Source organism: Aythya ferina (assembly GCF_964211825.1).
Source record: "Aythya ferina genome assembly, chromosome: 5".
NCBI lineage: Eukaryota > Metazoa > Chordata > Aves > Anseriformes > Anatidae > Aythya > Aythya ferina.
In genome coordinates, this window is record NC_140301.1 from 56415818 (window position 1) to 56554762 (window position 138945).

The 138945-nt window shown below is 44.7% G+C and overlaps 2 protein-coding genes and 1 long non-coding RNA gene across 6 annotated transcripts; 2 read left to right on the plus strand and 1 right to left on the minus strand.

Annotated features, from left to right (window-relative positions):
- Positions 1–4654: 4654 nt before the first annotated feature.
- On the minus strand, positions 4655–76809 carry AKT1 (AKT serine/threonine kinase 1). 2 transcript variants are annotated; one of them, XM_084520293.1, is made up of 14 exons: positions 76646–76809; positions 70139–70313; positions 39383–39511; positions 32659–32770; positions 29679–29826; positions 27828–27959; positions 27618–27683; positions 25852–25920; positions 25002–25127; positions 23623–23751; positions 19090–19304; positions 11450–11537; positions 6661–6763; positions 4655–5964 (listed from the first exon to the last, which is right to left on the minus strand). In XM_084520293.1, the coding sequence occupies exons 2-14, from the start codon at positions 70182–70184 to the stop codon at positions 5885–5887; spliced, it is 1443 nt and encodes a 480-aa protein (XP_084376419.1). In that variant the 5' UTR covers positions 70185–70313; positions 76646–76809; the 3' UTR covers positions 4655–5884. The 2 variants fall into 2 exon arrangements, with proteins under 2 accessions (XP_084376419.1, XP_084376420.1); XM_084520294.1 differs by lacking the exon at positions 76646–76809 and adding an exon at positions 72192–74083.
- A 358-nt stretch (positions 76810–77167) lies between these two features.
- LOC311438165 lies at positions 77168–80140 on the plus strand. Its single transcript, XR_014693954.1, has 2 exons — positions 77168–77439; positions 78059–80140. It is a non-coding gene; the product is annotated as an uncharacterized lncRNA (long non-coding RNA).
- A 29923-nt stretch (positions 80141–110063) lies between these two features.
- Positions 110064–117853, plus strand: ZBTB42 (zinc finger and BTB domain containing 42). 3 transcript variants are annotated; one of them, XR_014693944.1, is made up of 3 exons: positions 110498–110604; positions 116840–116969; positions 117568–117853. XR_014693944.1 is itself a non-coding variant. In XM_084522277.1 (3 exons), exon 3 carries the CDS (start codon positions 111954–111956, stop codon positions 113379–113381), a length of 1428 nt encoding a protein of 475 aa, XP_084378403.1. In that variant the 5' UTR covers positions 110971–111012; positions 111102–111215; positions 111940–111953; the 3' UTR covers positions 113382–116700. The 3 variants fall into 3 exon arrangements, 2 of the variants coding, with proteins under 2 accessions (XP_084378402.1, XP_084378403.1); XM_084522277.1 differs by lacking the exons at positions 110498–110604; positions 116840–116969; positions 117568–117853 and adding exons at positions 110971–111012; positions 111102–111215; positions 111940–116700; XM_084522276.1 differs by lacking the exons at positions 116840–116969; positions 117568–117853 and adding an exon at positions 111940–116700 and having other exon boundaries at positions 110064–110604.
- Positions 117854–138945: the final 21092 nt, after the last annotated feature.

Here is a 138945-nt window from a genome sequence, read left to right on the forward strand (position 1 = left end):
GCTGCTCATGCAGCCTTTCGGAAACAGCCAGAGGGTCCTGCTTGACTGCAGCTCCTCGTGCAAAGCAGACATCCTCCCTCACTTCAAAGTGCAAACGTCACTCGGGGTTTTCTCTCCTAGTCATTTATTGCATTATGCCAGGAAGAACTATCGAGCACCCACCTGCCAGCAGCTTTAGCAACGCAAGGGCAAGTGTTGGTGCTCCTGCTTCTGCTCCGACAAGCTCCAGCTCGGTGAGTAACAACGCGCTAGATCCAGCGTACTTCTCATAGCCCTGGGACAACCACCCGCAAGAAAAAATCTCCAACCATAACGCAATAAAACATGCGTGAGCTTAACAAAGATACATGCTTTGCTTAAATCAGTAAATACAATGAACTTGGGATGACCAGGACCAGTAACAAAATAAAATGATAAAAACGGGCAATTTGTACCACTAGAAGCATCTGAAGCAAGGATGGTGCTCACTCACACAGACTTTTATGAAAGTGGCATACAGATCTTGTCAGTCTCAAAGTACAAATACATACCAGAGAAAAATGCACAAAGAACCTCCTTTGCTACAGTGTGTGCTCCCAAATTCAGAGGAAATTAAATTTCTTAAGTTGTGTTTCTCACCTGTTTCTGTGATGAATTTTCACTCTTGTTCTCAAAATAGTTTCAGTACCTGCTGCAGGGTGAACATGTAATTTAAAAAAATGCAGAACTGTAAAGACCCTCAGACTGCTGAAAATGCCTCATCGGCAGGCTGTGATATCTGTGATTATCTTGAAACAAACTCAGAGACCCAAGGAAGATGCAAAACACAGGTACAGCACTGTGATAGAAGACGGGAAGAAACAGCATGAAAAAAAAAATAATAAAAATTGAATTACTGGGCTTACATTTAACCCAGGAGGATGTTCACAAAGTCCATCTCTAGGGAAAGAGGTAGTGAGCAGCAGCACAAACAACCACGTGAAGCAGTGCTTCAGAGAAGGAAAAACAGAGCTACACGCACCCTGAAAACCCCCAGAGAAGAGTAGTATTTTCCCACACAAAGTCCTTCATCTGGTCCTCAACAGAGGACCCACCACACTCACAACACCAGGAGGGCTACCAGCAGTAAACAACTAAACAAATAAATAGAGGAGGAGGGAAAAAAAGAGGCACGCAGGGACCACTGTAATAAAATGGCTTTGTTTAAAATGATTTCAGACACAGAGCAACCAGTCATCACCTGATTAGAATGCAACATATGTTCCATTAGACAGAACTACGAAACGTCTGTACACTCAGCTGCATTTGGGATAATAAGCTCTCATTTGCTATAGGCACTGTATGTTCTTTTCGTTTTACTTCTAGTGGCAATTAACCTCCCTGTTATTAAGAAAATTGAGCTCCAAGTGGAAGACAAACACACTCATTTGCAGCACTGAAGAAACAAGATCCTTTTACATAGGCTCATTTCTTCAAATGTGTTTTTTACCTCCCAAACTCTTTTAGACAAAGCGAAGCAAATCCAACCTTCCTCCTAACTTACCGACCCCCAAGCTCCTCAGGCAGAAGCCCCGTGCAACGCTCACAGGTGCTTCATGCTTGCGAGCTTCTCTTCTGCAACCCCATCTCCTTGGGGTTTGTGTTCCCACCATAGACGGGGACCTCTATAATTTTGGACCGCCATCCCAAGTCCTGCTACCAGAGATAAAACCTGACTTAGCATAGGCTAACTGAAAAGATAAGGTTATTTTATCTGAAAAGGATTTTTTTTAAGGAGTACTAAGAGTATGAAGAATACAGCACTCTTGCACCGATTGTTTAGGTGCACATAAACAATCTAAGCTACATACAAGGAACTTCACCCCCAATTTCAAATAATCAAGGAAAAATTTCACCTCAAATCTCAAAAAACTACCATAGTTTGGAAAACTGGGAGCACATTCAAACAGCAGAGTATTTCAGGCCTGCATGAGAGCAGTGCAGCAGCTGGGGAGCATGCAGAGCTTACCTTCTGGAGAGATGATGATGCAGAAAGAAAAATGAAGAAAGAGCTGTTTGTTCTGCTTTGGAGGTGAGAGGTCACAGTTTGTGCAGAACTTTGGATGCCATAAACCACAGCGGTCATCTCCCAGTTTAAAGAGAAAACAGCCTGCCAAGCCTAATGGGATTGTTTCGGTTTCTCACGAGAACACAAAGTAGAATGTGCAGAATCACCTCGGTTCAGCCCGAAAACAGCACAAGCCCCAAACAGCACAAGCAGTGGAGTCTGTGCTGCCCAGCGCTCAGATGGCCTCGTCTCCTGCCTGCCCTCGGTGGCACACAGAGAACCATGGTACTTACCTGCAGTTGCAGAGGTTTTGTTGTTTTCTTTTTCCTATTTTTCCTCCCAGCCTGAGTTTACAACCAAGTTCCTGGGCTGCAGTGCACGTGTCTGACCAACGTGCTGCAGGCAGACGTTTTAGCATTTGTCTGGTAGCGCTCAGGAGGCATCACCTTCACCTCAAAATGGGATTCAACTGCCCTAAGCTCTCTCTGTATATGGTTTGGGGTCAAGGACTAGATGGAAGACAAAAAATAAAGAGGGAAAAGAGGAGATGGCACAGGTCAGTTTGACCAGCCAGGATACATGACTTGCCATCACAGCAAGGAGACTTTTAAGCATGAGTTTAAGGAAGGGAACAATTCTGTAGATGTTTGGGGGTCATTCCTCCCAAGTACAAGAGAAAAACTGAAGGCAAGAATGGTTGTACAGAAATAGGGGCTAGAAGACACTGATAACAGCATTTCAGCAGTAGTGAAAAACTACAGAAAAACTGACAGGGAACACAAAAGCAGGCTGTGAAAAGCAGGACCGGTAGTATGGTCCAGTGGAGGAGTCACACTCAGTATAAAAACACACACTGGAGAAGAAATTAAAGCGTCAGATCAACGGGCTCACAAAAAGATCCTTGCTGCATGGTGTACCACCAGAACATGCTACCATTTGTCAGCACCAAAGGGAAGAACAAGAAGGTTTGAGCAGCATAGATGAAGAGTTTTGTTTTAAATAAAACAGCTAAAGGAACGTGCAACACTTAAACAGTTCTGCATACACGGTATGAAAGCAATCTGAGGTGAATGAGGTAGTTTGTAGACTTTTGTGACAAGGAAAGACAACAGCATGTTAACAGCTACTTCTCATCCTCTCTGCTACATCAGAACTTAAAGAACATACTTTATGTTTGCAGTAGACAGCTGTAACAGATAATTATTCAACCACAGATGACAGGCTTTGAATATTCACAGGTGAAATGAGATATAATATCCATAAGACCCTGTTGCATTCAGGTGTGGCCCTCAGATCACTGTTCCTAACAATACTAAGATTACTAGAACTTTTTGACAGCCTCTCAACCACCCCCATCTCCCCCAACTTCCATCTTATATGGAGCAAAAATCCAATAGCAACAACTGACAAAAATACTGAGACAAAATCAGCCTCACCAGAACAACCTGATCCACATCTGTTCCTGCACTTGGAAAACCAGATTTTCCTTGGGGCGGATTATGGTAACCTTTGCTCATTTGTGTTGCCTATATTTGGATGCACAAAGTGTGTTAGCGCAGAACTTGTCGGGGCTTGTGGACCTGCAGAAGGGTTCTTTGGACTCCGTCCCTGGGCTGGCTGCAAACTCAGATGAAGATTTAGAAGCAAAGGGAGAAGAGTTAGATCAGATTTGTGAATGGGATAGGCAGTCCAGCATCAATTTAAGGTGTCCTCTACAGAGATTGCTCCTTTCACCTTCCATCTTTGCATGAAATTTGCAGTAATTTCTACTGGGAATTACGGGATAATCCCTGAACCCAAAACTATTTTGGATGTTTAATGGTTTAGTACAGTTGCAACTTCTGCGCTTAGTTTGAAGCACACTAGAGTTGTTCTTGGATCTTCTTGCCTTTTCCTCTGTATTGTTTGAAGAAGGAGAGCCCAGCCTTGTGTAACTAGCTCCTAGAAGCAATTAATACTAGTCCCTGGAAAGGAAATGCAGTATTATATATTATATATTATATATTATATATTATATATTATATATTGGCCAGAATGACTGGAATAAAAATACCTTTGAAGATCAGGGCTTCAGTAACACAATCTCACTGGCAGCAGGAGGACAGCAAAATGAGGCTTGTCCTCATTCACGTCAAGACTACGTACTTCTGGAACAGGGTGCATTTCTCTTAAACATTTTCCAACATTGTCTTAGCACAATGATCAGCAGAGAGATGAAACAAATCTCTCAACGATGTGCACGCTTCACAGGCTAGTCACTGGAGTGAACGTTGCATCTACAACTTCGGAAGGTTCCTACCACAATAAATAAGAACCTAACTTGTTAAAGCAATTTTTATTTAAGTATTTGGAGGGAAACTTTCATATCATAAGTAAAAATACTAAAGTTGAATGTTGTTAAAAAAAAAAAAAAGTCAAGATGATGGGTTCTCTGTGCAAACACAGCAGTTTCTGGTGGAAAGGGGAAGCAAGGGTATTCATAACATACTCCCTTTCAAATAAAAAAAATTAAATGCTAGTTAACTGCAGTACATGTCATCATTTTTATACAGTCAAGAGAATGAAAAACAAAAAAAAAGCAATTTAAGAGAACGCAACCTACAATGGAATAAATTCATTCGCAGGAGAGACAGAATAAGACTGCTTTTATGAAAATTACAAAGAAACATGATACAACAAAAACAGGGTGTGGGGAATTTTTCCACTAAGATTAAAAATGAAAAAAAAAAATTCACTTTTTGAACACCATTATTATTCAAACACATATGAAGTTTCAACCTAAGTTTCTTTTTATACATGGGAAACACTGTTAAAGTGAATATTCAAGAGTGAGAAGGCACCATGAACTGTCAGCTGATACCTTTAATGCACACTCAAGAAAGAGGAAATGATCTGGCATGATGCAAAAAATCATTAAGTGTTTATATATATTCATATATCTTTCCATAAAAAAAAAGCGGCAACAAGTCATTACTTCAGTGCCAAAATGTACTTTTGTCTGGTTGACTCACTCATTAAGATGATTTCTCACTTAGACCTGTATGGTATTTCTATACAGTGGTGTAGGTGGGTGATTCTGTGTCGTTGCACTTCGTATTACATTGGTAAAGTAAGCATTTTCTATGTTCTGAGAAGCCAATCCTATGAAGTATTCCTAAACTCTACGCAAATGGAATAATTAAATGCACTGTCTCGCATGGAATACTCATCTGTACGATGTAGCATTGGACTAGATTCCACTGGATTCAGTTTGATATGTAATGTCTTGTAGCAGATGTTATAACAAAAATAACTCTTGCTTTTTGATTTACCTCACTGAGGCCATTAATGCTGTTCCTATAGTTGGTTTTCTGGAGTTGGATGACATTTCACTGCTGTCCAAAATGAGTTTGAACCTTAACCCTCCAGAGTTTGTTCACTTTGTTGCTTATATTATTGCACTAGCTACTAAAGTCTTATATCTTCCTATATAAATCTAATTGTTCAGAGTGCAGATTCTATATTTAGATAATGAACTGTATGAAATAAATAAAATAAGGGGATTTTCTGGTCAGAGTTGATGATATGTTGAATACCTTAATTCTAAAGTAAACAGTTTTGGTGTATATTCTTAAAAACACCATTCAGCATAAAAGCCGTGACGTAATACTTTAAGAATGGATTCATTTTCCTTCTCAAAAATGCATCAAAGAATTGTTTTAAATACAGAATCTGTGAGGCTTCCTACAAATTCATCTAAATAGTAATACAAACACAGTTTGTAATTCAGATAATATAGAAAGTTCTCTAGTGTCCATTGAAGTAAGGTCCCCAAAATGCAGTCTGTTTTGTTTCTGAACAGGAAAACATTGCAAAATATTAAGCGGTTCCACTGGCTGAATAGGAGAACTGAGGAAAATGAGGTCTTCTCTCATTATCTATACAATCCATGCTGTCATCTGAAAAATGGGGGGAAAAAAGCATTAGGCAACATTTGGAACCTTTTTATTGTACATAAACAAGCAGTAATGCACAATAAAGCTCTCTGAAAATTCAGTGTTGCTTTTCTCTTCCACAACTTGAAAGGATAAAGAAACAGCAAGTCTGAAATCTCGCCCCATTCAATGGGCATCACAGAAAATTCTGGTTGTTGTACATGCATTCTGTTGTTTGGATGTCCATTTAAAATTGCTAGGGGTTGCATTGCTCAAATTCATATTCAGTGTTTGAATCTTTGGCAATTGCTATTTCAAAGTATTGAACATGCTCAGTCAGCATGAAAAAATATTTTGATTGAATATGGACATTATCCCATACTCAACTGACTGCTTGCATATACACCAGTGTGCGAACAGACGTACACATGCAGAACTCATGAACAGAATTTTTTCCCCAACAGGAGACTATCCAGATTTTGAAGACAACAGTACAAATGATTTCAATACATTCTAAAACAGGTTTTTCATTTCCCAAGCAGGAAAGACATGTGGAAAGTTTCATATTAGTTCACCAGCTTCTTGATCAGATACATATATGGAAGACGCACGAGTTGAAATGGATGTTTTTCTGTATGTTCTAAAGGGACTCGACAACCTTACAGCAAATTATTTTGGTGGTCTGGAGAAGACAGAGAGAAACATTTGGGAAAACTTTACCTTGGTCAGGAGGAGTGATTGTAATCATCTGTGCTGTGAATTCTTCATCAAAGTATCTTGTGTCTGTTTCAGATGTAACTTGTGGCTTAAACGGAGGTACAAGCTACAAAAAATAGAAAAATACCATCCATTTAGAGGTTCTTAAAGTACTGTTTGAAGCAGGTAGGATCTGAAGTAGAGTTATAAGCTACAGTGGCTTTTTGTATGTTTTTAAACAAAAAAAAAAACCAACTCAGTCCATAAAAAGACAGTATACAGTAAGGCTAGGTGGACATATCCTGCTTATGGGTTGTTTAAAGCATTCTGCTGATAGAATTTAATTGCAGAAAGAAAATTTGACACTCCTAATGTTGCTTCAAGTAATGAATAACATGCATATAAATGTTTAAAATTAATAGTAGATACCGTTTCCCTACCTAATTAGATGTAAATTGTAGGCTGCATCTAGTCTGATTTACAGTTGAGGATGAAAATGTGTAAGAGCCGTGTTCAGCGACACCGAACAGATCAGCTAGCCCAACACATCATCGTAAGGGTTGCAACGTTCCTAAGAAAGCTCCAGCTACAGAGCTGCCGTGTCCGTGTACTCAGAGACTCAGAGCACAACCATGCAGAAGACTGGCCCTACCCTGGCAGAATTTAGGACACGGCAGCAGCAACATCAAGCACTGCGCTCCGGGTCCCCAAAAAGTAGTTTCAGATCGACTCTAAACTTAGAAAATCTGGAGTGTTTACAAAAAAAAACATGCAGTAACATCCTTCTCTTGTTAGAGCCCTGTTTGGGTCCTATTCTTGAAACTTGCATGGGCAGAAGGGCGAGAAATCATCCTGGTGCACGCAGGCGAGCGGCGGCAACAGGCGCTCCAGATGGAGCCGAGCTGCTTGGCTGGGGCCGGAGGAGGCAGCAGCCTGGGAAGCGGGGTGGCAGGGCTGGCCGCACACACACCACGGAGCTGGAACACCGACAGCTTTGGAGGGCAGAGGAGCTGGGATCGAGGGCTCGTTCACCTTGCCGCTGCACGACAGGCTGGAGGCAGAAGGCAAAGACGGCTCCTCACCCTCCCACAGAGGACAGGCAACAGCGCCCGGTGCTGGGCTGCCGCTCGCCCACCGCTGGGGTTAAGCGCGGCCGGCTTTTAATAGCACACGGCCACACCAGGCAACAATTTGGGAGCGTGATTGAGGAAGTGTACGGCTTCCAAGCTGAAACCGCAGGGAGAAGTTTATCTAAGCAAATGGTAAACTGCTCCGGCTGGAATTAAGCCGTGACCCTGGGACTTGCTCCGCTCTGACAGAAATCAGAACGACACTGGCAGAAGTCACTACCTGCAAACCTTGGGTGTACAGAACATCTCCTCCCCACCTCCAACTTTTCTTCCAACTTAAGAGCTGAAGAATCATTTGCTTGGCAAGTCAGCTCAGAAGAAAATCACTACCTTCAAGCTCCCCATCACTTTTTTTTTTTTTTTTTGAGAGCGCCTGGCAGAGCGTTGTCCTGTCTTTCAAACAATTCAGTACAGCTCCTTCATGTTCAATTTAAAGCCTTTAAGATATGTAATCTGCACATATGGTGCTATTTCCAAATACAAAGAAATATTCCACAGTTTAAAACCAATCTTTAAAAATTAAGGGACATAAAAATCCTAACTTTACTATATGCACGCAAAATTACAGTATGGATTCATACTTTCTTTTTTAATTGCTAATTATTCTTTGTTCCCAAGTATGCCTTAAAGGAGGCTGGTAAATATTCCTGTTAAAAAAAAAATAGGTTCTTTATGTCCTGAATTTAAAAAGGAAAAGGAAACAGGATATCCCAAAGCCACCAGTCACTCTGAGCCTCACAGTCCTCCCGAAGCTGCTGAAGAGGGAACGCTGTGCGTTGTGATGTTAATAACGCTATTCTCAAGTCAAATCTGCATATTATGCCTAAAAGCCCCGTTGGGGACGAGTATTATTTCTTTCACATTTTAGCTCCGTTCTCCTTCTCCTCGCAGCAGCCTGTTCTTTACAGGGAACCTCGGCATGTTTGTGACGAGCTGTGTGCGTGCGGATCCGAAGCTCTCTCTGCCCTTTTAAGCTAATGGGGGTTTTGGCACCCGGCACGCTCCCAGTTGCTGTAGCTCGCTGTGCACAGCACAGAGTGATTTAGGACTTGGGCACTGCAGCAGACACCTGAACCGTGCACATCAGAAGGACTGGGAGCAGCAGCCCTGAGTCACAACGCGTGTGTAGCGGGCCAGCGCTGCCTCTGCCGTTTTTTCCTTTCATTTTAGGATCTGTTAAAAGCAATTTGAGACAGATTATGATGCACCCACAAGACAAAATCCGTTTCCTAGCTGTCAAATTCAGAACATGAAGCTGGAAACAGAGGGGAAGCCGCAGAAAGCTACAATGCTGGCTTTACCAAGCAAATATGGTGCTTTACTGAAAAGCTGTCAGCGCAAGAGCTCTGCAGTTCAACTGGCAGGGAGGTGCCACCTGTAGCCTCCCACTGCTGCAGACCAGCTTGACACCCACAGGCTTATGTTGGTTTAAGAGGCAAAAAAAAAAGACAAGAAAAAACAACACGTGATTAAAATCTCATTGTGTACGTTTCAATTGAACGTGGGCAAAAGACTGCAAATTAAATTGCACCTTTCTTTATAGCAGAGACAAATCGCAACACTTTTCCCGGCTAGTCTAATGAATATTTTAAAGTCCTGGGACAACCCCAGTTATTCAGAGCTGCTCGTAATTCACAGCTATGCTGTGTTTCCAAAAAGCCTAATTACAAAGTAAGTGTTCTTGATTACCCCAAATCCATGCTCACGAACACATCCACCATGATCTGGAGGTCGCAGGTAACCAAGCTTAGCACGCCAACACCTCTGGCAGCTGACAAAATCCTGATTTTTTCCATAACAATGCACTTCAGGTAAATACAGCAAGGTCCTCCTCGGACCACCCAGAACTCAGGCAGCAATTACTCACAGGCTTTCTGAAATATCTTCATTTACACGGCACGGTTATTTCTACAGCAGCTGACAGTTTACATCCAATCTCAGCTGCACCTACTAATGGGACAGGAGTGAAACCAGAACCCAGCCTCCTTGTATAGGCCAAAGGCAGAAAAGGTCTCATTTAGCATGCTATTTTCTCCAAAATACTTAATATTTGCGATTTCCTGGTAGTTTCCACAACAATCTGAGTCAGTACTATGGTGGGACATTTTATGAAGGCTTTCTCAACCACCCAGATAAATAAATTGTCTCCGGCTTGTGTGATTTCTCCTCCATTCAGGGAAGCAGGACTCCCATCATACTGTTAACAAGTAACTTCACTGAAAATATCTGAACCATGTTATCAACTTTTAACTAAATACTTGGGGGTTTTGCAGTATGCCAGCTGGGTGAAAAAGGGAATAACCCACAGCTTAGAACAGTAATTCAGATATACTTTTCACTTTATTTTGGATAAAGTCCTCACAATTCCCTCCTGCCCATATCTACCTCCTGGCTGCACGCAGCTGTCTCTCAAGGGATGCTCTGAAAGGACAGATGTCTAAATGCTACGTATACTTTTGTGGCACAACAGCTATTTTTTCTCATTTTTTTTTATTTTTCTTTAGCCATATAAATCTGTAAAGGAGTGACCAAGAAGGAAACAAAGCACTCTTGGTAACAGGGAAGCACTGGACAATTCTTCCACTACAGTATGGGAAGCTGTGGCGTTGTTCTCTGACTTCTAAGTCAACGAAAACTGCACTGTAGTAGTTTAACCAAAGATTCAAAACTCATTTTCTGCTATGTTTCTTACCTGCTTCCAGCAACTGGATGGAGAACTAAACTCAACTTAGAGATTAAACTAGATCAGGTATCTTATGGGGCTGCAGGGGGAAGGAAGGAAATGAGGCAAGGCTGAGATTATACAGTGTCAGTAGGTGGGAGCCTTGAATCACCAGACCCAAGTGATTCAGTGAGCTGCACTTCATGGGAGTGCTATGCAGAGTGTAGCTGGTGAGAATCAAATGGGAGGAGAACAGCAGGTCACCCTGAAAGCACCAAGGCATCTTAGAGGAGTGCATGAAGTTAGCTGTGAATGAAGGGACAGAGCGACAGAGACAACTGGTGTCACTCATGCTGAAAGGACTGGTCTCTCCCATCGCAGTCTCTCTTGTTGGAATGCCCACAAACTCGGTGGGTCTCAAGGAAAACTGATGAGAAACACCACGAAGTACAGATGCTTCACATCACTGATCAAGAATGTATGTATGCTAGGCTTGAATTGATGCAAAGGCTTTTGCTTCCTTCTGCCTGCTGAATTCAGTCTGATTTCACCATTCAAGACAGGAAAAGCAAAGGGAACAGACAGTCTGCCACCACTACTTCTACTAAGTTTTACTTCCAGGTGCTCAGGAACCAACAATAACTAACTTTTGGGCACCATAAATCACAAAGGATACATCATTTGATAGCAAAAATGGCAAAAAGAACTCACAGGAAATGCCACTTCAAAAGCTTATACACTGTCTACACTTGGAAGCAATTTTGGCTACATCCTATTTATTTAGTCACAGAAACAAGTATCTTGTTGAGAGACACTCCTCATTTGGGGGGAAAAAAAGCTTTTGTTCAGAAGTAATCCAGCCACAGTATTTTAAGAAGCAAGAATCAATTTAGCCTTGATAAAACAACTGCAAACCTCTTCCATGTAGAACTTGTATACACCTTACCAAGGGCGACAAAATCTGAACCATTCAGGATATCCACAGCTACAATTCACCTTGGGAGAACAGTTGTTTAAGTACCTTTTTCTCGTATACATCTTGCCAAACAATGCCAGCAAAGAATTTGTGTTGCATAATCTCCTTGGCATCATCAGGACCACCACCTAACCTGTTTGGGGCAAAATAAATAAATCAGTGGTTGAATACAGTTATTTTTCTCAGACAGTTTTTATGAAATAGCACCAAAAAAATCCTGAGTTTACATAATACATTTTGGAGCATTTGGCATTTGCTTCACTCTTGGTTTTTTGTGCAAGGGCTGTAGCATACTCTACACTTCAGATCACAACACCATTCTTCTAAAAGATTTGAAAATACACTAAGAAATTTTAGCATGCAATAAAAGTTTCTCTTGAACAAACAAAAATCACAATTCAAAAGATCTGCCTTCTGAGGGGATGCTGCAAGTAAAAGGTCTGAGCAACCCGTCTCTCTCTCCTTTCTAAATTAACAAGCAACTACCCTCTATGATTGTCAAGAGCAGAGCGATGGCGGCAGTAAAACTGAATTTGATTTTGAAGCATCAGAGAGGCAAGGATTCTGAAGACGAACTGATTTATGCCATCTGATTTAAATTTCCATTAAAGAAAACAGTTGACAACTGCAGTGATAATATCACGTTGTATGCAAATCTTTCCTCCTCCTCAGCTTCAAGGAAGCACAAAGGGTGTTTTATTGACTTAAAGGTATATCAAGATAAGGCACTTTTATTCCAAACTAAAACTGTCCACACAGCTTATAGATGCAATCAGTTCAGCTGCAGTCTCGGGCTAACAGATGCTTAAATTCTGCTGGGGAGGTTGAAGCGTTCTCTGAAAGGCTGAACTGCATCTGCACGCAAAGACATGCGCTGGGAAAACCAAACACACACTGAGTAATCAGCAGGAGACTCACTTCAGGTTACAAGGTTAAGAGACTCTCAGGCTTTTAAATGCAAAAAGTGCTGCCACGTTCATCCAGGCTGACCTCTAGGATCTGCGAGCCCCCGACTCCTGTCGCATCACCCCGACGCCACTGGGGAACTCAGAAATTACGCCTTATTTTAAAGGCTTGGGACAATGGCTGTGAGCAACCCAGGCTGTATCCATACTGCTAAAGAAAAAGGGGCAAGGACAGTTCTCTGGACCCGCAGCCAAATTGCCCAAACATTCACCCACGCTGCACAGCAATTGGCCCCACATCTCACTGTATGTTATTATTTGGAGCTAGAGGCCAGGGGTGCAGCTCAACGTGTCAGGATGATGTGAAGGCTTTGCTGCAGCCCACTGATGTGGTGTTTTTTTACCATGTGCTCTGGGGCATAGCTCCATGCCACAGTGCAATGGCACAGTGTGGTGTGACTGCCTGGGGTGGGAGGAACCGAACACGGCGATGTCCTGGCTGCCACTGGGGAACGGATGCTGGTGTGGGCAATGCTCTCAGCCACGTCTGTGCACTCTCTACAGAGAGAAGAAGTTGGCAGAGGCCACACCTGCACCAGAGGTGACAGGCAGCAGAGGTGACAGGCAGTTCAGCAGCCGTGCTTGCCTCCTGGCCCTGTTTTTAGTGCCACAGTAATAACCTAAAAGGTTTGCTTGCTCCTGTTCCTCCAGGACACCTGTGGTGGCACAGGCGACAGACCCCAGGCTTCATGTCACAGTGCTGGGGGACACTCTTCCACCCCAGGTGAACTCAGACCAAGCCTAAGTCCAGCCTAGAGCCTCCCGGGCCAAAGCAAGTGGACAATGGCTCTCCCGCCTGCTTGCCAGCATGGTGTACAGCTGCCGAGCCACCTGGAACAGAGACAAACTCCAGGGTAGCCTGGGAACAGAGACAAACTCTGTGAGTAATCATCTCTCGGCTGGTTCCCTGCAGGTCCAGAGGCTCTGCCAAGTCTGCATCAGGCTCCTCGCTGCTTCCCCGGTGCAGATGAGGATGGCCAGCGAAGAAGAGGGTGGAGTTGATCAGTCCTATCCTCTTTACTCACAGATGTCAGCAGGCTGTACTCCAGCATCAAAGTTCGGGAGTTATGAAGTGACTATAAGCTACAAAGAACCTAAATACTGTTTTGCACAAGTATGCAGACCGGCTGGCTGATTGCAGCCACACACAAGTGCTTTGGAGAATACATTATCTATTACGAGCCTTTGTTCCATGAAGGGCAAACACATACTCAGGGAAATGCCAACAGAAACCCCAGATGTTTTACTTACCTTTTAAGAATCTATACTATTAAACAAATCCATTCCAAGTGAATGGAAAAACAATAGAAAACCCATGTTTCGGATAGGAACTTAGTCCAAAACATACTTGTGGGTTTTACAACTATTATGAAAAGACCGTTTCAAGGTGAACAACATTACGTCAGCACCTAATGCAAAAAACATGCTTAAAGAAACACTGAGAACCCAAAGAGCAGCAAGTTTGTCTCTCATAAGGACATGCAACAACTGAAGAAAAATACAGCACGAATAAAAGTCTTGAAAAATTCCTGTGCAATGAGGTTAAGTACTATGCATCTAAGTCTTCAAACAGAGCTAAAAATAGTAGAAATAGAAGTTAAAAGTCCACTGAGGATTACAGTATGCAAGGAAATATAACAAAGTGTAGAGGGTGAAAAGCATTTAAAAAAAATCTAAGCTGGTCTCCTTAAAACATACCTGCTGAACAGTGCTGGTTATTCATTAAGTTTCCATCCCAGATTGAGAACCTTAGCTTTTGTGTTTCAGCTAAATCCCAAGGAGAAAAATTACTACTAAAAGCAACATTAATATTAATACTAAGCTCAAACCATTTCCACACTTTTAATTTTTATGAAACTGTGTTGCTTGCAAGTTACTGTGATCATTTCATCACAAGCTCCCATGCTCTGCAAGTCAAGGGCAATCGGCTATAATGCTACAGAGAAATCATCTGCAAAAACGTTTAAAATACATACCCTGCAATTTTTTATATATACATACTAAAAATATATTGTGTGTGCAGACACTCAGTGAAAACATGATCATCCCCGACCAGACAATTGCAATCAGCAAGTCGCAGCAAAAACATTGTTTTTGTATTTGTCCCTATAAAGGTAAGCAGTGTTTGGCACCCAGTGGCCCATTCCTGGTTCTTTAAAAAGAAACCCACCAACTTCTAGCTCTACAGTGAGAAAGTTTCTACCCTCAGGCTCCAACACAGAAAGCAACAACCGCCTTCGCTCTGACCTGCCAGATCATCCCGCTCTGGTGCTGCACCATTTCGGGAGCCACAAGAAGGCTGTGACTGTGAATCCTCACGTGAAGCCAGCCGTGCTGCTGGGTTACAGGTTTCTGTTGTTTACAGATTCACACGTGCACCATCCTCAGATGGAAGCAGTCACGGCTTTGGGCTCCAGATTTGGGTTGCAGTTTCCTTTCCGCATGATTTCTCTTACTGCTCCCCCCAACCCCAAAAGTGGTTCTTCAGCAGTGTGAACACACCCGCTGGGCTCAGGAAAATCAGCCCAGCAAAAGCTGTTTGTGCTCGCCGGGCTGGAGCACACACATGCTTATTTCCCCTCCTCTGACACAGCTGGGAAGGAGACCAGTAACGTCCTGTGGTTCAGTCCTTGCCCTGGGAGCCCTGCAGCAGTCAGCTGCACGCAAGCATTTCGGAGCTGCACCCACATTGCTTCCCTGTGGCCACTGCTGGCAGCACGGAGGATTTGTAACTCCCAGCTCGGGAGGAAAAGGCCACGAATACGCAGTCACACGGGGACTTTCCTGGTCAGAGGTGAAGAGTTTGGAAAGCAGCTCCCAGCCCTGCGCTGAGCCTCACTTCCCTGCTCCTTCGCCAGCCCCACGCGTGTGACACGGACGGGGCCCATCCGGCCCCCACCCCCAGCACTGGGAGGCAACCACAAAGCAGTCACATTTGAGGAAGCTGAGGCTTGGGAAGTTTCTACATCACTGATTTCTAGAAATCTGGGGGGAAAAAAAGAGTTGCCTTTCATGTTTTCCTCAGCCTCAAGTCAGATTTCTTATGGGTGAGCTGCTCAAGTGTGCCCCAACTCACGTCCGAACTGGGTCTGGAGAAGTTGGTACTGAGGTGATTTACACCGACAGCACCACATCCAACAGCCACAACTGTCCCTTAACAGCACCTGGTGTACCTTAAGGTGCTGTGTGAGGACTTGATGAGCACCTGCAGCATACGAGATACCCAGGACACTGCAGTGTCCAAGCTCTGGATGCCCACAAGGCTGAAGGCCGCTGCACCAGAGGCCCAGCTCCTGGAGAAGCAGGCAGCCTCCTGCCTGCCCCCGCCAGCCAGGACTTCTCCCGGCTCCTGCAGCCCTACAGTTGTCACCTCCACCTCCTCCAGCTCCAGCAGGGGCTGCAGGCCTTGCTGTGCTGGAGAGCAGGTTCGCTCAAGCTGTCAGCCCTTCACGTAGCAGAGCACGACAGAGCGAGCAGACACACCTCAACTACAAATCACCTCTTCCACGGGGCAAAAAGTTTGGGTTTCATGCATGTAGAGGCTTGACTGACCCCACTTTTCCTGAACACCTGCAGCTAAGGTTGCTCTCATGTTGTAGGAAGAGCCACCATCATTAGAAAAAATACAAAGTGCCTGATCTCTGAGTCGCTGCAGGGACCCATCACCAGTTACCAGAGACAGTTACCATCAAAATTCAGAGAAAATGGTCTTGGAGTTCCCTCTGGTTTAATACCTGCCGGGATTCAGCACTCGTGGGACACTCTTTGCTGGTCACATACACAGCCACCCCCCTGACCTCAGCCCCCCCGCATGGAGTGCTCCGAGCCATGCCCACCTTCACAGGTCACAGCCCCCAGAGAAAGAATAATAAAAATTAGGGAGGAAAAATGCTGTTTTATGTGCAGAAATGCTCTGTGATTACCCCCTTCCGTTTGATGTACGTCACAAAGCAACAAAGGAGAGTTGCAGGCCCCGTTACAAGGGGATGTTTGTAGAATAGATTTTTTTCCTTGTTAGGAAAATTAAGGCTCACGTTACAAGATTAATAAACTTATATCAATCCCAAAAGAAACTTCAAAATTCCTTTTCCCTGACAAAATAGATTTTCTACGTATGACCAAATTTAGAAAACGGCCGTGATTAAAAGCAGAATGCGATTTATTGTTCTTCATACTTCCCCCGTATGCTTGGGAGCTGCAGCTGAGCTGGCGTTATCGAAAGCAGACTGCAAATGCTGCTCCTGTGCACCTAGCTCAGGTCCAGCAGGTAGCTGTAAGGTTAATTCACCATCCCAGACTAGATCACTAGCTCCTTGATAGTTATTTTACACTTTATCTATCAAATCCTTTTGGGAGGGGGAGATTTTACTGGAAAGGAGAATTTCTGAGTTTCATTTTGCTCAAGCTGTTGGCTCTCCCCCTCTGTCCCAGCCTCAGGTCCAGCAGCAGTAACCAAATGCTGCCAACGCCGACGTTTCCTGCCACAGGCATCACGGTGACCCCAACTTCTGCCAACCCCTGGGCTTTGGTGAGGAGGGATTTTGGGGGAACCGCTGTGTAACCCAGCAGAGCATCACCAAGAGGCCGATGCTCACTGGACTGCTGCACATCACTTTTCACTGAATATATTTTTGTGGCAATCTGGCTGGTTTTCTTTAACGTGGCTCCATGATCTCACTATGAGTCAAGGACCAAGCATCCCAGGCGCCCACCCGAGCACAGAGACCACACTGTGAGAGCAGCTGACAACAAACCCCATAAAACTACAAGGGTGGGACTCGCAACTTCCAGCTCGGCTCCATGTACTGCCTGAAAACTCCACGCAGAGCAGTGGATTTGCAGAAACTGCAGTTAAAAAGTTGGGTGCAAAGTGGCTGGGGAGAAGCCAGTGTTTAAGAACAGTCCACAGTCCAAAAAGCTTGGGAGGCACCAGTGTAATTAGCAAGCTGCAGGCATGTGTGCAGGCTTGTCTAGCCTATAGTTATTCCTATCAGCAGCATGAAAATCATCTGTCCAACAGATCAGAGCATCGCTAGTTCCAAGCCTGCTGAAGATCCATGTGAAGAAGTGGCTATTTGTATGAAATGAGCATATTGTGGAGTAATTATTGGCATTGGAAAAACCTTGTAATTAGAAACAAGTGGGCGTTCTTTGTTTGTAAACAAATTGCATTTTGGTTCATCAGAGATGCTCCTTTAAGAACAAATTACAGCAGATGCTGCTTGTGTTTCCAGTGATTGAAAGGCCCCACCTGAATAAGCTACAAGAGGGTCACAATTCTATTTAACCCAGCACTTTCCTGGACAGGAATCCTCTTGGCACGGGCTGCAGCCACATTTGCAGAGCACAGTGCCCGGGGGCTGCTAATCTATCACACAACCTTTTCCTGGAGGCCCCACCGGAGCCCCTGCCTGCTCCAGGAGGGACGGGCACAAGGCTGGCCACTTTCCTGACTACAACAGCTCCTGGTTCCCCATGTCACCACTGAGTTGAACGCTCCACTTGTACAAATTGTGGGTTTGCACCACAAAGCCCCTCCGCAGGCTTTTCGGTCAAGAGCAGCAATGGGAATAATCCACTTTGATGATAAAAATCTTTGCTCTAAGTATCCAAGTACTGGCAAAGAACCATTTTCGTGCTATGTGCATGCACACGTACAGACTGAACACACCAGGAATTGAAATACTCTATGTACACCTCACATGAAAAGTTTCCTAGCTGGAACCTATTTATGATGGAAAGGTTCAGGACAGATTAGGGGCAGAGTCACAATTTTTATTTGTTTAAAAAAATGTCTGAGTTGACGAGACGGCAGGTTCTTAAACCCATGTTTACCTTGGTGCAAAGGTCAACATCCTTTTTGGATCTTGTTCTGTTTTTTGTTTGTTAGCCATTACAGGGTTGTTTGGGTTTTGTTGTTGTTATTAAGTCAAAGGTTACTTTTTAAATATTACAGAACAGCAAAAAAAGCAAAAGGAGTTAATGGGAAAAGTAGATCAATCATGCTATGAACTCCACCACAATCATGGCAGAAACACCACCACCTGCTGTGCAGAGCAGGATGATAAATCAACAGCACAATTTCACAGAAAATTCAGAAAGCTTACAGCAAGAAGCCTGAACTTGGATAGAAGGCAAGAATGCTCACTGTAGAGCTTCTAACGCACAGCAGCCATCAGATTAATTATGACCGAAAGCAAGGTTAACTTGCATTGTTCCAGGCTGTAGATTTGTGTTAATGGCAGCCATTGTATTCCAAAGCTCAGCCTCCTGATCACCAAAATCACTTCATGTTGCTACCTGCAGGGCCAGCTTGTTTCAAAAGTTAACACAAAAACAAACAGGTTCATTTACTACATCTCAGCTATTCTTGGTGGATGCTAGTTGTGACCTGATTAGAAACAAAACTACAATTTCATCCAAAATACCTTCCTCAATTTTAAATAAAGACCGGCGTGCATGCACTCAATAGCCTGTTGTGCAGTATTATCTTCAGTTGTTTCTGAAAGATGGCAATATGGATCTTTAAATGGCAGCACAGAAAGCCACTTTTAAGTCACTTGGCTTCAAGACGGTTCCCTTTCACTGACATGCCTCTGAACAGCACAATTGCTACCTTTTTCTGAAGGCTTTAACAAATATTTTATCTTAATTTCTTCTTATTTGGTATTTCTGAGCGCACGAGCATTTGAAGTTGTAAATATTAAGCAACAACCTCACCTCTGCTTAGGATCTTTCTTCAGCAAACCTGACAAGAGAGATTTTGCTTCAGGTGACAAAGTGCGTGGAAATCTGATCTCCTCCATAAGGATGAGTTCAAAGAGCTTTTCATGGTCCTGGTTGTAGAAAGGGAGCCGGCCGCACATCATTTCATACATCACCACGCCGAGGCCCCACCAGTCCACTGCACGACCATAGTCGTTGTCTTCCAGCACCTGCAGAAAGGCAGAGAGAAGGCTTTAGAAGACATTCCTAAATCAGGAATGAACGCAGAACTTAAGAGGCAAAATTTACACCCAAAATTTAACATTCTTGGGTTTCACAGATGAGTCTACCAGCACTGAGTATCTGCAGAAGATCTTGGAAACAACTGGCATCCACTGTCACTGATTGAAAGAGAGCATTTCAGGTAAGCAAGAGAGGGAAAAGGAGGAAGTGTTATGGTATGGCAGCCTCCTTCTCCTCTTCCTCCCAGCCTCCCCTTCCCATTAAGCCCACGGTAAGCACAACCTTTGAAAGCCCAGAGGCTGAGGACTGTTCTCACATTACACAGCCAGCTGCTAAATTCTCACTGATTCATCACAAACTGTTCCAAATGGGATCCCATTAAGAAGAAAAAAAAAAGAAAAACACCACCAAGGAGCCATTTTGGGGAGAAAAGCCAAGACAGTCAGCCTATTCCTTCCTATTCCTTCAGAAGCAAGGAACTGAACAGCACAATCTTCTCCATACTAACTTGCCCCTACCCAAAGGGTATGTCACAAAAGACCACACAGCAGCTAAATGACTAATTCATATTAAACACTGAGAGCCAGATCTCCACTCCTACCACTTGACTGGCTGCAAGGCTGTGAAATGACAGCCAGGCTGTCTTGAAATATTTCCCTTCCTCCCCCCTCCAGAGGGGACCACTTGCACACCAGCCCCAACACTTTGGGGTTGCACTTTCTAAGCAGAAAGTGTCGGGGGGCAAACTTCTCCCAGCTCTCAGAGCAGAAGGGGTGCAGCACAGGGCATTTTCCCTTTCCCCTGGGCATTTTCACCTAACAAATCCCTGGTTTGTGCATGGACCCGGGACCCAGCAGTGTCCTTTTTCCCTCCTGCTTGCTCCACAGAAGTGCTACCATACTTCATTTCTCATCTTCTCCATCGAAGGCTTTGTTGAGGAGGTAGGAGTGTTTCGTGCCCCGTGGAGTGGATGTGACAAGGACTTCTCCAGACTTTATGTCTCCTAAGCAGTTGTCTGTAGCTGACACCGACAGTCTCATATTCCAGACCCTGTCCTCAGGTTTTACTTGTCATCTTTAGTCTTTTCACAGGTCTGCACTAACAGCTTAGCATTGCCAAGAGTAAAACCACCAGCGCTCCTCCTTGCAGCAATGTACAGCTCGCGCAGCCACCGTGCACCAATTCAGCACCCTGTGCTCAAAATTAAAAGCGTAAAAGAGACAGCCAAAATCGACAGCTTTCCCTTTAACAAGAGCAGGATCCGAACCTCCAACAAACATTCAGAGAGGTTTTGCACACAAAAAAGGAGACACTCCGCAACAACCCTTTGCGCTCTGCCTCTCTGTCTTCGCTAATTATTCCCCTTAATTATCCGGACGAGGGAAAGGGCCTGCAGTAAAACTCCGAAGGCTGCCAGGTATTGGATTACCCGGCGCTGGTCTATTTACAGCATCCCCTGCCGTATGATTCACACCAAACGACAGCTGGCTCTGCAGCTGCCCCGTGCGTCTATTCGGCCGACACAGCTGCCGGCCGGCCGGGATTCCAGGAGCCGGCCCCGTCCTTCCCGAGGCACCGCAGGAGATATTTGGGTGACAACGCCGCCCCGAGCCGCCCCCTCGCAGCCAGCGCTTCCTCCTCGTGCTGCCCGGCGCTTGGGTTTACCGAAAATAAATCAGTCACGGGGGCTCTGCCCGTTTATTTATTTATTTTTCATCTGCTGCAGGAGCTGCGTGACGAGAGGATTGGAAGGAAAAAAGCCACAAAGTGTGGCTGTGTGCAGAGTCAGCCCTACAGGTGCTTTCAAAAGACGTAAAATAATTCACACATTCTTTCAGTAAGGATGCTAAAACTGTTGCAACACAGATTGCTAACTACAGCTCTTTCCTGCACCTCCATTAATTCTACACAGAATAAACAAGCGCTTATTTCTTCAAAGTGCTCAGATTTGGCATTGCACAAAACAGAGCAATGGTTATTAAAAATATGCAATATCAGAGAAGGGATTACGCATATTCATGATTTATTGGGTATCTACTTTTGGGTAGACCTGTGCGGTGCCAGGAGTTGGACCTGATGATCCTTATGGGTCCCTTCCAAGTCGGGATATTCTATGATTCTATGATTGCAACACGCAGGACAAAAGGAACAAGGTCATTTCACTTCAGTTAAAGGCTGATCAATCCCTAACAAGCAGCTCCACGCTGCCGCGAGATGGAATTTGAAAGAGAAGGCACAACAGCTGTAAACATCACAGTCACTGATATATCCGACACATCAAAGTTGACACGGTTCAGTCACTGTCATCCATGCACAAGATTCCAATATGAACCTAAAAACAACTATGCAACAACTGTACAAACATGCTGCTATGCGGGACTCAAGTTACAGACACAGATAACGAGAACGAGACCCCTGCTTTTAAGGCTGCATGACCTTAAATGCACAGCGTATCGCTCACGCGCAATTTCCAGATTTTTTGCATGCTACCAACCAGATGACAAAAGCCTCCAGAATTTAACACTCCAGCTCGCAGATGGGATTTGCGAGTGAGGGAGAGAGCTGGGTTAATCAAAAGGATTTGTCCTTCAGGGTTTTGGATGAGCCAACTCATTGTAAATATGAAAAAAGAAAAATAACAGCAAGTAACGCTACCGACAGAACAACATAATGCCTGCACAGGGAATCCCCATATTCCAAGCTAAGAAAAAAACAAAACCAATATTTTTAATCACCTCATAAAATCCTTGGTGAAAAACTGAAGTTCAGCGATTGATTTTAAGGGGGAACCACCAAATAAAACCATATTTATGAATAATAAACACTCTTTGTCGTGCTGCTAATTACTCCCTGCATCAGTGCATCTCAAATCGCGGTGCACGGACCCCCATTTAGAAACACTGAAGACTCCCAGCGATCCATGGAGAGCTGGCAGCTAGCATGAGACTGGCTCCACCTCTTTGCTGCAAGCTACTTCGACAGGTGCCCACGTTCTTCATTATTATGAAGAGACTGGAGGCCCTTGAGAGCAGCTGGGAGTTTAAAAAAAAAACAACAAAAAACAAAAACACAAGAGCACACAACTGCTTCCACTGCCACCACCATGCAAACAGAGAGCTCGAACGTGCTGATGGGCAACGCCACCAGCTCTCCGCAGCAATACATGCATCCCTCCTCCACTTTGGCTTTGTACCTCTGCGCACTTTGACTAAAGAAAGGTTTGCAGCGCACAGATCTCCCACCTTGGAGCAGGGATACGTCCTGGGCGTGCCTGCAATGCATAATCTGCCAGCAGCCCAAGACTTGCTTCTGCCTGCGCTCCCAGCTGGATGGAAGCCTGTGTGCCAGGGGTAGCGAGGAGCTCACTCCGAGGCAGGAGCCCTTCTGCGGGGCACGGCGCGTTATTAGCTCAGGCTCGGTGCCCTGCTCCTACAGCGACTGCTTCCAGACAGCTCCGAGCGTGGGCAGAGAAAACGAGCGTCTGCCTGCAGAACGGCGTGTGTACATCTCCTCTATCACACGATTTCACTTTTGATCTGCCCTTAACTAACTCGCTGCTCGAACAGCACCTGCTGTGTGTTGCACAACTTTCCCGAAGGAGTATTTTCAGGATGGAAGTTAAAGAGTAAAATCCAAACGCGTGCTTGCATGGAAAAAATATTAGCACAGAAATCCCTCCAAAATGTATGTTTGGGGACTGGAGTCTTATGCTTGGATTTTTTTCCTCCAAAACAGAAAGTTTCAAATTAACCTTGAGAAACAACCTTGTGCACTTACAGCCATGAAGTAGTTGGCACTTCTAACATATACAATGCTAAACACTGAAAATAGAGCTCGTTCTGCCTTGCTGCTGGCCTCCTGAACACAGTTAACCTTACACCGTCTTCAAAAAGAATCAGTCAATACTTTTACTTCTTAGCCAAAGTTCTGTTGATAGCTTTCAAATAGTCCAATACAGAGCAAATAAATCACAAAAGGGTTACCAAGCCAGCGAGTAATATTTTAATGATTTATGAGTTGATTTTTTAAATTAGACTTCTGACACTAGAAGCAAGCACTGCTCCAGTAAAACGTACATATTCCCTGAAATGAAAATAAAACGCTATCCCATGTGAAAATTATCACACGTCTTCCTGGTGAAGGTATGTCCCAGAACATGATGAATAAAAGATATTCAGCACGTGTTATTATATCACAGCAGTACTGCATGAACACATTATGGCATAGGAATTGTTCTGTATTGCTACTGCTATCGTGGATGGAATTTAAGAATATGATTTATCATGAAAGTCAATGTAAACATACCTCTGGTGCAAGGTACTCTGGAGTGCCACAGAAAGTCTTCATTGTTGCTCCATCCTTTATGCCTTCTTTACACAGTCCAAAGTCTGTAATTTTTATGTGTCCATCTTTATCCAGCATAAGATTTTCCAGCTGAGAAGTCCAAATGAGGCACAGTATTAGAAAAAACGTGCATTGCTCCTGAGCAAGTCAATAAAAGACTCGAATTTCCGAAGATTACACTTCTGAAACGTGTTCTCACTGGAGTCAGAACTATAGCAGCTGCCAAAGCATGCATGATGTAAATACACATTTATATCACTTTCCTTAATTCTTTAGGGAGCATTAAGTAACTAATTTGCAGTCCTTGGGTAACCGATCATATATACAGCAAGAATACAGAATGTAAACATTGTAATTATGCTTCTAAAGTATTACCATCAACAGAACACCAGATTCTTTGTGAGGTGGAGTACTTATTACATTTTTTAAAAACTTCATCCCTGCTTTTACGCTAAGTGATTTTATAAAGCATTCTGTACCATTAAAGGATAGCAAATGAAGAAAGTAATTAAACGTAAGCTTAAAGAAGCATTTGCCAGAGATTTTTTATATGAGCATCACTTTATCTACCTACTCAGCGCTTGATACTCATCCTACTCTGCACCACTAATTTCTAACAAGGCCAACTATGTATGAAACAAAGGGCATTTTTAAAGGAATCATGGTGACAGGGAATACAAAATTGCAGCAGGAATTCCTAAGAACACTTTGAAATACGCTGAAAATATTACGTAGCATATTCAACTAGTATCACCTTATCCTCCCCTGAAAGCACATCTCAGAAAATAATTTTTGTTGTTGCATTACCCTCAAGAACATCCCCAGTTTGCCTGCCCTAAGATTTCTCGTTTGTTTCTTTTCCCAATCTGGTCACGAAACAAACAAGCAACTTGAACTTTACTCAATTTTCCAACTGCAAGCAGGTACTGCGAAGATAGTGCCGCACAGCACACTGCAAGGAAGCACATCATACGCAGCGTACGAATTTCCGTGCGTCTGATAAGACCCAATAATAAGAAGTCCAGGATTGTATTCCAGCATGTATAAAGCCAGCAAGGCTGCTCTTGGAACATATGCAGTCAGGTGAAAATGTAATCCACGCTGCTTAGTATCCCTTCGTATTCTGAAACACCACTAGTGTCCTGATAGATGCGTTATACAAGCGCTTAGACGATAAAAGTGTTTAAACATTCTGTAAAGCCAAGCCCAACAGCTGCAATAACTGTTATGTTAAAGTTCAGTCAGAACAGGCTTTCTTACAGCTGAGGCTAATTTGCTTTTGTGACTAAGAAAGAGAAAGCCCAAACTCCAAAAGCCTGTGAAATTGTTTTTCTACATACCTTCAAATCTCTATAAACCACATTCTTCTCTGAATGCAGGTAATCCAATGCTGAAACAATCTCAGCTCCATAAAACCGAGCCCGGTCTTCAGAAAAGACACGCTCTCTTGACAGATGGAAAAACAACTACAAGAACAATAATTTGTTGCATTTAGATTGCATGCATTTCTGAGTTATGTATAACACTTCTCAAGCCATCCCGCTCGGAATCCAATGTTACCTAAGAGAAAACTCCTTCCCATCCACACTCAGCTGTGCTCCCAAATGTTTTTAAAAACCATCATAAAGTAAACAACCAGGCAATTATAATTCATATTCACAGATGTACGCTGATCACCAGTTTGATTGCTACACGTTCTTGTACATATAGGAAATAAAACTTCCTTTTAATTGAACTACAATTAGATATTAAAACTAACTTAATGCATGATTTAGAGAAATGTTGATATTTCATCATTTCCTTTTTAACATCTTAGTACCTTTCCTTCTTCGCTGTGTTTCTACCTCTCTCTCCAAAGTAACACATGCTCAGAAAATTCTTTAAAAAGTGTTTTAACCTGTCTGAAGAACAACTAGAAAGCAACTTATTTTTCTGAACTACTAAATGTCAGCTTACAATATGTTGCTGTTGTGTAAAATACAAACCTACACCCAAAATCTGTATTCTCTAAAAACGGAGTGAAGAAATTAGTCTTAGTTCTTAGCATTAGTTAAAACTGCGAACAGCTCTGTTTAACTGGGACAGCTTGGATGCACTAGAAATCGAGACACGGACTGTAGCTAAGTAATGCCAAACAGATTTAGAAGCAGGACAGGAAAATCCTAAAGCATTAAACTGTATTTCCCTTACCTCCCCTCCATTGGCATACTCCATCACAAAACACAAGCGATCATGTGTCTGAAAGGAATACTTTAAAGCCTGAAACAGATTTAAACAAAAACTCAGAAGAAAGATCACAATAACTGTTATAAAAAAACATTTTGAGTAAGTTTTCCAAAACACAGACAGATGTAAAATTTGTATTTTAGTGGACTTTTTGTTCTTGGCTGTCATATAATATTTGCATTTTCTTGTTGCAGCTGATCTATTGCCAATTTATTTTAAGAAATATCTTTAATACATTAAACCAATCCCTTGCAGAAGCTATTAGCAATGCCTATAATGCTGTGAAACAAAGTTCTGACCCATTACAATGGCACAAAATGTACTGAAAGTGGCACTGAAGTATCCTCCCCCGGCCACAAGCTCCCACAGTCTGATCTTGCATCAGGAGGCCACAACCAAAAAAAAAAACAACAACCCACCCAAAAGCACAAGGTTTTGCCATAGTGGCTGTCAAGTCCACTTGTTTGAAACAAGGAGCTTACAAGCACCAGTCCCCTGGTCTCTGCCCCGCTCACTGCAACTGCTCACTGTTGACAGCCTGCCAGGGGATTGAGCAATGCTGTCAATATCCATTTGTGAGCAATTCACAAAACCAGACAGAGGGTGTGATGGAGTGTCACAAGGTGCCTCTGTACAGCCCTGTCATGTGTATTCCTGCAGCAAGAGTAACACCAGCTTGTTTGCCACAGTCTTAAGTTTCTTGGTCATATCCCAGTCTGACAGCTGACTTAAGACAGCCCTTGGTTTGGATATTTAAGTTTATGAAAGCATTAAGAAAATACCACACAGAATATCATTATCTTCATTATTATGGAAAGTATTTTTAAAGCTGATGTGTTTTTGCAAAGAAAGGGACAAACAGGTTTCAGGCCTGTCAAAAAACATTTACTGATTATACCCAATTCAGCCAATATTTACTTCCAGAGGCCACACTTGAAAAGTCTAAATTCCAGTTAAATTCTTGCGTACCTGGAAAAAGGAAACCACCAGGACACTACACAGGTCTCTTAGGGGGCTGACGAGGTTGGAAATGATTCAGAACCAACTTATAACGAATGTTACAAACAAAATCTTGAGGTAGAAATTGGGTATCTGAAGTCAACCCTGAGAGACTGTTGGTGCTGGAGGTCTAAAAAGGCTATACTATCATGTTACAGTTAGCCAATATAAAGGCTGAATGAGGCATGGGTATTACTCTCCTCTATCTGCCTGCCAGTGTGCTTCCATCTCTATACTTCAGCAGATACTACCAGAGCTCTGATTCCACAGTAAATCTGCTTCTGGGAACAGTAAAAGAGATTTTTTAAAAAGAAATATATTTATATTTTATTTTATTTTCCCCTACTCTGCTGAACTTATTTGTCACAAGGTCAGGGTCACCCTGATCTCTGCCTCGAGGAGGACACCAAGCACTTGGAGGCCAGGGAAAGCAAATACTTCTCTCTCTCAAGAGATGGCAAACTGTTACACGGGTGAGCCATAAAACCAAACCACACCCCGAGACACTACAAGAAGTCTCTGATTTCAAGAGGTACTTAGGACCTGCTCTGCAAGAATGAGAGGACTCAGAAAAGCATTTTAATTTGTGCTTCCCAAAAATGGACGCACAGAAAAATACACACCCACTCCAAAAACACAGATCTCAGATGCATTATATGAATAACAAAAAATAAGGAAAGTCTTGGTTGTCACGATGTCAAGTTCCACTCAACGGAGGGAGAAATACGTACTGTTAGGAACGGATGCCGCGAGTTCTGCAAAACACGGTTTTCTGTCAGCGTGTGTGCTACTTCATCCTGAAACACAATCAGAAGGAAATCACCCAAGTGATTCCCCAGATTAGGGGATGCATTTCAAGCAATTATTTACAAGTGCTCAGAGCATCCTTGCTATTCCTTTCCAGAAGGCTGTACATATTTCCAAGTTTCCCATCCACTCACCTTTGCTACAATAACTTCCTTCTTCAGAATTTTCATGGCATAATACCGTCCGGTTGCTTTTTCTTTAACTAAAATGACCTTTCCAAAAGTGCCTTTTCCCAGTAGCTTTAGGTATTCAAATTCATTCATGGTCTGTTAATGAAACCGATAAACAAAAACTGAATTACATTAACTACCAACAAGTATATCAGACCACAATTTCTCATTTGTGGGAGAATACTGTGCATTTTTATTTTATTTTTTTTTTTTTAACCCTTTTGCTTAGTAGAATTCAGAAGCAGAAATGATTCTGCCATAAAAATGGGTACCAGTACGCTTCCCAAAGATAATCAATCAAACTATTTAGGGAAAACCATAACCAACCACCAACAGAAAATTCATTCACATGACTCATTCAATGTTCAATTGTGCTAATACCACTCCATGTATTAGCATCACTCCACAGACATTTTGACCACTTTGTCAGTGTAGAGGTTCACTAAAGTTGTATGTTGCTCTGAATTTAGGGACTGAATTCATACCCTTTTTCTGATGTTCCCCATGTTTCTAGGGGATTCACTTTCTTGTGTTTCAATGAATGGCACCAAAACCCACAGAGAAAACAACTGCTTCATGCATTAGCTACTCTCTCTTACTTGTTTTGCCATTACGGAAAATGCTGGGGAAATTGGAATGTGCTGCAGGCCAAGGACAGTCTCTTACAGCACCAATGACCATTGCCAACATAGCAGTAATACGACTTGAACAGCCAAAGGCTACTGGAGCCTCTGTTGGGGAAAACTTCCAAGATGTTCTCAATAGCAAACTTTCTCCATATTCTTCCCTACAGCTGGCTGAGGAGACTTGCTGTTAATTGTTCAATACAGTGGATGTCAGGACCGCAATAATCACTTTGATTATCCTCACTAAAATGCCCAGGGAGAGACAGTCACTGTCTCAGAAGAATGTGCCTCAGAAATCTGACCAAGGAGGTTGTGGTTCTTGCATTTCTATTAGGAGCTGCTCAGCAAGAGTAGTATCTGCTCCGTCAAGGACACAAAAGGCAGCTACGATTTACAGTGACACGTAAGTAGCCACCCACATCAGTATAAAGCCAACAACACGACACAAGGCTGGCAGACATACTTAGCGATCACATAATGACTTATTTTCTTTAAAAATGTCATCAGCTTTCCCAAAACTGAAGCAAAGTTATGAAAGGAAATGGAAATGATAATAGTGAGATAAAATAGTGAGATGGGAAAGCCAAATAGGAGGCAATGAGAGGATAGAACTAGAGGACTGGAGGCTGAAGAGATTGAAAGGAGATACGTAAAAGGGCAGAGATCTATACTGGCACACACTCCCCTTACACAAGGCCACTCAGTCAATGCTGTGCGCAATGCAAAAACCCAAGCTGCAGGAACACTATGGACAGACACCCCAGTGGCTGTCTGGGATTAGGCTAGGTCCTTAATCCAGAGCAATGAAACCCCCTGGCCCCACCTCAATTCCTGCAAATTCACTCGTGCATCTTTGCACTAGCCTATGACGACACAGCAGACAGAAATAGAGGTTACACATACTCAAGGTCCAGCAGGAAATATGATTTCATTGTCTGTACTGCAGGAAATTAAGCAAACTGCTTCCAGACCTGAGCTGGCCTTGGAAATCCTGCAGTGCATCCCAGTTGAGAACTCTGGTGGACCCAGCCAGGCTTTGATCCATACCTGCTCACCTCAGACAACCTTTTCATCCAGAAGCCACATCTACAACTGTGTAATTGTTAGAGGAACAGACAGGCCTTGATTGCTGCTTCTCGTCTACATTCAAGATCTAAAATTTAGTGTTTTTCCTGCCATGCTCACTTACCACTTTGTGTTTTGGTTTTGTCATAGAAACCTCCATTTCTTCAGCACCTGAATTATCACTGGGAGAGCCAGATCTGAAATCCATCATCTCTTCCTCCTGTTTCTTGAGGCTGTCTGCTACAGTTTGAATGGCTTTCGTCCATTCTTCCCTGGCAAAATGTAAGCAATGACATTTGTTATTTGTGTCTTCAGATTACTGTCTGCCATAGCAAGGGTCTCTGAGGAAAACTGAGCAACCAATGCTCTAAAATGAATCAATGCCATGTACACTGAGTTTTGTGTTTTCAAGTACTGCAAAAATACATTTTAAGAGCACTTCTAGCCTATATCTTTATTAATCATACTAGAAACCAGACAACTGAAGTCCCCACAGTCCATACACAACATAAGGCTCTTCAGCAATTTCTAATACCCAGTCAGGCATCAGGTCAAGATGTGACCTAGTGATACAGAGATTTACATAACAAATACAGACTCGCCAAGACCAAAAAGCAAAAGGCTCTCATGCAGCACCAAGCAATTAAACACCGTTTTTCCATTCCTATGGTGCACTGGAAACACATATTTAACTGCTGGGGGCACTACGCCTCCTCTTCACACACACATCCCAAATTTTAATGCCAAGGAATGCTCTAGGAGAAGTTTTTAAAGCCCAGGATACTTAGATAATTCATCTCTTGCAGAGATGATGCCAGAGCTACAGCAGTTCTTGTGTAAAGCTTAGCAGCACATCAGTAAAAACAGCAATATTTTATCTTAGCCATAGGTCTTGGTTACAAGAAAGTTTCCACAGTGGTTTCAGCAGTGGGTGCTCTAATACTGACCCCTTTGAATTCTATGCAGACCCCTTCCACTCCACTGAATTTGGGGAGGTTTCACACCTTTGGAAACTATTGAAGTGAAAGTTCTTGGCCTTCGCTTTCTTTCACTGCAAGTTTATTTAACATAAAACATGCAACTCAATGTCTTACAGGTTTTCGGGAAGAGCTTTAAGGCATACAGGGGCTAAACAAATGTGGATTTACTGCATTTTACTGTCTGTAAAACTGCGACTACAGCAGGAACACAAGCAGCCAAAGCTGAACAACTCCATGCACAATCTGCAACATAGTAAAGAAGCCATGCCATCCTTATCAATGTTAAACTTCTCACTGGTACTCTGAAATTATACAGCGAAGTATCAGCTTAAGAAAATAAAATCATATCTGAGCATCTGAATTGCAGTCAGTGTTGGGTGCAAAATAGAGAAACATTGCACCAAGGAAGCAAAGTCCATGGGAAAAATTACCTGATACAGTTTTCTAATAAAAGCTAGACCAATTCCACATAAGGTCTTTTATGTCCTGTTCAGGTTTTATTTTAGATTATGTCCAATTGAAGCAGTATTAATTTCCATATTACAGATACGGAAGATATCTAAGGAAGATTACCTCCATATTATCTCCAAAAGAGCAGAAAGACAGCTGTACAGAATTACCATTTTGGGGTTAAGGAACAAACAAATGACCTATTCACTTCCTTCAGCTAACATTCACCTGTACCATCTGCTTCAAAAGGCTGGTCTTCATATACTATTCAGCTCTGTCTTGGGACAGCAAGGTAATGCTAAATGTAGGAATAGTTTCCAAACATTTTCCTGTGCTTCCAGCAGAAGCTTTTTTCATTTAACATCACAAACACATTCATTTATTTACCAGCCATTTTTATTATTCAGAACCATTACAGAAAGCCACAGGCTACCTTCACATCTGTTTCAAGATTTATTGCTGACTTGGTTGAGATCGTGGCCCTCCTGAAGTAGACAGATCTCCGATTCCTGGGATACCAGAATTTCACCCTCAGCTTTACATCTCAAGTGTGTACAACAGAGGTGACTAACGCTCCAAGCCCTGAAGTGTCACAAAGCTGACTTAATTGGCTAGGAGGAAACAAAACAAAACCAGAACACAATCCTCCCCCAAGTGGAAACTGTTATTCACTCATTTTAGGGTCACTGACTGCAAAGCTACGAAATGAAACAAGGACCAGTTTATTTTTCTTTGCTTTAATTTGATTTCACCTGCTTCTGAACACTGTAATAGAATAAAAAGCAGTAAATAGAAACCATCTAACTCAGTGCACACACAAACTGTAATAGAAAAAAGCAAAGAATATTAAGTAGAATTTGCTGATCTTAAAAACAAACATGTGCCAGTATCATATATAGGGAGGACCACAGTTTTAAAATATCCCTTCCCCTAGGGCAATGATACTGGAATAATTTAAGTTCAGTTCCTGAAGAGCAAGTAAATATTTAAATACGCTGTAGTTGTAGAGTAGCTGTGCTGGAAAACTCTTCTCTCAGGAGGTAAGAGATCAATTCTCCAATGATGAGAGCACAGGATGCGCGCTCTTAGCTTTGTTTCCTAACAGCTGAAACAGAAATCTGCACCTGCAGCAGATAACTATCACCTTTATTATCTAATTTGCATAAAACATTAGCAATCAGCAGTGATACTACTGACTTTTTTTTCCTTTAAAAACAAGGTGTCTAAAAAGACTTTAAGAGGTCAGCATTTTGATACAACTCAATTTTGCCTGAATCTCTTTCACTTCTGCTCATCCTTCCAGAAACTCCCAGGTCAGAAACCCTTTATTCCACATAGCAGAAAATTTCCAGTGAGAAATGAAGCCTAACTTTCCAGAAATAACTACCTGTGTGCTGGTACAGACACGCACCTGTGCTTTTTGGATGCCCAAACCAACAACGCTTCATTTACAGACACCGTTCAAAATCCACTCCCTGAGAAGTCAACCTCCCTTTAAGGCACCTTTTATACTGGAACAGGCAATAAAATTGGGACACTCAAAAATTCTCTGTCACTTTTCAGTCTAGACGTACATCACCTTGTAAGAGCTTGAGCAAAGGGCTTGCTATTAATGCTGAACGCTTGCATCTGCTTTTGTGAGTAGTTTATGTATTAAATATGAATGAAACATACCGCTCCTCTGGAGTCTCCACATGAAATGTTCTTTCAATTACTGTGGTCCACTGGAGGCATCTAATGATAAATGTGTTTGGTTTAGGTCGTTCTGTCTTCATCAGCTGGCACTCTACCACAATCAAGGAAGAAAGAGTCATGGTACATAAGCAGGTTTAAATAATCATTTGTCTTTATTCTTATCTAGCAAACTGTTGCAATTAATCAGCCATAGAAATCTCTGTAAGTACTTCTTTAGGCGACGTGAAACAATTTACTGTGTTGATGAAACCAATAAATAGCTTGAGAGATAGTCATCTAAGCAGCACCGAAATCAAATTCTGCTTAGAAAGGGTCCACATTTGGTTGGCCAGAGATGTAAGTAGAAATGTGATGTGATGATACAGAAGCCATTCAGGCTCAGGTCCGATGCTCCAAAGGTCACCCAGAGCAGAACACATGGACAAAGTCAGCTGATAATGCGGCATTTACAGCCACTGAAATTAAAGCCGAGCCTCCGCATTCCCTCCCTCCGACTTTCCTGTCATAAAATCCTGTCCTGGGCTCTCAAGGAGTTGCTGGAGAGCGTATTTGGTCATTTTTCTGGGACCTGACGAAGATTAGACTCTGTCAGAAAGCATTTCCAGCCCTCAAACACTAGAGGGAACATCAAACTGCAGAGGCACACCCCAGAAAAGACCCCATCCCAAACGCCGCCGGGACAGCTGCCACTCGGATGCCGGATGGACACACAGCCAACAGTCCACAGCCCTGCCAGTGAATACCACCCAAAAACTCCAAGGAGACTGGCCACACTCAGAAACACCACCTTCTTCATAAGAAAATACTCTCGAGAGGAGAGCATGAATTTTGTTTTTAGGAAAAAATATCACACCTACTGTTCTAAACTTCATAGGACGAAGCATTCATAGGATGAAGCATGTGATGAGCATTTATCCTTCAAATCTCGGCCTGAACCAGGCACCTGACAAAGGGTACATTAGCTACAGAGCAACCAAAACACCACCCCAAAGTCAATGAAGTGATAACAGAAGCCGAACCATCACATTTCCCAGAAATATATTAATAGAAACTCCAATGCTAATTAAACAGCTCCTGCTAAAGCAAACTCAAAATAGTGAGTGGAGGAGGAAAAAAAAAAAAAAAAAAGGAGGAAGAACCATTTGTCCATTAAACTCCTTTTCTTGCAGCTACCGAGCCCCCAAGTTCACTGTTACTTGGCCTTCAGGTTCCAAACCAACTTCCAACCAAGGAAGGCTCCATAAAGGCAAGGAGAAATTTCTGCTTGCCCCCAGAGCTACGAACACACTCCACGTTTAACAAGATGAATTCAAGGACAGGATCTGCCCGGAATAACAGCCCATATTAGTAAGGCTACGCTGGTGTCGTGAGGTTAATTTTATTACTGTGAAAATGTAGAGTGCTCAGTTTTAAATTCAAGCTCTTAATTAGCACCAAGATAAAATATTTACTGCCAGTGTTTTTGGGTGCTGTATTTTTGGCAATGTATTTCATGCCTCATTTGCTGCTGGAGTTATAAGCTTTACAATGAGTAACTTTGCATTTTTCATGACAAGAAAATCTAATTTTTCTTTAATAGCACGCTGAGGTTACACCGCATCCTACTAAAGCACCGCAATTAGATAAGGGAAAGTTTATTAATGAGTCATGAAAAGGTTTTAGTGTGATAAACGGCACTCCTTTAGTCACCGAGATTAAAGAACCTCCACGAGCCGAGGCGGCCGGGCCTTTGCAGGCCCAGCAGCCCCAGCAGCCTCTGTCCTCCTTTGCAGGACAGCAATTAATGCTGGGCGCAACTGCAGGGGCTGGCACACAGCTGTAAGCCCAGTTCTGAGAAATTTAACTCAAGAGATCTCATTCCTGCTCCAAGAAATGCCACCTTAGCCTAGCTGGTCTTCATTTTTTTTAATGTTATATCTCCCACTTTTGCCTGCCTGCCTAACACAACTAGATTACGGCTGGGGTTGTCCTCTGTGAACCTGCACAATGCAGCCACAACAGACACCGAATGTGGCTGCAGACTCACATACAGAAGAAAATGGGGCTATTTCTAATCTTCTGTGAACACAGAACTGTTCCCCTTTACTTATCCAGAAGTACAACGTTACGAAGAAATAAACGGAGAGGTTTTGTTTACTTTTTTAAGCAGCCTCTAGCTGCACATTTCATACCTCAGAATAAATACTCTGAAGTAGCAGCATGATATTTGAACCAACCACGAGCTCCAAACTTTAACCATTTAATTTCAGCAAAATAAACCACAGGAGGCATTTTCTGTCATGGAAGGGGACCAAATAAATCTCACCGCTTTTCCCCTAAATCAGCACTGTCCATCGATATTTGTTAAGCTTGCTGATCCAGCAATCTTTAAGGCATACAGCAAGACGAATAATAGAGATTTGTCAGTTAATAACCACTATAATTCAAGTATGTCACATAGAAGTGTTTTGTTTAGTGAACAATATGCTGTCTAATTACCCTGCTCAATCATAACAGCGCATATGAAGAAATGCAGAAGGCTTTATTTTTAACTTGCCTTACCAAAGCACTGTGCCACTCAGGTTTCAGAAGTTTGAAGCTACCTCATGGCTGTACATGGGGAGAACCAGCTTTTATCAATGAAACAAAGAAACAGAGGGTTTCTTCTTTCCTTTACAACTGACTCTGAACTCTTTCCTGGAGCTGGAAAGCTAACACACCACCAAACTCATCTCTTATGACCATGTACAGCAACATGCCCTGCTACAGCAGGGTGCAACAACAGACTCGGCGTTATATTAAGTCTGATTCATGGCACGTTTGGGGGTATCGTTTGGGGCATAAAAACACTCACATGTCAGATCCAGGCTGATGGTCACTTACCCACTTTGAAGACAGCTTTTCCTGTCAAACAGGCCAACATATGTATTCTCCTTTTGCAACACAGTAAGTACTATAAACAGCAGCCTGTTAAAAATGATTTAAATTGCTCTAAAGAACCTCTTGATTCTTTCCTGGCGTTTGGTCTTTTAAAGTAAGTAGGACAGAGAAATTGTTCCTAACAGGAATAGACACCAAGGCATTCAAATGTAAATTACCATTTTGTATTTGAAAGACACTTAGTATTATCCCAGTGACTTTCTAAAATGTCACAATATTTGCTTCCCCAGCACTTAAGCTAAAAGGCAGATTACTTGTGATGAAAGTGTCAAACTCTGCTCCCTATATAATGACATCACACTTTAAACCAATAATGTCAAGAATCCTTCCCATTCCTGCTTTGGTTTCTTTAAGGAAGGAGATGAAAAGAAAAAAAGGCAATCCAGGAAAAAAAGAATGATGAATAAATAAAACTTTGGAAAGTGGAGCAGGAATACCATGTTGGGGTGCTCTCTTTCTGGAGCACCACTGAACAGATGACCTCCCAGCATGGCAAAAGTGAGGAGGCTGGGAGCCCTGAGTTAGAGACCTAGACTAGGGCAGCCTCAATAACAGCAGACACAGAAAATCTGCCCACTGATCTGGTCATCCTGTGCCCTGCGATAAACGCCTGACTACAGACACGCAGCCCTGTCCCAAAAGGAGGGCTCATTGTTGAGCAATTATGTTTTCGGCTGTACAACAAAACCACCGCAGTCCGCCCTCCTTTTGGACAGCCAGAGAAATAATCCCTTCTTTCTAACAGCAGCAGCCACTCTCTCCGCGTTGTTTTCCGCTATATACTGCTCTTCTCAGCTATACGGTTTTAAGGGCTTATAACCTAATGGGCAGACATACACGATAATCTGAGATTACGATCAGTATGAAGGCTACTTATCCAAGAGATTTACAGCACGGGCTCTATCGGTTATTTATCTGCTGGTGTCTCTGGAGCATAACTAACTAGTTAGGTACAGGCTTTTTTATTCCTTCTGTCTCTGCAGTGGTGGAGTTAAGGAACATGAACACAAATATGACTCAAAAAATCACAGTGAAGTGCTAGGTACCATCTTTGAGAAGTTTGAAAAAAAAAAACACCAATAGGTAACTTACAGGGAAAATAAACTCCTTAAATGTATCATTGATATATACATGGCTATTTTAAACTGGAAATTAGGTGGAGAAAAAAGAATTAAAATGTAAGTCTCTCTTTACCACAGGGGTCCTATAAACAGGTTTTCAAAGACATATGATCAAAACCCTCTCAGATTGAAAGGACAGGGCTTAAGACAAAGAAGAGACTACCAAATGATTGTCAAACACATGAAAAAAAAATCTTATAAAGGAAAGCACATTCTGTATTTATTACTACTACTTTTTTCCACACCTGTTAAGGGAAAAGACAGAGCATCATTAGCTGATGTTACTGTCCTTCATTGTTTCCTCCTGCATTGAATAATCCCTACCTCTCATGAACAGCCAAAATCACTTAATATGAATTTTACATTGCAAGTGAAAAGAGTTCCCAAGTAATGAAGAAAAAAAAAAAAAAACGCTTTTACTTGCAAAGCTAGAGAAAGCCTACATTATTTTACAGCAGAAGAGGGTAAAAATTTTAATCAGAAACATGGGACCACTTCCAAAGAACAGACTGACAGAGACAGCCTGCCATCTCATTAAAAAAATCTAGTTCACTAATTAACAAAAAAGTCAGGGCTATCATGGTCACTTGGAGGGAGGAGAGAAAAAAAAAAAAAAGGAAGAGGAAGAATTTTTACAAAACATTTAAGTTAAATCCCCTCCCACTTTCACTGGCAAAGCCTTCTGCAGTGCGATGCTGCTCTGGCCTGAGCGCTCCTCCAGAGCTCACTCCTCTCGTGCTAACTCGACAAATTAACTCCAGTGAAAGTACGAGGCAAGCAGGTTCAAAGGGAAAAGCTGTGCTGCAAAACAAACCCAAGTGATACAAGCGTGGCAGGTACCTAGGAGGGAACCGCAGTGCATCGCATGCTACCAGCGCTGCGTGCCGGTGCCTATATGAGAAATTAAATCCTGGTGAGGCAACACAGCTGCTTCAGTGAGAGCAAAACCACAAGAATGACTTCTAGCAAGGAGGCCTTCCCCACAAGCACCGAGGCTTCCCAACCTGCTGCTGGCTCACCAGATAAGCAGCACTGCTAAGAGCATCCCTCCACCTCCCACTCTCCCCACTCCCCCCCCCTCACAGGGGCTACACCTGATTGCATTGGCATGTGTCTCATCTTTTTTGACAATGCTCTGATACCATGGAAACAAACGTGTTTATATAGAAATGCCAAGACTGACAGGCTCAATTTGCCAAAAAAAGCAACATATCCCTGTTGTGAAAACCAATTTAAGTTAACTCTTTGTGAAAGCAACTTGGACATAGAGAAGGCAAGCGACACATCCTTTTTTTTATTCCTTAGCAGTGAGTTGCAGTAAATGATTATCAGAAGAAACACAGCAGCAACAGAATGGAAGCGTCCTGCAAGAAAGTGCATTTGTTAAAAGCCACTGGCTACAGACCAAGTGCTGAATTAATGTATGAATTAATAGCATTCTGCTGCCTTTCTTTACCTTCTTGATCCATAAGGAGATACCAGTCTGAAGAGGAAACCACCATGTCATTACTGAAGTGACAATACTAAGACAACTCTCTAAATGAGACAAAAATCCCCAAAGCACTCCTGGCATTCTGCACTGAAGCACCAGGCAACAGCATGCTCATTCTTTTTTTCCCATCGTCAGTCAGAACAGGTATACGTGGCTACCAGGGGAAAAATGAACATTTACATTAATTCCTGGCCTTGTCTGGCCCTCTCCCAACGTCCAAGGTGTTCTAAAATAAATCTGCTGAAAGGCCAAACAGATGATCAACCAAAAAGATGAACCCCGTGCATTTCGAGCTACCGTGTGACAAAAAGGGAAAGCCCTCTACCCTTCCCTCTGCCCAACTTCGCTTCCACTAGTCACCAGAAACAGATCACTGTTAATAGCAGGTGCCACAATGATCTATTTTTAAGTGGTGGAACAAGACACAGGCAGATCATGAGACAGGAAAGATTAAGAACAGAAGAAAATAAAAGCTGGAAGTATACAGAGAAAGGTTAAAAACATGAGTAAGAAAAGGAAATTATCCTCAGGTTCTTCTATCACATCCTGTGCTGTGGCACCTGAGCAAATTCGGAAATGTTTGCATAGGACAGAGTGCAGAGGTTACAAGATGTTATTATTTCCAAACCCTTTTGTTGGCTTTAATAAAAGAAATATGGTTTTGTTTTCAAAACTAAGAAAAACTGAGTACGTTTTATAAAAACCAGTGCTTATTCCATGTTCTCTTATGCTAACAATCAAGTAACTTTGATTTATGTTAATGCCACTTGCACTCAGACCTGGTGGCAGCACGTAGGATGAAATACTTGGGCTGTGCCTACCTGCCAAGTACTGCACACTTGGGTTAATTTTCACTTTAAAGCAACTTGCTGAATAACAGACATACAAACCATTAACCAATAAACCCGTTTGATTCCATAACCAGAGACAGTACTTTAGTAGAAAACTGAAAAAAAGCAGAGCATCAAACCTACAGATCACATCCATTACTAAGAAATGTGTTTTTTTTTGTTGCTGCTGTTTTTGTTTTGTTTTGATCTGAAACACATTTAGTGTTTAGATATACATGTATTAGTCTGAGCAGATTTGAACGTTACCGATGCAGATTCCCAGTGACTGCAAGAAGACACCAAGGCCCAACTGGATGAGGGAGCAAGTAAAAAGCACTTACGAGCTACCGAGAAGTTATTTAGAGGCGATTCCCGCTGGTCAACATCCTGCGGCCGCTCCTTGTAGCCGATGAAGGTGCCGTCGTTCTTCAAAAGAAAGTACCGCGGCCTCCATGTTTTTATGTATTCTCCTGGAAAAAGGATGGGAAAAGGGAGAGATCATCAGAAAACACCCCAAAATACTGACTCACCAATATATGTATTTTTAATATTGAAACCAACTCCTGACATAGCAGCAGCTCTAAGAACATTCAGTTCATTCTGATACAAACAGTGGAAAAACACAGGCACTGAGTCAGATATTGTTAGCGATGCTAACCATAAGAACGGGACTTCATAGAAGGTAAACAGCTATGTTTTGTTCTCCTATCTATTCCTCGCTCCATTCAAATTCCGCAACATCTGCCTTAAATGCATTTTAAATTTTAAAAAAATCAGAGCAGATGTCCTATGTATTATTTTTGCTATTGTCATTTTTCATACTGACAAGTGGAGAAATTTTTTTCATTTACATTTTGCAGCGCAAGTATTTTAAACAACAATGGGTAATTTACTAATTAGTCAACTGCTTTATCAAACCAACAGTCACTTTCCGAACATAAAAAGATAATTCTCTGCTTAAGTTACATAACATCACTCACTCCTCTCACAACATCTCAAGCATGAAACACAAGCTGATATATCACAATATGAAGAGGGAAAACACGCGGTGATGTACAGCCACTGCAAAGAAGAAAAACGTCTATTCAGAAGTGTTCTCCACCTTGCTTTTTCAGAGAAAACATCCCTTGATCCCAAGCTACTGCTCATCTGAGTAACTCAGCGCAGGTACCAATCGTGTGACTATTGCAGCCATGCTCTAAATCTCCAGCACCAGAAGGAGAAAAATGTTGATAAAAATTTCATTTACACTTATTGGAGTTACTCGATTGGGCTTCAGGGATGGAAGATTGGGGTTCTACCTGCCTCTCTTCTGGGTGATTTTGTCAATGTGCCTCAGTTTCCCTTTCTGGTGATCTCCAGGTCTCTAGGTCCTGCAGTGACACTTCTATTCAGCTGAATAAAAGAAGCCTTGCTTATGGTGCTGCTCAAATCAGGGCACCAGCCACATTTCGCACACAAGATGCTGCTCATATTTGAGCCATGGTTCAACTTCGCCTATCCCCACCACCGATTTAAAGAGAAGCAGCCACTGCAGAAACCACCCGTGGCTGGGCAGCAGCTACACCCTCCTCCCTCCAGCGTGGTTTCTTGCTCGTTTGTTTGATCAACACCGGGAAGAGGACGAGGGAGCAGCCTAGAAACCAAGCGTCTTTTGGGTCTGCAGCAGGAGCAGGTCTGAACACCCCACAGGACTGCACTGGGAGGGCTGGTGCCCAGCGCCCACTACCTCACCTGCCACCAGCCCTTCAAATGACTGCCAAAAACAGGGAGAAGAAAAGGCTCCCAAGGTTTGCTGGCCACAGCAACCTTCTGCTGCTCGTCCCTTTCTTCCAAGCACCGCTCACACCTCCTTCTCCTGCTGCTCGCGTTCCTCCCTCCGCAGGTAATTTCTCTCCAGGTGCTGTGTGCGCTGCCCCGGGAACTCCCCTGCAGCTGCTCCTCTCCCTGCAGACCTCCCCTCCTTCTGGGGTGCAGTTTCAACCCGCTTTGTGCCAGCTGTGCATCTTCTCCCTTCAGCCTCACACTTGTGTCTCCAGCACACAGGATCACGCACAGCCCCAGCATCCACAGCACACACCCCCAGTTATTGCTTCCAGCTGCCCAGCCCTTCGCTGGGCTTTTAACTTTCTACTCTAAAGCAGGAAGCTAAGAGCTACCGAGTTACCCTTCAAATAACATCCATTCGCTCTGATAAAACAGAGCAGTGCAATGACACAGGCGAGAAAGATGAGAATAAAAGCAACGAGCCCAAACCCACACAGTCTTTCTTCTGAAGATGCCTGTTGTAGCTGCAAGTGTTATGCTGACCTGGAAGAGCTTTACAGAAATGTCACCGTCGCTTCAGGAATTTCAGAAGGACTCACCTACAGCATGTCATGGCATTTATAGGCAAGGCAGTAAATGTAGAAGGTTTTGTTATCGTCTTCATAACTCTGACCTTAATTAAAAGCCGAAAACTTTCTGGGATCAGCAGGAGATTATGAAGCCTTTCACACTTAAATTATCAGTCCAACTCAGCCCAGATCAGGGAGATTACTCCAATCTCATTACTATTACACCACAGATGTAACTACAGGGATAAGAAAACCCACAGCGCTCAGCCCAGCGCTTTCCGGGGAGGTTTGCCAGGTAGGCAGCTGTCGGGACTATCGCTGGTTTGGAACTCACTGCTGCACACCCGACACGTTGGCATTTTCTTCTCTTGCACTAAGCCAACCCAGAAGAGCAGGGAACCATCTTCCTTCCCCTTCTCATACCTGCATTTATGACTAAATCCAGACTGGATGGAAAAACCTGAAGAAGGGCAAGTTACAGTCTCGCCTAATCTATGCTGCGTCTTCCCAATCAGTATTTACAGAGGAGATATATATATATTTTTTTTTAGATATTCTGAAAATATCTGATTATTTTCAGTGAAGTATGAATAATTTTAAACAAAACAACACTCTACTGTCACTCCTCTCCCTCATCCTATTTTATATTTTATTAGAGGCTTTTCTTTGGCTCTTATACTTTCTTACAGCTTTATTCCACTGATCTGTGTTGAAAAATGCATCATCTAACAGGATTAATCACATAGTCCTTAAAGTGGTTCATCCCATACACACACACGGAATACATACACACACCCCATCCTCCTCCACACTCACTAGTTAGCATTTAGCACTCACTCTTCCTGTGTAGGAGACCAGTGACTTCATTACCATTTTACAAGGACCACTCTACCCAGACCTTCACTTACTTCAGCTGGTTCTGGTTCCTGATCCACTTTTTTGATTTGCAAATAAGTAACAGTTTTAAACTTCTTTTTTCCATGTTTGGAGCTTTATGAATCTGGTAACATGGCAAGCTTGCCCGTTATTGATTATTGCTCTTGCCAAGGACAGCGTGAGGCACACTGCAGCATCTGCAGCATACATTTTATTATGTAACACTGAGGTTACGCTTCTGCATCTTGCAGCAAAGTGGCAGGACACTGCCTCGTTTGAGATATCGCAGTCAGGTTGGTTGTCTGTAAGCCTAATCTTTTATTCAAGCCTGAGCAAATTCTCATTCTTCTACAGAAGTTCTGAAATGCAGACTCACCAAGAAGTCATCAAGAAAAGGTATGAAGTATATATTTCTGAGAAACTAGATTACATTCCTATGATCACCTAAAATGTTATAAACACTATAAACTATCTGCAACCTGTGAGAAGGATCAAGTTGTTTGTGGTGGCCATTACAAGCATGTTAAGCACCAAACAAGTTTGTCGATACGGACAAAAATAATCGCGTGCAACTGCTGTGGCAAAGCTGATTGAAAAACGTTAACACCTTTTCCTTCCTCTGATATACTCAATAAGCTGTCATGCCTGAGGAGTGAACTGAGCTGTTTCAATTCTTGCCCTGCGATTTTTGTTCCTGTGGAGGCTTTGTTTTTAAGGACCACGAGCAAGAAGTTGCTTGAAGTCACCAATGCTATTAGTTCTGTAGTCTCTCTAGAAGAAATATACAAAGTACAATAAACGCAAGCATGTGTGGCAGATTCTATTAGACAACACTTAAAATAATAATAATAATAATAATAATGATCCACCATGGAAAAGTGAACAATTTACAAAGCAAAACATTTTTTCCTCTGTGATTCATTGCTTGTGTAATGCCCTGGCAGAGCCTTCTTTGTTTTCAGTAACAGAATGCTAACACTGCAGAGACAGAAAAGCAAAAGCATGGGTTATAAATCCTACATATAAAATCCTGAAATCAAATAGGCTCCTCTATAACTTGCTGCCTTTATTATTTAAAATCTTTATGTACCATTCTGTTTACTCAAAGCAATTTTCAAGTTGCAAAGATTCCCAAACTGTACATAGCTGCAAATACACACGAAGATTGTTATAGACCGATTTCGCTTTATTGCTTTGTGTCTGCCCCCACACACTGCACATTAAAATACTTAATACACACTTAGAATGTAAATCCATCTCACGCCAAAAAAAGCTCTCCACAATAACACACGCTGCAGAGCACCCTTATGCCTGCATATTTTGGAAAGTTAAGCACAAAACTCTTCTGGTTCATGAAAAGTTAATTCTGCTGAGGATTTACAATACTGCGGGGTTAGGTTATTTTCCTCTCCTCTCCCCAACAGTATCTCACCGAATCTGGAGCTGTCTACCACTGATAGAGTGTCTAACATCAGAAACAGCTGCCACTCCCTGGGAAGCTTACGGGGTAAGTGGAGAATAATGAGCAGCAAGCACCAGCAGAACAAAAGAAAATCCATCTTTATTTACCAACTGCTGCATGCTTGTTGCTGCATCAAGCTCATTCAAAGCCAACACCACACCCTTTAATTCAGAACAGACTATATTTAAGAAGACTTTGCTTATTTTTTTAATCAACTCATACATACTGATGGTTTAAAAAAAAAAAAAAATCATTAGGTTAACCAAGTCAGCATCCAATGACATCCCTGCCATTTACAGGAGCGCTGGACCAACTGTTAACTTTCCTGTGCCCCAAAGTAAGCAGAACAAGCCCAGCAGCGCGGAGCCAGAATGAGGTCTCGGTTACATTAAACGCGCTCCATCGGCTACCGCAAACCTATGGGTAAATAACGCGTTGTGCTTTCTGCTCTGAGCATCAGAAGTGGCATCGTTAATTACAATTAAAGTTAACACTCAAAATATTACAGCGCTTTGAGTTATGCAAGCCTTCGGTACGTTCCCACACGCTCCGAGGACACGCTCCGTGCCCTGATTGTGCGGCACTCAGCCATCCGAGCGAGACGCCGAAGTTATGCCAACTGCAGCGCTAATGTGCCACTGGTCCAAGGCAGAGTGACTCATTTCTAAAACTTCAATGGCAGCGAAAAGTGGTCTGCATCCTGCCTGCCTAATAAGGCTTCGGCAAAACAGATGCCAGCTTCCTTCAAGACTCGAAGCTTTCGGAAGCTGCCATCTCATGCGCGCTGGCACGTCTGGAGAGCAGAGCGTGGATTCGCAGTTAGTCTCTGCTGGTCGAGTAAATGTGTGCCCACTGCCTTACAAACCAAAGCAGATTTGAAAAACAGAAGGAAAAAAAAAAAAAAAAAAACAACAAAAACCAACAGGGCTTGAAATTCTCCTTTGCATTTCTAAAGCACTCGGAAGAAAGTGAAAGGAGCCCTTTCCAAGCACAGAGAGCTAATTCTGGACTATAAATACTTGGTACTAAACAATTAAGCACTGCCAGGCTGACCCAAATGAAAAATCTGAGTTCAATTTTTATTTTTATTTTTTTAATAGCTGCACAGACCTCTACCAGGCTGGTACAGCACTCTTCCCTTCCCTCCCCAAACTGTCAAAACAAGAGATTTAGAAACAGTGCCAGGTTTTAGGTAGCTTGAGGAAAGGAAAAAGGAAAAAAAAAAAAAAAAGCAGGGCATGCTAATGTCTTTCCCGACACGCTTGCGGAGAGCAGAGGACCTCTGGTCTGTCTGCCTATTCAGAGGAGTACAGAAGGGGGCCAGTTCTTTGATTATTTCTTTTTTTGGTCACTCTGGATGCGTTCTCAGCCCTTGCCTCCAGCGTACAGCTGCGGACGCGCCGCCCGTGCCCTGCATCTCAATGAGGCGGCTCAGACTGCAGCCCCGGGTGCTCCCCAATGGGGAGGTCAAGCCTGAGTCAGCAGCCCGTCTGCAGCCGCCCGGCTCCGCGCCTTTCACCGCCCTGGCGGGGACCCCGGCGGCACAAGGAGCTAATTCAGGGCCCGGCAAATCCTCTCCCCCGGCTTTATGGCGACCCGCTTGCCGTGCAGCTGGATGGATGGTAGAGGCGCGACGACGATTGACGCCGCTGCCAACAGGTTACAGAGAAATGCCTCCTCCTCCTCCTCCTTCTCCTCCGGCGTGGCTCCTGCTATTCTGAACCGGCGGCCGTTTCTCACGCTCGCACAAAGCTCCGATATACGGCACCTGCTTAATTATCATATCTTCAGGGAATTTGGGGAGGGAGGGGAGCAAGAGGAAAGCTGGAGGTGGGGCAAAGGGGAGTGATTAAATGGGCTCACGCTCAGCCTGACAAAGGAAGATCTTCGCACCGTATTCAGAGCCGAGCGCCTTCCGAGCCAGCAAGCTGCAGCCTCCCTTCACCTGGCATCACACATCTGTAAATTAACTTTAGAGAGCAACAAACAGCGTTGACTTATCGCTTCCCACAAAGCTACGCACGCACCGGGCAGAGAAATAGGTGTATCCGAAGCTACCTCTGCCTTTTGTTACACAACAGCTCCGAAGTCAAACACTTCACGCCGTCGAGAAAGGGATGCTCTGATTCACAAAGCTAGACCATGGGAGAGATCAAAAGCCAGATTATGGGGAAAGAAAAGCAGATTCTCATCCAGTACTACTTTCACTCAGGGGATGGACAGCTACCACACTCTGATTTCACCTCTTTCAAAGGGTTTGGAGTTTGAGATCACCGGCCAACACCACTACAGAAGACACCTCTGTATTTATTTTTTTTTAATCATTGTATTCCAACTGTATGGTTATGTAAAACTGAAACACTGAGGTTTACCTTTTTTTTTTTTTTTTTTGCTGAATTTCAGTTTAGAAGGTCAAAAATGTTGCCATATTGCTTACAGCAATCAATTTAAGCAATACCAGATATTCCCAGAGGAGTGAAAGAGAATTAATCAGCATGTAAAAAAACTCCTTACTCCTACCTTTGGCACAGCTTAGTCAGGCTAGTCCTAACCTACAGCTGTCTCCAGTGGGAGAAGATGTAAATGAAGTTTCATTAAAAACAGCAGTTTTAAGGATAGCTTCATAAATTACAGGAAGATATAAAGCGATTTCTTAAGCTATGCTGAAAATCTCAGAGTGAATTTCATCTCCATTATTTCATGGTGGGAGCCAAAGGACTGAAATGCACCATGAGGTGTCCAACACAATTAGAGACATCTCTTCTGCTCACAAGCACCTACAGGATTTCAACAAAATAAGAGATTCCTGTAACGAACATAAAATGCCATCACGTATTCCTCTGCTTCTTGACAGGTGCCCAACTCTCTCATTTTTATAAATAAATAAAAATGACAGAGGATGTGTCAGATTCACTGAGCTGAATTAAACATGCTTGGAACAATTATTTCTCCCCAAGTAATTTCTACCTTGACACTTGATGGAAAATAGCACAAGCAGCTAACGAGGCACTTAGGCAAATAAGCCTCTGCGACTTTTTAAATACCTTCTCTTAGAGGAAGGAGGTACCTCCAACTATTCCTTGAGCTCAACGCCAAGTTAATACAATCAGCATTTCTGTAAATCAGGCTCTTAAACACGCGGGATGTATTTATAAAAGGGTGTGATATAATCCTCCAAAGATTTTATGATCTCAACTAAAAATACCAAGCACAAAAAAAAAGAAAACCACCAAACACACCACACCCTGGTACATCTGAACAAGGAAGAACTTTTCTATACATCGCCCGAGAGCCGATTTCTTTATTTTATCTCTTAGCACAAGCATCCTTTGCAACGATTCCTGCACTTATCTGAAGCCATGCCTTGTGTGAACGTGACACAGCCAGTTTTGTTCTTCAGCAAAAGCCTCTCTAGAGACTGACGGGTGGTGCAAGTGGGGACAACCTCAACTCTGCCCCATTAAAAAAAGGCTGGGAGAAACAAGGCTCAGGTGAGAGCGATTGTACAATGCATTTATGCTTTGTGAACATGAAACCTGTGCTCAGCAGAGGCTCACCATGAAGATTCCCAAGTTCAGGAGGCCGAGCTGGTAACTTGGAGGTGGGCACACACGGGCACAGGGGAGGGTAGAGGCAGGAGGCAGCCGCACACAAATCAGCCACAGCGAGGGCTGGCGAGTCCCCAGCTCGCTCTTCCAGGCTCACATTACTGGATCATTGTGTCATGTACAAAAGCAGATCAAAACCTCAGGGAATTGTAAAGAAATGGTGAAAAAAGCCAGAGGACATCAGAAGAGATTTATGGAAACAACAGCTTTTCTAAAGCAGATAATACGGACCAACTTCAGAGGCGGTCTGAAACAAAACACAACAAAAAAGCAGCTCTATTTGTAAAAACTAGACTGCTGAACTTGGACTTTTATAAATAAGCATTTTATGGAGGGTAAGAAATTAACACATCGTATTGTTATGCCTTAGCTTCTGTTTTTGAGTCCTAATTCTCAACATAAATAAATACACAGAGTCAGTTCAGGCCACTCACAATAAAAACTCAGCCAGTAATGGTGTGACCACACTGTGCATCAGGATATTTCTTAAAAGTGCCAAGAAAAAAAAAAAAATCAATGCACAATTTAAAACATATTTACACAAAGAGTTACTGGGTAAATATTTCATAGAAAGATGCGTAAGAGCCAAGCTAGGCAAATATTTCAATGGCAAAAATAAGCAATATAAAAACAGGGGAGCTGGTTATAAGGCCAGGGCTAATCTGGATTTCCCTTCTTCATTTCCTTACTAGCAAGCCTGCAAAACCCTGGAAGAGCACAGTGAGACCAAGTTACTTCTAATAAAAAGTTTCATTTATCTTGAGCCGTTTAAAGGCAATCAAAGGAAAAATTGCAAGCACTTCCCAGAAAGTGAGTTCTAACGTTTGTTATCATGGCAACCTCCTGGTTTCGCCTCCAAATTTAGTATTCTAAGATAACTTGTACTGAGTCACTACCCCAAACCCAGCAATGAAAGTCTCCTTCAGATAAGCAGCCAGAGTGCCTGGCTCAATTCAGAGGAATTTTGCAAAGTAACCTCAGTGCATACTGCACGCTTATTAGAGCAACTTCATCAATGGGTAACACGAGAGCAAACACTCATCCGAGCCCTGGTGCTAAGCTCCGCCGAGTAACGCAGGAGTAAGAAACCTTGCCAAGGGTCCTCCCTGCTGAGCAAGAGCAAAGAGAGGACAGCCTGCCTGGCATCAGGGGAACAAAAAGGTTGCTTCAAGGCACCCCAAAACTCAGTACAGCTGCAGAAGTGCCAGCAGCCTGAATGTACAGCTGGAAGTGTGGCATCTCACCTATCCTTCAATGCTGTACTTCAATGGTACGGATTTCTAACAGTCCCGAAGAGATCCACCCAGTAAGCCAGCTCGGTGCCTGGGCTGAGATTTGCCATCGCTGTGCAGTTAAGTCCCACTCTGCTGCTGCACCAGGGTCACAGGCTCAGACAGACACATTTCTGTCACGTTTAACACTCTTAAAGTTATTTTAGTTTACAATGCACAGTAAAAACATTGAGTCTGAGTATAATCAAACAGAAAAATTCCTGCTGGATTTCAGTAGTAATTCATTGCTTCTGATATGAAATGTACATACGTACTACTAAAGCATATTAACATGACTATAATTTTTAAACCCCAAAGCCATCTATTCCGATAAGCTCATAATACCTCTTCCTAACACCTCCACGCTCCAGGAGAGATGCACTCCATCCATTTACACAAAAACCTGTTTCTTACTGAAGGAGGAATGAAAGATAACTGATGCAGCTGAATAAAGACCCTCCTACCTTGATAGCGTTATCATGAATTAATTTTCATGTTGCAAAGGCATCTTGGTATGTTAAGACTACTGTACATTAAACAGAAGCATTAAAATAGAAAAATAGAAGGTATACACCACACAAAAGCAGAAAGCAGATGTGACAGTGTGAAGGATGCTTTCCAGCCTGTAGCGTCCTATCATTTTGGGAAAACGAGGCAAAAATTTGAGCCTCCCCTTAAAACTTCTCCTATTCCCTGGGACAAGCAAACATTGCCCCCCAGCAGCCCTAAACTCACACCAGGTTCTGTGGGCAAACCTGGCACCTGCCCAGTGGGGTTTCTGAGGGCAGGACTGCTGCATCGGCCCCACTTTTCCTTCACACCTGATCTGTCAGGCACAGGGCACCACACAACTGCTCCTCACCGCACATCCCCTCAACCACCTGAATCCCAAAAAGCCCCATCCCATGGCCATGCACAGTCCACTCTCTCTGTAGTTCAATTCCTACCCTACTAAGCAATAAATAAAGCTTAAAACTTGCATTAAAAACAAACAAACAAAAAAAAATAAAGGTCACCTAGGGTAGCATTCCTGAAGAAGGTCACCTGGGGCAACGTTCATGCCTCGGGGACTTCCACAGAGGAAGGCAGATGTACAGCAAAGCCCGCATGCAAACCCCACTTTGCAGTTTGATGCTTAGTGCATGCCACGGATGCAGCATTTTCTTCCACAAGTCCCTGACCCGATGCCATCACCTCATGTGGCAGCTGCCAGGGGCTCCTGTGCTGCTGCAGGGGCCAGGCCAAGCAAGGCCACCCTGGAAACCCTGCTGCTGCCTGCAGGGTGGGATGGGAGCTGGAAGAAAGCAGGACGATAGAGGCCACAGCTGCAGATGGGGGGTGTGGATGGGCTGAGACGTGGCTACTGAAGCCCCAGCCCACCCTCCTGGTTGTGGATGCTCTGAAGTTCAGATTATTTCCAAATTGATGTTTTACTGCAGTTATTCCTCCGCTTCCTCTCCCCCAAGAAAATAAAAAATTAAGATTGGGATTACAATTTCACTGTCAACCCAAGAGACAAAAAAGGTTTCCAATCAGCAGCCACAGTGCACTTGCAGTAGGTAATCTGCAATTTTCCTTTATCCACTGAACGCAAAAATTATTTTTGCAGTGGACAGAGCTTCTTGAATATTATGGTTTTCTACACAAAGCCAAGCGTGGGCAGAGCTTGGAAGCTACAGGTAACACCACCAAAGAAAGAAGAACAAAGGGCCCCCAGGTAGCATACTGATGTCATATTTGGTAGTAAAAGCACAGTTCAACTTCATAATTAAGCATTATCCATTAATGGGTCCCTATCATTAGTTTGAAAATATTCTTCCCTGCATGCTTTTCCTCCCCTCACCAGAGAATACCAATTTCCTACTTTAATCATTGTCCCTTTTCCAAAAAAAAGCAGCCTTCTCAAACAATAAAGGCATCTTATTATTTAATCAAAGGGCAATAAAAGATTGAAGTGGATTAGAAAAATTAATCCAAACTAAATATCTGCGTTATGATACAGTTATGAACCCTAAATCACAAGGTTCCCAATTTAAGGCATAAAACCTGATTAAAACTGCTGTTGCTTTGCAAAACTACCGTTCTCCCCTGCCCCCACTATTAAAAATGCAGCCCAAATTGCTGTTTTCATACAGAAATATGTCCAATATTGACGGCAGTTCTGTGAAAAATTCTTGATGGCCTTTGGGGATTCTTGTAGTTAACCAAAAGGTAAAACCTACAGTAATTTATCATACAAAAATCAGCTGCTCTGCAGCTCAGGGCTCACGTTCCACGCTTTCAGTAGGATTTCTACAAAAAGGAGGGGTCGGGGGGAGGAGGATAATTAAGCAGCTTCATCTGTAGTCCTCAATTCTTTGCACCTAGCTCATGACAAAACACAGGATGGGGAGAAGAGCAGCTACTGCACTCTACATACTTTGTATTTCATTAGGTATGCTTGTTTTAATCTTTAAAAAGGAAATTATACACAGTAAGCTGCAAAAAGGCTTAAAAGGATAAAAACGGCAGCCAAAACCAGACAAGGGTGGGGGAAGTCAAAATAATTGAAAAAAGATTCCAGCATTACAAGCGCCGATTCCTTTTAAGAAGGAAAGGGATGCAGCCAGCACTCCCCCCTCCCTTTGTGCGGAAGTTTAATAAACATTTTCTCCAAGTTACCAATTTTGCGAAAATCGCTGGATAAACACTTGCGTTCACCCAGCTCCGTGGCCCCGTGCCAAATGTAATGCCAAACTTCCCAGTTGCAAAACGAGCTGTTTTTACACACCAAAGTAACCACACAGCAGGCCTGTGGAGTCTGAAGACAGCTGACAGAGATGACTGTTGCTGTCCCCCCATTGCACCGACATCCATCCAAATACCAACATCTGCTGTGCTACAATTTACTTTTTACACAACATTTAGCAAAACAGTGCCTCTGACTGCAGCATCATTAAGGAAGTAACAACAAATAAATCGCAAAGTCCCATCAGACAATTGTAAAAATTAAAGCGTAGTTTGTCTTGCGTGCGCTGAGCTTTAGTTCAGATGTATTTGACTTCAGAAATAAGCAGCATTAGAATCTGTTTTCTTTTATTAAGCGCACACAACAAAATGCTATGCGCTGTGACAAGCGTAATCCGTCATTACAGTGAAAATTACAGTTTTGAGGATATTGACTTGACTCAATAGACAGCAAAGCAGATGTCTGCAAGGCATCCTGGCCTGCCCACTACAATCCCGGCAATCCCAACTACTAAAAGGATTACGCTATGCCTTGAAGCATAAGAAGTGCACTTTCAGTTCAGGGCCCGCTCCCTTTTAAACGCTCCCAACGCATATTTGTGCTCGTGAAAGTGAGGAATTAACATTCCTAGAAACTCAAGCAACCTTCTCTCAAGAAGCAGCACAGAGTGGGGGGCCGGGTGCGATCGGACCCCGCTGCACAAAGGTGGACAAGGGCAGCATGTCTTGTCAGAAAATTCAGAGCCTGGGGGTTCAAACCCAGATTTAGGCTCCTAGGTAGAAGCCCACCATGTAGAAGTCATGGCAGATGTCACCCCATGAGCCAACAACCGACGGCCCCGGGGCAGTTACCTCAGAGCCCCGTGCCACCACAGGCCCTTCATGCCCCAGAGGCCTCAGCCATGGCTCCTGGGCCGTAGCTGACACACGAGAGGACAACGACTCGGGATACTTTATCAGGGATGGCTCACAAACACAAGCCTTCCCACCTCCTGTCCTGTGGTAATTCTACAAGTGCAAAAAGAAGCAAATAAGAAGTTTCTCACAGCCTTTTGAAAAGCAGATCCTGAATGAAAAATTTCCACAAGAAACAACTGGAATTCTCTACTCGGTATCAATTCAGGGTTTTTTCCTCAATCTTTCTGTTCCTCACCACCTTTAATACAAACTAAAAACTGCTTAAGTTACAAAAAGTGTTTTTATATATATATATACATACATACACACTTTTTTTTTGTTGGAATAAACACTCCCCCTCCATCCCCAGACAATGTGCCCCTTCAGAACAACACCACACTGAACGCTCAGCTCAAGACACAAAAAAACTTGGCAGGCTGCATCCCAAAGCAGCTTCACCAAAACAATACAGTTTCCCTCAAATCACTATCAGCTTAACAGTGGAAGCCATAATATTTCCGATAACACAGGCGGCAAACATTTTGGTAGGTTCAGTGGACACCCTTTATCCAATTTGCAGATAAAAACCAGTCAACAACCAAAGCTAGGTTAACGAATGTGCTCAACTAATTTGGAGCTTAATGAAGTCAAGGGGTGAGGCACTTAAATAGTGCTGGGGGGTTTGGCCAGGGCTGATCTGTGACAGACATTGCAATGGGGTACGTCAGTGGTGGGATGCAGAAGATGCCCCGCACAGCACGAACAAGGTGCAGATCCTCCTCTCCTGAGGTAAATACTACACAGCGCTTGCACAACAGGAGTCAAGGTCCATCGGAAGCTTATCGGCAGATTTGCTCCTGTGCAAACTTTAGGTTCAGCCTCAGAGTTCAGCGCTGAAGCACTATTTGTTTGTTCGTTTCTCCCCTGGCACGGTTGGCTTTTTGTCAGACAGATGTATGCCACATGCAAGCCGTTTCCCAACCTCCCTGCTCCACCTCCCTCCACGCGCTCTGCACACACTCTGACCCCTCGGCAAGCGTTGTAGCAGAGGAGGAAGTGTTTCTGATAGTTTGCATACTCTTCACAACAATTTTATTGCAAGGCATAAATGTGTTTTCCTGCTCCCGAGCCCTTCTTGTAACAAAGCAAAACAAACAGAAAATCCACCACTTTCCAAACAGCTGAATGCCCCGGATCCAGCAGCAGGAAAGGAAAGGGGAGGGAAGAGGTGGAGAGGAAAGGAAGGAGAGGATGGATTACACCAAAATTATTTTTGTCCTGTTCAAGTGGATGGGCAGAGACAACTAAATATAGAACTTATCAAAGCAGGTGAACAAGGAAGAAGACATGAGCCCCAGGTTTCGCAGAGCAAGCAGTAAACGAAGCACATTCCCGCTTCCTGGCACAAGAAGCACCCCTAAAAACACTGCAATTGGCATGTACAAGATTTAATTGAATAAATACTCAACTCACTGCAGCCTCCTTTTTGGACATGGTGAGCAGACAGGCTTCCTCTCTCTTACCTGCTTGTACTACACAAAACCAAGCACAATGAAGTCTATGTTAAAAACAGAAGTACTGCACTCCTCTGTGGTGTCTTTGGACAGAAATTCTTCGGAAGAAAGCATGTTTGCATGTACATCTGGGTAATAAAGCACCACTTGAAATCAAACGGTAAGGAATGTTATGTTGTCAGTGGCAACACAAAGGAAGTGGTTTCTATGAAATTTAACCAGTTATGTCAAGGAAAATTGCTTTATTCTGGTCAGACTGCAGTCCACTTCTTGCTCATAGGAACCACTAGATTCGTTTGAATTTCACAAGTGAAAATCCATTCATATCTATTTTTAACTCCTTCCAGCACGTGAGTCAGCCTGTGACATACACCGGGTGGCTGCTGCCAGAAGCACTCACTCCATTCAGTCCCCGTGAGTAGCCCACTAGAGCAGATACAAGTAGCAAGTCTTGCCCAGGCTCTCAGAGCCTGCAGCCAATGGTGCAAACAATAGCTTTTAGTAAGGACATTAAGTGTTTTGCTGGTACGCACACAGTGTTTGAGCAAGGAAACATTCAGGGAAAAGACATGGCACCAGTCATGACTTGAGTGGAAACCACTCGCATCAGGGCTGTAACCTACCGCTGGGCTTAAAGAACAGAAAGCTTTTATGCGGAACATTTCCCTTCTTCCATCTGTGCCCCCAGTTACCACAGCATCCAAGAGCCTCACGGTCTGAGCTGCATTTGTCCTCACAACATCCCTGTGAAGTAGGGAAGTGCCGTTATCGCCACGTTACAGATAGGGAACTGGGGCACCGAGAAATAAAAATAGCCTTATCCGAGATGATCGTATAGGAGGAAGTCTGTGGCAGAGCAGGGGAGGTCTGGCTTCGACTCTCAGTTCCAGGACACCAATCCGCCAGCCACCTCCTCACCTTCTGGATGCTCAGCCTGCAGTTTGACCTGCCTCTCTGCCCTGCACAGCAAGGCATGGGGAGCGCCTACCCCCTTTTATTAGCAATGTTTTCAGCCCAGCAAAAATGGAGCAGGATATCGGATGCAGGCATTGTTTGCATTCCGAAGACCAAATGCGAACAAAGAAAATTTCCAAAATAGTCAGCACTATCCTGGTATTGTGGGAAAAGGAAGGAAGACATATAAAGTTTTCAAAGCAGAAAAATAAAATAATCCACGGCAGGTCAGAAGTACATTTTCAAAATAATTAGTGAAAGTTTTAATAGAAAGCTGGCATTAGACGTGCATCCTTCACAAGCCTCCTTGCTCTGGAGATTTGGGGTTGTAAAACAATAAGAAATAAAAAATCCCTTTGGGACTACAGCTATCTCATTTCAGACACGGATCTAAATGCGGATCTGATGCAGATTCATATACAGACCCTGGCTCCAGGCTCCACACAACAATCTTGTCTCAGATAAAACAAATACCATGGGCTGCAGACTGCTCAAGGTTTCTCGTTTTTGGTACAGCCAGGCTTCAACCCTGCCCTCAAAGGCTCTCTCTTCTGAGTGAAATGGCACCTCAGGTCCAGAATTTACTTTGTCCTTCGGGACTTCAGCTGCCACCATCCAGAGCGCCAGTTGTGAAACAAGCTTCTACGACTTGACATTAAATGCTATTTTGTGAATTCCCTCAACCGCTTGCAGTCACTATTACCATGGTACAACCAGCACAGGTCCGTGACCCTGTGGATTACCTGGCCCATCTCTGCCAGCAAGCTGGACCTTCTGGCCCAGGCCCTGCCTCTGTAACAGGTTGCTGCTGTAAACTTCAACCACCATGAACACAATGTGAATCCCAAGCACACCTCGTCTGCTTCACTCGGCCACAGAGTCCCAAGGAGCTGCAGCCAACCAGCGAGAGTTGACGATGACCATCAAGGCTCTTAACCTCCATCAGTGACATAAAATGACTCTAGTCTGCCTTGGAGAGGATCAGAAAGAACAAAGCTGGCCCTACCACACATTTTGCCACTCGTATTTCACCCTGAGATCACTCCTTTCCCCCATCTTTTCAACCAGGGCTACAGAAGGGGGAAGGAGGAAGGGCAGAATGAGGTTAGAAACATTCCTGCTTCCTCACAGCAAAATAAACATAACAACAAATCCCAGCAGCTCTAAAGCTGCTTTCTTAAGAACATTCTTAAGAACATTTCTTAAGAGCATTCTTAATAAACCTGACATCCCAGTAATTAAAGCAAAAAGCAACTTTTGGTTCCAAAGCACAGACCCAGATTACTAACAACAAGTACTGAACGAGGGAGGTTTATTATTGCATGATTTGAACCTTTTCCTTGAAAAAATCCAGATTTCTGTATTTGAACAGATCAGACAGCACTGGAAAATCACAAAACCTGTTGACAACAGAGAAACTACTATTTATTTTCTGTTTGTTGGCCATCATGAGGAATCTCAAAGCTAAAACCAAACCGCTCTCACCTACAAATAAGCTTGTTATTCTCCCTCAAAATCTGACTCAGCTTTGCAAGAGATTCCCAATACCAAACCGGGCAAAAAAATCACGGTACTTCATGTTGAAAGGAACCATTAAAGGTGATCTAGTTTGATCTTCCACCCAAAGCAGGGCTATGCAAAACTCCACAAAGGAGATCCTAACACCACCAGTACATGTAGGTAATTCAGGAGAACTGTAAAAACTCAAGGGAAGGGGGAACGCATACAACTTTATCGAACTCCAACTTTCAAACCAAATTTGAGGAACAAAACCTCAAGTCCTGTTGGCCGTTTGCCCTCATTTTTATCTCCTAGCCTCCAGTAACTGGTTTGAAGATTGTACGAGTCAGCAGAAAAATGAGTATCAATAAATATTCTCTGTGTGTAGTGGGCTACAGAGGAGAAATGAATTCTGTGTTCTTCCATGTTTTATTCTACCACATGAATTGTGAGAGAAACAGCACAGGATAGTACATGGTCAAAAAGGTATGCACTGCCTCTGAAGTACAAACGTGTGTCCACAACCACACATCCTGTGGAGTGTCATTCCACTTCTAAAATGGTGCCCAAAAAGCAGAGAGTCTCCAGAAACATGAGGTTTCGCCATAATCACACCCAGTCTAGCCAAGGGAGTAAACAAACCTCTTCAAGAAGCCAACAAGCACTGAAGCGACACTCTCCTAGTAGCCTGGAGCTGCTGCTGAGAAGAAAGCTTTCCTTAGACAGCAGCGTTCCCTTAAAGTGGGAAGAAAACTTTGTATGTATTCAGTTTTTGCACATTTCTGCTAGTCACCTGTTTGTCAGAGAATGCTAAAAAAAAAAAAATCTTTAAAACTCAGAAAAATAATCATAGTAAATCTGACCTCTTCCCCACACCCTGTGTTTTACATACAGCTTTCTATAGCCTAATTTGTATTACTGCAGTACACTGCAACTTCACAAACACTTCAGGAGCTGAACCAGCTGCTGTCAAAATAAAACAATACAATAGGCCCTGCTCTGCAGACTTTACTGCCATAAGGCAGGAACAATGGAAAGACAGAGAAAAACGGGGAAAAAAAGGACCGATACTGGGCATCACAGTGAAGAGCAGTCGTAGTGCACATGCAGTGCAAGTTCATCAAGGCCTTTTATAAGCAACACAAGAAACGAGAGCTTTTAAAGAGGATAATAAAGCAGCACTGCAGATGTTTACAGGGAACATTTCCCGAGTGTGAAAGGGTAGCAGAGGAGAAAGCACAGAAGTGTTTGCTTGCCCCCATGTTGTAGTCACAGCATTGAGCCATGCTAGGCTAACTGGAGGCAGAAGTTAACATCTTAATAGCAAATTAGAGGCAGTAAAAATAGGTATGAGAAAAGGAAAAGCAGCTGCTTTTGCAGCTCGATGCCACAGAGGAACTAGCAGATAGCAACAGAGCAGCAGCCCAAGAGAACTGAGCTCTGCAGCAGCCCTCTGAATGGGACAGGTTACACGCCAAGCATACAAAGTTGCACAACGATGCAAACCAATGAGAAGTGTATTCACCACCGCCACCTCCATGTTTTTGCTTTTGTTTCCCATTTTTGTGAATAATGGCATAATCCATCATCTACAGCAGCGTTAAATACATCAGTTGCTCTGAAGATCAAAAAATCCAGTCTCTGCAGACGATCTGGTTATAGCTGCTGTAGAGCTGAGAGAAGTCAGTATTTCAGAAAGAAACTTGGCCACCTGCTGCTTTGAGGAGAGAAGGCAATACAGGTATGTACGTAAAACGATGCTTTTCTACGAAATTACAACCAATATTACCCAGAAGACAAACTAGACAGGGAAAAAAAATGCATGAACTCCAAATGGTGTAATTACGATGAACTGCCTAGCTAACAGCCTTCACCCGATTTTCACAGATTTTGCCCATCTTAAAATCATATTATATTGTTCCAGGTGAACAATCTACTCCAGCCACTGTGCATCTGTCTACAGCCACTTTAAAACTCTCGCTCCCTTTCAAGTCAGAGGGTAGGTATCTGTATTGCTTGGACATCTCAAAATCTGAGGCATTAAAAAGAAAGTAATGGCAGTTATTATTAAAGGATGAAACACCTACGGTACAAAATACTCCTACTGCAGCAAGAACAGGACATTCTAACCCAATCAAAGCACTTACCAAGTCTAGTGCTCGAGTTTACTCGGGATGAGATCAGTCCAGGCCAAAAGCAAGGCTCAAGTTTTACACGACTGCAGCAGCACCGCCACCGCTGACGAAAATAAGCAGCTCCACCACACCTGCCTTTAACAGGACCATTCACTTCGTTCAAAATGCAAGGCCAGGTTTGGCTACTACATCTTGTGCAAGGGGGAAGAATCACCCCAGCCTGTAAAAGGCCCGAGGAAGAAGGCCTCATTTTACCTGAGCACGCCGAATGTGGCAAGAGCTGGCGGCCACGGAACAGGCAGAACCCTTTAAAAATACACAAAGTCGTTTATTACACTGGGACAGTACTTCGCGTTGCACAATCCAAGCTTTTGTTTCAAGCAAGAAAATGTTTTCTAAATATTTTGTCACCATGACAGTCCAGCCTTGGACTCGAATTCTGCCCTCGGTTACTCCAGAAAAGCCCCGTGAAACCAACTGTGCTGCCCAAGCTTGTCACCAAGCCCTTGGGCCACCAGGCAGGGCAGCCCCATACTGAGCTTTGTAATCCCAAGTCACCTTCCCACTCACAAACTAAAGCCTTCTGTGTATGAGCAACACGAAGAAACGCCCTCATATGTAAGGGGAAGATGGTTTTGTGACTAGGAAACACAAAACATCTCTCCAGCAGGTTCAGCTTTATCCAAGGAATACAGGCAAAACAAAACAATTCCCCAGATAGCAGAAACGAAGTATTTTAAACACACAGGGAAAGAGAGCCATGGCAAAACATCCAGGCTCTGAGGGCCCTGTTCCAAGCGAAAACATTTCTTTCAGGGACAGGAATCTGGCAAACCGAGCCTGAGCAGACAGAGCCGAGGTCGGCAGCACCGAGAAGAGCGGCCGGCCATTTCTGTGTGACTCAGGAAGGCCGCGAAGGCTTGTGAGGAACAAGATCAACGGGGTGTTTATATACAGCCAGCAGCGTCATGTGAACAGGCGGGTTAGCCGGTGAAATGAATGTTTGCATTGTCAGTTAAAAGAAAAAAGGGAAAAAAAAAAAAAAAAACCACCCTCTATTCCACACTTTTAAGTTTCCAACATTAAAAACATAGCAGGGGAAGGAAGCGCTCCAGCAGCCAAAATTTACAAATTCTTACCATAACTTTGGCACAGTGAACTTCTCCAGTGTCACAAAGGCCTATTCTTCAGGGGGGTTTTGTTGTCTCTTTTTTTCAGAAGGCCTGATCCACATGTGAAATATATTAAACACATGCGCACACGAAATGCCAACAGAAGCATAAACACGGGCACTTTTGTGTACATGTGTGTGCTTCCAAAGTTGTGTCTGCCTTTCCTTACACAGAAACGTACCTCATAACAGCCTGGAGGCAGAGATTTCTGCTTTCTCTCTTTACCAGCAAAGCTCTGTAAGCTTTTTCCTTTTCCCAGCAGACTGCAATGCTATTTCATTTTAATTAAAAATTCAAATCAGTGACAGATATTCCACCTCTGGAGCTGCAATCAGCAGCCAGGTTTCAAGAATTTAACAAAGACCGAAGATTTCCACACGGAGTTGTTTATGGGTTTTGTTTGTTTGCTTTGTTTTTGAAACTGGAGCAGAAATTCCTCCGAAATTCCTGAACCCTTCGTTGTTGGAGAGCCACCTCACCAGAACCTGAAAGGGAATGCTAAGACTCCCCGTAACACTCGGCATTACTGCATTGTAAAAACAAATCTAAGCTTTGAAAGTCAGCACTTTTTCCTTCTTATTATCTGAAGCTATTAAAGAGCCCTAACATAGACGCAAAAGAAATACAACAGAAAATCCTGCCTGATCTAAATACATATAGCTAAATTTATCTTTCAGTTTTCAACATGCCACTCGGTGATTGGGCATTTACACTTCTATTTACCGGCTAGAAAAAAAGCCAAATGGTACATTAAAAAAAAAAAAAAAATACTTTGAAATATTGTTATGAGAATGGGGACAAGCTACGCAAACCCTAAAATTCTGTGGGTCTTTGTATTCACGATTATTGTCACAAACTAAAGGGCTCATATTCCCTACTAAGCAAACATTTACAATTAAATCCATTCTGCACGACGCATTTGCATTTTGAGATAGAACAGTCAGTTGTTCAGCTGCTGTGATTTAGATGGATTGGTTCATTATTGCTGCTGTTCGTTTTCAGCTACACTGTATAACAAAGGGGTGCCAATGTAGTCTTGAATGGCTTTAAAGCTAACTATTCTGGTATTCTTCCACGATGATGTAATTTAACTATCTCCCCTTCTCTTGGATCAAGATACCTCGACTTTACAGGCTAAACTTCAGCAGAAACAACAGAACCGAGCTGACACAATGATTTTCACATACGAAAAAGTAATTTTTCCTAATTCTCATTTAGGATAAATACTTTTCCTATCATGTAAGTAAGATGGCAACCTCATCTTCCACACCTGGAAATAAATCAGTTATGTGTCTTCAAATGTTTGTGCTGTAGAAAAACTACATCTGTACCAGAAAAGACAACCTAGAACTGCAACGATCTCCAACACAATGCAAACTTCAGGTTGAAAAAGTCAACTATTATCCTACGCCTTCACTGCCTGAAACATACCAAAGGCAGTACTAAAGCAGTACGACCATTTTTCCACTGAAGACACTTTAAAAGGCTAATTTTATTAATATATATATATATATATATATATATATATATATATATATATATACACACACGTATAGACATCAAAGAAAAAGGCATGATGACAGCAGTGTTTCACCTACCAATCCAAAGCAGGCTTTTCAAGACACCTCCAAAGCAACACAAAAAACATTTATCACGGAATGACTTGATTACTGAATTTACAGCAGCAAGAAATTTGTGTCCTGTGTTCAGAAATCAATTTCCACCTGTAAAATTACTTCCAAGCCCCACAACCAGCACTGTCACCATAAATTATCACAACGGAATTCTAGTCTGGTCCACACATAAACCTGCAGTGGAATAATAAACATATGATGTAGCTAAAATGCTACAACTATACCCATCGTCAATCCTTGAATTAAGAAATAAATGTCTTCTGTTGAAAAGCGATCACTGCTCATGGTGTTCCCAGTTTAATTTCTAATTAACGAAGGAGACTGCATGGTTGAAAGCTTAAAAAAAAAATAATAAAGTAAATCAATACAATGAAAACACTTTCATTTAGGTAACCGACTGCTATTTATAGAAGCTCTGCAGACCACAGACAGAAGCAGGGATGTGTATGACACGCACACAAAAAGCAGTCCAGGTAATCTGTGCCTGGAAGTCCCTGAAAAGCAACCAGCAAGTATGAGCCAGTATTCCCACTCTGCAGCTGCGAAGAGGCCTAACAATGGATTTTGAGCTGCTCAACAGTTTTGTGCAAGGGTTTAACTTTTTACCTACGCTCCAGTTGTTGAAGCCCAACTGAGGCACAATGGCAATAACATATAAATTAGTGTGCATCCTTGTATTTCAGGGCATAAACCCTACCTACTGTAAACATTTTGCACACCAGTGTAACTACATCATTCCAGACAAGGTGGTGGTATGCTGCCAGATGGGATACGGCACACGCAAAGACTCCTATGGAAAACACGTAGCAAAAATTTTTAGAGAAGTATCTCTTTTTCTATCAACTCAAGATATAAATTAACTGGGAGTTTAATGGATAAAGAAGCAGTTCAAATAGAGTTTCATTGTATGTGTCTATTACCCATTAGACCTGTCAAGCCTCTTGCAGCAAAAGCTAAAGTTATTCTTTCTTAACACTAGCTTTCTGAAATATAATCAGGGTAAATTTCTTGAACCCCACATCCTATGACAGAATTGCAGAAATAGCAGGGTAGAGTGTACAGCTAAGGATTCAAAAAATATAAACATATAAATTATTTTAAATCATATAACTTTTGAAACTTCTCTTTGAAAGCAATCTAACAGCCTTTTTTTTCTCCTTAGTCTAAATTGTTAAGAAACTACTCAGGTTATGTTTTCCAGTTTTCCTCTACATTACGAGAATTAGCACGCTTCTATACCTCAGAAAGAAAAAAGGAGCAAAACCATCAAAATCGTGTGACGTCTACAGGTAGGGACTGATTTTATAAAACCACAGCCAACATAAGGCCTGCACCTAAAATTTGTGAATTAGCAGCAACTGCTACATGCAGCCACGACCCCCATTGGCACCTGAAGTCCAGTGCCAGCCCTGAGCCAGGTATTTCTATCAGCACATCAACACGCGTTTTGGGAGCAAGCTCCAGGCTTCAAGACAAGCACCTCCTGTCAAGGCCATGTGTGGTTCACGGCCAACATAAAACCCAGCTCCCTGGCATGCACGATCTGTGGTCTTCGTTACAAGAGCATTATTAAACCCAAACAGAACAGCCTGGTGTGGTATCACTGACGTGACAGCCCCATGCACAGCCCAGGTGCTGTGCCCAGTCTCAGAGGCACCCAGCACATCTGCAGCCACGCACAGCCCTGCTGGCTCGCGCTGGATTTTGGTGTGCAGCTCACCCAGGCTTTGGACAGCACCTCAAAGCTCTCCTGACTTACCCCAGGGACTCAGGAAAACAGTAACTGACAGCTCTCTGCTTCTGCAGGCAGCGTGATGATTGTTTACCGCGCCTGTCCTCAAATACGACCGTGCACTTTTGCATGAATTGACAAATTTCACAACAGTGTTTGACCAGCTATCTTTTCACATTTTTGGCTCAACTTGACGAGGTGAGAGAATAATCTAAGAGCGCGTAATATGTTTGCACTCAAGTTTGGTCTTCGTTATTTCCCCCTTTCAGTTGCAATAAACATTTCTCACAGAAGCACACTACTTCACACCTAATATGGTGCTATTCTTTCTCCATTCTTTTTCTTCCTCTTTCCTCATATAGTTTCCTGGTTTTTGTTCCCCCTTTAAGATGCACATTGTACCTGCAACATAATACATCTGAAAATAATAATCCCTCTTCTGTCTTCCCCCCTTGAGAGATGATTTTTAAATAAGGTTCAACTTGTTTCTTTTCTTAGTAAATCAGTTACTTTGATATGCAAAAGGGAAAGAACAGAAGGCTGATGGGGTTTGGTTTGGTTTGTTTTTTTGTACAACAATGCTCCATCTTTTAAAACACATTCAAATTAAATGCTCAAATGTTAAGCAATCCTCTCTTCCCAACACATACTAAGGTTTGTTTCCTTATTCCTTGACTGAGTTGGAGACCAAAAACTACCCCAGTAGCTTCTAGGAGAACTTTACAGTAACACCAACTGGATAAAAGGAGACCCACTACGCATCACCATGCCGTGTAAGAGTCTAAGAGCATCAAACTCCTCACCAGCTCTTTCTGGCGAAGCCTCGTGGTGAAGCCTAAGGCTGATGCTGTGAAAGCAAAGGAAGTTCAGGCACAGGCAAGGAGTGCAGCTGATGGTGTGTACACGGGGGAGCACGAGCAGGGAACTGTGGAAGGGAAGGAAGCTTCTGGCGTTCACACAGGCTGCAGGGGAAGAAATTCTGATGGGAGGACGAGGCACCAAATTTAAAAGACACAGCACAGCCCCTCACTTAAAATCACTCCTGCAAGAACAATGAGCACAGCTTTACTCTCTGCTCTCCTTACCTCAAAATAGCACGCTCAATTAGTGCTTCTTCCTAAGTTCAAACCTGATGACTTCTCAATATGCCTACTGAGGGAAAAAGAAAACAAAAAACAGAAAACCACACGTGGACTATTCTTTTTATTTTTTATTTATTTTTTTTTTTTGCACAGACCTAACTTCTATTTTCTTTCTCCTGTAAAAATAAAGGAACCATGAAAGAGAGAGGATCAAAGACAACTCAGGCGGTTTCTGTGTAAACCACTGTATAAAGTGTTACCAGGCTCACTTTAAACCATGCTTGTAATGTCCTAGATCCTTCATTCCCAGATCTCGTTACAAGGAGCAGCAGAAATTTATGACACCACGCCAATTTTACAGATAAAATTGAGACCCAGTTTGTTTAGTTTCTGACATACAATAAAACAGAATATGAAAGTAAACTTCCAGAACTGACATCAACAATCTGGCCATCTAGATCTGAGTTGTTCCTCTTTGTCATTCAGACTCGTGTCTAAGTTCCAGTTTACAAACACAGAGAAAAGTCTCTAACCTAGCATGGCTTCTCCAAAGAATTTTACTCTTCTCTACAGACCCGTGTTTTCCAAAACAAAGGTGGAGGAAAATATTGGAACACAAATCCTGGAAAAAGTCGTTTTTACTGGGAAAAAAAAATCATTTGGGCTTTGCCATTCAAAATATGAAGGTGTGACTTAAAGAATGGGTTTTCTTAAAAGACAAAGTTGTGGCCAGAAAGACATTTCAAAAAGGACGCTGAAAAATAAAGGAGATGGACAAAAGCTGAAGCAGACAGCTCAGGGGAGGGGTGATGAGCCTTCTCTAGGCTGTGCTAGCTCTCTCCCCGCTCACAGACACGTACACTACAACCACACTGCACTAGGTAATTCCCAGCCTTTGACTTCCCCGTCCTCCACAGCAGACTTCTCACAGCACACTGTACCCAGCCTGTTTCCTATGATCTCTCCACAAATAATGCCGTCAGATGAGGTTTACCCTCCAAAGTCTAGCTGACTAGCCATTATCAGCTCATATTTCTCCAGATGTTTTGTGATCTCATCCTTTCTTAATGTCTCTAGCATCTTGCCTACCACCAAGGTCAGATTTATTGGTTGACAATTTCCTGGTTCCTCCCCAGTCCCCTTTTCCCAGAACAGGGCTAGCAAAATGAAAGCAACTGAGAACTAGCATTGCAAAACCATAGCCCCTTGTGTTGAAAAAGAGACACACAAGAAAAACCACAAACTGACACAGCTTATCTTTTGTTTTCAATAAGAGCAGCAAAAGATTTCCCTACGCACCCGAACCTTCAGCTCTGGAAGTAACATCAGCTTCTTTCCCGTTACAAACTCCCCCCCTCCGTTCCTCTTTCAGCCCTTGTCTTGTTTCTTACCTTTCCTTTTACCCTCAGTTTTTCCTCTGAAGCCTCTCTAGCTGGCATCTTCTGAGTTCAGATGTGTTTTAGGATCCTTTGTAGCAAATGCCACAGCCACTCCTTTGAAATACCACGAAACCCAGCCAGTGCTTGAGCTAAGCTGAACCTCCAAGGTTCTGGTTACACGGGTCATCAACAAAGTGCACTGCTACGGCCCACAGACGGACAAAAGCCAAGGTAAAACACACAAGAAAAACACCCCAAAATAAAACAAACACACACATACATATAAAAAGAGGTAGGAAACATGGTGAGAACAGAAAAGAGAGCAGAAAGAAGAGGTGAAGGACAACAGCAACACAGGAGACCCCCAAAAAAGTTAATTTCTGGTCATAAACCTTGAGATCCCCTTTTGATTCATACTAAAAAGATACTAAAAGTATGAACCTGTGCTTGAAATAACAAAACTAAAGTTCATAGTCTGTGCTAATCTGCTAGAGAAAGTTAAAAGAGCACCAATCGGTCTCTTGGTCAGTATTTTCTATAAAACAGTGACCCTGCATTCGTTTTGTGCAATGAAGCTGTAGAAAGACAAGGCACCAAGGACCAGTGGTTATTAGAACATCAGTGTCACTCCATGTCCTTACAGAAATAATTCTTTAACAAATTTAGTACTATTTCCAGCAATGGAGTAAGTACCTCTTGTATAATTTCTCATTTAAGGACTTCTAGTAATTTTGATCAGCTTGGCAGCCAAACTCTTAACTAGCCAAACAGTTTTATCAGCTTCAAGTCCACGTATATTGACATTTGGAGGGCATGTCCTGGTTTTCATTGTTAAAATCACCGTGCTATGCTCCTATGCCATTTAAAAACAAGAAAAATTAAAAAGCAGCTCCACATTTGCTGCCAGATATCAGTGGATGAATACACAGGTTTCTCCTCGGAGTAATAGCCTCGGAGTGAGAAACTTAGATTTCTATTTCCTTTTTCAAATGTCAGTGTACATTTTTCCCTCCCCCTCCTTCCGTCCCTCCCTCTCTCTCCAAGCCTCCTCTTTCCATCAGAGTTTATGCCCTAATAGGAAAACCGGACATAGGAGGAAAGACAGAGATGACAGAGTATCGAAACACACAATCCCACTCTTTGTTAGCCTTGCAGAAAGGCTTCAAAAAAAAAACAAAAAAAAAAAACAGGATGAAGACTCAAGACAATAGAAGGACTTTTATAAGCAGGGAGCAGAGCAGAAAGATGCGAGAAATCCAGTGAGATCTTTAAAAATGAAACAGCAAAGTGAATAAAATACACTCGGGCATTTCTCTTTCATTTAAAAAGCTCCGCAACACACGATCAGAAGTACGGATCCTCATTATACACATCCAGAAACCCAGAATTGCAACAAGCAATTTGGGCAGATAATTTTTCTCCTTCCTCCCTTGTCTGCAATCCCAACTCCAGCACCTCTGGCGCTACCCATTTCTCCCATACTTCCCCACTAAGCAATCCTCGGACGCAACACCACCGGGGACTACGTGTGCCAAATGCACACACACACACCGCACCACCCCAAATCCGAGTTTCTTCCCTCCACGTTTTCCATGTGTGTGTTTGAACCCCCAGCTATGCAGCCAGGCAGAAGTGGTTAGGATTTTAACTACCGTTTTTGTCTTGCAAGAGTCCCTCGCCTCACTGCGACTGCAGTAACAGCACCAAGCGCTGCCAAGTGGGAAAAGAAAAAAAAAAAAAAAAAAGTTCATTCATGAATTCTTATATTTCTGCCCGGCTGAGGTTAGACAAGTCGTGGAGATGACTCCAGCCTCCGCACAAACAAACATCTGTGCTACTGGAAGTGGGACTTCCTTCATGCGACCGACTTAGAGAACTGCCAAGAGCTCTCGGCCAGGAGAGATGTTTAATTTCATTTCTCCATTTGTATTTTTAATCCTGGAAACAAAAACAGAAACGTAAAGCAAGCTGACAGAAGAAAACAACTCCAGAATTCTCGAAAGCCCTGCTATTTCCCTGCCAGGCCAAAACACCTGCTCCTGATAATGATGGCTTTATGCTTATATACACCTGCCATCCAGAAGGGCTCCAGAGCACTTTGCAGGCTGCTTTATACATACACAAATCATTAAAACCACCAAAATTAAGCCGCTGCTGGGGCGAGATGGAGCAACTGTTCGACTGCACGCAGCCACGCTGTTCAACCATTCAGGACGTGAACCAAAAGATACCATATCCAAGCGAAGCTACGGGGGAAATTTGGGGTAGAGAGAATGTAATTGCCCCAACTGGATCTTGGCCAGTCGCTACTGAGCGTATTTGCATGTGGAAAGCCCTAGGATCTCTGAAGACCACAAGCAGTCCAACCTTCAGTTTTATGAATGACCCCAAAGACAAACAATCTACGTTGCCTATATCGAAAATCCTCCTTGAGAAGTCCCTCCCTGCAATAATTACTGTTTATGCCCCAACTTCAGAAGCTCGCAGTATCTGACATCAGTTTTGGAAACATCCTGTGGTTGTAGCGCTTGATCTTGCAGAGCTAGCAAACTGATAGGGTCTGACAATAAATGTCGATGATGAAAAACAAAAATTCATTTACCATACACACACACAGTGGGTCGGTTCCTCCTCCACACTCCCACAAGCCTAAAGAACTGAATTTCTCAACAGAACACAAAGCAGAACAACTGAGAGTAACGGAGCTGGCGCGCAGAGCACACTGAGGAGATACAGCGCTGCTTTCTCAAGCCCTCCTCACATGGACAATACAAAATCAACAGTTGCAAAATCAATCAAGTGGAATTAAGTAGGTGTCACTGCACATACCATGAAGGGTAAAAGGCATCGGTAAAAGGCACTTTTTAACTTTAAGCAGGTTAAAAAGCGATCGGGAGATCTGGCAACCAAAAAACACCGAGGTATGTTTAACAGTTGAGGCACAAATTTGCAATCTCAAATATATGCAGAACATGCAGAGTAACATTTTGGAAGTGGAAATGTGTTCAGCAGATAATCTCATCATACTGCTATCAGCAAACCATCAGAGATAATAATCTGTTTCTGTAAGGTAATTTAAAATAGAAAAAAAAAATAGATCAAAAGATCAGGGCATCTTTTACTAAGACCTCCTCCACAGGTCTCTTTACTTGACAGTAGCTTTATTGTAATCCTAGAAACAAAGAAAAATAAGTCCTCAAGAGCAAACACAAACAAGTTTGAAATATGCCTGTCTTAAAGTTTCAGACGCATCTGCCTCTGAATCCTCCTATGTGGTTTTACACTTCCATTTTCATACTTTCTAAAATGTTTCTCCCTCAAATTTCAGTACAGTGTTCCTCAACATAGCTATTTAAAAAGTTAGAGATAAGCATAGAAATAATTGTAAGAAAGGAAGATTAAAAAACCCACAGTCTGAAAACACCATTTAAAACTAAAAATATATTGCTTACTTAAAGACTTTCTAGATTCATAAACGGGAAAGGAAACATGGTTCTGTGTTTCCTTCTCCTGTTTTATCCAAACACAGCAATCCACAAGTATGTTATCAGAATGAAGTAGCCTGGATACACCAGGATTATCCAGGGAGTAATTTAAAATAATCAGTGGATAGGAGCATTCCTACCCTCGCTTCAAAGTAAAACAGACCAGAACAACAACAACAATAAAACAACAAACTTTATCAAAGCATTTTTACATCAGGCATCAGGTAATTTGCTCAACTAAGCTGTATATCCAGCTGTTAAATATGTGTATTTCCAGTCTTTTAAAACATGGATTATAAACTTTATTGCTGCAGATGAGCCATCAGCCTTTATCAAGGTTATGATAATGTATTTCCATTTCTTCCAAAAACAATTACACTATACCTTTGCACCTTCAGGCATGTTGTTGCAAACCCTCTAGAAAAATCCTGAGTCTGCAGAACTATGCAAGCTTCCCTACTGCTGGAGCACACAGATTTTGCTTTTGGTCCAAAAAAATGACGATATTACGGAAAGTACCTAACACTGGTCTCTCCTTTCCAAGAAACGATAGTAAAAGACTCAGAAACAGGTAAGCCAAGAGCCTTGGAGGAGCAGCATCACAGTACTTGAAAACAAAAACACTCTCCCATACCCACTCCCCATAAAAATAAGCATATAAATGTTTAAGGATGCAAAAAGCTTAACTGTACATGTGACTATGTTTTTCAGTTTCACCGCTCAGTGGAGAAGACTTCTGATAAAAATAAGATTTCATCAGTGGTAAAACAGGAACGCACCAAGCACACAAACTCAAGGCTATTCTGCGTGTCCAGGACACCGGTACCGAGTGGTTCAGACACAACCCAAACACCACGTTCTCCAGCAGGTCTCTGCAAGAGAACATCACTGCTTGCAAAATCCAGGCGCATCATCACCGTACAAATGAAGACTCACCTCAAGACAACACTACCTTCTAACGGTGTATGAAGACAAAAAGAAAAGCTACAGCCCTTCATTTGAAACAAAGAATTTGCCACAGCTGAACCTTTAACACTCTACGTATTGTGTCTTTTAGTTGCTATCTTCATAATCATTTTAAAACCGAAGAGCTGGTGCAGTTTTCGGCAAACTCACACGTGCACAACCCCAAAGAAATCCCCTTACAACGTGTGCTTTCTCAGCTTGACAAAGTCACACGCGCTCCTTAGATGCAGTTTCCCGTTAGGGTGGACAGGAGAACAAGAACTGACAATTTCGAGATACCCTGTTAAGGGGCACATCGTGCCCAGAGAAAAAGCCAGTTTACTGCATGGCCCAACACCCGGTCGTCCTGGAAAGAAAGGACACTTACCTCGTTTGTGAAGCCACCCTTCCTTCACTATTGCTACTTCATTCATAATGGCAGGAATGTCTCTCGGAAGATCAGCTTACGCCAAAAGATCACTGTTGAAATTTCTGAGCTTCAGCAGAAGTGTCCACAAAGGGGCTCTTGTTGGGTTTGCCGTTTTCCTCCTTCTCGGCTACTTCTAAAAGGATCAAAAGAAGAGTCCACCGTCATTTGAAGTACATCACATGGTAAATCAGGAATACAACAGGGAGTAGCTTTCATTGCTTGTTTGTTTTTATTATTTTAATTACTAATCCTAAATGAGGGCTTCACTTTTCACCAGGATTTTGCTATCTCCGCGGGTGGAGGTGCTGGAACGAGTGCCTGCTAGAGCCCAGCTTCTCCACACTGTCTGGAGCAGAGGCGGCTGCAAGACTTTGCCCAGAAGACGTCTCCCAGCTCTCCAACAACATGAAGCTCCCCATAACAATCAAAATTCTGAGATTTAGCAAAGTCTTGTTGTATTTCCTGGCAAGAAGACTTCCAGAACTTCTTCTGGAAGGTTTCCTTACAGCCTGCTGTACGCCAGTCTATCAACACAGTGCATCTTAGAGATAAAGCCCAGAGAGTAAAAATTTGCTTTCTTCCCCACATAATTTCGCTTCACATTTTCCTACCTTGTGTCATCCTGTTCTCCCACTCAAATCTCCATGACTTTCCCCCAAATCCTCTTCTCTATCTTTGATATTTACGACTCCTACCTCTTAGACGCGTACAAAGAACTTCAGATAAGCTCACGTACCTTTCTGCTACCCTAATTCAGCCCTTATAAGCACCTTGATCAATTTTATCACCCTTCTCTGAACTCACTGCAGTTTGCTGCTGTCTTTCCTGCAATGTAATACACCTAAGCACAACTCAGGATTTTTACCACTCCACTTTATGAGATGAAGTCCCTACCTAAATAGCTCAAAATCGCTGCATCTTGTTGAAAACACATCTATCTCACGGCCGGCTACCACAGAAATGTTCTTCACATCTCCCTCCCTCACTGAAAGCAATCTCTTCCCAGATGCACCAGCTTTTATTATTTTTCTAAATTGAATCTGATTATTTTCCTGCTTGCGGTACAAATGTTCTCTGTTTGTTTTCCTTTAACGACTTCTGTGCTCTCGGAAGCGTCCGTACCTCCATCCAGCCCGGTATTAGTTAAGCAATCAGAAATGTAATTGGTGACACGTTCTCAGCAGTAATTAAGGAGTATAATACAGCAGAACCTAGCAGCACTTGGAACATGCCACCGAAGACCTGGCTGTTACCAGCGTCTCTCTCTAAATTCGGAGACCTCCCATCCCCACCTAACAAATACGTACCAGCTCTGCTTGCACTTGGCAGCTGTGCGTCAATTACTGGTGAGCACGCAGGTGATATCCATCAGAAACTAGATTAAAAAGCAACTAATTCCACATAACTCACTAAGATACAGCCCTGGGTGGAAGAAGCAGGTGGTCAAAACGAGTCCAGCCCAGAACCCAAACGCCAGCAGGGACAGAGGGGCTGTGCCTTGCGTTGCCAGAGCAATAAAACTCTCTGCAAAGCAGGGGAATCGGATCTGAACCGTCGCTGCGAACTGAAATTCACTGGGAGAAGATGCAAGAGAACCAACATTTTGCCTGTGAACTTTCACTGTTTGTCCCCAGTCCTCAGCTTTTCCAGTAACATTTTATTTTCTGGGGAAATAATAAAAAAGATGATTTTTTTTTTCCAAATTATGGATCTGCCATGTCTTTCTGCTTGTAATTAGCACTCTGAGAAACAGATAAGACATTTGCCCGAGGGAGGGAAAACACACAAAAAAATGACACTGGGACAAGAGACTTGTAAGAATCCCTCAATTTCCCAAATAAATACGCAAGGACCATATGCTGCAGCATAGAGACCAGCAACCCACTGCTACCAGTTGTCCACGACAAATTCCTTCGGATCCAGAGCAATTAAGACACAACTTGATGAACATGGCAGGCTTTCACCCTCCTATCAAAAACACACACATAACAGTCACGCTAGCTAGACTGACCTGATGTCAACAGGAGACGAGACCTCACTTCAGGGCTTTACAGAAGCACCGAGCAATTTGCAAAGCGTTGAGCAAAACCCCCAAGATTATCACAGCTTAGGTATGGAAACGCAACACCAAGGTGTGAAAGTTAACGCATCGAACGTGGCCCGTAACAGAAAACGGGGACGGCGTAACCTGCCTCTGCACCTTCAGTTCACCAACTCAACTGCATTAAGCCGACAACATCCTTCTCAAGAATCGTGCTTTACCAAAGCTATGAGCCAAACTAGTCTGTAGAAAGCACAATCCTATTATTTAAACCAGAAAAAGGTGTGAGGGCACAGAACTCAGGAACCTCCGCCTAATTTATTCCAGGTTTGTCTGGGTTAACGCTTGCCAAGATTACCACCGCCTGGCAACCTCCTGCTCCTTACCACCTAAATCCTCACCTCAAACTGAATCACAGTGACTACGCAGTCCAAAAAAGCAGATCAGCAAAGAAACCCAGAGTTCGGAGGAACTACTTGTTCTGGTTTCTGCGACGTCCGAAAGGTTTGGGCTGCCCTCTGCCTACAGTTCCTATACAAGGAGCATCCATTCCCCAATTGCTACCATAGCCCTGCTCTCAGGGATGTGTCTACCTGCACATCTCCTTCGAAGGCAAAGAGGTGAACAGGATAGAGGATATTACGAAGGAGCCACTCACAGAACATCAGGTAGCATGGCACCATGAAGGGGGAAAAAAAAACATTGAACATCCCCTACCACCAACCTGCAGCATGGGCTCCATCTCAATCCTTCAGTGCACTGAATTTATAAGGGGAAATTTAGTTTTTCTTCATCGTGAAGAGCTGGGAATCCCTTCTCACCGTGCAATAAGATGTCTGCAGATGCAGCTCCAACAGCAGCAAACCCACTCTACCTGGTATGCTTCAAAACACACGTCCAAGTTGGCCTTAATATACATATTTAAATAAAAGACTATCGAAAAGAGTGGTAGCAAGTAATAGAGTAATGTCTTGGAAGAGAGGAGAAGAGCAAGTTAACTACAGGTCAGTGTATTTCTGAAGATGTGTAAACCAGAGAAAGTTCCATTTGCATAAAGTCCTTAGAGGAATAAAAAAAAAGAAGTGATTACAGACCTCATTTATGGCCATCTAGGAATGGTTCCCAGTGAGCAGAGGGCATCTGAGGTAAGTATGACCTGGCTGCTCCAGCCTGTGTCTGCACATGACTGAATACTGTCAAAAGCTAAACAACTCCGTCTTTTAGCGCTGGGTTTGCTTATTTTCAACGTGCATTTCTGTAATACCTTTTTCGATTCCAAAATATTTCTCACACGGGTGAAGCGCAGTAAATCACAAATAGTGTGACATCAACATCGTACCACGGCGTGTGCTGCTTTTCTGCATCCATTAATTCCTTAAAGGCTATTAACTTCTTCACAAATAGTGAGATAACTCACTTCCCTGTGCATTGCAGCAGTGAAACCTGCTTTAAGGAGTCAGTCAAACAAACAGAAGGTGGAGCTGAACCGTCTTTTTCCGTATTTGGGAGAGTTCCTTCTTTTTTGGCTCTTCGACTCATGTTTGCGTCCTTCTGCCTCCAAACCCCTCTGAGATGAATCTGTCCTCCTCGCCCTCCTTCCAAGGTGAAATTTTATATTCCTTTCTATTCAAACTCTAAAGGAGAGCAGGAAGAAAATTAAGTCTTCCATAATGCTGAAACTTAAGCTTAGGGGATGCAGGAGCATCTCTGGTAATTACTTCATCTTGGTGAAGGAGAGAAAGCCTCGCTGGAAGGAGGACCAGATCCAACCAGATCCTGCCCGGATCAGCTGGCAAGCTGGCTGTGCCCATCAGCCCAGATCAGGACCACAGCAGAATGGCTTGAAGAAGGATCCAGCTGCCTCTTTGCCTACCTCAGCCACAGGACACGGTCACAAGAATATACAGGACATGTAAGAACTGCAGGGGAGCAGAGACGTGTGTTTGGGCCCACGACATGAGACAGCAGAGTAACCTGCGCTCTTTCACATCTCATTTTGAGCTCACGGCCAACTGCATCTAAACTGCACAGGCACACAACGAAGTTGGGCTCCAGCCAACATTTTAAGTAGAGCGTGCAGAGAGGTATCCCCACCAGGCTTTGACCGGTGAAGTACATCTCCTGCATTATGCAAATCCTACCTTCAGTGTTTCGCAGGAGCAGCGCTGCTTCCAGCGCACCCGGGGCCCTCTGAACTCACAGCAGCTTCGCACCGTGACCCAGTTACCAGATTTGGGCAGGCAGCTTTCAAGAAAGCCCAGGACCACGCAGTTCCAGCATCTTAGCTTACTTTACAAAAATGCACTGAGGGCCTTGAGTTAGGCGTGGTCACCGATTTTTGCTCCTAGCCCATCTCAGAGCAACACCGCATCGAGACAGGCATTTCGTGACTGCTTGTGCTGCTTATCAAGGCTTGGAAACGCTCCTCTGATTCTAAGAACCATAGAAAAAATGGTAACTGGGGGAGAAAATAAAAATCTCTAAAGCCACTTCCACTTTTCTTTCAGTCTGTCAGCGTAATCTAGGCGCACAAAGCTGTAATTTGTCTTTACTAATCAATAGACAGGAGGTTAATTTTGTTCAGGTGAGGGGCCGGAGTTACGACACCCGGCTGCCCAAGCTGCAACCACAACTACAGTTTGATAGGACAAACGGAGCTGCGTATTTCAAAACCAAGCGATGGCAGAAAAGAAACCTCTTCATGCTCTCTCTGTCAAAGACACTGGCTAGACAAAATCCTCTTTATGTTCCAAAGCAAGAACAAGTCCCTTTACAGTTTACACTCGTATAATTTAAGAACTGTGCTGCTCAGAACTTCTGCACCAACTTCAGATGCATTTCATCAAATTCCATTTTAATGCCTTTATAACAGAAGTTTTGTTCCTCCTCCCCCAAACAAACCAAGACAGTCTCGAACCTATTTGAACCCTAAATGTAATCACTTATGGGTCGTTTTTATAAGCCAGCAAACCCCAGGGCTGGAGCTACAGGTTACTTGCGGCCACTGGATCAATTCTTCCATTTGATTTATCACTGCTGGGCACCAAAACCAGCTCTATAAATGTCATACACGATGAAAACCCTCCCATTTAAAAAATCAAAGGTAGCTCCACAGCGTCTTTAAATCTATTAACTCAGACAAATGTTGTGGCTGTCATCAGGAAATTAGCTACTACAAAAAAGTAATTACTAGTCATGCAGTATGTCAAATTTATTTACCTGTAAACAAATATTCTCCTGAATTAAGCGTTAGTAACTCCCCTTTATAACTGTATTTTGAAACATACAGCCCTCCCCTGGCACAAACAAAACAAATAAATAAAACAAACAAGAGCAAATCACGGATTTGCTTCTTATCTGCTCGGGATGGTAGGAAAACAAAGCGGAAGGAAAAATAGTTAAATATTTTCCCAAGGGTATAAGGGGCCAGGGGGGGACCCCAATAAGGTGCAATCTGCACTAGCATCAATACCACGCTGTAAAATATGTAAGGAGTCCCAGCGTGCTCACGTACTCTATTAGAATTGTGTGTTCTGCACAGAAAGAGAAGTAAAAGTCCTAGAAGTCTCCAGGAACATCTCAGCAATGGCAGAATTTCACCTTTGGGGGGGGAAGGGGGAGCAGGATGGGGCGAGGGGGCACCTGCACACAGCACCCTACGGGTCTGCAGGTAGAAAAAGGGGGGAGAAATCAGCTCCAGAAGGGCTGCCCGAGGAGCTGCAGCCACGGATTGGGGAGGGGATCGCCCCCCCAAAATGTGCAACCCCTCGGTGGGCTGCCACCAAAGATAAGGGCAGCAAACGGGGGCGGGGGGAGCCGGAGGGGAAGGGGGCGGAGGAGCTCTCGGCTACTTCATCCGCCAGACTTTCCGAAATAACCCGTGCCCCCCTCATTTCCCCTCTACCCCCCCCCAAACCCCCATTTCCCCTCAGGGATGCTCGGGCAGGTCCCGACCCCCTGGGATTGAGGGGGGGAGCCGGGTGGGAGCCCCCCACACTTCCACCCTCCACCCCCTAGGGGAAGCCAGCAGCTTCCTGCTCTCCCCGAGCCCCCCCCCAAGCCGGCTCCACCTTCCCTAGCCGGGCCGCAGCCCCCTAAAACCACCCCAAAAATAAAAAAAACCCTCACACACCCCCACACCTCCCCACACACCCCCCCCTCAGCTCGGCGGCCCCGGGGCTGGGCTGGGCGGCGGAGGGGCGGCGGCAGCCCCCAGCCCGCCCCCGCGGCCTAGGGCGGGGGAACCGAGGGACAACGGGGGGAGCCCCCCGAGCCTCAGCCCGGCCCCCACGACCCCTGCCCGGCCCCACACGGCTCGGCTCGGCTCGGCCGAGCAGGCCCCGGCGCTTCCTTTCCTTCCCTCCCCACCACCACCTCCTCCTCCTCCCCAAGCCCTTCCCAGCCCGGGGGAGCGGGGCACTTACATGGCTGCAGCCCGGGGAGGAGGTGATGGGAGGGCGGCGGCCAAGGGGAGAGGGGAAGGGAAAAGGGGGGGGAGGGAAAAAAAAGGGGGGGGGGCAGCCGGCCGGGTGCCGAGCTCCAAAGGCCTAACCGGGCTCACGGCAGCCGCCGCCTCCTCCTCCTCACCATCCCCGGGCGGCGGGGCGGCGGCTCCTCCTCCTCCTCCTCCTCCTCCTCCTCCCCCCTTCTCGCAGGCCCACGGGGCTCGCACAGCCGCTCCGGCTGCCTGCCGGCCTCCCTGCCCGCCTGCCTCCCCCGCCGCTCCGCCTCCGGCCGGGAGGAGCAGCCCTGCCTTTCGCCTGCCCCCCCCTCCACACACACACACACACACCACACACACCTCAAGGAGCCGCGCTGCAGCCTTCTTCCCCCCTTTCTCTTCCCCCCCTCCTTTTCCCCGTTCAGCCCAGCGGGAACAGCCCCGCAGCCTGGGCTGCCCGAAATGCTGATAATTAGTCCCGAAATGCTGATAATTAGCCCCAAAATGCTAAGGCCCGGCGGCCTCGTGGCACCTCGGCCTGTGTGACACACCGCGGGGGGTCGGACATGGATCCCCTCAGGGTCCCCTCCAAGCTCAGCAGTTTTGTCTCACCACAGCACCAGGGTGACTTTGTGAGGCATCCCCAAAGCCATACAGTGCAAATCCACACACGCACAATGCTCACAGGCTTTCCCTGCACCTATTGAACTCTGATCGATTCAATAATTAAATAAATCTTGGTACTTTTCAATGTTTCCATACCCCTTTCCACAGCAGGTGGGTTGCGAGGCACAGAAAGGCCAAGCAACTAGCAGCCAGGGCCATAAATCCGGCTGTTGCCTCTCCCTAGGCCGCCCTGCTCCCAAAACGCCCCAAAATGCCCCAAATCGCCGGAGTGACTCGAACTATTGCTTGCGGCAGGGCAGTATTTTGTAAGGCTTTAAGAGCCGCTCTGCTCTGAGAGAAAAAAACAACGTTGCAGAAATGGCTTTGACAGATTTATTATTTCTCTGTGCTTCCAGTATCAAAATTTGCCCTGTTTACTCATTAAGGGATTTTGTTTATTTTCTAATTGATGGTGCCATAAACTCTTAACTGGGCTGTAAGGATGATTTGATTTGTTCGGGAATGTACGATCACTGATGATCGCGTTTCTGTAATTGGAAGCTAGTTAGAATTTAGAAAATGGCACATCTTCCCACAGCGTTGCTCTGTTAACAAAATAAAGGTGCATAAAATGTGTTTACAGCAGTAAAGCTGGGGAATACGACTCTGCATTTACACTGGCAGCAAATCTATTTGATATAATAAGAGGCTTTCCCACTGTGTCATTTGAATGATTATGGGTGTTTACTGAAATTCACATTTTAATTTTTTCTTCTTCCATTTTGATCAGCTAGGGGGTCTGTCCGATCTATCATATCTGCCACGAGTTTTCTGAGTGCCAAATGGATCGCTGGATTTTGCGTACGTCAGTGCCCTAGAGGAGCCAGTGACAAGAAAGAGGAGGGAAGGGTTCGCTCTTCTTCAGGATGGAAGGAGAAAGAATGAGACTTCCTTACCCGCCAGCAAACAGACCATTTCCTCCTGCCAGAACTGCTTCACCAGTACGGTATTTTCTGTAGCTCTCCTTTAGGGTTAGTAAGACTTGTTTCAGCACAGTTTAAAAAATGTAACATTCAGGTAACTTAACAGAAAAAGCAGGCCCCCCAGTACAGGCCTAATTGCCTAGTGTAGGGTCAGATCCGCATCTACCATCAGTACAAAGATTTGTACTGATGCGAGGGCAGAATGAAATGGCTGCGAGAACTGCCCACACCCTAATAATATGCGAAGATAATGGAAGGAAAAATCTGTAATAAACATTCTGGGATTGCGATCACATTTCTACATATCATGAAGTAAGCTCAGAATATTAAGTGTAGACTAACATGTAGGTGGGTACCAAAGATATCTTTAAAGGGAAATTATTTGTAAGTGTGCAAAGTTTGCAGTTAAGACAACGTGTACATAACTTAAATTGATTATTTTATTTTATTTTTGTTATGAACTAATTTTGAGTCTTCAGCCTGCAATTACATTTAGCAACAGAGTGTAAGTACTGGACTTCAGGGCTGTAAGACACTTTTGTATAGGCAGGGGGATCTCTGGTAACAGATCTGATTGCAGGAGAGCTTTCTTGTCTTCCTGCCAAACCCTGCTCTGATTGATAAGCTCCCAGGCTGCGTGGTGAGCAAGGTCATTAGAACTTCCCCCCTGCAAACGAAGCAGCAGTTTTAAAAATAAGGTCATATGGTAAACATAGATTTCAGTCCTGAAGAGAAGAAAATAAACCTCTGTTGTTTGCTAAAAAGGAAGTGCAATTAAAAAAAAAATTCAATGCGAACAGATTGTTTAGATTTGCCGACTGTTGATTTACTGTGATGAAAGACAGGCCCAAACTAGAAAGTTTGGATCCTGATCTGGATCCGACATTCCCCAAATCTGAAGGGGAAGTTAGATTCGGAGTCTGGAGTAAGGCTTATCTCTCAAACACAGCAAAGTACAGTGGATAAAAATACCCAGGTAAAGTAGGAAGTGCCCGGTCTGCAGCAAGAGTGACTTTGTATCAACAATGAACAAAAGCAGGCCTTCTTTTCTCTGAGAACAATGAAATCACTCAAGAATTGTTATAAATGCAAACAATGCGAGCTTTATCATTCAGTTATCATCAATGGGATTATAGTCTATAAACCCTAATTTTGAGGGAAGTCCCTAGATTTCCCTGAGCACTTCCTCAAATTTCACATCTATTTACTCTAGTTTAAATGGTTCAGGATGAGGTGCATCACTGTTCCTTGGTGTTGTATTACCCTAAGATACTGAACACAGGGGTTAGTGGCAAAGAATGGTTGATTCCTAAAGCCTGTATCAATACCACAGCAGAAAAACAGGCTCTCCTGTTCCCATCCATTTTTAACAGATATATAGGTAACGTATAATTTGATGTAACTTTTCAAGTTATTTTAAAATGTCTGAATTATGCAGCTTTGGATAAAAAATGTTTTTTATCCAGTCAGGCATAAAAAGAAAGAATAGCACGGGAAGATGAAGTGGAATTATTGAGTTCACCACCAGTAGAACAAGTTCTGCTCTGTAACTGCAAGTAGTAGCAGCACATTTATGGTCCAACAGGGAATTTGTACCTTCCTTTTTAAAAGCTGTACTCAAGGGAGAAGACTATATGAGATCCCATTAGGGTTACAATATTTCAGTCTAGGCATTAAAAGTTTTTAAATGAACAACTCAGGTTTGATCTAAGACAAAAACCCATCTTAATAAGTATGCAAATTGAAAGTGCATTTTGCAGGGCCAACTGTAATAAACATAAGTGTGCTGCTAAAATTGAACAAATCCAATGTTTGAAGGTGTATTTCTCGACAGCAAAACAATAGCAGGCCATCTAGAAAAAAAAATAATAAATGCAGTCATATTGAAACATCGTGACTTTGCTTTTTAGAAATTCGTCCTGTCAATACAAGACTTCAGTGTTGGCTACACTGGTAACTTGAAGAGCAGCGATCTGAATTATGCCTGTTTGCTAGAACATTTTTGCGAGCTCTTCCCGATGACTTGCTAAAACTCCTTGGAGAGGTCAGACAGGAGACCTACGTTTAGTTTCCAGATTCTTTTTCCTGGTCACCAGCATGCTAAAGCTGGGCAGCGCTGGGGCGTCAGCACGCTTCCTCCAGCTGGAGCAGGAGGAAGGCACACTTCCCAGTCCTGCAAAGAGCTTTTCTGGCTGAGTCATGAATGGTGTTGTTGACAAACTCCAAAGCCAGAGCCTTACAGTCCTCTTCATCAGGAATAATGATAGCTGTAACACAGGGCAGCAAACATGCTGGGGGGGAATTTGGTATATAAACAGGAACTGAATGGTTTGCATAGAAAATGCACTAGTTATAGAGCATACAAAAATAGCAAATATATCAGTTGTGTCCCATACACCACCACAGCTGTTTTTGTTGTTGCAGTAGTAACCACAAGTCTCTTTCTGGACCAGGCACCATTAGGCTTTGTAGAGACACATCAAAAGACACAGCTTCTGGTGTTAATGGACTGAAATCTACTTCAAACTGCTGCTTTTCTCCCTTATTAGTAAAATAATATTTTGTGAGTTCTTAGTTCTGGGAAAATACCCGAGAATGCTGAAACTCCAGTAATCTGTGTGAGGAAACATTGCGATCCTAACTATACTCAGGAAGGAAAACCCTGCGACACTGAAATAGTGAAGTTATACGCACATATTGAAAATAGAAACCCAAAGTAAAAGCTGCTAGGTTCCTGTTACGTTCCCATCTCTCACACTCCCACCGCTGATTATGCTCTTCGCTTAAAATTACACAGTTAAGCACAATATGGGCATATCAACTTGAGGGCAGTCTTAGTGGTTGATTATCCCTGCAGATCCCAACAAGGAAATGTGGAAGGAGCAGCAGTGCAGCTGGGCGTGGGCACAGCAATAAACCATCAGAGCACTGGTCCTGGCTGTGCTGAGCTCCAAGTGGAAGCCATCTCGGAGTCGATCTTTCTCATAATCTTTACAATTTCCCTCAGATCAAGAGCTTTAATGGAGCTGTTAAAGTTTTAGGCATTATGGTGACACAGGCTTCCTAGGTCCTTTAAAATGTATCTAAGTGAGACATTTATGCAGTGAACTGGCAGGTGCATTTTTGTATTATTATTATTTGTATACCAAAGCTAGAAGAGAAGGGATTGCTTTTAATTTCTTCAGCATAATTTTAATGGCATCTGCTTGCACAGAAAAACCTGCTACAGTTTGAATCACCTCATCAAAATTTTATAGTTTGGAAACTTTTAAGGGCAGAAATGGCCATTCCAGTATCATTCTGGGCTGACCTCCCAGCTCCTGCAGCCATAAAATTGCACTTAGTGATGTCTCCATCTGTATTCACACCTCGTGGGTAAAAGAGATGACACTACCATGAACCAAATAAAATCAGAGAAAGAGAGGAAAGGTAAATTCCTATCTTTGGAGCTCTCTTTACTCCAGAGCCATGCTGTGTCTTTGTTTCTGCAGTCAGACACCAGCCGAAAGACAATGGGCTTGTGGAGCAACAACAGGGGGAGGAATTTCTGCTTTATTTATTATACAAGAATCTGTCCTGTGAAAGGAAAGCCCCGGTAACACAATACCATGTGGGACAGTGTTGTGTTGGCTGCTTTTGTAGGTGTCCAGTAAGTGCAAATTCTGCTCAGAGCATTTTTGGGTGGGTTGTTTTGTTTTCTTTTTCAGTTTAAGCATCTCTCCCCTCTAGTTCTTTGGTGTCTAACCAGGTTTGACCTCATACTGCTGCTTGTCCTCAACTCGATTACTGAGGTCTTTCCTTCTGCCTGACTTCTTACTGTCACAAAAATCTTGAAAGCATTTGCTGACCTTTGGCTCCATCTTTGCTGTTTTTGTTAGCCGTGCCTACATTTAGGTTTGTGGCTGTAGCATACTGTGGCCAGAGCGAGTTAGTCTATCCTGCTTTTAGGGGCAGGGCTTCTTTCCAAGCCCGAACCCTCTTCCTCTCCCCCCGGCCTGAAGCTTCCTGTGGGTAACGAGGCGAGACGGCTGGGTCTGCGTGAGCAGTGGTGGCCCTGGAGTTGCCTTCCAGAGCGACCCGGCTGGTGTGGAGGACCCTGTGTCTACACAGACGGTGTGTTGGCAAAGGGGGATGCTTCAGATGAGTTGTAATTGGGTCCCGTGGACTGAATGCCTGGTGGTGGTTGGAGTTCACACGAACTGGAGGACATCTCTGCTGTGGATTTGCTGGAGGGGAGCCCAGCTCATGCGCTCCAAGACCGGCCCATGACATGAACTGAAGCACAATAAATTGCCATGATCTGGAGAATCGCTTTTGAAGTGCATTCTTGATCCAGCCTAAAATGCTAATGTAGACCCAGCCATTGCAAAGTCTGCTGCTGCATGAACTGAAACTGTCTAGAAATCTAAAAAGGTATCAGGAATGAGAATCAGACACATGCACAAACACCACCAAATTCAGGCTGAAAACAACCTGCTGCTATAAAAAGTTATCCATTTGGCTGTTCCTCACCTCTTGCCATGCTCAGTACCTAACAACGGTTTTCTTGGTCCCTGAGTCTGCAGGTACTGCCTCGCTGCTCTCCTTCCCATCCCAACCTCAACAGGACAGCTCACACGTTAAACTGGATCCCCCAGGAGCCCGTGCAAAGCAAAACCATCCCTTCGGGGCTGTGTGGGACAGGCTGTCCGTGTGTCCATGCGCAGTGCCTCGCACGGCCGCTGCAGGAGCTTCTCGGTGCCCCTGTGGCATGCGTGCTCCATCTTAAAACCGTAAAGGCAACTGCAAAAGGAAGCCACCTGTTGACCTGTCTTGCAGTCTTTCCTGCCCTCAGGCTCGTCATCTGCATTCGGCTGGAGAACCGTGTTGCCAAAGCTCCTCGCCAGGCCGGAGGGAAGCAGGCCCGCTGTGTTTCTGTGCCGCATGCAGCCTGGCTCTCGCACGGCATTCCCGCTGCAGCCCCTGAGCCTGCCAGGACACGCTGGAAGCCGTAGAAAATGATGTCAGTGCATGGGCAGGGCTTCCTCGCCCCCGATAACATCTCGGCAGATGTCCTCCAGACGTGCTCTCGGTTCTTCCCAGGATAGCATCGTTCTTTCCCATTTACCGTTCCCCCTTCCACCTTTCATGTCAGCAAAGAAGTGACTTTTTGCTAAAGACTGTTCATATGAAAACATGAAAAGGAGCTTTGCTGCAGTTGTTTTATTATTTATTTTTTTTATTTACTTTTGAGCAGGAAAATGTTGCAATTCAGTAAAACACCAGTACTCAGACACTTAAAAGCACCTAGAGACCAGACTCCTGAACTTTATGATTTTCCTTTGTTCATTCACCCTCTTCCAAAATAAAACAAGCATTAAACAAAGTTTCTACACTGCATACATTATGCAGGCACCCCAGGGATTCTGTTACCTATAATCCAGCAGGTTTTACTCCCACCTACTGCATTTTGTCCATGTTTTGAAAATCAGATCTACCCCAGGGTACCCTGCTGGATGCGTAGAGTTCCCCTGAAGTCAGTGGGGGTCTGCTTAAGGACATACCTGCAGAGAGTATCTGTTGTTCTATATTTACACAGTACCCCACATAATAGACACAAAACCTGATTAAAGCTCCAAATGCTACTGCCGTGGAAATCAGTCTTGTTATTGACTGATGACTCAACATGTCTGAATTTAGATGGAAGAGGGCTACTTTCAATTCCCAGCTCTTTTATAGGCTCTCTGCATAACCTAGCCAAGTCATTTAATCTCTGTACCTCAGACACTCCTGTATTTAATACAGACAAAGTCAGTAATTGATTAATTCCCTTCCCCCAGCCCTTTCTTTGTATTTTTTTGGTGAGAGGTTCTTTGGGACAGACACTGCCTCTTGCAAGGTGCCAGGACACCACGAAGTACAAGGTGGCTCTGGCAATACCGTAAATGATAAAATAATTTGAATGTTCAGTAGCAGCTGTGATTGCCCTAATATTTGTCCTCACAGAATCACTTTTAAATCACACCTGGGACAATTTGGTTCCAGAAGAGGCTCAACATGATCCTGGGGTTATGACGATCACAAAATAACCTGAGCTGCAGCATTTCCTCTAACAAAGTAAGAAAACATAAAATGAAAAAGAGGCATCTTTTTTTTTTCCTTTTTTTTTTTTTTTAATGTAATGCATATGGATTCCAATCTTAAATAAAATACCATCAGCCACACAGCTTTCCCTCTTCATGAGAACAGCTGTGGAAAGCTATTATTATAATTTGCAAATAATGTTACCCCTTTATGTGTGTCAATGGAGCTTTTTTTTATGGCATGTCTTTAGCTAGACGGTTTCTTACATAACAGTATTATTCTTTTTTTATTTCAGACAGTTGTTAGGTGATGGTTTTCCATGTATAGGTTCTGTTAATGAATAATCATCAGTTACACAGCTAGTTATCTCTAAAAATAATTAGTATTTTGAAATTGGGAAGATACATCCCAGGTTAGAATATCTACCAGAAGTAAAGCACAGGAGCAAGCACATATCCCTGCAGGTACGCCATATAACTCAGGCAGACTACCATTATTAATACAAATCGCTTCAATTAAAATTGACATGTCAGATAATTAATAGCATGTTGATTGATAAACAAGCCATCGCTCATTTTATCCCGGCGTTTGTTAATTACCTGATGCTGCAGCTGACTGGAAAGGACACACTTCTGCCCTGGGAGCAGAGCTTTTTGTGTGTGCTTTCCAGTTTACCAGCGATTAGCTGTACCTGGAAATTAACAGTATTTTTGAGCTATGGGATCTGAAGTTTTGCATCTCCCTGCATCACAGCTGGCACACAGTGTGCATTTGTTTGTGCACAATAGGGTAAATATTATCTGCCACATGATGCTATAGAAAATTCTCACTTTATTTCCTTACTATGTGCATTTTTTTTTTTTTTTTTTTGCTTCTCTCCTGTATTTCCCCCCACACGTTAGACAGCACTGGTAGCCTCCCCTGCAATCTGTAAGAGCGAGCACACTGCGACACTGTTGCAGGGGTTCCCTACAGCAGCGCTTCCCAGTGCCATTGATCAAGCCAGGAGCACTAGTTAAGCAATGCAAGGTTGCTCTAATTCCCTGACTCATCTCCTGTTCCCCCTGGAAATCATAAACGTGGTGCTGGAAACCGAACTGCAGTCCCCTGACTGCAGCAGGACGAAGTAACTTGGATTGCTGAGTCACCACGTTGACCCACATGGCTCAGATTTCTGTTTATAGTTAGCAGGAGTCGAAAATGCTCATTGTAATCTTATCACGGTGAAGGTACTAACTGCACATTCTCCAAAAATGTATTCAGCCTGGCTCTCTGCTTGGGGCTCAGATTCCCCAAGCCACTATTAGCCTAATATTTACAAAAACACATTTCATCTTACCGGCCTTGAGTTATTATATTCTTGGGGTCCTTTTTTTTTATGCATATGTCATCTTAGAGCTAATCAGCATTCTGCTCTTGTACTTGCAACTGCTGAGAAAGTCAGATCTTAAAAAGCCATAACTCCCCGACAATTTCTGCCTGTCAATAGCTCATAGAAGCTGCTTGGATGTAGTAAGTAGTGTGGAGGAAAACTGAAGACCAAATTATTTTCAGGTACGAATTAAATCTCTTTCTTTGAAGCAGCCAATGTGTCTTCTTGCTCTGCAGGGTGAAATTCTCCTTGTTATGTACTGCATGCTTTTACAAATGCTGATATTCTTATGAGCACGCTATCCATTTCTCAACATCTGATAGATAAATGCCTTGCACTACGCTTGCATCCCTATGCAGTACTTCTGATACCGTCAGCTAACGAGCCCCACCGTTTTAGATAGAAGCCTTTTGTTCCAGTCTGCAACGTGACAAGGAATGTATTTGACGTGCGCTTGATTGCAGAGACGTGGAAATGCAGAAACGCTCGCATGCTGCAGTTTGTTTATAAAATTGATCTTGACCAGTCAACATAAAATGCATCATGTCAATGCAATTGCCATAATGCTCCTTCATTAGGAAAAATGACTCCTCTTGCGCACAGCGCCGGCAGCAGTTGAGTGGGGATGCCTCAGCTGCCCTTTCACACTGGCTAACCCATAAAAGTCAGCTTACAAATCAAAGCAAGAAATGAAAATAGATCAATGTAAATAAAGACGAAGGAGGAAGAGACTCACATCAGAGAAGACACAAATGAAAAGGCATGTGACCGGTTTAAAACACGAATGAGCTTCTGTTAAAGCAGCTCTCTTCAATGACCTTCTTTCCTGCCATGTGACCACTGTAAAGTGAAGGAATGCTAAAATTGCCTTTATTTTCATTTCTGATCTGGCCGTGTTAGCATATAGTTGCTGTATTCATCTATAGCCCCAGTAATCTCACTTTCTGCTGAAGTCAAAGGGAGTTGTTCTCCCAGCCTCCCTCCTGGCTCTCCACACCGCAGCACCGTGGCTGCCCTTTTAAAACCCTGAGGGCCCGGGGCCAGCCAGCTCCCTGCCCTTATCGGACCCATCTGGGAAGGGAGTGAGCAATTTTAAAGCCAGCAAGGGGCTGTGGAAGAAAGCTGGGCTTGGAAAGGTCCTGCTCTGAAGGGCACACCTCTCCCAGAGCCAGCCCCAGGCTGTGCAGAGGGACCTGGTCTCGGGGGTTTTTACCTAACCGAGCCAAATGCCCTAAACCAGGCACGGAGGGGTGCCCAGGTAGCTACCCACATATATAAAACCCTCTCCTTTCTCAAGCTCCACGCTGAGTGGCAGCCCCTGAGCTGGAGGCAGCGCTCACGCAGTCGCACCCGGTGCCAAATGCGGCAATATGGTAACTCCTTCCTCGCCCCCCCGCCCCCCGCTTACACTTCCAAGAATCACAGAAGAATTTCTGACGTGCTCCAACATTGAACAAAGCAATCTCTGATCTTAAGAACGAAAGAAAAAAAAAAAAGGGTTCAGTTTAATACAGGCAACTGGCAAAGATTCAAACTGCATCTTACTGTAGCCAAAGCAGTTCACCAATCCCGAGGAAGGATGCGAATTTGCAGCTCAAGTCAGATGCCTAATTATTCATTTCTCCTTATCTCGCTTGTAAAATCTCGCCAAGACTGCACCCATCCCTATATCTCTAGGCATGTGAATCCCGCTCCAGAAGAACCGAAGCCTTCAACAGCAGGCCTGCTCCCAAGCCGCCGCGTAACCTCCACACGCTGACAACACGCACCTGGCCTTGGAACGGTGCTGCCTCTTGCCCGGAGAGGTACCACGCCATCCCCGGCACATCTAAGGCTCCCCTGGACTGGTCTCACCAGGCAAGAGCGTGCCCTGATGCAGGGATGGTTAAGCAGAGTTACCGGGTGTGACAAATAATGTCATCTTTTTCGCCTCAGGCAGTGCCCGAGATGGAGTAGGCAATCTGTTACTGGCTGCACAGAAGGGGCTTCCTCAAACTGCCGAGGCAAAAAGGAAAGTGAACCGGGGAGAGGGTAAAACATGCAGGTTGTGCCGTGTAAGAATAGGCGTTTCAAACACAGCTTTGCTCCCCGTTCTGTTTTCCTCCCATATTTGTTCCCCACCCAGCTTCCTCATCTTCCGTTCACTCCCCACCCGTGCCTCCTTCCGAGATGCCTTTTGGAGACGCACCGCATGCAGGTTTTCTTCTGAGCTTGACTTTGGTCCCGCTGAAGTCCATGTCAGTCCTGAAGAAGGACCCAAGAGGACCACATCTGAGTCCCAGAGGAAGGACAATTTGGCTTCTGTCAGGGCAACGATTATAAACCTAAACCAGGATTTTTTTTACGTGCTACCTGCAATTAGGTTGTAGCAGTGCCTGGAAGGAGCGACCTGAGTGATGGATAACTCTTGTGTAGGCTTTCCACGAGGACCAGTTTCGGCCAGGTAAGAGTTAGCCCACTTGGAGAGACTGCTGGCAGCTGTATGGCCTTAGAGAAGTGCTGTGCAAGCCACAGGGTTAGCTTCTTAGCATATAGTGTAAGAGGACACTATGGTTTCCTGCATCATCTCCCACTTCTAGATTTGCTTATACCATATCAATTCTTAAAGTGATTATTAGTCCATTACCTCTGGCTTCAAAAAAACAGCAACTTGGAAGCACAGGACAGGTTGAGGATGAAATTTATTTCAGTGCTCTCTCTTTTGGCAGCGGCTTTGTGCATGGTTTGGGCAAGGGATGTTTAAATAAAATTCTAACTGCCTAATGCAGAACCAAAGTGATTTTTTTCTAACCTCACAGACCTTTCTAAACTGCAGCATTTTGCATGATCCTTGAAGAGTGTGTGACACCAAAGCCCCTCTATGAACAGCCTGGCTGTTGTTTCTCTTACGCTTTAAGACAGAACAGGCATCAGTGACATTGATACATAATTTAGTCACCACCTTCAGGGTACGTTAATTTAGCAAATTCTCTAATTTGCTAGGAATTCGCATAGACGAATTGATGATTAAATAGGCGATTGAACCAAGGAGCCCAAACGGAGCAGTTTGTTGCTAATTTAAATGCCGTCTATGTCTAGACCATTCTCCTTGTTACATTTTAATTGACCTAATTATTTCCAAAACCACTCTTTTTGTCGCTTCTTTAACATTTAGATCGTTCTGTATGGGGGCTGGATGTGGGAAGAGAGCAGTTCTGGTGTATTCCAACAGCAGAGAGTATTTTAAGCAGCAACTTTGGGTAGCAGCAGCAGTCACCAGTTATGAAGCTGCAGGGCATAGAGCTGGGGAGAAGATTGTGGGCTACCTGCTACAACGTCTTCACCACATCCACTTTTACCTTGTCTTACGAATGAGCACATCCCCAAAGAGATGATTTTGGTAGGGTTTCAGTGTTGGTGCTCAGGTATTCGATTGAGGTGCTGCAGTGTGGCGAGCTGGTGCCCGCCAGCCGAACCGAGCTGCTACAGCCCTGTGTATGCTTCATCTCCTGTGAACGTGGTGGGCTGGCACTTTAGTTTGTGGTAGTGAAGAGGTCAGGTGTTGGAAGAAGAAAAACCAAATGCTGAAACACGGTTCTAGTCCTCTAGGGCCTGTATTTTAATATCAGAAAACTGCCCAGGCTTCCTGTCAATATTCTGCCTGGAAAACCCACTACGGTCAGTGGTAAGATATTGCATGTGGTTCATCATCTGCCCTAAACACATGCTCATGAATTGAGGCTGAACTGAAAAAGGCTTCTCCTTTCAGCTCCTTTGGCTGCTACATGCAATCATTGGTGGAGCTAGAATGGCCATAATTGTGTTTAACTCTTCTAGACTGCACTGGCAGATATCAACGTGACCAAAGCTGTCTCTTTTTCCCTCTTTTTGAGAGAGAAACTGAGTTGAGGGAAAGAAAATGACTTGTCCCAGGGTCACACACAAAACCAGTGACAGTGCAAACAGGAGAGCCTGGACGGCCCAGCTCCGTGCTTCTAGCTTGAGGCGGCGATGTTTTTACCAGATCTCGTACTGTCATCAGCCTGCACCTCGCTGACTTTACCTAAATTATCCCTGGCTCAGTTGTGGTAGCTGTGAGAAGAGAATGAGGCTTAAGATGCATAAAAAGGCATTTTGTTATCCCCGTTGGCTGCTTTGTTATTTCTCCGTTTTCTGTAGCTGGAGACATGTCAGTCAGATGCTGTGCCAGATGTTTCCCACAAACTGTCACAGAAAGGCAATAACTGGAGTGAGGTAGGGACAGACCCAGCCGCCCAGATGGTGGCCAGCCTGGCCTGCAGAGCCACTGAGCTGCAGCCACTGAGACAAAATGGCTCGAGTGGTGCCCCTGGACCATACTGCTTCCTTCCCTCCCTCCCTAGTGGTCAGGATTTGTTGGCAGGGCCAACTGAACAACCAGCAAGAAATAGCACAAATGTCGATGTGAATGGTCCTGCTCCAAAAAAGCCTCCCTATGTCTTCCATGGTGACGTTTCTCTTCTAAATCAGGAGTGCTGGATGGGTGTTTCCTCTCCAGGGCTACATCTGAATCTGGGGCTTTACAGGACCTCTTCAGCATACAGAGCACTGGATGTTTGCTGTCAGGCCAGGCCATCAGAAATTTCTGTTGTGTGCTCAATTCTCACGTTAAGTACATAAAACCATCACACAGGCAGCCAAGGCTCACACAGATCCAGCTACGCACTGCCAAAGCTTTGCACGTTGCCACTGACCAATGCAGTGGCAGCCAAAAGCCGCGTGCTAGATCCAGCAGCCTCCTCCAGAGCTGGTGCACCATCCACAGACACAGAACTTTTCACCTCTCCCAAGCTCCTCTCACACAAGGGCTTGCAGATGGGAAAGAAGCACTCACACAACCCCTGAGAATCGGCAAGAGTTGTTTATTGCCGGGACATCCTGCAGGTGAGCCTGCGGGCTGTCCGTGGTGTTTGGTGGCTCCAGGCTAATGCCTGGGATGGAGCCTGCGTGACAGCGAGTAGGGAGCTTGCTGGGCCCCACTGTGAAGCTGATGGAGTTCCCTGACGGCACGGAGCAGAGACCTGCCGGCATAGTCCCAGGTCTGATCTGGCTGAGGTGGATCCACTTCCATGGGTTCCTCCACCTCTCCTTGTGGACCCAGCTCCATGGGCTCCATAGCGTTAGGCAGAAGGACGAGCCAGTCCTTGCCTGGGACTGCCCACACGGGCTGCCTCCCATCAGGAATATTCTCCGGCCATGGTGCCACACCAGGGGGTCGCCCAGTTGCACGTGTGGACCCCCTGCCACTGTCCAGTTCATTTCTAGGAATGAATTCAGCACTGCCGTCTGTTTCACAGCCACGGCTGGGTCCCACTTTGCACTCTGGCCGACATGCACGCCTCTGCTTCCCACAGCTCTCCGCCTCACGCTGCCGCCTTTGCTCCATGCCACCACTGCACCGCTGGTTAGGCCCAGGCCCCCTGCTGCTATATGGCTGAGGGGCCGGCCTGTTCCCCGCATCACTGCGGTGCCAATGATATTGATGATACACATCTGTGGGCCGGGCACCAGACATCCCCCAGGCACTTGTGTCTTTCATGCCGGAGGTGCTGTCCCTCTGCCCATGACACATCCTCCTCTCAATAGCTGCTATCCCTCTCGGTGCTTCCTCAGACCGCTTCACTGTCCTCACACCGAGAAGAGCTGCCGCTCGCCTTGCTCCTTTCTCTAGCCTTCTTCCTGCCTCAGAGGCTCTCAGAGGACCGAGTAGCTGAGCAAGTGGCGGGCCAGTGGCAGGGGGCCCCTTCTATAGGGCCCAGGGCAAAGGCAGGGCCGTGGTGGCCACTGTGACCTCAGCCAGCCTCTGTGATGGAGTGGCCCATGCATGGCCAAAGGCGGCTGTGTTGGGAGCAGCCTGGGAGATACCCTCACATAGACAAGGAGGAGGGTTGGGGGACAGAGGGCCTCTTTTCTGGGGCTGGCTCCCCTGGGCCATTTGGCTTGCCAGAGAGAAAGGCTGTCCCTCGGCCACAGGGACTGCCCTCCACCTCCCATCCTGTGCCCTGGGTTTATTTTTAACACTGTTTTTTAGGTAATTTCAGTCTATTCTTTATGGAAAAGAACAGAAGCAAGGTGCATCTTCAGCCCTAATCCCCATGTGTGCTTTGTGCTCTGAGTGAAGAATTTCTTGCTCCCATCACATCACATCTAAATCTCCTCTCCATTTGTTCAAAGCCATCGTTCCTTCTTCCATCGCTACACTCCCTGACAGAGTCCCAGTCCAGCTTTCTTTTAGGCCGCTTTTATGGGTTAGGTTAAGTGGCAAAACTGCAGGGCCTTGAAAATTGCAGCCTCATCTACCTTGTTCCACATCTTCCACAGGACATTTTCCAGCTCCTGCTCTAGCCTCTCCTCAGTAACATAGAATCATAGAAGCATTAAGGGTGGAAAAGACCTCCAAGATCACACACACAGCTGCCATCCCTCCCTTCCCACCCTTGGATGCCCCAATTCTTGTGGATTTCATCCAAAACATGGTTTAAACATCCTGGTTTGGAGAATTTAAAGATGAAAATCAGTGCTACAGCAGCTATGTCAAAGCAGCTGTCCTTCCAGTGCTCTCTGTGTTATTATTCACTACACCTTTGGAAGTCCCTTAGAAAATTTGTGATTTAGGAAATCTGCTGTCACTTGAAACAATATCCCGCATAAACCCTCTAACTGCATCTGTGATCTCTGCTCTGCCCATCACAGAACCTTCTCCATTTTTTAGCACTTTCCTCTTTTCCAGATTTTCTCTGTTAGTCCTGTGCTCATCTGCTATGATCCAATTGCCAAATAAATTGGAGAAGACATTTGTGGATAACTTTTTTTTTTTTTTCACTTAGAGCATGAATTTTCATTATTTTTTTTCCTAAATCCTAAGAACTAACATTCTTTTTATGTTCGCACAGTACTTTTCTCTGAAAAAATATTCTGCATGCAATTAAGAACGCCCCAATTCTATACATTTTATAAATAAAGCCTCCAGACTTATATTTAGATTACAATGATCTCTTGGGCAGGAACTGTCTTTCCAGTCTCTGTGAAGCACACGACACAATAGTAACAATAACAACAATGTCATCTAGCTTGGTTCAGACAGTGAAGATCTATTAGCCGCTATATCTGGATATCCTCTTTTCATGGATGGTGTGTGAAAAACAAAAACAAAACAAAACAAACACTTCTATGAAAATTTCTTACTCAAAAATTTGATTTTCAACAAGGAAAAATATTCTTGAGAAATTTCAGTCTCACTCATTTTGTCACTGTTTTAAACGGAAAACCAGGCACCTAAAATCCCTCACAAAAAGTTCTATTCAAACAAAACTTAGGGGTTTGGCACATTAAGATAAAAAAAAAAATAATTTTTGGTTTCGACCCAAAACTGCCAACAACAGAGGACATTTTTTAATTAAAAAATCAAAATTTTCTCTTGCTATTCTTTCATTTTTTCAGCAAAAACTGCCGAGCAATATTTTCTTGCCAATTCTAGTGAAAATAACCTCTCTCCTTCTTTTGACAATTTCCTTGGGATTATGCTGCTCTATTTCAAGTTCTTGTTTTCTTTCCTCTACCTTAATGCCAGCATTGGCACTGAAGCTTCCCTTAATGATGACATATGTTCCTCACTCATTCAGAATATGATCTAACTCTTTATATAGAGCATCTGTTTATTTATCTGTGGGACATGTGGCTAGAACATAAACTTGAATGAGCTGTGGGAAAGGCCAATTTTAAATATGAAAATAGACTAACATTGGTATAGTTAAAGACACTTTCAACTCCCTAATTTGATTACTAGTCACAGAAAACGCTTAGACATTCACATGGCAATTAGTATAAACATTATTCTTTCTTCTGGAAAAAAAATATTATCATAGCTAGAGAAGTATACTGACCCACAAGTTGAAAATGAATGTCATTTTAAAATTGTCTTTGAGAGCATGATTCAGAAGTGGTGCTTAATATTCTCAGCTGTCAATGACCGTGCACTAATTACTTTCAGTTCTAATGAATATGTATTTATATGCTCAAAGCATAAGCATTGCAAATATCATATGTATTTGACCACAGTTTATGATGATGATATTGTATGATTGCATGTATGTATTCATTATTATTACATGAATATTTTATAGATCGGTGTAAAATGTAATTATACCGTTGCATGTTTACTTAATATTGGTGTCGACAGTTGGATCGAGATCAGCATAAGACAAAGTCATCTAGTCAAAGGGAGCCTAAATTGGAACCTATCTCTGATAGCAGGACCAAAATTTTGGGGATCATAAATTATAGCAATGTTTTCAGGGTATTTGACATTTTCTCCAGCTGAAATCCCTTGATAGATTTCTTTTTCAAGTCAAAGGCAAACGTAGGAGAGGGGGCAAAAAGCATGCTTAACTTTCTTGAATGTCTAATCCTAGAAGAATCAGTTTCACAGATATAAGGCATTTACTTATAGAGTGTGATGCAAAGATTTGCAGTTCATTTAAACAGACACATCCAGAGTTCGCGCTTTTTCAGGGTAGAGTCCTCAACACAAGAAATCATTGTATCCTGCTGTCAGAAAAAAATAAGATATGGTTTCATTGCATGCTAATGCCTGAACACTCTATTTTATCAGTTGCTTAAAAATCTGCCTTTTGTCTGAAGTGTTGGAAGTTCTCCTTAATCACAACTATCACCAAAAATGAAAGATCAGAGAGAAAATAAACCTCGCTTTCTATTTTTGTCGGTGTTTACTTTGTTCAGTTGTTTGCGTGTTGTGCATAAACCCATTTCTGTTTCCTCTGTCAAGACAGTTTCTCTTGCAGTTTCACTGTCTTCTTACAAAGCAAGAAGCAGAGAAAATAAGTTTTAAAAATAGGAAAATATGATTGTAAAACCACAAACTTGTGTTTTGTAAAGAGGAGAGGTAAAGATGGTCAGAGAGAGGTACTGTGCAGAAATCCCTGTAATCTAAGTTTTGAATTGACAAAGTCTTATTAAATATGAAACTCTTCACTTTTATACTCACACCGACCTTGGTATCATAACCAGTGTGCATTTGTGTGTGGGAGATGATTTTGTGCTATTATTCAGCTACATAATTCCCTTTTTATCTTGTGATTTCCCATTTTCATCACCTTTCATTTGATGGTATTGCTGCCCAAAATTGTCAATAATTTCTGAAATACTCGCCTGAGATTCTAAATCATGGAGATTTCACTTTGTTATTCCTTTAGTGCTGCTTTTTTTTTTTTTTTTTTAATGATGATGGGATGCAGGGGAAAACAAGGTGGAAATGAAACCATTTCCATGGGCAGGTTCACAGACAATGATCCTTTCTGAGCCCCTTAATTATTGTGAAGTGTGTGCTGACGTTTTCCACGAGTTGCTCTTGTAGAAATACAACAGTCTCTGACTGATGTATATTGTTTTGCTCAGGTCTTGATGTTTGCTAGCTTTCCCTGTGAATGAGGCAGAACTCAATGTGTTCTGCAAGGCAAAACCTGCTTATGCTACTTCAGGTCCCGTTCCCACGAGCGGTACAGACCCAGTGCATGCATGAATTTCATAGGAGGTGGGCAGCAGGGGAATGGGAAGGGCTTCTGAGGTTCAGAGTGCTGAGAAACCCATAGAGGGAGTCATTTGATGTCAGAAATCTCTTCTGATGGTGTGAGTGGTGTGCTTTTTGGAAGAACTGATGGATTTCGGTTGCTTTTGAAGAATGTTTTGGTTTGGAAGATTTCTGGAAAAGGAGGTGGGATTGATCCTTGCTTGAAGTCCTTCTACATCATGTTGGCTGATGAGGTTGAGATGGTTCTCAGGTGTTTAGACCAAAGCCACTAGCCCAGGTGACTGCATGCATGCAGCTTGTGACAACATAATATGCACAGTGCCTGGCACAGGTGCAGCAACACAACCCTCTGCTGAGACATTACCCAGACCCAGTGCCCCCTCTACATCCCTCCAACAGGCCACCAGCCAGCAAAGCCTTGGCAGAGAGGTGACAAGAGCCACAAGCTTTCCAGGCACTGCTGGCCTTGGAGTGGTGCAGCACTCTGTGCTTTGTCACATGCGGGCTGCTTTTCTTGGTGCAACAGGTTGATCTCAGCGGTTTGCAGCCTCGCTGGTATCAGCTGCAAAACCACTGCACAGCTAGCACTGTTGTAACCTCAGCTGCTGAGCGCTCGCCTCTTCTTGGTTCTAATTTTCCTATTCTTTTCCCCGTTTCAAATCACAAAGTGTTGTCCTTGGAAAGAACGGTCTTTTTCTCATTGTGCTACTGCTTGTTCGGCAGCTGAATCTTTCCATGATGTTTCCCTGGTGCTTTGCATCTCAGGCACAATACAAAGAAATGAAATGCAATGTGCTCAGTCCTTATTATTATAGATTGATGTTGAAAGGAGTGCTGCATGTAAGATTTTAATCAAGAAACTGCAGCAAGTTTATGAGCAATATATATCTCTCTTAATTTGGCCAGCAATGAAAATATGGTTGGCAGGGGAAAAAAAAAGAAAACTTCTCCTCTCTCACCAATGTACTTTCCAACATGAAAAAAGGGATTTTGAATAAAGTGGCAATATGGATGCATTTGAATCTGTGAAATGTGATTCTTAATTGCTCATGATTGTCTCTCAAACAACTGGTAGGTTAACCACGGCAGGCTGACAGTCTGTACTAACTGACAATCAATATTGTTGAAACGCAGAACCTTTGCCTGCAAGACACAAAAACATTTCATTTTCAAACACTACAGGACATCTGCTTCTGGAGAGAAAAAGTTGCTTCTTCTCGGCAATCTGCACCAACTTGTAACTTATTTTTTCTCCTTGCTCGGAGGAAACAAAAGTCTTCTTTATACCGTATCCTTTCCACTAATCTGGCAGCTATCCAGTGTGGGTTTAAACAGATGTTCTGGAAAAAAAAATATGGCATATACAAATGAGATGGAATCCAGCAACTCAGTCATGGATTATTACAGATATAAAATACTGAGGGCTAAATTCTTCCCAGATACACGGTCTCTATAATATTTGGCACTAGATGTAAGAGTAGCACACAAACAAATCATTAATACCCTCATTATAATAATTATTATATATTTAGCACAAAGACCCCAGGCTGGATCAAACCCTTTGCATTAAATACTGTGCAGATGCGCGTTCAGGCTGAGGAGTTTACATTCAAATGGCTGTACACAGCAAGGACTTAGATATGTAAGTAACTTTACTTTTGCATGTTTGCAGGATTAAGCCCCACGTGATTACACCATTGGCAACTACGGGCATTTCTTACTTTCCATGCTGCAGCCTTTGAATAAATCACGCAGTAATGAATGATTTGATGCTAAAAGGAAAGAATTTGAGTCTTGCTGTGCGTAAGTCTACTAAGCCTAAGGGCTGCCACAGGGTTATGAGCTCAGTGGTAGAAAATATATGGACGCACACACTTCCTAAATATATATTACACACAATGCAATGAAACTGATAAAAATTATCTTTTTAGACCTAGGAAGAAACGTTTCCTTGCATATGGGGTAGCCCCACCAGTTCCACTAGCTGAAAAACACCTCCTTGCCTTCTGCTCCTCAGCCACACAGTCTGTGCACTGCAGCGTAGCCTAACCCAGGAGCCAAAGCAGAAACCCTGGAATACATCCCCCGGGCTCCTGAAGGGCAACCCCCTCACCCAAGAGCTCCAGTAATGCCACTGGGATGACCTGTAAAAGCAGCTGGGAGGAAGAGCTTGGGTCTGTGATGGGTCAACCAGGAAGTGGGAATGAGGCATTTGGGCAACCTTGGGAGATCCCCCCTCCCCAAAATGCCTTCAGCTTCTACTGGTATCATAGAGAGAACATGGTCTGATGGGCAGAGTAACATCTAAAAGCAGGGGTATCTGCATTGTCAGGGGAGGCCCAGCTCTTCCCACACCTCTGGGCAAAGTCCTTGTCTTCCACATCCAGCCTGAGCTCCTTGACTGCCCTTTCCATTGTACCTGCAATAATGTGCTTTTCTGCAAAGCTTTTTTTTTTTTTTTTTTTTTTCTTTTCTTTTCCATTTTTCTCCAACTACTGTTCTCCTACCCTCACCTTATTTCTTCTGAATGTGAAATGAATTTGCTTCAAGCACTCTGGTGTCCTTTCAACTAAATGTTCCCCCAGAAAACAAACTCCATTTTTAATTGTCCTGAGCCTGTATAGTAATAAAGGCCCGAACTCCAAGACATAATCTAAAAATTCATTTTTTGAGCATTACAGAGGACATTTGATTACTTGATAAATAATTCTGATTCCTATTGTTGCTACCACTGAACAAAATAAAATGAAAGATGTTGAGGAAATACTAAGGTGAAGATTAGAAGGCATCTGTTTGTCCCCACTTAGCCCATTGCTTTTGTTTTTGGTCTCTAACTTCTCATCATTTCATCAGCTTCAGAGAAGTGACAGAGCAATGGAAGCACAGCAAACTCCAGCTTTTCTACCCCCATACTGTTTGAGATGAGAGCTCTCCCTATGGGTCACAATAGAGAAATAATCAGAAAATGTAAATGTGGGAGACGGAGAACTGGACAGGTTTCTTTTTTCCCCTGGACTCAAGGTGAAACACTAAGCATCAGAAATTTGGTAAGCCCAAGGAGATCAGAAAATTACGATCCAAGAAACATCACAAACGTTCCCGGAAACACTGCTGCAGCTGAAACACAATTTAAAAAAAAAAAAAAAAAAAAAAAAAAAAACAGCCTGCACTTTTCCCATCAGGAGCACGAAAAGTGTGCTCTTCCCTTCTGCTGCCCTTGCTGAAAAATGAAATTTTTGGGTGAGGGCTGCCAGGGGCCAGGCTCACGCGGAGAGCAGGGCTGCTCACTGCAGGTTTTGCAGTCCCAGGGACAGAGGTCCTGGCACTGGGCCGGTGAAGGTGCCAGCAGTGCCCAGCTGGAATCCACACGTGCTTCAAGCCTCTGCATGTGCTGGTGCACGGCCATGCAAACACAGTTTCCTTGCGTGCTCCTGAGCAATGCTAATCGTTTTAACTGCAGATAAAAGAGCTGAGCTGAACATGCAGGCTGGCTGCTGTAGGCTGCCTGGTTCTAGTTACAGGCTCACAGAACCAAGAGACAGTGCGCGAAGCTGAGCGCAACCTCTCCGAGTGAGTAAGCAGCTCAGACTTTATGGGTTGTTTGATGACATGTGATTCTCCCTCTATATGAACAACATCTGCAAATACACAGAGAGTCTTCGGAATTGTTTTTGGTTTAAAAGAATTTGTTGTTCAGAGCATCTCAATCAGTCACTCTCCGGCTTGCTGTTTTGGCTCGTCACAATGTCACGCTTGAGCCTTTCCACACCGTGCCTCGAGACACATCATTTTTATAATAATCAGGTGTTTGCTGTAGAAGCCTCCAGAGGCAACAGGAGAGACCCCTGATACTATAAGCCTACTGCTGGGGGTTAGAAACTAGGATGATGTTAGAGCAGGCAAAGAAGACAAACTTAAATGAAGGAAAAGACCCATTTTCTGAAGCTCTACGAGTTACATCCAGATTTCTCAGCAGCAGACACCCCAGCACTAGGTGAGTTCACACATTTCCTGCCCCGTGGCAGTGTGTCCGCATGTCATCCCAGCCATCCCACAGGTTCTTCCAGAACAGCAATGCTTGGTCTTTCTAGGAATGAGCTCAGGCAGAACTGCTGGCTTTTTTTTTTTTTTTTTTTTTTCAGAGCAGTCAAGTCACACAAAGGAATTATGAGAATGATAAGAAAAAAAAAATCAGAGAAAAATCTACCTCCATCATCTCCACCATACATCTAGGGGTTTTATTATAGACTCTTTCCAGTACTTAAAGGGGCCTACAGGGAAGTGTAGTGATAGGACAGGGTATAATAGTTTTAAACTACAAAGGGTAGGTTTAGATTAGATATAAGGAAGAAATTATTTACTGTGAGTGCAGTGAGGCACTGACACAGGTTGCCCAGAGAAGCTGTGGATGTCCCATCCCTGGAGGTGCTCAAGGCCAGGCTGGATGGGGCTTTGGGCAGCCTGGTCTGGTGGGAGGTGTCCCTGCCCATGGCAGGGGGTTGGAATTAGTTGTTTTTTAAAGTTCTTTCCAACCCAAACCACTCTGATTCTATGATTCTCCAGCTGCCACCAGTAGCAAAGCGACAGCGAGCTTTCTTCCCTATCTTCATCTGGAGCTAATAATATAACAAAGGTCATCCTGGGTGAGACCAAAGGTACACCTAGTCTGGTATCTGCTCACCAACAAAGAGCAGCAGTGTTATGGAGGGCTGAGTGAAAGAACAGTGTGTGCAAACAGTGACACTTCCTCAGAATATTCTTCACACTGCCAACATGTTGTGGCTTTCTAAGCCAAAAAGAGCGCATTGTGTTTAATGCCGTTTGGTGAGTTTATTGACCGTGACCTTTCCTAGTGGCCCTCATAATCCATGCAGTTTTGGCACCCTAAAGGCGCTGTGCCCAGGAGATCCACACCGTAATTACAGCCTTATAAGGGATTATCTCCTTAAACCATCCTGAACCTGCCATCTTGCTCAATTTATCTGATTTCACTGATTCTTGTACTGGAGGAAAGAGGGAAGGACTGATCTCCCCATGCTGATCCACTCCTGCCAGGCCTCCCTGAGGCGACCTGGGCACGCAGGCGGACATCCCACAAGCCCCGACAGCATGTGTGGGATCAGGAATGGCCTCGGAGGCCAGCCCAAAGGCAGTCTGGTGCCAGCAGAGGCCTCAGCAGGCAGCGTGGCTGAATTCACCAGCACCCGTGAGGAGTGTGGGTGCACAAGTGCCGGGCAGGACACGAACACCAGCAGTGTGACAGGCAGGCAGATCAGCCTGCACGCCAGCACTCTCTCTGCATTTACGCAGACAGCAATGATTTGAGGGATCATTTCCCCACGATTTGCCCAGCCGTCCCCCTTCTTTCCCTCACAAGCTTTAAGGAAGGAGCTGGAGGGCAGCTCCAGGAGCGTGCAGAGGCTGAAGGAGATGGTCCCAGAGAAAATGTGTGGGCCGTGAGAGGCGGCAGGGAGGCACATGCCCGTGCGCACCGGCACCAGGCCGCCTGAGAAGGGAACTAATATCGTTTGTGTGGGATTTTCCTCCCCCTCCCGCAGATCAAAAGGACAGCAGCAATGCAATCTGCTGTTTGTGTAGGAAATGTGTCAGAAGAGGGAAGGAGGGGATACACATGGGAACATCTGCTCTAAGAAGCCACTTGAAAATTAACCCTCTAGGTCCTGAGCCAGCCAGCACCTGCCGGGCATTAAGCACATGAGGAGCCTCAGTCCCACCAGGCCTGCACACGTCTGTGGCACCTTCTGCAAAGTCCCAGAGGAACATCGGGTGCTGAGTGCTGCCGAGGAGCATTTCTTCCTCTGCCTTCCCTAGGAAGGGATGGGGATCACCTCAGAGCCCCTCCTGGTGCTGCTGGGCTGTCATGTACACGGGTAACTGCACCAGCTGCATTTAGGATGCGGGGAGAGCTGTGCATGGCCAGACTGACTCTCATCCATGCAGGCACACCTGGACAAGTGAAAGATTTGCAGCTCGGCTCCCTGAGACACTGCTGCGAAGAGCAGACCAGATTTTGTATCTCCTTTATCAGACTTTAAGCATCTAAGCCCTCTGTTTTCCTGCTCTCAGCACCAGCCGAACCTTGCTGTCCACAGCTGGCTGCTGCAGCTTTGCAAGAACTCACTGCAGAAAAATAAAGTTGTGGGCAGCACACTGCAGGTTTTATCTCGTGTCCGTGGCTATTACAGGTGCCCTGGTCACTCACAGCTGCCTCTCATGCCCTTTGTGCAAAAATTTGTCTCTGGGATAAAATATTTGCTGACCTGATTTAGTAACAGCACTGCGCAGAAAAACGAGCACAGCAGAGAAAACAACAACAACAAAAAGGTTGTATCCCTTCTTCCTCCTGTGTACAAAATTAAAAAATCTCACATTGTCCCAGTGCAACCGAGTCGAGCACAAAAGGGAAAAAACAGCCCCGTGTTGTTCTAGGCCAGCCGCCAAGACAACTTGTGCAAGTTTGTGCTGGCAGCGGCGTCCCCGGGCAGAGGGGCTGCGCTGGCGGCCGCCTGCCCTGCTCCCTGCGTCACCTTCCTGCCACCCCCCTGCCGCCCCAAGCCACCCACACGCTTCGACAAGGGGCTCTTCACTTATTTGGCATGTCCAGCAAAGTCCTGCGATTGCCGGGGTGGCACTGCCGTCTCTGTGAAAGTATCAACCTTAGCCCGTTTCTGGAGGCAGTCCAGCAAATCCTTACCCACAGAAATACTTTTACACAAGTATTTCAGTCAACAGGATTCCTTGCATGAGTAAGGGATTGTGGGATTTAGCCATTACACATCTTATTTTTCCAGTAAATAAAATGTACTTTTTTTGGCCTCTCTGAAGAGCTTCACCATTCTTATCCTTTCGCTGCTCTGCCAGGTTTTCCCTATTTCCCCAGAGCATCTTACCACTACAAATACCATTTAACATGCTATTTCTTTGCCATCTCTGCTCCGTATAAATCTCTCCACATTTGCCTGCTTTACCTGTAGAAATTAGTTAAATCAGCAATCTGATCTAGTCAGGAGGCAGACAGAGATTGTTTGGATTTTGGTTTCTGCATCAGAGCTGGTCATCTCGGTATCGATTCTGGAAGAGGAAAGTTCAGGTGTAACCAAACAAAAACCCAAATTCCAGTTGTTTTTATCATAACAACTTAAAATGACTTCTGCTTTCTGTTTCCTTCACTATCTTCTCACAAGTCTGGTCTAGATGTGCATTGTCAGAAATCCTCCCCCATATTCATCCCTTAGATGTAGTAGAGAGCTTGGGAGTACCCTGGTGGCAAAGTTATGGTCTGAACATTGCCCTGGACTTGAGCTGGAGGCCACCTCTGCTTCACATGGTCCAGGTGAGTGCTCAGCCATGTGGACTATGGAATTAAAGGCAGACATGAGCAGCAATACATCCTTTTGTGTATGCTGCCGGCCACACAAATTAAAGTCCCAGAGTTATGATAGCCAAAAGGAGATCTGGGTCCACCCTCACGTCTAAGTCTTGAAGATTAGTAAAACCAACAGAGATGGACAAAACACAGGGTTTTGGCACACTGCTACCTCTTTCATAGTCCATTTAGTCTCACTTTTAGTGTAGTCCTATTTTTATTTTTATTTTTTTTGAAAATGAATGTAGAATCATAGAAACAGAATGGTTTGGGTTGGAAGGAACCTTAAAGCCCATCCATTTCCAAACCCCTGGCACAGGCAGGGACACCTCCCACCGGACCAGGTTGCCCAAAGCCCCATCCAGCCTGGCCTTGAACACTTCCAGGGATGGGGCAGCCACAGCTTCTTGAGCAACCTGTGCCAGTGCCTCACTGCCCTCATAGCAAAGAATTTCTTCCTAAAACTTAATCTAAACCTTTGAGTTTCAAGCCTTTACTCCTTGTCCTACCACTACATTCCCTGATGGAGTCCCTCCCCATCTTTTGCCTTTCACATTTCACCTTAATGCCAACTTCTGTGAGACCCCTTGCTCTACAGAATGAAAAATACTGTCACCAGCACCCTTTCCATGACAGTAGCCCATTCATCCCATCCTACCACTGGGTGACATCCTACTAGTGACACCTGCAGATCCCCAAGAGGTGCTTGTCATCCCAGGTTATTTCCTTCCATTTAGGAACTGGTACAGGCTGACCTCCAGTTAAGTGCCGTGCTGAGGGGCTTTGGGAAGCCCCTTTCCCAAATGCTCTATAAGAAGTGTCACCAGGTTTGCCAGACAAGACTGACATTTCACAAAAGGAGCATGTAATAAGCTGGTATTTTTTCACAAAGCTTTGTGCCTTTGCTAACATTCCCATCATCACATACCCTGAGAAATTTAGTTTCCAAGGGCAAACTCCTAAAAACTTTCTGCTCCATTGGAGATCAGGCTCTTCGCTTTGTTGCAGGAGGAATGCAGCAATGTAACACACTGGGTCTCAAACTGCAGACTGAACTCCTGATATCCTGAAGTTCTGATGTCCTGAAGTCAGGACACAGAGAAACCATGATACAAGAGCGAAATGTTCAGTGTACAAATACCAGACCTGAAACAAAACTCTTCCACAGGCAGAGGGTCTACCTGCAGCTACATTAAAACTTATTCTCTGTCTTCATGGAGTCCTTTTCCTGTCACTACACCTTCACCTGGGTGCCAAGCGCTCATTTCCCCATAGGCCCAACCCTGCAACCAGCTTTAAGTATCCAACACCCAGTGAACTCAGCAGCCACCTTCTTAAGCTTAATGTTATTCACCTATCTCAGTGATTCATTAGAGCAGGACCTACACTGAGAATCTAATTAAGACCAAAGTTCCACATTCATTTCCAGAGCAGTAAAAGGCAAGTTATGTAAACTCACAGCAAGTACTTCTTCTTTTACCAGAAGAGCAAGATAAAAGCATAAAACACATCCATAGGCAAAACAGCAAAGGAGGGGAGCGAAGGCTTTGGCAGACAGTACATAAGAGAAGGAAGTCTAGAAAGATACTTTTATTTGCATTTCTTACATTACATGCTCTGGACTTTCCCTCCACCTGGAATACATTAGAAGGAAGTAGAGCGCCCAGTGGGATGGCTACTAGACACCTCTAAGACAACAGCAGCTCTTTTTAACCAGAAAAATCATCTGCTTTGCTCCCCCCATTCTCAGCCTCCCATTTCTCTCTCCCCACTGCCCGGAGGCTGGACTTCTCTCAGAGGTGTGTTTGGCACCCAGGCTCCCAAAGGAGTCAAGCAAAGGCTGGGAGCACACCGAGCCCAGCTTCCCTCTGCACACAGTTCCCAGACTTACACCCAAATCCCTCCTGTCCAGTGCTGCCGCTTCCAAAATCCTCATCCCAGCTCCTCTGAGCAGACTAAGGAGAATACAAGTTGAGGCATGGTGAAAAGGAGGACAGATGTCCGTGCATGGGAAAAGAGGGAGTCTTTTAAGGTCTGAGATGGCAGATTTATCAAATGAGGATGCTTCTAGCAATCTGTTCGGACAGCCCTACAGCCTACAACTCACTCCACTTAAGTGAGATCTGTACACCAACTCTGCCTCACAAAGTTCAGGGTAATAGTTGGAGATAACTTCACAGAAAGGGTTGTGAGGCACTGGAACAGGCTGCCCAGGGAAGTGGTGGAGTCACCATCCCTGGAAGTCTTCAAAAGACATTTAGATGTAGAGCTTAGGGATATGGTTTAGTGGAGGGCTGTTAGCATTAGGTTGGAGGTTGGACTCGATGACCTTGAGGTCTCTTCCAACCTAGAAAATTCTGTGATTCTGTGATTCTGTGATAAAGTTGGTTTATCCTGGGACAAACGATTTTCCAAGGAACGGCTGCTGAACTGGCACCCAAACATCACTTGTACTAAGCCTTTTATTCTAGGTTATATTTTTGCTTAGCAAGTGTTTCCATTGTGAGATTTCCCAGATCTAATATAGCAAAACACGTCTGCAATATTTATCTCTGCTTTCTTTTGGGAGTTACTAAAATAAAGTGCATTGTTAACAGAGTGTATTATTTGCTTACAAACAAAGCAACGCCAATTAAGAACCTCTCTTTTAATAAGATATTTGTAACTCTACACTGAACCCTACAATGCTGCTTAGCTTATCAGAGAACACACCAGCTTCTGATTTAAAGAGTTTTGTCTGGGCCTGGCAAATTTTATGCCCGGTCCCAAAGCAGACACCAATTTGTTTCTTACAAGCCTCTGTTATTTATGGACTCTCAATGCCATCCTCTATATATCCTGCTACAAATTTCCATGTACCTGCTAATTTATAACAAGGGCAAGATCCCTGGGAAGATTTCCTTCCTAGGGATTGATGGATGGATAAATAAATAAAACAAATATCAAAAAGGAAATAACTTGCTTGATTGTATTAGATAACATTAAAGTAAATAGATGTCATGTTCTGAACTTTATGTAAGTAAAGCTGAGCAACACTGAAATATGACTGTCAGGGTGATTAGCAAGGGTGAAAGAGGAAAAAAAACTCCCAAAGAGGAGAATGTGCCTTATCAATGCCGTGCAAATTTCCTCAACCACTACAAACTAAGAAATGTGCTCCCTATACATGAAAAAAACAATGGATTTTTAAAAGCTGAAAAAGTACCTTCATTTACAGTTTCTAGAAATCCAAAACACAGCAGATTGTAACAAAACCAAGCAGAAGTTGAGGGTTAGGCGAGCCAAGTGAAACTATGAGAGCTGAATAACGAAGAGGAACCCATTCCCTGGCTGCTGACAGCAGCGATGAGGTACAGGTGCGACAGGCATCGCCTGGCCAGTTCAGGCAAGGATGTTGCTTTTGTAGCAGAGCTGAACATGACCTGTGCAAGAGGTACCTCTGTGGAGTCCTTTGCACCCCTAATGCATCAACCTGGATTGGCCTATCCTTACTGATAGCTGTGTTATAGAAATTATAAGTTAACAAGTAATTTATACATGCAGCTTGGGGCTATCAGGAGTGTATTGACTCCATAGGATGATTTGATAAGGCCGTAGCTGCTACAAGAGATAGTCACAAATGGTCCAGTGCATGCAGGGTCTCGCTATCTGGGACAAATCAACAGGACAGCCATAAAACAAATACAATACACATAAGCACACTGCTCAGGAGACTGTCTAAGATATATATTCTGATTAATGTTATTGCTTCCTTGAGTCCTACATGAGGTGCTAGAAGGGGATCTCAGGGCTGGTGTCACGCTAAGGGTACGTGGCAGAAGGAGACCCTGCTGTTGTGTCATGAGGTCCAGAAAGGATCCTGGTGGATCATCGGTGATCACACCTGGCTGTGACTGGATCCAGTCCTAGTCCCAGATCTAGTCAATGGTTTATGCCTAAAGGATTTTGTCTCCTTCCCTGCTTGGGAACAAGGGCAGCCTAGGCCCATCGGCCCTCCGATAACTGGAGGTCTCCTCCTCCAAAACGAGGTTTCTGAATACGAGATCTATACTTTGGGTGAGGTGGGACTAAGTCATTATATCGTGTGCCCAATGGCTCTCAACAAGACTTGCTGCACTGTCAGTCAAGAAAAGAGGAGAGGGTGAGGCCAGCGCTGGGTACAGGGACAGGTTGCACTCCTGGCCTCAGCTGAAACAACACCGGGCCATGAGGCTTCCTCCTCACCCCAGACATCGCTTAGCTGCTGGAGCTGCCGGGGCCTCATACATGCTGATTGTTCAACTGCAAACCTCCAACATCTGGCCTATGCTTTGGCCAGATGAGCAAGATAAGCATGTCAATCAGCTCACATTCCTGCATGTCAATTAGCTCACGTTCCTGCTCAAGTCTGGTCTCAGCAATTCTCCGCTGATTTACGGTCACTTGGTATTTTGACACCAACAAGCCTGGCGTTATTCCGCAGAAGGTCATCCCACTTTTCTGTGGCTTGGCTGCAAACTGAGCAACCCCCTGAAAGCTGACCTTGGGTCTGACGGTCAGGTAAGTGCTGGAATAGACTGCAAACTGGGGGACATCCACAGATGCCAGTGGCAGCTCCTTCTCTAACACCACAGGGCTCAGCACCCTTTGGGATTAAATTCCTCCCTGTTTCAGAGAAGGTGATGAAGGCTTCAGTCCTGCTGTGTGCACAGGATAAATCAACCTTTGGAAATGTTTGGAAGAACTTCTGCAAATAAACCTTGCTATGACCAATGCACTTAAAACATCTTCATTACCTGCAGTATTAAACACTGCCTCTCCCTCTGAAATGTGACTGGGCTACCACAAAGAAGATGCCATGAAGAAAAAAAAAAAAAGAAAGAAAAAAAAACATAAAAGCACTGAAATCATGTAGGAACAAACACAAAGAGGCTGCTACCCAATAAGGTGCAAGAGAAAACGATTAAATCACATGAAAAACCTGTTGCTACCACTTCTGCATTTGGCCAACGAAGAGGGATTGAGAGGCCCCACTTGGTAAATATATACTCTCCTTGGATCAAAGGGGTAAGAATGGAAGCGAGTCCTCAGGCTTTATGGACCTGATCCAGTTGGTTTTTCTACTAATTTCTGTGGGCTTTGGCTGGTGTCCAGGCAGCATAAACAACCAGGACCAGGGCTAGCCCCGCCTGACAAATGAAAGCCCTGCTAGCACCGCCAACTTTTCCTCTCTGCCCTAAACCTGCATTTTCTGCTCAGCTCTACAATGCTACGTGAGCGGCAAGATGCTCGCTGGCACCCAGGAGGGTTTTAGCTGAGTCCAGGAGCTCACATCACTGCCAAAGGATGTCTGATACGTCAGCTCCTGACACTTTCCATCAGTCCCTGTTCACATGCAGCCATCCTTGCATTTGGCAATGGGATGGGGGTGTTGTCCCCCAGCCCAGACCATGGTCAGAGAGTTTCCTATGGGCTGTGGGGACTGAGCAGCTGCTGCCTGGCTCCTTTCCCTTGGGGAAGTACTGAAAATGGAGCCTCTTCCTAATAGTACTGGAGTCTTTGTCTTGCCGAGGCTATGGGGACAGAGAGATGAAAGCAGGGCATTTGCTTGTGATTTTCTTGCTTTCATGAGAGCCTTCAGAAAGCCAGGAGCTTTCAGAATAAAGTTTCTGGGGCAGTTCTTCCTGTTGCCTTGCCTCGAGTAATCACTCAGGGCTTGTTTACACTAGAGAGTTGTACTACCAGTATTTTATACAACTGCACTGAAATCAGCACAACACCTGTATTGTGTCTATCGCTACCTTGGTGCGAAGGCAAGCCTACTATTTCTGAGGCCTTGAAAAGCAAGCCAACAATGAGCCAAATGGATAAAGGGAGAAAACGAGAATGCTGCCGTGTTTCTTGACATTTCAAACTCGACAATGACCACAGATTCATTGTGAAATTGTAACTGGTTTACTAAAAATAAAATATGGTTAGATTGTAGACAATTATTCCTAGCTTACAGAACCCAAACAGGAATTGAATCCTTAGTTCTTTTTTCTATTATTATTCTATTTTTCCTCCCCTTATTATTAAAGGAGAGAAGGAAAAGTGAACAATGTATTACACAAAATAAGGGATTTATGCCAAGCAGCATAATTTGTACAAATACAAGAGACTGCCCAATATTTCTAGTGTACAAAGAGAAACTCTACAAGTCGTCACATCCACACAGAGGGCTTCATGGAAGCTGCACTTGCTTGTTGGAGAAGAAACCGCTTCACTTACAGTGGAGCCTGTGTTGTCTTCAGCACTGTCTTCGGAAGGACAGAGTTCCCATCCCAGGATGGTGTCTGTGATCTGAACAAACAGCTGAAGGTCTCAGTTTTACCAAACAGTGATGGATTTAACCCCAGCACCTTTAACTCTCAGCGGAGCTGGGCACCTCTGCATCTGGGCTGGAGTTTCCCAATTTGAACAACACCGATAACGATATTACAGCAGGGCTTTGTGACAGCGCAGTCGCTGACACTCAAAACCCACCCAAATATCCTGGCATTCACTGCCAATTGAATTAAACCATCAAGGTCTGTGAGAGGGAAGTGGCTGTTGACAAAATAGACACTGAATTCTGTGACAGAGAGCCTGAGGATTAAATATCAAAGAATTAGACCAAATTACTAACAAATATACCAACCGAAAAAAGTGATGTTTTTAGGTGCTAATGCCACTACTGGACATTGGGGGAAAGAAAAAAAAGAGACATATATTAAGAAAAAAAGGTGCTCTCCTAGATATTAAAATCTAGACAGGCAACCTAGAGGAAGGAAAAGAAAGGAGTTTCTCTGCATTACTTGTTGGAAGCAAGATACTTCTGACCAGAGCCATGCAGGGTGCTTGCAGCAGGGCTCCGATCCTCTCTCTGCTCACCCGAACCCAACAGCGTTGCAAAACTCACCCTTTTCTGTTTAAGCATGGCTAAAACCTTACACAAAAAGAAATATACACGTGATAAAGTCAGCCTGGACCTGGAGCCCCGCTCCAGCGCTTCAGGTCCGAGGCCACCTCCACCTGCCGGGGGACCCAGAGGCGGGTCCGGCTGCAGCCGGGGGGCTCCGGGAGGCTCCCGGCGGGGGTTGGAGAGGGGGGGAAAGCCCCCCGTTCCCAGTCCCGATCCCTATCGCGATCCCGGTCCTGATCCCGATGCCCAGCAGCGCCAGGGAGCAGCTCCAGGCTGCGGTGCGGGCAGCGGGAGCCGTGCCCGACTTCTCCCCGTTTGCTGGGGCGGGAGATCCGCCACTTTATTTATTTATTTATTTATTTATTTATTTATTTATTTATTATCACTCTAAAAGCTCTCACTTTTGATGGGATTACGGCTAATTAAAATTTAAAATTCAAATCAACTATCGAAAAGGTCATCTCAAAAAAAAATAATAAAAATAAATAAAAATAAATCCGCAGGCATCTGGTTGCAAAACTAAAGGTAAAAAGAGGGGGAGCGCCTTGCCAGGGCTCCTCGGTCCCGGTCCCCGTCCCCTCTCCGCGCCTGCCCCCGGGGGTGCGCGCCCCGCTCCGCGGCCGAGTTGGGAGCGGGACGGCGCCGGGGCCAATACAGCGGCCGGGCGGGGAGGGGAGGAAGGGAGGGGAGAGGAGGAGGAGGAGGAAGAGGAGGGCAGCGGGGAGGAGGAGGAGGAGGAGGAGGAGAAGGAGGAGGAGGAGGAGGGGAGGGCGCAGCCGGCACCGCGCACCGGCCGCCGGGGCTGGCCGGGGCGCCGGGGGGCTATTGTGTGCGCCGGGCGGGGACGCACGCTTGCACACGCGTTCCCCCCCCCGTTTGCACACTCGTTTGCACACTCACCACCAGCACCCCCCCGCGGCTCGGGAGGACAAATATCGCGAGAGCGGCCGGCGACCAACCTGCTCCGCAGCCCCGCCGCGCCGCCGCGCCCGCGGAGCCCCCGCGCAGCGCCCGCATGCAGCCGCGCAGCCCCGCCGCGCCTCGGTGAGTAGCGGGACCCCCCCAAACTGCCCCCGCCTCCCCTTCCCCTGGGAGGACGAGGGGGAAAAACGCTCCCTGCAAAGTTGGGGAGTGCTCCCAGAGGCTTTTTGGGGGTGCTCGAGGGGTAGGGGGGCGCCCCGGAGGGGTTGCGCGGGGTCCCCCCCTCTCCATTTGGTGCGCGGAGCCGGGCGCAGGCGAAGGTCACGGCGGTGCTGCGGGGAGCAACTTTGGGGAGGGAGGTGCGGGGGGGGGGGGCACCGCTGGGAAGGGGGGGGCGGGCTCGGGGCAAGTTTGTGGGATTTAATCGCGGGCTATAAATGGGGCTGCTGGAACTTTAAAAGGCAGCAAGCTGTGGTTGGCTGGTAGCGAGATTTGGAGTAACATATGGCATTAAAAGGCGCACAGCTGGAGGTAGCATTTCCATCGCAGTGAAGTCAGAGCAGCTGACTCTCCAGCTTGCGGTGTAATTAGCAAACCGAGCACTCCTCCTTCCCTCCCAGCCTCCCTCCCTCCAGCCTCCCTCCCTCCCTCCGCGCCTCGCTCGCACTCGCGCACGCACCCGTGGCCGCTCCGCGCTCCCCCTGCCCGGCTCCGCGCCCCGGCCCCGCGGGAAGGTAAGCGCCCGGCGGGCAGCCCCAGCCCTCCCGCCTCTTATTTTCCTCCTTGCCCTTTAATAACTTCAACGGAAACTTTTTTTTCTTTTTTTTTTTTTTTTCCGCTTTTTTTTTTTTTTTAATTTAGTTTTTTTCCCCTTCGTTTTGCATGCGGGGTGCTGCTGCTGCTGCTCTGCCTCCATCCCCGTCCTCCTCCTCCTCCATGCCTGGGAAAACGCCGCTTCCCCGGAGCGAGCCGCGGCTGTTTTGTTGTGATTCTGTGCATGAGGAGCGGGGATAAAGTTTAAATTGTGCGTGTGTGTGTGCGTGACGGGGGTAATGCGCTTTATTAAAAGATGCCCTGAGTTAGCGTCGCTGGGAAGAGCCTGAGAGTTCGTGCTTTTTATTTATTTATTTTTCTTGCCTCTTCTTAATTTTATTAAAGTGCTTAGTGGGAGAAACAAAGGTTGGAGGGGCTGCTGCTTTACTAGCTTTTGTTTACTTACAATCAAGTTTTTCCTGTTCGGAGCAGGTGCGAAAGGATGAGAAGCATGTTGTGTTGTTTTCTTCTTTTTTTTTTTTTTCTTCTCCCCCCCTTTAATAAAACTATTACAGACAATTAACACTAAACGTTATCTCCAAGGCTGTTTCTTTGGCTTGTGTTACCAAAAAGCCGATCTGTTTGTTACAGCTGCTAGGAGGCTTTAGTTTACAGTAGCATTCAAGTTTTTCCTGTTTTGAACAGGTTATGAAGGAAGAATGGAGTTTCCAGACCATAGCCGCCAGTTGCTGCAGTGTCTGAGTCAGCAGCGTCACCAGGGCTTCCTGTGTGACTGTACTGTTTTAGTTGGAGAAGCTCAATTCAGAGCTCACAGAGCCGTTCTTGCCTCTTGCAGTATGTACTTCCATCTTTTCTACAGGGACCAGTTAGACAAAAGGGATATTGTGCATCTGAACAGTGACATTGTCACAGCCCCTGCCTTCAGCCTGCTGCTCGAATTCATGTACGAGGGAAAGCTGGAATTCAACAGTCTCCCGGTGGAAGATGTGCTGGCTGCGGCTAGCTACCTCCACATGTATGACATTGTGAAAGTCTGCAAGGGCAAGTTGAAAGATAAAGAATTATGTCCGGAGGAGAAGATTAATGATGAGGTGGCCGGGTTGGAGAAAGCGGAGCATTTTCTAGACGCCGGAGCACCCCTGGTCCACGAGTTTGACCCAGGAAACAAACAAAAATTCAGCGTTGCAGAATACGACAGAGCGGCAGGCAAAGAAAAGGTCAGCAGTCACCCCGCCTGGTCCTCTGATCATATAAGTGTCAGCTCTGCGCCGACAGAGGCAGAATCGTGCGCCGCAGCAGCTGGAAAAACAAAGGCTAATGTCAATAGTTCCACAGGACCTTTGTCCCAAAGGTCTGTTAACCATACCCTGGCTTCGGGTGATGTGGACTGCGCGCTGGATTTGTCTTTCAAGCCCGTGCCGGGGAGAGATTCCTTACACCCCTCCTATGTCTTTGGACAGCTGGCTTCCGACAGCCAGCAGCAGGGTACCGAGCCACTTGTTAAAGATGAACAAGACTTGCTGTCAGATCAGGAGGACAGCGAAGCCAGGAGTCCGGAGAGTCAGCATTTTGGGAATTCAGCCAAAAGCCTAGTGACAGGGTTAGGACACATGTTCGCGGGGAATGGCAGCTCTCATGCCCGAGAGGAGGATATAGATCAAGACCGAGACGAGAGCGAGGATGACATGGATTCGTCGGACATCTCCTCGGGCGTGCTCGTGCCTCCCGGGCATATCTGCATTTGCCCCCTGTGCAGCAAGGTGTTCCCGAGCCCGCACATCCTTCAGCTGCACCTCAGCTCCCACTTCCGCGACAAGGACGGCTCGCGGACCCGGCTGTCCCCCGACGGCTCGGTGCCCACCTGCACCCTCTGCGGAAAGACTTTCTCCTGCATGTACACCCTCAAGAGACACGAGAGGACTCACTCGGGCGAGAAGCCCTATACCTGCGGCCAGTGCGGAAAGAGCTTCCAGTATTCCCACAACCTCAGCCGCCACGCGGTCGTGCACACCAGGGAGAAGCCCCACGGGTGCAAGTGGTGCGAGAGACGGTTCACGCAGTCGGGGGATTTATACAGACACATCCGCAAATTTCATTGTGGCCTTGTAAAGTCCTTGGTGGTTTGAGACACGTCGTTTCTTTCCTTTCCCCCGCACCCCCCGGCCCTTTTAAAACAGGAAAAAAAGGCAGCATCTAAATTTTTTTTTTTTTTTTTTTCCTTTTTCTTTTATTTTGGTGATATTCACTTCAGGTATATGATCTTTAAAAGATGCAGAGGTATACACTCCAGAGGCCTTTTAATGCAATCCTTCCACCTCTCCATCTCCCCCGTCCCCTGCCTCCTTCCCTTCAGGTCTTTTCTTGCGCACCCATGCTACATTATTAATGTGAAATGATCTAAGTAATTCTGCAATGATTTAGCATCTGTTTTCATGCTGGAAGTACTTGCTTCGTGGTCAGGGTGTGTTTTGTGTTTTTTTGTTTTCTTTTTATTTTTAGTTTGAAGAAAGATTGCTTATAAGTAAATTCCGGAGAAATACTTGGATCCCATTAAGCTCCCCTGATGCCGTCTGCGTAGCGCGTAGAAACATCCGAAGAGACGACCGATGGCTTAAATACATTTCAGTGCAGGGAAATTTCTCTGCGTGTATCTCCAGCAGGCTGTAGTCTTATTTCATAGAGCTGGAAGAGACCTCAAATTGGCCCAAAAGATAAAGGGGAAGCGGCGAGAATTTCTGGATACACCTTTGGTACTAGTCACTTTCTGTTGTTGTTGTTGGCTTTTTTTTTTTTTTTTTTTAATTCTATTATGTTGGAATCTTTCTGCAATCAGTCCTGTAATCTGAACGAGAAGTTTTTGCCTCGAGGCTTGCCTTAGTTTCCCTTCCCACCCATGCGCTCGCCCACGGCAGGGCACGGAGCTGCTTGGTGGCTCGAAGGAGCCTGTCTGCAGTGGGGTCTCTCCTCAGCTGCCGAGGGATGTGCGCTAGCACAGGTCCGAAATCCTGCACTCCGTGAACGTTTGCATCCCACGTTGGTGTGCAGGGGTGACCCCACTCCTGGTAGGAAGGTGGCAGCAGGGGGCTGGGGTGGCCCCGGTGATGGGAAGGGGCCAGAGCCCTGGTCTTGCCTTGTCTGGCTGCTGGGATCCCTCTGCTCCAGGCACCCGGTGCTGAGCATCCGAGGAGATGCCCTGCTCACTGCTTCCTCTGAGAAGTTTGGTGGGAGGCTGCCGTCGGCAGCTCAGGGTTTTATTTCTTGTTTTTTAAATGAAGCTGGTAATCCCTCCGGGCCCAGGTCCGTGCAATCCCTGCTGCTAAGGGGCAGTTGGAAGAGAAAGCGCTGGAGGGAAAGCGTGGCCCAACTTTTCCCCCCACCCTGCCAAATCACCACCTTTCTCCAGGGAGGTTTTTGGATCTTGGGGTGGTTTTATCTTTCACTTTTTAATTATTGTTCACATTGTGTTTTTATTTTTTTTTTAATTTTTTTTTTGTGTGTGAACCGAGGCTGCCTGTAACCATAACCAGTTTTACTCCAAACACAGTAACTCAATTACTTGCCTAATAGAGCATCCTTTGGGCTGTGCATGTCAGTAAATATCGGATTATTCCTTTCCAGTCAAATTATCCATTCAGGGTACATGTATGTGGGACTGAAATATAATAATAATATCCGAGTTTTTTTCTGCTGCATTACTGTTGCTTCACTGTCTTAACAGACACTCCTGGATTATTTTTTTTGTGAAACAAGTGTTTATTTTTAAATGAACATGAAGCACTGAGTTTGATTTTTTTTGTTTTTTGTTTTTTAAAGTTGTGCTTAAAATACTGTATTTCATCTTATAAAGAATTGCCTAATGCCTTCCCCCTCTGGTCCAAAACCTGAGCACTACCTACACAAATAATATGGGATTTTTTTTTAATTTTATTTTGTAAGTACTTCCTCTTAAAAGAAAAAATAGCAAGATTGTTACAGCCTCCTCTTATTCATCTCTTAAACTATGAATGTACATGTAATGTGAAATTTTGCTTCTATTTATAGTTTTGGGTTTTGTTTTCAGTCTAATTTGTCTACTGTAAAATATTTTTGCTGAACCTGTTACATATGGAAGTTGTGGGAGAGTACTGTATCTTGAACATAAGTGGCTTTGGTACTGTGGTCTTATTCTACTTAATCAGCTTTTTCTCTTTTTTTTCTCCTTTTTGCTGTGATTGGAAATAGCACTGAACAAAATCTACTAAAATTAAGTTATTTTTCTTTCTACTAAAATTAAGTTATTTTTTCTCCTGAAGATACTTGATATAGTATTTATTAGATTTTTTTTTGAAGTGGAATTATTACTGTTAATCTATTTCAAAACTAGTTAATTTACACTTTAAATTTTATAACAATGTTTTTGCATGTTGAACGACATGTAAACAGTTTAATGTAGAGTCAGCATTACTGAAGCTGGTAATTTCTTAATTTTGCATTTTTGTGACACTTTTTGCATTTCAGTCTTCAGTTTCTGTATTTTTTTTTTTTAATATCATAAAATAGGATGTGCCATAAGACATCGCTAGTGTATGGAGCAGGGAAAAGTTTAAACAAGTTTGTGTCTGATGCTAGTATAGGAATAATTCATTAAACTGATGCTATGAGCATGCTCTGTACTGCAGTGAATATGGGGCGAAAGTTTAAAAAAAAAAAAAAGACTTTCTCATTCTTTACTACTATATCATAAACACACTGTTCGCATCGTCTGGTATTTGTGTTCCCACTCCTCATAGCTTGAATTTCTAAAGTAAAGACGTTTGCACTTATTTTTGTCCTTAAGGTGACTTTTTTTGGCTCTCTCTCTCTGTGTCTCCGAGTTGCAATAGCTCTGAGCATGTTTTCAAAGTGGTTCATGGCTCTACAGAGAAGTACTAAAAACATTGCACACTTCGGCTTGTCTTTTCACAACCTGTCTCACTGTGGGGCAGTGGCCGTCCCGGTAGGGGATGGTCCCTGCGCCGCATTTTAAACACTGGATTTGTCTTCTACTACAAACAAATACTGTGAAGTTAATGTAAAAAAAATAATAAAATAAAAAAAATCATTGATATTTTTAATTGTTTTTAATCTTGGTGCAGTTCAGATTAAATATGTATATTTAAAGACACTAATTTTTGTGGGAGAGTTTTATAGTATACAGTATGTAGAGAAGCTATTGGAATGGAATATATTTTATAAAAACCTTCTATCACTGTTTTATAGTGAACTATTTTTCCTTCAGTGTTAGCGTAATGCTGTTAGTCTAGATACGACAATCGCAGAAGGAGTGATTTAAGCTACTGTTAGTGCTTAGTTTTGCGTGGAGTTCTGTTTGCAACTGTATTGGTATGTGCTGTAAAATGTGACAATCGTGACCAGGATTGTTGTCTTTATAAATTTACACGAAATAAAATGTGCTAGAGTTGTAAACTTCAGCCTCCTCCTCCCCACTTTAGCAGAAGGGATTGGGGAGGTGTTGGGTTTGTCATTATTGATTACAGGTGGGTGCGCTATTTGTATTTATTTTTTTTAAGCAGATACTCTAATTTTTATTTATATTTTTTTTCAGGGCCAGTGGTAGACATCTGAGGTGCTGGTGCCCAGCTGGACCTAGAGGCGAGCAGCCTGCGTGCACTTAGCTCGGCCAGCAGGGTGGATGGAGGGGACTCCTTCAGCCCCAAAACCTCTGTGGCCCCAGGGTGAGCTGGGTTCAGCCCCCAGCTCCTGCTGCTTGGCTTCTGTCTTAAAACTTAACTGACTTCAGCAGGAGCTGGGGGCTGAGGAAGAAAACATGAGCTGCATGCACCAGCTGCTGCTCGGGGGGGGGAAATAAGGATGGTTTTGCCCCCCCATACTACACATCTGGGATTTCTCACTTCTGGTGAGGCAAAGGGCACTGGTGGGTGACATCGGGCTGCCTCGAGATGGTGCTGCTTTGGGGAAGGACAAATTATAGGTGATGCTGGTGTGGAGGGGCAGCTGTCCATCTGCCCCTCTGCTGTCACGTAGTCACCTCCTCGCAATCGTAACAAAATATGAGTGTTTTCCTTGCACTCAGTCATGCTTCCTGCCTCATGCAGCTTGTGCCTCTGTCCCCATCCAGAGGGAGGACAGAAGGCTGCTGGAGACGTGTGTCATTCCTGCAAGGTCTGGCTCCCATGCCTTATCCTAAAAACAATACTTTTTTTTTTTTTTTTTTTTTTTTTAAAGTATTTCTGCTGGTGGTGGGGGGATTTCCCTGCAGCTGTGCGTTCATGGCACGCTTTTTTTTTTTTTTTTCATTCTTTGCTGCTGGAGGTGGATGGAAGAAGATTGAACCCGCTGTGCCAGGGGAGGCAGCAGGCTGTTCTTGGAGGGAGAAAGAGGCGAGCTCAAAGCTAAACCTGCGAAGTGGATGGCTTGCGACTAGGCTATAAATAACCATGCGTAGATTGAGGAGAGCAGCCCATGTCTACGCTGGCACGAGCATGCTGTGCCCATTTTCTTTGTTGATAGCAATTGCTAATGTGAATTCTGGCACTCCAGATCCCGATGCCTGTTGTTCTGATAACGTAATTAAATCTTTGGAATGTGAAACGTAAAACGCTTTGAGAAGAAACCGAGCTGCAGAGTGGGTGCTGGAGGGGGCTGTGCATGCACGTGGGGGTACTATGCGAGTGGCTGGATGCCTCCAGGCAGAGGTTGCTGGCTCTCAGGTGCATTGGGGATGCTGATCCCCTGTGGGAAAGGGGGTGATGCCAGGGTCATCCACCCTCCTAACCGTGGTCTGCGAGGGCTGGTGTCCTCCAGGAATAAAATGTGCAACAGGCTCCGGAGGCTGGAAAGGGTCAGTCCTACAGATGCCAGCAGCATGGGTCCCTGCCACTCTTGCAAAACCCAAAAGCCCAGCTCTTGTTGGGGTGTGTTGTGAAATGCCCTCTTTTTTTGTTGTTGTTGTTTTTTAGTTTCTGTTTTGTAGCATCTTCTGAGGGTGGTTTGGCCTTGGTATGCATAGGGGTGGCTGTGGATGCCCAGGGACATCTGGCCACACCTCACCAAATGCCACTGTGGGTCTGGATGCCTTGGAGGAAGGGCTTTTTGCTAGCTTGGATGGTCAGGCTTGTGCTGGGACCGAGAGTCTCCCCATAGCCCATCTCGGTGGTGGCACCGTTACCACCTGGCTCCTACGGCTGCCAGCTTTACGTCGTGCCGCCCTGAGCTTTGCTTGCTGGTGAGTATTTTTCTGTGCCTTTTTGCTGAGGAACGCAGGCAGCAGAACATGAAACAGCAGCTGTTATCTGAGGAAATCAATGGCAGGTGTGACCCAGCGAGAACAGCCTATGTAGGACAAAGCTGGGCTCAAGCAAAATGGGGCTGAGCGCACGGTGCAGTTGGTGTGTGAAAACGCCTCGTCCTGGGAGGAGAAGGAGGACGAATTGTGCGCAGGGCTGCGAGCGACCTGCTCAGGGAATATTTTGTCTCAAACCGCTCGGTGTTTTGTGCCGGGAAGGACCTGGCTGGAAGTGTTACAGATTGAGCAACTTTGCACAGAGAGGTGTCTTTCATCACAACACGACGGAGGGATCCTGTCTCTTCGCTTCTTGTACGTGTGGCCGAGGTGGGGACGAGCGGCTGCAGAAGAATGCAGAGCGCTTTCCAAGCTCGCATCCTATGTGTATGCACAGTGTGAGCTGCCCTCTTTCTGACTAGCTCTTTTCATCCCAATTAAAAAAAAAACAAAAATCGCCAGCCCTGTTTAATGGGAGGGGAGAGCAAACAATTTGGTTATTGTTACCTGTTTCCTGTTTGTTATTCTCTCTCATACAGCTGCACGCTGCTGTACACAGCTGGCTCCTGTGCCCTTTCAACATGATCTGTGGCAGAGAATAAAAGTACTTGCCAGCCTGGCTTTAAAAATAAAATAAAAATAAGGAAATCTGCTAATACAGATGAATGCAGGGCCTTGTACGTGCATCAAAGCAATGGTGCTGCCTGACCCGGTAAGAGGAGGTTGGTGAGGAGATGAAGGCTGGAGCTGCTGCCAGCCCAAGCCCCTGGTGTCCCATGCTGTGCCTGGAAATAGGGACGGCTCCAGCTGATGGCTGTACGTGGGCTGCTGGGCTGAGCCAGCAGAGAGAAGTTACCATTTCAGCTCCATCACTAAGAGCTAACTGGTGGTGAGTCGGTCTTGGTGTCTGTACAAACATCTGACTTGGTGCTGTGGCCCCATTCAGTCCCACAGCTCACTGTGAGGAGCGTTGGTCCCCAGCCCTCCCCTCCTGGCTCCCCCAGTCCTTCTCCACAGCCTCTGGGGGCAGAGGCTTTTCCCAAGCAGTTTTGAAGCAAGGTGCTTTGTAGACCTTGGGACAACATTGCCAGGAAAGGGATGATATCAGACTTCATAACACAGGAATCTGGGGGAAAACAGCAGTTCAAATGATGACCTTACCCACAGGTTACTTCTCCCTCGGGATAGCTCAGCCCACACACTAGGTACTTTCTGTTCCCCAACCTTCCTTATCTCTCTTTTTTTTTTTTTTTTTTTCTTTTTCTTTCTGAGCTATCCAGGTGGTGTTAGGAGCCATCTGCTGCAGTGATTCAGCAGAATCCATTTAGCGCTTTCCCAGCGAGGCCAGCATCTGCCAGGCAAGGGGGAGGCCGTGGGGAAGCCCGGCGCATCTGCCGCCGTGTCTGCAGGCGAGGGCTGGGGTCAGCCCCCAACCTCTGCCCCGCGCTGCACGGGTTGCAACCTCCCCTCGGAGCGCAACGAGGAGCGTGCTGCGTCCCGTCGCCACGACTTGCCTGGCTCGGGCCGAGCGGTTAATTATCAAATGGCTGTTTTGGCTGGGGCCGCGCACGGCAAGAAGCTCCGCTGCACTTTGTGATGTGCTGCGGTGTCTGTCCGGCGCTTGGCAGGCTTCCTGGCTGGCACAGGGCGAGCCAGACAGTGCCATCCTCCCTCCCCAAGGTCACACGGAGGGAGCTTGGACGGGAAAACACAAGCATGTAAGTAGGCGGTCTCCAAGGTGCAGGAAATCAGGTGCTGGGTTCCCCTGTGGGGCAGCGAGGTGGCTCCAGTCCAGCAGGATTTTGCAGGGTGAATCCACCACGGGGTCGGACTCTGCATAAGAGCACACTTGCAGGAGGGAGAAAGAGCAATCCAGATTCCCTGTTGGATATCACAGATCCACGCAGCCTGCTAGGTTAGGTACAGGAGTGTGAGAATAGCTTGACTTCTGCTCCAGGATGGGGAGAGGATGATCGTACAGATAATGTAATGAATTTCGTTAGCGGTGCTGGCTTCCCAGCCTGTTGGTGAGTCCCAAGCTAGCGCTTGGCAGTGGCTGCCGGCAAATACTGAGTCAGTATAAAAAGTAACTACCTGGCAAGGTGTTTTGAAAGCCTGTACAGGTCTGAGCCTCTGGCAGGAAACATAATAGATCTTGTGTTCAAAAACCCATCACATCTGTGCAATAGGTTATGGCAACAAACACTAAGCGAGGCACGGGGAGGGGTATCTACATTTTTCATGTGCCAGAAGCTGTCTTTATTTCACAGCCGCCCGGTGACATTTGGAGGAGCAGAAGCTTCTCTCCCCCTTAATTTGTAAATCAGATAAAAACATATTACTTTTGGTAGAGCGGGAGAAGTTGCAACGATTGGGATTTCAACCCTTCTGATGCCTAATCAGCTGTCAGAAGAAGCTGGTTTCCTTTCAATCATTTCTTTAGCGATGCTCTTGCATGTCAAACAGTTTGGTTTCTAAAAATGTTTTGTAAGCAAACCCTTTCACGCTGCTGTTTTCAACGAGCACACGCAAGGCCATGGAGGGGAACTGGAAGAGCCCTTCCCTGGGCATGTGCTCAGTCTTCCCACTCTGGGCAGGGTCAGCTCAGTGTTAGTTTTTCCCAATAAATTTGTGCCTAACCTGCTTGTGGGGTCCTCCTCAAGCTATTTGCCATGGTGTCCACCTGTTTCTTAGCCCGAAAGACGTGTTTCTCCCCTTAATATCTAACCCACATTGAATGCTGTGATGCTTTTGTCTTTCCATGAGGAGGGAGGGTCTACTGGCAGCATGACGACGGAGCTATGAGAATGGTTTATGCGGTGAGCTGACCAACTTGTAAATGGACCTAGATGCAGAGTCTTGGGCAAAGCTGCCGAACTACAGAACAACCTTATCCTAGAGCCACCTGAGAGTCTTGGTTTATGGCAAGTGAAAGACAGGTGGCCCCAGGCCATGAGCTGCTGTCTGGAAGTGGATGATGTGGGAAATAGGCTATGGAGACTGTGCCTGCAGAAGTGACTTGCCTTGTTTAAGAAAAAAAAAAAAAAAAAAAAAGTGGCTTCTAAAATGTACAAGGTGAAGGCCATAGGGTTATGTCTGTTCTTCAGCAAACCTGAAGAACATGCGTCTATGTGTCTGCTTGATCAAGAGCAGGCTGTGTTCTCCTGTGGCTTGTCTTAGGCTTTTGCCTTCAGTAGGATTTTGATCACTTTTTAATGAACACCCTTGAATTTTTTAGGGGGAAAAACCAAACATCATTGCCTTCCCTCTCTTATAACCTTCAAACCGAACCTCCAATTCTAACTTCAGAAATGACCCAATTAGCCTCCTACTCTTTCCTTGCACTGGAAACTCATTTTCCTTGCACTGAATTGAAAGGAAGGTGTCCTGAGACACCTCGCAGCCAGAAGGGGAGCAGAGGCCAGGCTCCACCAGGGGTCACCAACCCTGTAAGACCCCCTGGGCTGTAGCTGTGCCAAGGCAGGACACCAGCAGCACCTGCTAGGGTGGGAGGGTTTCTAGGGTTTGAGGCCTTCAGCTGATATACATTGAAAATATGGTGGAAAAGCTCACTGCTGAAGAGAAATGGGTTCAGTAGGGCTGGGGACTTTCAGGAGACACCAGGCGTTGCAGGTACCCACATCAGGCTGAGGGGAGGTGAGGCAGCAGCGTTGCCACCACCGCTGGTCCTGGCCTGGGCAGAGTTTTGTTTCCTGGTGCGTCCCCTACACCTAGGAAACAAACTTTCAGCTCCGTGGCTCTGAGGGAGCGTGGAAAGTTTACTTAAGCTCACGTTTACCCAGGGGGGTGAGTTTCACTCTGCCTGGCAGGCAGGTTGGAGGGAGCACTGCTGCTTGCGCAGCTGCCACCCAGTCCTGGCAGGGCTTGCTGTTCTCCATCTCCTCCTGCAAAGGCGAGTTTCATCCAAAGAGACAGCAAATGCCAGGGAGCCAGGCTCTCCACCCAGTGGGTGAGGGCAGTTTTGGGGAGGAAGCAATCAGGGATTGCAGACTTGAACACAAATGGGGCAATTCTTTTTTTTTTTTTTTTTTTAGAGCAATGCACAAGGTTTTGGGCATGGTCTCATCCTAAAATGAAGGTAATAGCGCTGCTTCCTATCGCTCCCGATGGTGATAGAGATGGTTATATTGTTCCCATAGCACTGAGCTCCAGCAGGGCAGAGACGATGCAATACTTCTCACAGTCAGCAGAATCAGAAACTCTTCTTACCTCTAAAATTAGGCTAAAAACTCACCCGAGACGCTCATCAACAAAAGCCACCTGTTTTTTATTTTTGTGAGTGTGCAGAGGGGCTCGCTTTTGTTTAAGCCTCACTACTAGTAAAACTAGAATTTAAGAGATCAGACAGCACTTTGTTCTACAGTATTTGCAAACATCAAAAGATGCCAAAACTTACTGAGTGCTGCTCTGAAGTACAATGCGAGCACAGTGGCTTTCTTGCGGTGTTTCACCGTGCCTCCAGTAGCATACCAGAAAGCTTTAGCAATGCTTTATTATTCACCTTCAAATAAAAAGTTCTGGCTCTTTGCTTCAATTGTTTAAAACCCAACAAAAATGTCAAATGCTTTCAGAATAAGGAAACCTAGGAGATTTATTTTGGAAAATTATTTTTTGAAGTGTGCCATTTAACATGTATTTATCTGTTTACCTGGTCTTCTGGGTGTGCAGTTTGGCTGCGTGTAGCTGATGGAGCACAGGGGCTATCAGGAATGTAACTACAAACCTGAGTTTTCCCTCAGGACGATCTCCTGCACAGCCATCATATCTGGATCTCTTAATTCTCATCTCAAGCTGACATATCCAAAATCTTGTTGCTCAAATGTCAGTGCCGGGAGTTTCCCTTGGAGAGCCCATCTCCACATCATGCCCTGGCACGAGCTCCCTTTGCTTTTACAACTGCAATGTGTTCAAGGCTTGTGCAGAAGAGAAATAGATGGAGAGAACAAGCATTGTTACTTGCATCGCTGGCTTTCAGCACTGAAGCCAAAGCTGTCTGATTCAGTGGGTTTTTAGTTTTGTTATTTTTTAATTTGCAGCCTTGCAAGTGAAAGTCTTCAGGGTTGTCACCTCCCTAGATTTCTATGTGTGGAGGTACCAAATCACAGAAAATGCAGTTATACATCATGCCTATTTTGCTGGTGGTATCCTGCAAAGCTCTGCCCTGGCAGGTGTTGCCAGGGCAAACTCCAGTGCTGCAGTGAAGGCTCTGCGGGTGCAAAGGCTGCTGAACAGGCTCCGGTGTTGCACAACTTTCAAGCGGGCACAACGGCACCAGCTACCTGCAAGTCTCTCCCACTTCCTTGTGTACTTTGAAACCCCGAGGGAGGGAGAGAGGAAAATGACTGAGCTATTGAGAACAGATGTTGCACAGTAGCAGAGAAACAAATATTTTGTATTTATGCTGCTTCCATTCGAGGGTAATGTTAACAGCAGTGCTTCTGTGTTAACTTTCCCTTTCCTCAGCATAATCCAGCTGCAGAGCAGAGCTGGTTGTTAACACAATTCTGCTTCAGGGGGGTGAGTGGTGAGCTCCTGAATATGCTCCATTTGGTTCCTCATTCTGCAAGGCACACTACTTTGCTCCCTCACTTATGTGTCACCTCTTCCCCTGCCTGCTTATTGTGCCCCTGTGAGTGGCAGATTACTTTGCACAAGCAGGAGAGGCACTGCCCAGAAGAACTCTCATTTTTTTTAGCTATTTTTTTTCCTCCAGTTTCTGGGTAAGAAGCACCTGGCTCTTGGCAAGCTCTGCGGGCAGTTGTGCTGGCAGCGTTTGGAGTTTCCTTTTAGCTTTGTCATGCGGTCATCTGTCAGCTGGCTCCTTGGGCTCCCTTGCTCTCCAATGTGCTGCTTTTTCATGACAAACCTTCTCGTTCAAAGTTTTTGCATAAGGGCTTCAAAAAAAAAGCACCTTGGGACTGTGATCTCCAAGGTGTTGCTTTGGTTTGCTGCAGAGAGGGACTTTGAGCAAACCTTTGTTTTGCTATAATAATAGTAAGAGGAAAAAAAAGCTGATGAAGTTCCTAGTAGCTCCACGGAGTCTGTTAGTGTCAGCGGACAGGATAATTTACTCAGCCAATTGTTCTGGCTCTGATTATTTACAGTAACCCTAAAAGCATTGCCTCCCTCCCAGGAAGGAAGCACTGGTTGTTTTAAACAGCAAGAAAAGACTTTAAACAAACCAGGGGTAAAATGTGAAATGCAAGCTCTGCTGCTCCTCTTGAAAACAAGCTTGGTTTTGAGAGATCCTCAGCTGAAGTAAAGCCTGCCGGTGCTGGGGATTGTGTCACCGTGCACCATTTCAAAACCTTCCCCCAAGGATATTACTATTCTTTTCTCTGCGTATGAATAAGCCACTTAGAGCGCATAGCTGCTATAGTACAATTTCCTAAGAGGTGCTGGCATCTGGAGAGATTACATTCCACTGGACCCCGCGATGGAAAGAATGAGTTCAGGAACAAAGAACGAAATCCTCCGTTCTGCACTCAGAAATCTGATAGTCGCCAAAGGGCACGGGCTAGCTGGTAGCGTGCCCTCAACCGGACCTTGAAATTGCCACCCAAAGGGGCTGCTTCATGCTGCTGCTCCCTTTTCCACCCGAAACTGAGCTGCGCTGAACCACCCATAAAATTAAACCCGGTACCGCTCAAGCTGAACTTGTCGGGTGGGAAAACCTCACCGGCGGACTTCGTGCCACTGAAGCATGTGGGATGAGCATCCCCGCCATCCTGCCTCCCTTCGCAGCACCGGCGCGCTTCACGCCGCGGTCCTGGCAAGCCCGCGCGCAGCGCGGCACCTTGCTCTGCCGAGACACCTCGCGGGGTGGGAGGACGCTGCTGAGCGCCTGGCCGCCCGCCAGCTCGCCTCGAAAAGCGCGCACAAGTCGCGGCGTAGCTGCAAAAATGGGAGATCGCCCACTCCCCGCAGTCTGTGCCATCGGCTGTCTGGCAGGATTGACGGTTGTCACTACCGAACGCTGCTGAGCCCGAGCCAAAATCAAATGAGTGGATGTCCTCGTGAGCCGGCTGGGGGGAGAAAAAAAAAAAAAAAAAAGAAAGAAAATCACTAAAAACCTAAGATTATTTTTTTTCAGTTTAGAAACTAAACTAGAGAGCCTTGTTCCACTTTATGATTGCCTATTTGGGGTTGGAAACCAGGCAGGGCTGGAGGGTCAGCAGTGCTCAGCTGCTCCTCCTCGGTACTCGTGTGGGGTAGAGCAGACTTGGGCAGGAAGGAGGGGTGTTTCTTCTCATGCTAAGCTGTCCCTTGGACCAGGAAGGGTTGTTTAACTACATGCAGCCCTGATCTTAACAGCTGTGGTGTAACTCTGGCTGTGGCAACAGAGGATAGGCTAATGACCCTTAATGATTTCCCTCTTCCCAAATAGAAAGCCATGCCTGGGCATGCTCTAAGTGGTGATCTTAGGAGTGGTTATTGCATTGTTGCTGGGAAATAACTTGTTATATCCTACCTGGTCAGAGAGGGGATCAGATTTCTCGAACCTGCATGAGGGGCTGCATGGTGGGACCAAAGGGATTTCACAAGCATGGTGCTAGAGCCTGGTTTGGGTGGAATGTCTGAATTGAACTAGATCAACGCCAGCCAAGCTGAGATCAGGCTCTGGCCTCCTGTACTCCTAGCATGGGGTCCATTCACATTTCAATCTCCAAATTCTTCACAAAACAGAGACTGTAAGTGTCTAGCCCAATATTTTTTGAAATTTGAGAACAACCTGGAGCATGGTGTGCACTGATCTATGCTCTCTCACCTCTTGAAGAAGGAGCAAATAGAAGGAAAGAAAGCCAGAAATAAAATATGTATTCTTTCTTTTCTCCTGTGAAAAAAAAAAAAAAAAACAACTTATTTGTCTGCCTGCTTCTTCTTTCCTTCCTTCATGTCATTATGATGCTGAGAAAAAAGTGTTTTCCTTGCCTGTGTCAAGCCCCTCTGCTGGGATGGGTGTGTGGTGGAGCTGCTGCTCCCAGGGCTGGAGCTGGTCCTGGCTCACTCCTGTCATTCCTTCTGGTATTTTTTATTTTGGACAGGCCTGAACTGTCCAAACAAAATGCATTCAGATCTTTGGGTCACACCAACAAAATGTGATGCTAACAGTACGTCTGTGCTTGCGTCTGCTGAGGGTAAGTCTCCTGCCTGGTGATGTGGCCTCTCCAGGATGTGTCCTTATGTTTTCTTCCAGTGGAGAAGAGCCAGGCTGGTCCTGGCAGTGAGGTCCTGGTGCCTGTGGCTGGTGCCTGTGGTGGGGCACAAGGAGCACACTTTTTGCAGAATTCACAGCACCTACATTCTCATTCCTGGGGGTGTTGGCTTGGCAGATAACAAGAGCACAGCTACTCGTGCTGCAGAAATCAGCGTGCTTGCTGCCTCACTAAGGCACCGAGCACCAGCTGCGTGGTCCCACCTGGTACAACGCAAGAGCAGCGACCAGCTGGGAGGATGCGACTGCAGCAGCAAGGCTGGGACAGGCGTTCCTGCCCTGCAGCCCAGCGCTTCTTTGGGGCCATACGCTCAGCATCCCCTCCCCAGGCAGGGAGGGCAAACTCCTCTCCCGCAGCAGCTCCTTCCCTGCTCAGCCTGCCAGCTCCACTGTTCAGATGGGCTGTAAATATTTACAGGAACATCTTGCTGGGCAAACACCACTGTGTCTTATAAACATGAATTACCCGTGTAACTTGAGGTCTCGGCCTGGAGGCTGCCAGCCAGGCTGTTTGAAACGAGCACTTCCCACCTTGCCGAGCAGGAGCAAAGAGTGCTGTGCCCACCTGGGTGGCTGCGTGGAGCCTTCACTGGCCACTTGTTTGCATCCTGTCGAAAATTATCCTTGGTTAGGTTCCTTCTGCCTCCCTTTTCCCCTGTTAGGTCAGATGGTATCTTCGTATTCAGCAGCATAAGAGAAGAAAGAAGATTTAAACCCATTTAACCTTGAATATAGCCATTAGTTAAGCAATTAAAATTAAAGGGTGAGTTAATGGGCAGTGTCAAACATTCGGAGAAACATCTGTTGTAATAGAAATGTGCCTTTTAGCCGATGAATAATTGATCTAACGCTCTTCAGCACCCAGGTCCAGGCAAGGAGGCAGTGTAGGCACTGCTGGAGCATCTCCAGCCCCTTCCCTGGCTGCGAGCTCCAGGAGAGCAGGAGGACCTGGCCACCACCACTCAGAGGAGCATTAGGAAATCATCCTGCATTGCAGCTCCTCAGACAAGGTTGTTCCTCTCAGTTCCTTTGCTTTTCTGGGATCAGACACGTTATTTCAGGTCTAGAGGAACTGATGATCTATTTTTAAGACTTTATTAATGCATGTGTGGATGGATGTGGTGTCTGTCTGGACACCAGTAGCTGGGGATGTAGATGACTCAAACTGCTTCGGATTGTATCACCGAGCTAAATTAATTCGCTTTTTGGCAGGCAGCAGACGTGAGTGAACGTCTTCACTAATGCATTGAGGACAACACAGCAAATATTGACCGGGGTAAATAGAGGAAAGCATTTGTCTCTTGACTATGGCAATGTAAGTAACACTGAAGTTACTTCTGTAACAGCATGATCTCCCTTAGAAAGCTGGGTTTGTGTTGAATCGGGCTCTGTGTGGGATGGAGACTGCTTCCATGGGAGGACTGATGGTCTAACTGACCCACCGCTGGCTGGCAAAGCTCCTCCACAGACCCGCCTTGACACCAGAACTGATGAGGGCACGCAGGTGACCCCGGCACCAAACTGGGGACACAAAACATTGGTCATGTGGGATGTGGGAGAAGGAAACATGGGTCACAGGAGGTTCTTGATGTGCTGCTTTCTGTAATGTCTCTTAATCCCTGAAAAATCACACAAGGCAATTCCTCAGAGCCCGTGTGTGCGTGAGCGGTGCAATCAGTGGGGCTGAGCCAAGGTGAGCCCCCCACCCTTGTAGCGAGGTGTCTGAGCTCACCCCTCTTTATAGAAGGAATGTAGGAGAAAACAACGGGAAGGAAGCAGAAAAAGCAATAAGAAAGTTCACGTGACGCTATCTCTGAGGTGAATGTTAGCAGATGTCGGTGTTTCTCTCGTTCCCAAGCTGCGTCTGGTTGAGGTTTTACCCATCGGGGCACAAAGCAATGATATCCATTTGGGTGTTTGTAAGGGAGGAAAGTAGGAAAATCACTTCCACACTCCCAGAGAAACCACTTGTATAAATGTTTGGTTTTCATACACTCATCCCTCTTTTTTATTTATTTATTTTTTCCCTCAGGCCAATCTGCGGAACTTGAATATATGCAGCGGTTCAGGTTTTGTTTTAAATCAAGTTAATATGTGCTTGCATCATATGCATAAAGAAAGGGAAATAAACCGGGGTGGGAAAATTATCTGTGTGTCTTCAGCTGGTTTTAGCTGACAACAAGCAGAACCTCTAGTTCGCTTTCTTCCCTCGTCTCCCCCTCCGCATGCGAGGGCTGCCTTAGCATCTGCTTGAACTTCTGCTGCTGTTTTCAACTTCTTTTTCTGCTTCTTCAGGCTACAGCAGCTCTTTTCTCAACATAAAATTGTCCCTGGATTATTTTCAAGTGTTTGATGCCTCGCCCCACTTCTACCTTTCACTAGCTCGTCAATATTGTCTTTAATGACACATGAACGCAAACAGACCTTGCTTTTTATGCTGTGTGCGGCAGGCAACAAATTTGGCTTGTTCTGGAGCCCCTGGAGCCTGGTTATATTTAAACAAAATTTTAACTGCTGAGGTTATGGACGTGTATAACTGCCCATCTGAATGTGTGTGGGACGTGTACAAAGAAGAAGTTCATGTTGAACTCGAAGTGGAAGATTTTTTAAAGCAAAGATAACCAAGAGGACGGATGAAGCAGGGAATTTTTTATCCCGGGGGAGTTTTATTTGAGGAAATTGGAGCGGCTGAGCAAGGAGATTGTATTCAAAGCTAGAATTCAGCCAATCCGTCTCTCAATAAAAAGGAGCCATTTTCAAACTTCAATAGCAAAAAAGCCCGCAGAAACACAAAAAATCTCAGAAGGCTGACTTTTGAAATGCGCTTACTTCTATGTTTGGTAATGCTACAGAGCTAAAAGCATATTTTTTTCACCTTACCCCAAAATGCACATTGATATTTCCATCTCAACCACAACTCCAGCATTGTCCCTGCGGTGATATGAGTGACACTGTTTCCATTACAGTAACCTGGTTAAGTTTTCTTGGCCATACACTCACAAAAGACATCATTGTGCTTTCTTTCACCAAAATTTTGAGTAAAGGATCCGTGAAGAAATTTCTGCTACGCAGTTTAGCTGAGGTTAGCGCCTATTGACTTAAATGGAAGCAGATCTGAGCCTCAGACTGCTGTCCTTCGCACAGCTTCCCAAAACATCCCTTTTTTGTGTGTGATAGCCAGACATTATCCATGCTGACTTCTTATCAGCCCTTCTGTTTACATCTGCAGATAATAAATGGAGAATAACTCCAGCCCAGAGCATCTGTCCCCCCCATGCCACGTCTTACTGGGGAAGGGAGCAAAGCAGAGGCAGGTTATCTGAGGATGCGGGTATAGGAAAGGCTATGCTACAAAAACAGACTTTATGCATGGGAATATGGAATAGTGGGGAGCTGCCAACTCATCTGCTCTAAGCTTACCCTGTGCATTGTTACAGCAAGGGATTTAGGTGACAATGCTTAATTTTTCATTATGTTTTTATTAGGATTATCAGCCAGTCATTGCATTGCTGTGCGGGGAGGAAGGTGAGCAGAGCAATGTACATGGGGCATCATCCAAAACTCAGTGTCCCTGCCCGTGATTTCAGCAAGCCCTGTGGGGCAGGCTCTGCTGCTCCCTTCCTTGCATCTCTGACACCAAATTTCTAGAGCATGCTTGGTGGGCAGGAGTGAAGTTGGAAAGCTGGGCTGCGTGCACGGGTGTCCATCCAACCCTTCTGATGCTGGCCCTCCTGCCCAGCACACGTGGGGCTGTGTCATGCCCAGGAGTCACTGCCCCAGCCTGTAGGGTGATGTGGGCTGCATTGAAGCCACCAGCTGCATTTCTGGTCCTTTGGTTTGCCTTTCCCAAGGTGTCCTCAGAGCCACCAGCCTGCAGAGGCTTGGGAGGACAAAGAGACGTTGGGGAAGGAGGAGGAAATCTCCTCTCACTGCACATACAACCTAGAGATGCTGCTGTGGGAAGTCACAGTAGCTGTTGCTTCATTCCCAAGTTAAAAAAAAAAAAAAAAAAAAAAAAAAGAAAAAGAAAGAAAAAAAAAAGATTGATTTGGTGTTTTCTTCAGAAAAGCTGTGATGTTAGCAACTACACAGGCAAAATAAAGGAAAACGGCACAACTTCCGATGGCTCGGGTGTTTTCCTCCTGCCAGCAGCTGACAGCTCCACTCTGCCTGTCATCTGCAAACAAGCTGAGTTACTCACCGTAACAACAGTTGGAGGAATCTGCTTTTTGTAGCCCAGAAATGGGTTTTGGCCTTTCCCTTTTTAGGTAATCTGTTTGGAATTTGTTGGTATTGGTGCTCAACAGTTGTTTAAGGCTGCTGGCAGCCCACTGGTGTTCACGGGATGAATCGGTGGTCTTGGGTCCTTTCCAGCTCCATGCATGGAGCATTGCTTTCCTGTGAGGCAAGGAAAAGGGTGCAGTCAGTGCTAAGAGGCAGAAAATTTAAAACTGATGAAAGGAAATGCTTTTCCACGCAATTAGCCTTTGGGATTTGTTACCACATGGAGATGCTTGCACCAAGTGTTTAGCACGTCTTTGGGGGAGGAAAGGGTATCTGGGGATTTATATGGGAAACAGATTTTCCAAAGAAAAAGGTTCAAGCTCACATCAGGATTGTGAGGTCCAGAGCAGAAGTTTCAGCTTCAGTCTGAGCGATGTAGGATGTCTGTGGACTGCATCAAGGTCTTGAATTACAACCTGCAGTCCCAGGTGAGCATCACGACTACCAGTTACATTGGTAATCTGCTTTAATAATTGTTTTTCCTACCACAGGTTCGCTCAGTAGCATGACCTTTCCAACGGAAGGCATTTCAGCAGCAGTACAGTTAACAATACCTTCCTCTTTGGGCCTGCACCAGCACCATGAGGCACTGGGTTTGATGGGTCTGTGTATGCATTTCTTATAGGGTTCACAGAATCACAGAATGTTTTGGGGTGGAAGAAACCTTAAAGATCACCCAGTTCCAGCTCCCTGCCATGGGCAGGGACACCTCCCACAGACCAGGTTGCCCAAAGCCCCATCCAGCCTGGCCTTGAACACCTCCAGGGATGGGGCATCCACAGCTTCTCTGGGCAGCCTGTGCCAGTGCCTCACTGCGCTCATGGGAAAGAATTTCTACCTTATATCTAATCTACATCTTGACCTAATCTGCTCTGTTTTGGTTAAAGCCCATTACCCTTTGTCCTGAGGTGCCTGGTGGAGGCAAGGAGGCAGCTCCTGCCTTGGACCCCTCACAGATGGCCCATGTTGGTTAGATCTCTGGTTTGCACTTGTGCTGCTCAGGGAATGTTTCACTCTGCCTCCGTGGGTTTTTGTGAGACAGGTGTGTGTTGCCCTGTGGTGCTGTCCCTGTACATCACCAGCGGCGCAAAATAACCCAAAGCACCTGGTATGGAGCCTTCCTCAAAATGACCACCCCTCAGGCAGGGTCAAAGCGCAGGAGGTTTTGTGTATGAAGTAAGGTTTGCTGACAGGAAAGTCAAAGGCGAAGGAAGAAGCAAACCTGGTTCCTTTCTTATGGCCTCATAAGCTCTGGTCCCCTGAAGAGCCACCAAAGGTGGAGTTTCAGCGTGGTATTACCCACATGGCCTCCTCATGTCACCTTGTGTTGAAATTAGCATGGCATTTAGTGGTGGTGGGGTTCCTTTCTCTTTTGTTTTGAGAACGCCAGGACTTTTTTTAAAAAATCAACAACAATAAAAATCCCCTTGAGTTTCCCAGCTCCCCCTGAAATGGCAAACCCTTCATCTAAAATCTTTTTTTTTTTTTTTTTCTACTCTTAGTTTAGAGCTCACCTGACAGCCTGCGTTTGCACCCAGGTGTTTCATTACACCAAATTTGTTCCAGTGCATTGCAACTGTTTCCGTACTTAAAATTAGGCAGTTTGATGAAAAGGGGGATTTTAGAGAAATCAGCAGGATCACTCGGGTGATCAGTGTGTGCTCCAACCTTCTGCTGGCCTCCACAAGAACCCTCTCCTTCTTGGCATCGTGCAGAACCACCCCAGACCTCCTCCTGTCCTTTCTTCCTCGATGCCAGCAATAGCAGTAACAGTAGATGAGGCTTTAGAAATGGTCTTTAACTGATGTTTGTCCTGTATTCTCTGGCAAAAGTAAGAGTTGGCCTATGTAATGAGTAATGAATAGGTGGTTAGAATAAAATAAAATAATAAAATAAATAAAATAAAATAAAATAAAATAAAATAAAATAAAATAAAATAAAATAAAATAAAATAAAATAAAATAAAATAAAATAAAATAAAATAAAATAAAATAAAATAAAATAAATAATACTGTGCTTGTCTAAGTCTCAGTCTGCATTCATGCAAACTTTAAAACTGTATTGAGCAGTAATGCAGTTACACAGGCAAAAGGGAGAAGGTTTTGTCACTGCTTTGTCATTTACATGTACATTACACTTTCGTCCCTATGTGAATATTCTTTTCTTATCTTTTCAAAGCCTTGAAACACTTTCTGAGCCTCGAAACACATCTTGAACCGCTGCCGTTTGAGCAGGAGGAAGCCGTTTATCTCTCACTGATGACCCAAGAGCATCCTCTAGTGTATATTTAAGGTAATACTTCATGTTCCCTGCCTGTTTGCCTTGCAAAAACAACAAAAATGATGTCAGGGCAAAGGGCCAAAACCGTTCTTGGAGTTCATGGTAAATGGCAATGCAAGATGTTAGCTGAGGAAGCAAAGGCAAACACACAGGGTAAGTGCTTGCTAACACCGAGGGCTGGCTTCAGGAGGAGTTAGCAACACCAGCAACCTTGTGGGGCCAAGCCTTGAGATGGTACGGTTGTGTAGCTCTCAGCTATAAAACACTGAGCATAATTAGGAGCCATCCACTTTATAATGGTGAATGTATTTAAGTGATTAGACGTTTTAAAAATGGAAGAGAAACATCTTAAAATGAGTTAAAATTCATGCTATGTACTTACAGGTTACAGTAATGTCTGTGAGGGGTGTGTTTTGACTATGAATGAATTTTGCTAATTAGAAAAGGTAAGGTAAACCACCTTTGAGGTTGTGGGATTCCTTCTTTTGCCATGAAAACCTACTTCACAATTTCGGTAACGTTAAGCAACTCTCCCGCACTGGGACATTTTTATTTTCATTGCACTGTGAAAAATGGTGCATAATGAAGAGTGCAGCTAAAGATTTTAAAGTAGCCATTACATGGCTATTATGTGTACCTATGCTATTATGGTATTATATGACACAATTCTAGTCTTCCTGTGCCTTATTTTTTCTCCTTTAAAGTGGAAAAAGGTTCATTTCCCTGCCTCAGAAGGGAATAAACCTATTAAGGGCTGATGAGTGCTCAGTGAAAAGATGATGGGGAGGTGTATAAATATTTCAGGTGGGCCAATAACAATACTGCCTTCCAAGGCCTGGACAGGAGAAATGATGCTATATATTCCTTTCCCACCCCACCGTGCCATAGCGTTTTGGCTTTCCTCAGCTAGAAAGCAACCCCTCTCCAGTGCTATCATGGATATCATTTATTCTGGCCAGCTCCTTTTGCAGAAAGTCTTCAGAAATCCTGACTCTGCATGTGTACCCATGCACTGTGTCCATGAGATCTGGGTGTTTGTTTTGTAGACACTGCTTTCTGCTAAAAGGGTGCAGCAAAAAACACTGCTGAATGCTTCTGCAGCAAAGGAAGGCAGCGCTCTGATTTGGAGAAGAGCAAATATTAGGGCAAATAATGCACAGCGTTTGTGCACGAACTTGAAACAAGTAGAGAGGAAGGGTGAGATCAGGACAGACACAGGTGAGATTAATCTCACCTCAGTGGGATGAAAGGCTTTGAAAGAAACTTTGAAGGGATGAGCAATTATTGCCATGGAATTAATAGAAAATGAGATAACATCACCCAAAGTCGGCCGTGCCAGCCTAACCTGTTAGCTCTCTTTGATAAGAAAACTGATCTTCTGGATAAGAGGTACAGCATCCACACATTGCCTGCCTGGTTTCCCAGAGCAGTTGATAAAGTGCCATTCAGGAAATTATGCATTAAGGTGGGAATTAGTAGGAGTGCTCTGGTGGGGTAAGGAACTGGTCAGGGCAAGGGGAGCAGCAGGGAAGGCGCTGGCAGTGGGAGAAAGCTGGTGGGGCTGTTCCTTCAGGAGGAGACTGGGGAATGGTTGTGGGTACGGGGAAAGCTGGAATATCTTAGTAGAGTATGGATGGCAGGAGAAGAAGGAGATGAAATTCAGTTGCCCTGAGCTTGAACTTCTGCAGTAACAATGGAGCTTCTGTCACGAAACTGGTCCCTGACACTCGGGAAAGACTGAGAAGGAGAAGACCTGAGTGCTTCATCCAAGCGCAGGTCCAAGATCCACAACATGGCATGGCCCTGATGGTGGTGTGTTTGCTCTGAGGATGTAAGGATGGGGATGTATTTCCAGTAAGTATAAGGATGGATGAAAGCCACGGTACGGATGCTGGTGAGTCTTTGCCTGGGATACTTTGCTCTGTCTGGTCCTTTGTGTGAAAGGAAGGTCAGTGTAGGAGGATGCAATGAGAGAGGAGCACTTGAAGCTGGTGTGGCCACAAAAGGGAGCAGCCCTGCTGTTGAAGACCTGTTCTGGACTAAAACAATTATATATATATTTTTTTATTATTATTATTATTATTTTTTTAATGTGTATTGTGAATTTGGCAATAGCACAGGCAAGGAGTATCCAAGGATTATCCAGGGTGTGAAGCATCAGTAAGAAAGAGGAGAGATGAGTATTTCCAGTCTGTCATGGTGTATGCTCTTCCACCATCAACTCTTGAGCCAAAGAAATGCAAACTGGAGCTGCCGGGGTCTCTGACCACACTGTGGCATGAGGGCAGTGCACTGGGGAGGGTGATGGGACTGGCTTCTTTCTTCACTGGTGGCAGCAGGACCAGCAGGGCCAGGCTGTCCCATGAGTAGTTTGGGCTGGGAATAAGACAGCTTCTAACTCTTGGGGCTGGAAAGGTGTCCTTGTAGGGATGAGTACAGGAAAGAGAAGCCTGGAGTAGTTTTCAAGATAGAGGCTGAGCTGTTTGTATGTGGGGTTTTGTGTTGTGGTTGCCTGAGGACAACAGAGAACCAGGCACAACCTGGGAGGTAGCTTTATAGTGCATGTAAAGAAGTCTATACTAAAAAAGTGAAATGGGGAAGGGAAAAGGAGCTGAAATTTGAGAGCATTTGTTTTTAAAGGGAGGAACATAAAATACTGAGCAGTAAGAAAAATGAATAAGGCGATTTTGAGTGACTGGTCTGAAAGGAACTGACCATCTGTGTATCCCACAGCAACTGTGACAGTCACAGGAGGGCTCACTTTAAGGCATTCCCTGCTCTTGTTTCACCTCTGTATTGCATCCTAGGTGTAATCATTCAGGTGAAGATGCAATTTCCACTTTCCTTTCTGCCTCTTTAATTATACTGCCATCCTATGAGACACAACTCCTCACCCATCTCTATCCTTCACAAAGGCAGAGTTCTCTGTATAAAAGAGATTGTGACGAGTCTTGTGTTTATTTTTTGGAAGAAAAGATGGCCAGGTGGGTATAAGCCGCCTTTATACTGGTGAACTGCATTACAATAAGTTTATTTAGTTTTCAAAAGAATAGAGTTCATATTCTCAAAGATTCTTTGTGGGTTTTGCTTCTCTGTTTGATTTAGCACACCCTAGAGAATACAAATACTTATGCATTTTTATTTGAAATTAGTAAATGTGGTGCTCATTTGCTGCCCTGTGCAGAATCAGTGTAAAAACAGCTGAAGAAATCACAGCAAAAGCAGAAACTTAGAAAGCATATTGTACACAAGGGAGTCTTAAAATCCATTATTTCATTTAGGCACTGTCCAAATGATTTTCTAAATATGGATATCTCTCAATGTGATCAGATATATGGAGGAACAAGTTCACAGCCCATTACAAATCTTGGAGAGGACTGAAACCACAAAACGTTGCGCTCGGTTGACATAATACCTTTTATAGGTGAAGTTGGCAGGGCTACTTCTAGCTTCCTCTCGTGGTGGTTTTGGGAGAACATGTACAGTTTTTTATAAGCAAACTTTTTGAATACGTTCAAGAGAACTGCTGGGCAAACATCATAGTTTTGAGCTTACTTCTTCTGCTGACTTGTGATTTAATCAGATCACGGAGCTAGGCACAGGATAAACAGGTTCAAGCCACACAGACCTTGAAAACTAAACCAGAAATGTTCGTGTCACCAAGACCGCTCTATGTTTGCCTGTTCAAGCTACTAGTTCAACTGCAGACTGAGCAAATGCACTCCTGCCTGCAGCTAGGGTTCTTCTGTGCATTGTAGGTAAATGTGAATATTGACCATGGACTTGCAGGACTCATTGTCCACCTCCTGCCCCACTCCCGTGTACCCCGGTAACCCGCTGTAGTCCTGCCCCGGGAGCATGAGATAACTTTTGGCTTATACCAGCAGTAGTTTTGGTGAAGCAGTGTGGGCAGCAGGGGCATTGCAACCACCGTACGTCATGAGTGGCCACAGGTGGGGCCAAAGGATGTGTCACTGGCCCATTAAAATGCCTCTGAACAAATTCTTGATCAAGATTGCAGTGCTGCTGCATAACAGAGGGAAGGGGAGAGGTTGCTGGAGTTATTCATCCAACCCGATGGAAAATCTTGTAGCCCTGCTCTGCTTTCCACTGCTCCCTGCTGAGAGCAATAGTGCCTTAGGTGCCCAGCAAAACAGGCATCACATCGGGTGCTGATGCTACCTCTGCCTTTGCATCTCTGCCTTTTGTCTTTCTAACCAGGTTTTGCCATCCCCAGGCCTAGGCCGTTTGCCCCATGGCCGATGCAGCAGGGCGGGTGCTGGGGTCACTTCTGTGCCGCTCTTCACTCCTTGGCTTCTCTCATTTTTGTGGATTTCCATGCCACCTTCCAAACATCCACCCTGTCCTCCAAACTGAGTCTCCTAGCTATGACAGCTCCCTTCAGGTCCCAGATACCCAGAAGCTGCTTTTTTCCAGCAAAGGAGATTTGATTTACAAAGGCAATGGTTATGATCAGCGCAGGTGACTGCTGAACTGCTTTTAAGCCTCTCCTTTTCCCTAGAAGGCTTAGCAATCGCAAGATCCTTTGTATTCACCTCCCAGATTTGCTGAGCACAGCGATTGCAGTGGGAAGCTTTCCAGAGCTACATCGCCTCGTGTATGACTCAACTCAGGTGAATCATTAGCACCCTGCGCCAAGAAATCACAGTAATTGCACAGAGGCCTGCAGGAAAACTCAGCACAGGCTGATCTATAACCGCCTCCAAATACACTGAGCCCTTCAAATATAAATCTCCTAAATTCCCCCTATTTTCAAAGGTAACAGGGAGCCCACTGTACTCTGTACCCTACACATTTTGTGTCTCTTCAGTTCAATGCCATGTGCTCAGCTGTGAAACCCCTTGCCACAGAGGCAAATGATAAAAATTATCCAGAGTCCAAGGAGACACCGGGCAAGTTTGAAACAGGAGAGAAACCTGTGGAGAGAGCCCGCAGACGGTTTCTGAGCTGTGAATGGCTGGTCATACTGAGAAGAAGGACAGATTTTTTAATTATTTTTATTTTTTTTTCTCTAGGCATTGACTTGAGCTGTGGCCAGAGCCATGCTGCTGCCTCACTGGCCTCTTCCTCTTGGGTCTCTTGCTCATCCTGCACTGACTCTGCTGCTTGTGGCTGCCTTTGGTGGTCCCTGGGTACCAAGAGCCTGCATAGTGTGGACCATACTGCAATGAGAGCTATGCAAAGGCTGGTGTGCTGCCTGAAATGCATCTGGCAGTGCTAATTTTAGGTCTAAATTTAGGCTTTGTGTTCCCTTTCCAATAGCAAGGACTGCTGTTCAAACTGCTCTGCACATGGGGCGATGCACATCTGTGATAGACCAGGACACAGCATGCAAAAACTTTCCTCGGTCAAGTCAGCATGAGTTTAGCCCTTTGCTTGAACAAGAGAATTTTCTGGACATCACTTACAACTGTATTGCAAAGGAGCAGAGAGGCAAGAACCCAATGCAGCAGTCTGGAGTCAGCAAACCCTCGTTTGCAGCAGCAAATTTATGAATTTTCATGGTATCCATTAGTAGTAAGCTGCAGTTGCCTTGAGACAGATTTTTTGTTAATTAACCTTCTAAATATGCTCTTTTGTTCCTAAC

Excerpts from the sequence above, each read along its gene's own strand:
- AKT1 (XM_084520293.1), bottom strand. The coding sequence starts at position 70,184 with ATGAATGAAGTAGCAATAGTGAAGGAAGGGTGGCTTCACAAACGAG. Across the intron at positions 25,921-27,617 it reads CGCGGCATCCGTTCCTAACA|GCTTTAAAGTATTCCTTTCA; the intron begins GTACGTATTTCT and ends AATCTGTTTCAG. Across the intron at positions 5,965-6,660 it reads AATCACTCCTCCTGACCAAG|ATGACAGCATGGATTGTATA; the intron begins GTAAAGTTTTCC and ends CCCATTTTTCAG.
- ZBTB42 (XM_084522276.1), top strand. The coding sequence starts at position 111,954 with ATGGAGTTTCCAGACCATAGCCGCCAGTTGCTGCAGTGTCTGAGTCAG.